General features: G+C 43.8%; 2 protein-coding genes across 6 annotated transcripts; both read left to right on the forward strand.

The window, feature by feature from the left end:
- The first annotated feature begins 54,106 nt into the window (after positions 1-54,106).
- On the forward strand, positions 54,107-95,350 carry LOC140908557 (uncharacterized). Of its 4 annotated transcripts, none has more exons than XM_073335935.1 (10): positions 54,108-54,833; positions 67,684-67,743; positions 70,817-70,910; positions 72,923-72,991; positions 74,978-75,217; positions 77,208-77,282; positions 79,250-79,348; positions 89,228-89,334; positions 92,203-92,332; positions 92,849-95,350. In XM_073335935.1, the coding sequence occupies exons 1-10, from the start codon at positions 54,504-54,506 to the stop codon at positions 92,902-92,904; spliced, it is 1,260 nt and encodes a 419-aa protein (XP_073192036.1). In that variant the 5' UTR covers positions 54,108-54,503; the 3' UTR covers positions 92,905-95,350. The 4 variants fall into 4 exon arrangements, with proteins under 4 accessions (XP_073192038.1, XP_073192036.1, XP_073192037.1 ...); XM_073335938.1 differs by lacking the exon at positions 54,108-54,833 and adding an exon at positions 69,889-70,113; XM_073335937.1 differs by lacking the exon at positions 79,250-79,348 and having other exon boundaries at positions 54,107-54,833.
- Positions 95,351-98,134: 2,784 nt separating this feature from the next.
- On the forward strand, positions 98,135-117,123 carry LAPTM4A (lysosomal protein transmembrane 4 alpha). Of its 2 annotated transcripts, XM_073335940.1 has the most exons (8): positions 98,135-98,379; positions 107,739-107,859; positions 109,878-109,954; positions 110,044-110,166; positions 110,970-111,065; positions 114,342-114,440; positions 116,318-116,408; positions 116,955-117,123. In XM_073335940.1, exons 1-7 carry the CDS (start codon positions 98,275-98,277, stop codon positions 116,390-116,392), a joined length of 696 nt encoding a protein of 231 aa, XP_073192041.1. In that variant the 5' UTR covers positions 98,135-98,274; the 3' UTR covers positions 116,393-116,408; positions 116,955-117,123. The 2 variants fall into 2 exon arrangements, with proteins under 2 accessions (XP_073192041.1, XP_073192042.1); XM_073335941.1 differs by having other exon boundaries at positions 107,739-107,829; positions 116,318-117,123.
- Positions 117,124-121,896: the final 4,773 nt, after the last annotated feature.

The raw sequence follows: 121,896 nt of genomic DNA on the forward strand, positions 1-121,896 counted from the left end.
CAAAACTTCCATTGACATCAGTGGGACTAGAGCAGTAGGACTGCTCACCGAAAGGTTTCAGGATTGGGCTTTCATCCCAGATGTTTGTGTGACAGTGGCAGGCCAGGCACCAATGTCTCAGCCAGATACTGACAGATACATAACTGGAAGCTGTCTGGCTCACTTGCAGGTTAACACTCATAAAATAGGTAGTAGAATGATAAAGTGGTTAGTGTTTAGACTCTATTGAATGTCTGTGAGTTGCTCCATGCACTAACCTTACTTGTCATATCTGTATTCCAGATATTTAACTGGTTAAAAGATAGGAAACAAAGGGTAGGAATAAATGGTCAGTTTTCAGAATGGAGAGAAGTAAATAGTGATGTCCCCCAGGGTCTGTATTGGGACCAGTACTGTTCAACATATTCATAAATGATCTGGAAAAAGGGGTAAACAGAGAGGTGGCAAAATTTGCGGATGATACAGAACTACTCAAGATAGTTAAGTCCCAAGCAGACGGTGAAGAGCTTCAAAAGGATCTCACAAAACTGGGTGACTGGGCAACAAAATGGCAGATGAAATTCAGTGTTGATAAATGCAGAGTAAACTGGAAAACATAATCCCAACAGTACATGTAAAATGATGGGGTCTAAATCAGCAGTTACCACTCAAGTAAGAGATCTTGGAGTCACTGTAGTTAGATCTCTGAAAGCATCCACTCAATGTGTAGCGGCAGTCAAAAAAGCTAACAGAATGTTGGGAATCATGAAGAAAGAGATAGATAATAAGACAGAAAATATCATATTGCCTTTATATAAATCCATGGTACACTCAAATCTTGAATACTGCATACAGGTGTGGTTGCCCAATCTCAAAAAAGTTATATTAGAATTGGAAAAGATTCAGAAAAGGGCAACAAAAATTATTAGGGATATGGAACAGCTTCCATATGAGGAGAGATTAATAAGACTGGGACTTTTCTGCTTGGAAAAGAGACGACTAAGGGGGGATATGATAGAAGTCTGTAAAATCATGACTGGTGTGTCGAAAGTAAATAAGAAAGTGTTATTTACTCCTTCTCATAACACAAGAACTAGGGGTCACCAAATGAAATTAATAGGCAGCAGGTTTAAAACAAACAAAAGGAAATATTTTTTTCACACAACGCACAGTCAACATGTGGAACTCCTTGCCAGAGGATGTTGTAAAGGCCAAGACTATAACAGGGTTCAAAGAAAGAACTAGATAAATTCATGGAGGATAGGTCCATCAGTGGCTATTAGCGAGGATAGGCAGGGATGGTGTCCCTAACCTCTGTTTGCCAGAAGCTGGGAATGGGCGAGAGGGGATGGATCACTTGATGATCACCTGTTCTATTCATTCCCTCTGGGGCACCTGGCATTGGCCACTGTCAGAAGACAGGATACTGGGCCAGACAGACCTTTGGTTTGACCCAGTATGGCCGTTCTTATGTTCATACTGTCATGTAATATTTGAGCAATTGTATTGTGAATCTCTGTGACTGTATGAGTCGCCATACAGGAAAGGGACATTAATTAGTATGAAGAGCTGCCCTTCTACAGAAATGGTTATGCCCCTTCCGAAAGAGGAGACCCGTCGATAGGCTATGGGGGGATCTTACAACTGGAAACTCCCTGCATCTGGACTGAGGAATCACAAACACAAGGACTAAAGACTCTGAGGGTATGTCTAGAGTGCAGTTAGACACCCACAGCTCACCCATGCCAGCTGACTTGGCTCCCATAGCTCAGGCTAAGGGGTTGTTAATTGCGGTGTAGATGTTCGGGCTCAGGTTGCAGCCTGAGCTCTGGGACTCTCCCACCTCGCAGGGTCCTAAAACCTGGCCTCAACCCAGGCCCAAACATCTACACTGCAATTAAACAGCCCCTTAGCCAGAGCTCTGTGAGCCCAAGTTACCTGGCATAGGCCAGCCGTAGGTTTTCAATGACAGTGTAGACATACCCTTATTGTTGTTCTAATGGACTCCTTCCATCATCTGAGTTAGCAGTTCAGAACACATGGCTGGAGGGAGATAAAAACCTCAAACCAAAGGAACTAAGGATCACTATGCTGCTTGGACTCTGGGGGGGACAATCTGTTTCTAGGCATAAGCAAGAGATCTTCAGCTGTTTAGCCTGGTTTAGCCCTATAGGATAAATAGAGCTTGCGGATTGTAGAAGCTTATATAACCTTTTGAAACCTAGGCCTGTAACTCATTTGTGTGTCTATGTTTGCTTGTTTTAACCTTGTAAATAACTCTTTACTTTCTTTTTCCTATTTAATAAATCATCATACAGTTTGCTATAGGATTGGCTACAAGGGTTGTCTTTGGGGTGAGACCTTAAGTGTAATTGACCGGGGGTAAGTGACTGGTCCTTTGGGATTAGAAGTAACCTGAATACTGCTGTGATTCCTGGTGTAAGAGGCCATCTATCACAGAGATACACTCACCTGGCTGGCAAGACAGACCTGAGTACCCCCGGGGACTCTCTGTGTCTCTGTGTTAAGGCTATTAATGCACCTGAAGAGTTTGCACTTCGTGCAATTGGTTGATGAAATCTAAATTTAGAATTCGCAACCAATTTGGGGTTTGTGCCCTGGTTCTTAACAGTCTGCCCTGAGGTTGGTACTCATGCTTTTGTGTCACCATTCAGTGTGTACTGAACAACATCTGTAGAAACAGTGCTTGCCCTGCAACTGTTTGTACCACTGTGAAAAATGCCCGTGACTGTGCAGCGCCAGTTCCTAACAGAGGACAGCTCTGATTAAAATCATCAGAATGCCGAGCTAACCATACTGTAGATTACATTTGCGTATGTGTATTGGGCTGAAATCCATTCAGTGGCACCCAGATTTTAATGAGAATAAAATGTTTGTCGGAAAGACAGGTTAGACTCGCTTTGTTATTTACAAGTTGAGAGAATACTGTCAATCCCCATGGAGAGATGTTGACGTGCCCTGACTCGTTACACCAGGTTCCTCCCTGGTGAGGCACTGTGTGTGTGCAGAAAGGAGTGGAGTGGTACACATTTCACCCCCCCAGTACAACTGGAAAATTCACCCACAGGCTAATATTAGTGAAAAAATTAGAGGGCCTGGAGCCATTCCCATCAAAGGCAGTGGGAGTGTTGCCATTAGCTTTAATGGGAACAGGGTTTATTTTTTATTCCACGGTTCTCATCAACAGTGTCTGAGCATTTCACAGACATAAATGGATTTATAATAGAACCCCAGAGTTACGAACACGTCAGGAATGGAGGCTGTTCATAACTCTGAACAAAATGTTAGGGTTGTGCTTTCAAATGTTTACAACTGAACATTGACTTAATACAGCTTTGAGACTTTACTATGGAGGAGAAAACTGCTGCTTTTAACCATCTTGATTCAAATGAAACAAGCACAGAAACTGTTTCCTTACCTTGTCAAATCTTTTTTTTTAAACTTTCCCTTTATTTTTTTTAATAGTTTATGTTTAACACAGTACTGTAGTGTATTTGCTTTTTTGTTTTTTGACTCTGCTGCGGCCTGATTGTGTACTACCAGTTCCAAGTGAGGTGTGTGGTTGACCTGTCAGTTCATAACTCCGGTGTTCAGAACTCTGAGGTTCTACTGTAGCTTCTCAACACCCTAGTAAGACGGATTGTACTATTGTATTATCATCTGCCTTTGCAGATGAGGAACTGAGACATAGGAATGTTATCTACATAAGGCCCTGAGATCGATCCACCAGCGGGCGATTTAGCAAGTCTAGTAAAGACCCACCAAATCAACCGCAGGTCGCTCTCCAGTTGACCCCTGTACTCTACCCCCGATGAGAAGAGTATGGTAAGTGGACGGGAGAAAATCTCCCGTCCACCCCCTGTGGTGTAGACCCCGCAGTAACTTGACCTAAAGTACGTCGACTCCAGCTACGTTATTCACGTAACTGGAGTTGTGTAGCGTAGGTCGACTTACCGCAGTACTGTAGACATAGCCTTTGACCCAGGGCTGTGCCAAATTTTCAGGTGCCCTGCTGCATATGCCTAAGGATGGCCCTGACTGAACAACATCTGGGGGGAGGGATAGCTCAGTGGTTTGAGCATTGGCCTGCTAAACCCAGGGTTGTGAGTTCAATCCTTGAGGGGGCCATTTAGGGATGGGGATTGGGGATCCCCAATTGGGGATTGGTCCTGCTTTGAGCAGGGGGTTGGACTAGATGACCTCTGAGGTCCCTTCCAACCCTGATATTCTATGATTCTATGACTGGATGACACTAAATGGCCTGTGATATATAGAAAATCAGATTAGATGATCCAGTGGTCTCTTCTGACCTTAAACTCTAGCTAAAGTTAAAGTTGCCCTGCACCTGTGAAAACAAGGCCCTGTAATTCTGTGGAAGAAGTTTTTGAATGCACATTTCCTGATTGCTAATCCAGTATCTTCCTCACAAAATCATTCGTCCCATGCCGGATTAGAATGAACATGTATTTTACATTTTATCCAAAAGTTCATTTTATATACATGAACTGCAGCTATATCTGTCATTTATTGCATCCATTAAAATCAATGACTGATTTTTTAAAATCTTCTTACCACCTACCTGCTATTTTTCAAGCCCCATCATCATGTTTGAGTTCTGTTGCTCTGAACCAAATTCCAGACTGTTGAAAATACGCTGTTGTACTGTGAAAAGGCACACTGCCTAACATGAAAAACCCACACATGTCAGATATTCCAAGCTGGTTTTGAGTAGATCGGTATTTATACATTCATGGCTCTCACAAGCCCAAAAAGCAAAAAGGAAAGAATGTTTTTGCCAGCTTTGAAATATTCCAGAAGGAGAATTGTTTCCTTCAATAATGGACATTGCAAAGGGACAGCACATTCCCTTCAGTCTTGTCTGCACTAGGAAAATTACTATCCCGTGCACACCAATAGTGAAAGCTCTAATGGCTAGACAGCATGAAGATGAAAATGTCAGTATAACTTTCACTGCTGATTGTTAGCAGAATCAAGTTAATGGACTTCATCACTGTTGGTTGCAGGGGTACAGTGTAGCAGGTGTCTGCTTTCAAGGTTTGCTGTATTGGGGAAATAGGGAATCCAAACCCATCACCACCATATTTAAAGGCCTCAGCTGCCTCCTGTCAAATAGAAACCAACTCTCTTGTCTTTTGGGGTACCATAAGTGCCTAATATTCCCTATTAGGCTGTCTAAACCACTAACATTCACTAAATGACAGTGCAATTGTGCATCTGCAATACAAATATTTCAGCACACTGAAAATTTGGGGGCAGATCAAATTAATAAACAAGAGATACGTCACTGGATTAGTGCATGCTGCACTGGATAGGAAGGGAATAAGAAACATGGGATTTGAGGGGTAATAGTACATAAATCTAGCATCCCCAATGCATAATTTGGTCTAATGTGCTGCGCTGGAAACCCGACCTTCCCTATAGCAAATGTCTCTCCAAGGATTTCCTAATATTTTACAGCCATTAGTGAATTAAGGACCACAAAATCCCTGTGAGGTGGATAAATAGCATTACTCCATTTTCCAGATAAGGAAAGCTTAAATGACTTTGCTTTCATCACACAGGAAGTCTGTGGTAGAGAGGGGAATCAAACACAGATGTGCTAACTTCCTGTCCTGGGCCTTAACCACAAGACCACCCTCCCCAACGTACTCTAGTAAGTTAGCAGGCTCTGATTTATTCTTAAGCATGAGGGTCCTCCATCTCCTCACAAACAGGACTAGTGCTGCATTCAAGAAGCCACTTTTGCAGTCCTTTGCTGAAACAAGGTCACCTACCTCAAATTCAAGTTTATTATCCCAGTGAAACTGTTATAGTTAAGCATCTGGAGGCAATTTCCTAAGCATCTGCATTTTTTCAAAAAGAAGCCAGGGTGGGACAAAAGGGCAGATCCATTTACCACCTTAGAAAAGCTGGCACACTGGGACCTTGCATGAATTGCCCAGGCTGAGTAAAGTTGTCGTTTGCTGGGTATCCAGGAAGATCTGCTAGGCAAAGTGAAGCGTACAAAACGACTCTCTGTTAATATTGTCGGTTTTCCCTTAATTAAATAAAACACCCGTGGTTTTCCAAAAATTCCAGAATCATTTAATCTTCTTTAAAAAACTACACTAGCATAAAAAGTATTTTTAACATAATTCATTAAAGAACCTGGAGGTTTCTACTTTGTCAGGGAGTGACACAGAGTAGGATTCAAGGAAACTCTCACACTGAGCTTCAGCCTACAGAAAGAGTGAGAGACCTAGAAGGCTGCTTTCAGATAAACAACCATGAGTTGTTGTTATTGTTGTTTTTCAAGGGTTGAATTGTTCTAATGTCTTTGTTTCTTTTTTTGGCTGGTGCTGTACCAGATTTTTAAACTAAGGATGTTCTGGATGTAATGGTTTAAGTGCAGTGATCGGGAGCTAAAGCCTCTCTGGGCATTTGGGTAAACAAAGAGCTAACTGGATGTCACAAATAGGAAACACAGAAGATGCATATGATAGGGTGTACCGCAGGGGTGGGCAAACTTTTTTTGGGGCTGTGCCTCCCCAAACAGCCAGGTATGGCCTGGCCCCCAACCCCTATCCGACCCCCACCCCCCGCTTCTCGCTCCCTGACGGCCCCCCTGGGACTCTTACCCATCCAACGCCCCCCCATTCCCTGATGGCCCCCCAGTCTGCCTGCCCCATCCACCACCCCCTGCTCCCTGAACACCCCTGGACCTTCCGCCCCTGACTATCCCCCACTGCCCCATCCAACCCCTCCTCTCATTCCTGACTACCCCCCCAGGACCCCTGCCCCATCCAACCACACCTTCTCCCTGTCCCCTGACCGCCCCAGGAACCCCTGCCCCTGACTGCCTCCCGCCGCCCCATCCAACCCCCCCTCCCCTTCCTGACTGCCCCTCACAACCCCTGCCCCCATTCAACTCCCCTGTTCCCCACCCTCTGACTACCCCGACCCCATCCACACCCCCACCCCTTGATCACCCCCTCGAATTCCCCTGCCCTCTATCCAGACCCCATGCCCCCTTACCGTGCAGCACAGAGCACCTGGTCAGGCCGGGCTCTGCAGCTGCACTGCCCCGGGAGCTTGCAGCCCCGCTGCCCAGAGTATTGCGCTGGCAGCGAAGTGAGCTGAGGCTGTGGGGGTGGAGGAACAGCGCGGGAGGGGCTGGGGGCTAGCCTCGCGGGCCAGGAGCTCAGGGGCCAGGCAGGAGGGTCCCGTGGGCCGGATGTGGCCCGCGGGCCGTAGTTTGTCCTCTGGTGTACCTGGTCCTTCAAGGCCCACTGCGGGAGGGTCCACGGTCTTACCACACCCCACCCCAGGAAAGGAGCAGTGAAGGTAAATCTATCTAGAGAGGATGCATAGAGGCAGCCAATCAGAGCCCAGCAGGTTCAGATAAAAGGAGCTGCCGAGCTTGAGCAAGTTAGTTCCTGGTGGGGAGCACAGGTGTAAAGAAGGGTGCTCTGCTCTGCTCAGCTCATAGGAGCTCAAGAGAGAACCAAAGGATGGTGTTTGGTGACACTGGCATTCAGTGAGAAGGAAGAAGATTTGAGAACCTCAGCCCTGAGATCAGAATGAAGAGAAAGGGACTACATGGGACAAGGCCTGGGGAATAGCAGCAGCAAACATGGCTGCTGTTTACAGAGTCCCTGGATGGACCTGGGTTCCCCACCAGCCACTAGCAAAGTGGCCTATCCAAGCAGGGGATAAGTCTTGTTTAGAAGCCCAAGCAAAGGGTGAGATTTAAAGGGCTCTGAGATGGGGCTGAAGACCCTAGAGAGGGCAGATAGCTTTGTTGGACTTTTGTTACCCAGGAAGGGGTTCATCCATTTTTAATTGTGTGACTTGGCCGGAGGGCTGAGCCACTGATATTATTGTCAATAATAACAATAAGGTTCACAAAGTCACTGGGCATTTTGCTTGAAATTCTACAAAATATCTGTAGTTGGGATAAGTCTGCTAAAAAGTTTTCATGGTTTCCAGGGGGATAAATGCCTTTTAAGAAGTATATGCAAATGTGCATCATCAATTTGAAAAGGCCACCAGGAAAAAAAAAATGGCATCAGCAGAGCCTTACACATCCACAAAGGAGCCTTCAGTCTAGTTTTCCTGGAGGATGATCCGTTGTTTCTAATTAAAATAAAATGATCATGAAGAAAAAACACATGTTCATTCATCCCATTTACAGTGGAGAGGTGAAGATATTGAGGGCTATTAGAGTTGATTTATATGCTTTACAAGCATTGTCCCAATTTTATCAGTGGTTCCAACCTGGATACCCAATGTTTGTGTAGTTGAGATCCCACTGTGTTTTCAAAGAAGAATGTGTATGAACCTAATGCTAAAAGATGCTGTAGTCACAACCTTGGCCACTGCAGTCTAACTGATTTACAGTGAAGGTATAGCACAAGCAGCCACAGTACAAGTTTCCTCAAAGTGCTCTGTCAATGCATCTGAATCCTGACCAGGATGGTTCACGTTGGGTAACAGGACACCAACAGGCCAGAGCATGGCTGAGCTTTATAGAGGGGATGGAATGATCCTCTCTGATATAGGTGCTGATTTGTTCCTGGATGATCTCTGTATGGAGTTGGCTGAACTCCAAGGTAGCCCATGCAGGATGGGGGAGGCACCCAAGATGAGGCTGGTGCCCCCTTGTGGCACATGCTCAGTGCAGGAAATCTCTGATTTAGGCTCCAGATCCAAAAAAGGTAACATAGTGGGCATCCTGAGGGCATCTCCTTACAAGATGGGAGAAACAGGTCTAACCCCCGGGGGCAAATGCGAACCAGTGGCCAGGACACTTCACCACGGGGTGGTGGGGACCGCCTCTGCCAATGTGCTTTACAGCAGTACTGGTGGGGAGTTGATGTCCCCTCTGACTTCAACCCCTGAAAAGGAGAGGGATGCTAATGGATGGTTGGAGGTGCCCAGAGAACATCCTAGTGTAGGGGGAGCACCCAAAGACCTGGCAAAGAATCAGTGGGGGTACAATGAATTTGGGTGTTGGTTCATGCAGGGCCATAACCAGGGTAGGGCAAGCAGGGCAACCACTCAGGGCACAAAGCTGTGGGGGTGAGGGATGACTTGGGAGGGCATGCAGGTCATGTTTTCCCCTCTGTACGGGGAGACTTTGGCAAATCAGTAAAGTGCCTGAAACCACTATGACTTATTGCTAAAAGCAGCCAATTCAGCAGGCTGTAAATTGGCCATTCAACAGTCTCAGTTTAACCAAGGCAGGAGGGGAGGGAGGGGTTGGGTGCCACAGAGAGGGCAACTTGATACATGCATCTTAGAAGAGCAGGATGTGCCCCAGGAATGTCTACTGGGGCCTCAAGGCTGCAAACTCTGGAAAAACCCACACCTGGTTAATTGATAATCAGAAGGAACCTCTCGCTTGACCATTGAAACTGCTTACTTAACAAGTTTGCTTTAAGGGACATGTCATTCTATTACTAAATGTATAAATAAGGGGGAAAAGTTTGAGGCAGTGGGACTCTTCAGGACTGGACTCTCCCTCTGGATGCATCTTGTGTTCCCCATCAGCAGACGGGTTGCCGCTGTGCCACTTGAGAGCCACACTCAGCTTTGGTAATTATCAAGGGTTGGGGGTGTTTTACTAACCTGTTGCGGAGGTGTGTATAAGTGCTTAAGACTAAGTAAAGTTTAGCTTTAAGTGCAAGCACTCTTGTATTGTCCTGTTTGTGCCAGCCATCTATCGGTCGGACAGCCGTGTCTCCCCTGATTTATTTCCTGACACTACCTCCCACAGAGGAAAAGTTACCAAGAGCTTTGGGTTGAAAGAACCCCAGATAACACCTCCTCCCAATTTCTGCCTTCCATTTAGCACAGAGATTTTCAAACTGTGGGGTGTACACAAACTGTGGGGCCCGGCTGCCATGCGAGGCTTCCTGAGGCATTCACTCGCCACTGCCCTGCACTCCTGGCTCTGCTGAGTGCTCAGCTGTGCGGATATAGGCTGGCTTGGGAAACAGGGCCAGGAGGGGTGCCGGGCAGCCAGCCACAGACCTGAGCCCACAGCACGGAGAGCCAGGGGCCTGAGCAGGCCAGGCTCCTCCACCAGCTTCCGATCTTCCAGCTCCTGGCAGGAGACGATGGTTTTCCAACTGTGCGAAATGGAAGGCAGAAATCTGGGGGGGGGGGGAGGAGACGTAACCCCATGTGGCCCCCCCCATGTCTCCTCTAGAGGACGTAAATATGCTTGCTCGCTCCAGGCGCTAAAATGCCTAGTTATGGCTATGGGTTCATGTTTGCCAAACGCCATTACCATCCTCATTTGGATTTCTCCAAAGCTTCCCGTAGTCTCAAGGCATGTAGCCATGTGCTGAGCCTTCCAGTATAGCTCTGACAGACGCAGAAACATTAGTAACATTGCGCGTTACAAGAACTCCCCGCCCCCCACACGCTGCACACTCATATCCTGGATCAGGACAGCATACAAAGGGTTAACTGCGCTCTTCCGCAGCATTCATGGGCCATGCGCATGTTAGCTTTCTATACGTTCCCTGCTCGCTGCACTCGATTGGAGCACACTGTGTAGAGTAAACATCAGTGCAGTGGAGCAAAGATCCGGCCAAGCTGCCTGATTTGATACTGCAGTTGAATTAGCATTAACAGCAGCTCTGCCTCCCACAGTGGGCACAGAAGATTCCCGCCCCCCGTCCCCGCCTACAGTGAGCTGAACAAAATAATGGAGCGCAAGACATTTAGCAAGGGTAAAAGTCATTACAAAGCCACGCCATCAGGAGATCACTGTGACTGACTGTGTCTCTGTCCCTGCCATAAAGATTACTCCTGTGTATGTGGTTCATTCACTATTACTGTCGCCATGGGAACAATGTGGCAATCTATGGGAATCTGGAATATTTCATATTTCCATCAGGCTTTCTATAGAAATAAAAATGTGTGATACTTCAGTGTCTGCAGCCAGCTTGACCACTAGGATCACACAAGGTGAGTGCTCAGCTGGGAATGAACGCAAAACCCCTCACACTTTATCTGAAAATAGAAATGCCTAAGCGGTGCTGAGAACAAACTAGAGAAGAGCTGGGGAAGCTCACGAAAGCTCATGCTCAAATAAATTGGTTAGTCTCTAAGGTGCCACAAGTACTCCTTTTCTTTCTGGGGAAGAAAGAAATCAAAACCTTCAGTGCCCAAAGTTGGGAGAGGCTGCTCAGCTGCTCAGCCCCCCCGCCGGGAACGGCGAGCTGCAGAGGGCCCCACCAGTGTCAGAATGTCTCGCGGCCTGCAATCAGATTACCCTGATGGGCCGCAGGTTGCTCACCACTGGTGTAGAGGGTACATTAAGTTGACCAAATCAGTGGTGTCTGCCACCCACCTATTTATGCAGACCAATGATCTGATCTGGTATGGCAAATCCTACATTCTGTGCTCTGGATGTTATAAGCTTAGCCCTACTAGACGGGACAGAACACCACACCCAGGATGTGTGTGGGTTACAAGAGCACGTGGTACCTTGGCTCCCATTTCAGTGAGGTCTGGGGTGGGGGTTTTTTTAATTAAACAAATTCTATTTAACTGTGCTTTTCTCCAACCAACAACACCAGGGAGGTGTGAGCTGTGCTCGCATTAATAACCCTATTGACTGGAGTGAGATCACTCATATGCATAAGGCCCTAAAGTTAGTAAAACAGAAACATTAGTAAATTAAATAATTCAAATTAATATTTTAGTTGTTTCTTCTTATGATTTTCATTTCTTCACTTCATTATCTCTATAGAAGGAGAACCAGAAAGACCTTTAATGTCTTTTCTACTTGTATGGCAATTAATGTATAAGGCTGTTTTGCCATAGACAGGGTTTAGTTTAGCTTCTACTACCCAAACAGCCTTCTGCACCTCACATTGATGCCTGTGTCTGTAAAGCCTTCTGAGAAATTTAACCTGTTACCACTATGTGGTCAACCAAGCTCATGTACAGTGTCACCTTATGAAAGTGCTCCCCAGGGTGGACACACAGGTCACTCCTTGGATTACCTTTGATTTGAGCAAGACTGCTCACGGCGTCAGTCTCCACCACGTCAATGGGAGTGGACAGAGATTGCTGGCACAATAGCCCCAGGGGCGCGAATAGTTCTCCCTTCTATGGGGCACCGGTCACTGCTGAGGTAACCTCTCATCGCATTCTGTACGCAGGGGTCAAGCTGGCTGCAAGCGTCTTGCCTGCACCGGTAGCACTGCGTACACTTTGGAACTCTGTTGCCTGCTGTTTTCACAGTAACAGTTTCTTCTGTGGTCACAGCTGTGACCACTTCTTCCCTTGGGAGAATGTCACCAGCAAAGAGATCATTACACAAGCATGCTGCCTGTTCGTGTCCTCCCTGCTCCGTCATTGCAGCTCTCCCACTAAGTACATTTGACCTCTGGGGAAGCCTAACAATTTAGCTTCTAAACTGGAGGGCTGTCAACAAATCCACAGGCCAACTTCTTCTCAATCCTTTTTCACAATTCACCAGACTCCTGAAGGAGGAGGCGATAACAGGGCAATTATTTAAGATATGTATCTCACGCCCTGTCTACACGGGCAAGTTTCTGCGCAGTAAAGCAGGTTTCTGCGCTGCGATTCCCGAGCTGCACACGCTGCCACGCCGCTTAGTGAGCACAAACTGCACAGTTGCAGTGCTGTAAAAAAGCCACCCCGACGAGAGGCGTAGAGCTTTCTGCACCGGGGCTACAGAGCCGCGGTGTCAGTGTAGACACCCTGGTCGATTATAGCACGGCGATTGGCCTCCGGGAGGTGTCCCAGTGTGATAAATGAAGGGAGGAGGGGTAGCTCCCTTTTATGGACACCCAGCTAGCCAATTAGCTATAAAATCCCTCTTAGTAGCTATTCTCTACTTGCTTTACCTGTAAAGGGTTAAAAGTCTCACTGCTATGCATAGGTAAAAGGAAGGGAGTCTGCACCTGACCAAAAGAGCCTATGGGAAGGCTAGAACTTTTTAAAATTGAGGAAAAAAACTTCCCCTTTGTCTGTCTGTTGTGGTTCTCCCAGAGAGAAGGGACAGATCAGTTACGTTGTAAGAAGTTTGGGCCAAGTATGAAAACCCATCAGCATCATACCTAGAAACTACTCATTTAAAACCCCAGGTATGTAAGTAGATCTGGAAATGTCTAGGAAGATGCGATTAGGTTTATCTCTTTTATTTCCTTATGGCTTGTGGATTCCTCCTTGCGAACTCCAGGTGTTTTTGTTCTGCTTGTAACCTTTAAGCTGGACCTCAAGAAAGCTATTCTTGATGCTTAATCCTTGTAGTTGTTGTTTTTTAAAATCTAGCAAATGCCTAAGTTCCCAGATATATTTTCTTTCTTTTTTTTTAATTCATAAAATTTACCTTTTTTAAGAACAGGATTGGATTTTTGTGTCCTAAGAGGTTTGTGCATGTTGTTTAATTAGCTGGTGGCGACAGCTGATTTCTTTTTTTTTTTTTTCTCAGCTCTTCCCCAGAGGGGGGATGAAAGGGCTTGAGGGTACCCCAAAGGAAGTACCCCAAGTGCACCTTCCTGGGTTTTCAAGGGGGTTCTGTACTAGGGTAGTGGCAGCATCTATCCATCCAAGGTCAGAGAGAAGCTGTAACCTTGGGAGTTTAATACAAGCCTGGAGTGGCCAGTATTAATATTTAGCATCCTTGTGGGCTCCCACCTTCTGCACTCGAAATGCCAGAGTGGGGTATCAGCCTTGACACCCACAATGCCTGTTCTCACCTCTCTGGTCATTGGTTTGAACTCTACCGTCCTGCCCTCAGATGACCAACTGTCATCCCCACCCCGTAAATGCCTTTAGAATTTTGAAAGTCCCCTTCCTGTTTGCTCTGTGATGCGTGCAGTGGTCTCAGAGCATCTTTCCAGGTGACCATGCCTGCTCCACGCACCAGGCAATCCCCTGCTTGGAGCAATGCCGAGCATTTGGGGAGAGGAGACTGTCCAGTCCCAGCTGCGCTCCAGCCATAGGAATTATGATACCTATGGACAGATTTCACGATGCATGACAGAAAGGGGCCATGACCGGGACACATTGCAGGGCCAAAGTGAAGGAGCGAAGAGCTGGACATGATACTTGGCAGTGACCCTACCTCCACTGCAGAGGCCACTGTGGATACCTCAGTGGCTCATGTGCCAGTCGAGAGTGGACCAAGCCAGGAGGAGGAAATCTTGGATGAGGAGGGGGAGGGGAAGGGGGACCCAGAGGCAGAGGACGACTCGGAGGTCAGAGACACGTGCAGCCAGGAGCTCTTTTCTACCCTGGAGGAGACTGGCCAGTTACAGCTGTTGGATGTTGGTGAAGTGCAAACAGGAAAGGCTTTGATTTTGGGAATCACTGAAGTGAGTTGTTGGGGGCAGGAAGGTTGCAGAAAGCAGGCTTGTCTCCCACCATACACCTTGTCTCAGCAGCGGAACAAGCTGTTGATTGACTCCCTCACTTCACAGGAATCTCCCTCAGAGATCTCCAGGAAACTCTCATGGAAATACTGGGCAATCCGCTGCCGCAGGTTCTTTGGCAGAGCTGCTTTGTTTCTTGCCCCATTAACGGTAACTTTCCCATGCCAATGTGCCGTCGCAGGGGGGGAGACGCACCCTTGCTACACAAAGGCGAGCCTCATAGGGGCCAGGGCAGAAGCCACAGTCTTGGAGAAGACCCTACCTTGATTCCCTGCTCACCCTCAGCAGCGAGATCTTCCATAATGATCACATCCTGTGGAAAGTTTGGGGACAGGAATGATTATCAGCCCCCCCCCTACAGTGCTGGCTCTCCCCAAGTGCCTAAGAGCCACGTGCCCAGTGTACAGCAGGGTCTGGGAACAGTGATTTACCTTGCCCCTGTGACTACTCACCATTTTGGGGGTCTCGTGGCTTATGTGTGCTTGTCTGGAGTCAGCCAGCTAGTGACAGGCGTGTGAGTACTGGCTGTGTTTTAAATCTGTAAAATGTTGCATTTAAACTTCACAGAGATGACCTTCGGAGCCCAGCCTCCCCTTTGTTATCGGCGGCTGAACAGCTGCACAGAATTAGAAAGCGGCCAAGAAGAACTAAGGAGGACTTTCTGCATGATGCACTCTGAGGCTGAGAAACAGAAACTGAAGGAGTGGTGGGACAGCGAGAAGAGGGACCGAAAGGAGAACATGGCACGCCAGAATGAAGCCACAGAGCGGCTCTTAAAGGTTATGGAGCACCAAGCAGACACGCTCCAGGCAATACTAGCACTGCAAACCGAGCAGTTCTGTGCCCGCCCTCCCCTGCAGCTGCTGTCGCAAAACTCTTTTCCCATGCTCCCCCCAGACACCGCCAACACCCTCTTATCAACCTCCTGGCTCCAGTCTGTACCCCCTGCATTCCATTCCTCCCCCATCACAGTCCAGCCCTGCGGACTCCCAGTACCCACTGCACTCAACACCCGTCCCTCTGCACTTTGGCCCTGCTGAAGTACAGTACCTGCTGCATTTTACTCCAAGGGCGAAGGTTGGATATGATCCCTGGACATACACAAATCTTTAGCCGTCCCGGGACCCCACCTCCTCCTAGGACCTTCCCTTCCCCCATCCCCCTCACTGATGATGTTTTCTTTTTGTTTAACTCACTCCTCCGGTTGTTGTTTTTTAATAAAAGAATTGTGTTGGCTTGAAAGCAATCTTTATTCTATTAATTGAAAGCCAACAGAGCCCTGCAAAGCAACAGACAATTATGTTAAACCTTCATAGTGCATTGTCTGCACCAATCACAATCACCTCCTAGCATTACAAGCACTGCACTCCCGAGCATAGCAACCAATATTAGTGGCTTTCAGCTTCAAATTGCTGCCTCAAGGCATCCCTGATCCTTATGGCCCCACACTGCGCCCCTCTAATAGCCCTGGTCTCTGGCTGTTCAAACTCAGCCTCCAGGCTCTGAGCCTCTGCTATCCAGCCCAGAGTGAAGCTTTCACCCTTCCCTTCAAAATATTATGAAGCATGCAGCACACGGCTATAAGCATAAGAATATTGTCATCAGACGGGTCCAGCTTCCCATACAGGCAGTGCCAGCAGGCCTTTAAACAGCCAAAAGCACGCTCAACAGTCATTCTGCACTTGCTTAGTCTGTTGTCGAACTGCTCCTTGCTTCTGTCAAGTTGCCCCATGTATGGCTTCATAAGCCACAGCATTAAGGGGTAGGCAGGGACTCCCAGGATCACAATGGGCATTTCGACTTCCCCTACGATGATCTTCTGGTCTGGGAAGAAAGTCCATGCTTGCAGCTTCCTGAACAGTCCAGTGTTCCAAAAGATGCGTGCGTCATGCACCTTTCTGGACCAGCCTGCATTAATGTCTGTGAACTGCCCATAGTGATCCACAAGCGCTATCTGAGGAATTATGGATAATCACTCATACTATGCTTTAATATCTGGGACCTGTCTCCAATGTAAATTAAGCATTATAGAATCAAAACAATGGCATCCCCATTTATATATGAATCATCAGTGGGATGGGAAGTCAACGCAAGGAAAGAAGAGCAGGAAACCTCCTGCCTCCTGAAGGATGGTCAGTGAACTTGGGGAAGACAGCATAGCATCTCTACCCCAGCAGGAGAGAGAAGCTTTCTATGGGCTTACTTTTCAAGAATATATTTCATAGGTTTGCTGGGTTATAAAAAGAAAGGGAAGGGAACCCCATAGTTAATCATCACTTGGGAATTCAAGGGGCTGAAGCTCTTGAAATCACAAAATGTTGGTGTGACACTGGCAGACCTGGTGCCAGCTCTTGCCAAGGCTTTAGGCCTCAGCTGAGCACTGAGAAATTTATTACTAGAAACCAGTCAGTTTCACCTGTGTAAGTATCACTAACATGGGTATTTGACTTATCACAATGTGTTTAGACTTTATGGAATGCTTGTAAATGGTTGCTTGCGTTAATACCACTTATAGTATCTTTATCACATGCTATAAGGTAATATTTAAGTTTTTGCTTTGAAAAAGAAAGCTTGCTTTGAAACTATGAATCCAGTCAGGAGGATTGTCTCCTGCCCATCAAGAAGGCCTATCAAAACTAAATGGGCCATTGTGGGACATTGCAATACAAAGACTTTGTTAATTGCTCCTTCACACCCACAAAGAGGATACCTGCAAAAGGGCTTGTCCCCATCAGCTTGAATTCTAGAAGGAGGAAATAAAAATATCTGATAGGAAAAAAATTTCATCTTTTGTTGTTTCGACTCTCTCAAGGGCAAAGCTACAAAACAGAAGCAGAGATTCCTGGGGTCAACTTGGGTTAGCCCTAAAAGCCATTAGAGCTGACAAATTACTACAAGTCTGTCACCTTTTGAAACCAATTTATTTGTGTATATGTTTGTCTGCTATAACCTTGTAATAACTCTCTCACTTCTCTTCTTAGTTAATAAATCCTTAGATAGTTTACTGCAGGATTGGCTACAAGCATTGTCTTTGATGTGAGAGCTAAGGTACAAATTGACATGGGATAAGTGACTAGTCTCTTGGGATTGGGAGCAACCTGAGTATTTTGAGATCTTTGGTGTATAGCAACCATCTATCACTAAATCCAGCTTGCCTGGGTGGCAAGGTAGACTGGAATGCCCAAGGGGACTGTCTGTGACTCCATGGTAAGACTGTTCTAGTGCTTTAGGAGTTCTCACTTGTTACTGGGTTGGCGAAATTATAGAACACACAACCAGTTTGGGGTTTCTACCCTGCTTCTTGACAGTCTGCCCTGAGGTTGGCACTCACGGCCATGATCCACTCTAGGCAGCCAGACAGTTGGATCCTTCAACCAAGGGCACTGAAGTCTTTGGGAACTGAGTTTAGGTAAGAAACTGCTGAGGCAAAGATTGTAACTTGCTGAAATAAAGCTTTAGTCTTAGAAGCATATTTTTACTTTTGTTTGCTTGTAACCCTTGCTATCTTCATTCATTATACTTGGTATCACTTAGGCCTATGCAGAGGTGAAAGTAAGCCGGTACGGTCCGGTACAGCGTACTAGCAAGAGCCAGTACACCGTGCCGGACCAAACTGCTTCCCCGGCAGTGATTTAAAGGGCCTGGTGCTCCTGCCACTGTGGGGAGCCCCGGGCCCTTTAAATCACCTCCGGAGCTCCGGCAGCGGGGCTTGGGCAGCACTTTAAAGGGCCCAGGGCTCCCCGCAGTGGCAGGAGCACTGGGCCCTTTAAATCCCCGCCGGTCTCCAGCAGCTGGGCTCCAGCAGAGATTTACAATGCCCGGAGCTCTGCGGCGGCTGAGGCCCCAGGTCCTTTAAAGCTCCTCTTCTGGTAGAGGCCACACCCCCACTCAGGACTCTAGCGTACCGGTAAGTCCTTTAAGTTGCTTTCACCCCTGGACCTATGAAATTGTGTTTAATAAACTTATTCTACTTTTTCTGTAAACCAACTCAGGGCTGTGACTGAAATAAGACTGTTTGTCAAACTCCCAGTTAAATTAATGAGCTGCAACACATTGTCTCTTTAAAGGAGCAGTGAACTTAATACCTTCTGTGAGTGTTCCAGGAGGTGGCTGGATGCTGCATGGAGATGTTTCCAGCCCCTTTTATAGCTTCTGCCAATTGAAGGGAAGTCCCATTGTTTTCACTGTGGAACATTACAGGTAGCAAGATGCTGTTTGGGGTCACATGGGCAAGTCACAGGTCCATGCATGATTTCGCTTAGGTACAGCAGAAGCCATTACCTGTTCTCCAGATGGAACATTCACAGGGAAGTCCATTAAGTGTAGATAGGCGTATCCCATGGTCCATTGTGAGTTAAGTGTTCTTTGATGGGTCATTTAACTTGAATAGTCCCTTCAAGATGTGCAGGCTAAATACCATGTGGGTGCTACTCAGGAGCAAACATTTGAAATCCAGGTATAGAGCCAATACTCATAATGTCAAATTCAAAAATGATACATGCTTACAACTAGCATAATCATATTTAGCAAATCATAACTTTTCAATTGACACCTTACTTGACACACTTTGCACAAGATTTGTTGCAATTATATAACAGTAGTAGCAGTAATGATCTACATGGTCATATTTTAATCAGATAATATCACAGATGGCAATACACAGCTTCACATTATGAATATGCACAAGCCCTGAGAGAAAGAAGTGGCCTAACAAGGAGTAGTGAAGGCAAAGTCCACAAACAAGTCCTTGACTGCACTGAAGAGGGATGAAGAGCATGTTAGAGTTCTTACCAACCTTGTCATCAACAATATGACAAAAACATTTGAGCCTGAATCACCTCCAGAGGTGTGTATCAACATATCTCCTGGATTGCATGTAACATCAGATGTATAAGAGTCTTTCAGAAAAATAACGGATGTTGGTGGAGAACATATGGAGAGATTTGTGAGTGATGCACTCGATTCTTATGGGACATGTAGCTTCTTCAGCCCAGTCAAGAAATCTGGCATCAAAACATTTGCTGACATGGCCCAGAAGACCAAATTTAAGTCTGGCAAGGAAGGGACAGCCACAGCAGCTATCAATCCAGAGCAAGAAAGGAAACCCACAGAGACTGAATTGCTTGCATCTCAATCTAGCCATCAAAAAGGACAAGTCACTGGCCAAACTCCCACCATATGAAGACAGTTTTGAAAAGTATGCTGAAAGAGTGTTTGGCAAACACAGATTTGGATGTCTTTGCACATAGATAAACCAGATATTGGATCACCATTGCAATGTGGATGATGAACTACTTCCTGTATTCTTAAAGGCCCAATGGCCTCTGTGCTTCTACAGGACCTTATCTGTGCCTGTACCAGGAAAGGTCGTTGCAGAATCCACTGTGCCTGTATTCAGAGCAATCTTCCCTACACAGAACTGTGTGCATGCCAAGACAATGAAGACTGTGGTAACCCATATATTCTAGACATTTTCATCATCATGATCTCTGATATTTACTAGACCTGTCACTAGCACTATTATATTTCAATGATACCTGTACAAATTTATGATTAGATTTTGTTTTTCCCATTCAGATTGTTGTGATGGTGCTTTGAGGTCACCACAAAAAAAATCCAATTTTATGTCCTGAAATAATTCGTAATTATTAAACTAACAAACAAATGCAAATATTTCAAAGTGGTCATTTTATCGTATTGATAATGTGGTAATTGTTTATCCCCGTTTCTATGAAAATGTCACCACTTGACACCTCCACATTATACCTCACCTTAAAATAGACATAATAAGTTTTCAAATGATGGGATGGGAGAGGTGTAGAGCAGTGGTGGGCAACCTGTGCCCTGCGGGCTGCATGTGGCCCATCAGGGTAATCTGTGGACCGCAAGACGTTTTGCTGACGTTGACTGTCCGCAGGTACCACCCTCCACACCTCCCAGTGGCTGCAGTTCACCGTTCCCGGCCAATGGGAGCTGTGGGAAGTGGCGCCGGCTGCAGGGACATGGTGGCTGCCCCTTCCCGCACCTCCCATTGGCCAGGAACGGCAAACCGCAGCCACTGGGAGCTGTGGGGGGCCATGGCTGCAGACGGTCAACATCAGCAAAATATCTCATGGCCCACAATCAGATTACTGTGATGGGCCACAGGTTGCCCACCACTGGTGTAGAGGGTACATTAAATTGACCAAATTAGTGGTGTCTGCCACTCACCTATTTATGCAGACCAGTAATCTGATCTGGTATGGCAAGTCCTACATTCTGTGCTCTACTAGATGTTATAAGATTAGTCCTGCTAGATAACCCCACAGTACTAGCCAACACCACCACTCTGACAATCACCAAATATAGAGAACAGCGGCAAATATACAGTGTCAATTAAACACTCCTTGATTTAAGTTTCATGGTACCTTCTGCATCAGACATTTCTATTTCTAATTGCAGAGCAATGTAGCTGATACATGTGGCTCTGTTCAAGTTCCCTGCTCCACCCCAGATTTCCTGTGATACCTTAGGCACGTCACTTAGCTTGTCTGTAGCTACACTTCTCCATCTGGAAAATGGGGATAACAACAGTTCCCTATCTCACAGGGGTGTTGTGAGGATAAATACATAACAGATTGTGACTAGCTCAGTTACTACAGTAATAGGGGCCATGTATATGTACTAAAATAGATGAATGACCCTTTCCTATAGTAACTTTCCTGTTCAGTACTGAGTGGCACCTCCAGGTTAATGGGCATGTAAAATTTGGGGGGTGGGGAGGGGAAGGAAGCTCAGTCACCCTCTTTGTCCTTAAAGACTTGGTTTGAGGGCTCGTCAAAGGTTTCATCTGGCTCTTATTTTATCCAAACCTTTTCTCCCATCCAATCTTTTCTATCTGATCTTAGTAACCAGCCTAGTCATTCCCGTGTGAAATTAATGCTGATGAAAGGTGACGGACCGACATCCCTGGAGTTGGAAGTCTCCTGCTTTGCCACAAAACAGGTGGGCACAGGCAGCAATAGAGTAGTGTGAGCTGCTCTATGCCGCCATACCAATTTGCCTCACCTCTGACCTGGACGGACCACTTTCTGGTATGCAGAGGACAATTCAGTGTCCATGACACAGTCAGTTTTTGGCTTCACCACTGGGTCTAACAAACGTGCCACTTAATGCAGATAGGGAGGTGGTTTTTAGCGAAGTGGACACCTTTGGAAAGGCAAAGAGAGAATTGCATTAATACATGTATAGAAATGTTAGATTACTGCCATACAAGAGATTACAATATTTGATTTTATACCAGTTCCATTATGGGGGAAACATCAACATGATCCCAAACTTGGTTCTAAGAAAAAGAAAATAAAAAACTAGAATTGGCCATTTGGTACGAGGGAATACAGAGCCCTATTTAAAGCACCTGAATTCTAGTGTCCTAAAGACACCTTACTCCTGGTAATTATTTACTACAGAAGACTGTCATGCCCTCCAATGTATCTCGGGAAAATAGCTACTGAGCTCTCACAGCTGTTGATTCTTCAAGGTGTGCAATGACACATAGTACATAAGAGAGGGCAGGACTGAGCCTTATATAATTATTTAACTCAGTATTTTATTCAAATAAGACTTACAAAGACGTTATGCAATTTTGCTGTCTATGGTGATCAGGTGTATGTGATGCATGTATAACTCACAAACTGTGATACAATTGGATGTGTATCATCTTATGACCATGGTCAGGTAAGCACAGAGTTTCCTGAGCACAAATGAACATGCAGCTATCTATGCCTGAGGTCTATGACTAAGGGTTGTTGTCTTATATAAAGGAGATTGTTAGAGAATTGAGAAACCATGTGAATTATGCAAGAAAAGCTTTTTAACTACCTTTGTTGAGTGTTAGTTTATATTGAAAATAACTCCTAAAATTTTACCATATATTAAATTCTTTAAATACGGAAGTATGTTCTACATGGTAAATATTTTTTGCAAAAAATAAAGTAATATTGCTTGTATTTACATTTATTATCTTGCCACAGCGATATCTTTAATGCATATATCATGACATCTATACCAGGTAAAACAACCACTTTTTATTCACTCCTTTATTTCTGAAAACTTGTCAAAAAGATGGAACACACATATTTGGCAATAACTTACCAGAATTATTTACTTGTGCTAGCATGAATCTACTTTCTCATAAATCACTGTGACTATTTGTAGTCTCATGGTTCAATCCAGAAAGTTAGGACAAAAATTTTGCAACCCATGTTTCTGCCATTCAGAAGATTGGCATTATTTCTTGCACTGATTGCATAAAAGAGTGGTCCTGGATGAAACACAATTTATACCTCATTTTCCTATGAATAAAATACATCTAGTTATGAAAACTCAAGACACATTACAAAATCTGAAAGGAAAAGTAGTTTTTCTACCACTATTTTAAAAAACACAAAAAGGAACAGACCTCTGTAGCAAAACACTTAAGCTTGTGCTTAACTTTAAAGGTATGTTTGAGTGCTTTGCTGAATAGTGGCCCACAGCATCCAGCATATAGCATCCACTGCAGATTGATTAGTAGAAGGATGTATCTATCTGGCAGGCTTTGATGCTGTAAACTGGACAGAAGTAGTTGGATTTTTTAATTTTACTTTATTTTAATTTTTTGAGGGGGAGGAGAGAAATGGTCTTAATAATCCACTGATCAGAGACTTTAAGGCCAGGAGGAATCAGTTTGATTCATCTGGTTGTATGTATTGCATAACACAGGTGGTAGGATTTCTCCCAGAGAACACTTCCGTGAGATATTCTGTATGATGCAGATATTTTTAGAAGGAGGAATCCAACATAGTTAAGTTGGCCTTGTCATCACTGGTTCTCGACTTGTAAGGTAACTCCCTTCTCTTCATGTGCCAGTATATTTATGCTTGTATCTATAATTTTCACTCCATGCATCTGAAGAAGTGGTTGTTTACCCACGAAAGCTTATGCCCAAATAAATCTGTTAGTCTTTAAGGTACCACAGGACTCCTAGTTGTTTTTGTGGATACAGACTAACACAGCTGCCCCTCTGATACTTAACATAGTTAAGCGTTAGCTAATTATATTCTACAGTTTTATCACCATAACTCTTATTTCCTGATCCTGAATCGTAAAGGTTGTCTGTCCTTTTGGATAAAGAATTGGGAAAGAAACTACTGAAAGTACTACAAATAATGGAATGCTCACAGCCTCTGTGTAAACACCCATCAAACCTTTAATCCTTGTTATCTCAGCAGTAGGAGTATTTTTGTTGTTTGCTGAGCAATGGGACAGGATGAGAGATAAGAATGGGACAGAGGAGTATTACAGTGGGTCTCAGGTTGGCAACCAAAAGCACCACTGTACTTCTGGAGCAGCTGGCTACTGGACAAGCGATGCTGGACAGAACAGCATCAACAGCAGTCGCAAATGCAGGGGTTCCAGGAACTGCAATGACAAAGGGGTAGTGGAAACAGTATTAGCATCAGCTGCAGTACTGAACGCATGACACAGAAGCAGAAGTGCATGTATAGTGCCTGAAGAGGCAATGTGGTTGGATAGGCACTGGACAGGCAATCAGGAGACATGGGTTCTATTCCTGGCTCTGTCACTGAACTGCTTTCAGAAAATGACCTACTTTCTCTGTGTCTGTCTTTTCTATTTAGATCATGAGCTCTTCAGAGCAGGGAATGTCTCTTAGTTACAATGTGTTTGTACAGCACCTAGCACAACGGGGGTCCCAGTTTCAGGTAGGACCTCTTGGTAGTATTACAACTTGAATAATAATAGGGCTACAGACTCAACAGAGCTTGTCAAAATAAAACCCGTACAAGAGAGTGCAAGTTATTCACATTACTTTCTAGTCTGACATTGTAAACATTCAGCTTTTACACCACTTTAAAGCTCTCATATAGGGAGCAGCATGGGCATGAACTCAGTAAGATTTTTCATTTAGTTAGGGCCAGACCTGGCCATTATGTGGGCACATGGTGGAGCTTCTAGGGTGGGAAGTGATTCAGTGGCGGAATGAGTCTTGACTCTTGGTTTCCTGCTGTAACTACTAGACAATGACCTCAGCCCATTGCTTAACATTTCAAATGGCTAGCATCCTTTTACATGCACCATACCTCACATGGGCATCCCTGATTTTAAAACCAAATTAGCTCTATACCATAACTCCTGCTACCTCTGTTTTATTAGTGTAAATACCCAGAGTGCTAAAGTAAGAAAGTGCAATAAAAGAGCATGTTATCTGTGCCCTGCAACTAGAATGGTAAGCTTCTAGCACTGTTAGTCTTCTTGAGCATATGGTTTCCTTCCGTATTGGAGAATCCAATTTTTATTCAGCAGAAGAGGAAGCGCGCTTCAGGCTAAATCCTGCAAGATGCAGAATGCTGGCTCTGCAATATTAGCAGGGAGGGATGGGCTCACACAGCAGCAGAGCTACAACTGAACGTTGTTGTGCACTGAATTGATTCTGGATTTTCTTCCCCTTCATTTCAGTACAGTTCCACTGTGTCTGTGGTTACTCTATGGCATGTCTGCAATATACGGGAATAGTTAAAACGTTGTTTTCTGAGGCACAACAGTCAAACAACTTTTAATTACTTTCGGAACGTCCTCAATATTCAGTGCTCTGACTATAACCTGCAGTGTTGCTTCTCTTCAATACTCTGCTACGTTTCTCCTCTCAAGGTACATTTCAGCAAAGAGAAGACACATAATCTAAAAAGCCAGTTTTTTTGTATTGCCAAGTGACCACATGAACAGACAGACTCAGTGCGATGCTCTCAGGAGCCCTCCAGTAGAAATATGCTCAGACATCTGATTTTAGTTTTCAGACTATGCCATCTGCTGTTGGAATTGTGAATGAGTCCACGTATTGTAACTGCTCAGCAAAACCAGATAAAACAGTCTGGCAGTGCAGGTGCTGAATCTGCTCCCCTGTCTTAGATTGAAGCTTGAGGGTGAATGGCTCTGCTTTCCTATGGGGCTCAAACATCCCCAGAAGAGTTAAGTCTATAATTTTAAAGCATCCTCTGTCAGAACAAACCTCCTAGGGCTCAATCCTATGCTTCTTGCTGAGGATCATTATGCCAAGTGGAATTTTACCCAAGAAAAATGTGGGGTCACATCCTCAAAGGCAGGAGGTGAAAAAGCTTTGACCCCATATCATTCTGTTCCATTCTGCCCTCCACTTCCATGAGCACAAGCAATCCAAACCCAGCAGCACTAGTGAGACACAGGTGCATGAGGGGTAATGTCAGTCCCAGGACACATTCCCCTTCCCCTCATCCAGTTGTAAGGGTTTCTACAGAAACCCTATAGCATCTGGGCTCCATGTAAATTCAGACGGAAGGAAGAAGCCATTCTTCATGGCATAGAATTTCCTACTCTAGACTGAGTGGGTCCAGGCTGAGGTTGCTACTTCACAGCCACAGAGGAAGCAACAAAGAGTAGCACAACTCCTTCCCAGCGCAGCTGTGTGGAAGCACTGGGACTCCAAGAAAGCCCTAAAATCAACCATGAATCTTGGGACACCCAATGGATTAGGGAGCCAACTCCCTTACCCATTCCATGTAGAGGGCAACTCTGACCTCTGATGGAATGTGGAAGAAACTCATGGAATTCCCCACCTCATGTGAGTTTTTTCCTTACATAAGGACAAGTATGGTCCCTTGGACAAGGTTAGTTTTGCCCACCCTAACTCAGGATCCACCTTGCTATAATAGTACAATAGCAAAGCTCTAATCTTTGGTCCTGTCCATACTGCAGTTCTACCTGTGCAATTGGAAAGGGTTTTGTTTAAAGATCATGGTACAGACTACACATCTATTGCAGGCTTTCTAGGATTGACTTAACATGGTACTCGGGCTAAAACAATTCCAGTCCATACTGTTTAGAGAAAGTGTACAAGACCCCTACTAGCAGCAGCTAAGTTTAAACACAAGCATAGCTAGCACAGTTTGCTCTCAGGGCCTGATCTTGTGAGATGCTGAGTGTTTTCAAGAGGTGCTAAGTGCTGGGAACAAAGGATGCTTATCACCTAGCAGGATCAGGCCCTCAGTGTGGGCTGGGTTCTAGATGGAAAACAACTATAAACAGAATGATCAGACTACTATCAACACTTTTAACTTTAGAGACTAACCAATTTATTTGAGCATGAGCTTTCGTGAGCTACAGCTCATGCTCAAATAAATTGGTTAGTCTCTAAGGTGCCACAAGTACTCCTTTTCTTTTTGCGAATACAGACTAACACGGCTGTTACTCTGAAACTTTTAACTTTGTAAAATTAGGTCTCAGGAAAAAATGCCGTTTAGCCGAGTATTTCCTGTTTAGGTTCTTATATTCATGCCCATCAGCACAGTATCCAAGTGCCTCCCAAGAGTGAGATTGTGCTAGCATAACAGTAGTGTCTTGTGAGCTGTAGCTCACGTAAGCTTACGCTCAAATAAATTGGTTAGTCTCTAAGGTGCCACAAGTCCTCCATTGGAACAGGCACTTTCAAAGCTAAGAGCATGAGTGTCCACAGTTTGAATTAAAGAGACAGGTTCTGTAGTGAGGGGCTGTAACAGACTCAAATCCTCCATGGCTGGGTACAGCAAGGGACATGTAACACACTGGCCACTGGATTATGCAATAGTCTGTGCAGTTTATAATGGTATCAGAACCACAAAACTTCTGAAAATTATGTTGAGTAAGGGCCTGATCCAAAGCCCACCGACCTCAGTGAAAAGACTCCCAGACTTCACTGGGATTTGAAATCAGGCCCTGAAAGAGGGATTTTAATGGAAGTGATTTTGCACTGTTAACCATAGCACTACCCCATAGCACCACTACCATAATGTTCAGTTAGTACAGTTTAGACAGGTTATGGGGTAAATTCCCTTGGGAAAGCTGTTGAAACTACCATGTGGTCCATTCCAAAGGAAAAATACTGACTCTTCAGAACTATTGAGCCCCAGAGGCAAGTCAGGGATGATTTAGCAGCACCCAGAGAGCAGTAAGACAAGGAAGTTATCTCAGCCTGCCTTTCAGTTTGGAGACACAATTTTAACAAGTAGGGTGTTTCAGGTTATCACTACAAAATTGGTACAGTGTGCTCAGAGCCTATTTACTTCAGCAAATAAAAGTCACACTGAATCTGACTCAAGAGAGTACGCAGAGTGGAAAGACAATGGCATGTAGATGAACTACCAAAAAAAAAGGGGGGGGGGAGGATGTGATGCTGTACAAAAAGGAAGATAACCAGTTATACTGATACAGTCACCACTGTTACAAAGTTGTAATAAATCTTGTACCAAGTGTGTCATGGAAGATATCAATGGAAACGTTATAGTCTGCTAAATATGATAATCCTGTTTATATGCATGTATCATCTTTGCATCTGAAGTTAAGAATATTTGCTATGTATTTGCCCTCAAACATGTGTTGTGTTCCTGAGTGACACCACCTCCTCCAGACAGATCTCCATTAATGGCCAGCCTGCTTGATGACCCATTAAGGACAATCAACTATTCCAGGGACCCTCCCAAAAATTCCTCAAGGAGCACGTACTCAATGAATGCCTCATGACTCAGCGAGACATGTGATGAAAGACTCCATCTTTTACCAGGTTTCAGAGGAACAGCCGTGTTAGTCTGTATTCGCAAAAAGAAAAGGAGTACTTGTGGCACCTTAGAGACTAACCAATTTATTTGAGCATGAGCTTTCGTGAGCTACAGCTCACTTCATCAGATGTTTACCGTGGAAACTGCAGCAGACTTTATATACACACAGAAATCATGAAACAATACCTCCTCCCACCCCACTGTCCTGCTGGTAATAGCTTATCTAAAGTGATCAACAGGTGGGCCATTTCCAGCACAAATCCAGGTTTTCTCACCCTCCACCCCCCCACACCCCCAGGGTGAGAAAACCTGGATTTGTGCTGGAAATGGCCCACCTGTTGATCACTTTAGATAAGCTATTACCAGCAGGACAGTGGGGTGGGAGGAGGTATTGTTTCATGATTTCTGTGTGTATATAAAGTCTGCTGCAGTTTCCACGGTAAACATCTGATGAAGTGAGCTGTAGCTCACGAAAGCTCATGCTCAAATAAATTGGTTAGTCTCTAAGGTGCCACAAGTACTCCTCATCTTTTACCAGTAACTTTCCATGCTCATGTGACCCTGGACCCCATATTGGCCAGTAATTTTCCATTGTACATCAGCTAAGCTATAAATTGCAAGCTAGTGACTTGCTCATGGTCACACAGGAACTCTGATGGAGGAAGAAATTGAATCCAAGTCTCCTATATCAGAGGCTACCACCCTAATCGTTAGACTGTCCTTTCTCTCATCTGCCCCTAACAGTCCTGACCAAGTCTTGTGGCTTTATATTTGCATGAGACTGTTTTGAAGTGCTCTCTCTCTCTCTCTCTCATGATTGCTGCATGAAAGATCCCCATAAGCAAACATTATTAATATTTATTGTTTGTATTTCAGTAGCACTTAGAGGTCCCAAGCACTATCAGAGTCCCAGTGTACTAGGTATCTTATATACACATAGTCAGACACAGCCCATGCACTGAAGATCTTACAGTCTAAATAGACAAGGCAGACAAAAAGGTATGGAAAATAAACTTCTCTTCAGAGATTAAATGATTTGCCCAGAATCATATGGGAAGTCTCTGGCAGAGTTTTAACCACAAAGCTAGCCTTGCTCTGAGGAAGGAGTAAAAATACTGAGGAGACAACAAAACTGACTCCACAGCACAAAGTTAACAGCACAAAGTTAACAGGCTGAAAAAGTGCCAGGTATTTTTGTCTCTGATCTTTCAGTTAAAGATAGGTCAGGAATTACTTGTAACAGTAAGTAACAATATTTTCAGAAAGAAGTGTGATGTATACATTGACAGTGTCCCTTTAACATAAACGATGGTTACTTTCTTCCATTACTTTATTTCTTCCCTTCATCTGGGCTGGACCTTCCACTATGAACCATTGTCCAAGGAGGCTGCTTTCCCTGCTGCGCCTCTCCATACAAGATAGTGTTGTATTTCCCTTCTTTTGGCTATAGAAAAAGTGGTCAAGATGTTCTCTCTGAAGCTAAAAATGTCACAACTTTGATGGCCTTTGAATCAGGCCCTAAATCAGTGACAGGGCTACAAATGAAACAAGAGAGCTGAAAACAGGAAATAAAATCATCAATGATTTTTTGACCATGAGATCTTCATCAGGAATATGCTCTGATGGGAAATGGATTCTTTCTGGAGACAACCTTGAGATTACACTGTCAATGCTGACTTAATTTTAACTGTTCTTATAGTGTATTTAAATTCACATTTTTGTTCTGTTTCCTCTGAAGCCACCACAATTCTCAATCAATGGCAACATATCCACAATCAACAGCATCCTCCTGCCCTGTAGTAGCTACCTGTCATTTCTTGATTGGATTTTTGTTCACGAAGTTATTCATGCACCAAGTGCCTAGGCTCAGCTTTAAAATGTAATAAGGTCCATAAATTGCACTACCTACTACCATAAACAAAATGGAATATTTAAAGGCCAATCCTGATTTACTATATATTAATATTGCTACATAGCCACAGGGGAAAGAACAGTTCTCTGAACAGAATGCCTTATGCATGACAATGCTTAGTTCCACTGTTGAGCTTTCAACATGAAAGGCCAGGGCGTGAACTCCTTTCTCCCCATTCCTAAGCAATTATTCACATCAGTAGCCCCAGTGAAGTCAATGAAGTCAGTCACCAATGGGAGCAAGAGTTTTATAGACCGACCCACTATAAAGTTTTATTTTTGCTTTACAGTTGTGCAATTCCATGAGTTCTAGGAGCAATAGTGACTGATGGGCAAGACAGTTATTGAAAGTTAGTGACCAGCTGGAGGAGCAGAGGTCATTCAGCTTTGCTTTGGCCTTTCAATTTCTCTAGGAAGTCATTATATTCCAAGAAATTCCCTCCTCCAGTCATTACTGATGTGTTGTTTCAGAGTAGCAGCAGTGTTAGTCTGTATCCACAAAAAGAAAAGGAGTACTTGTGGCTCGTTAGTCTCTAAGGTGCCACAAGTACTCCTTTTCTTGATGTGTTGTTGTCGTCTTGTCCTGCGATCGTATCAAGCCATGAAGTCTGAGAATGAATTTGGCAATTTGTACAGAGTACTTTGTAAGGGCTTGATCCATGATGTCCAATCTGAAGAGCTTCACTTTACTTATATTACATTCAAAAGTGTGGGGATGTTCAAGCCTGCTCCTGATACATCTTGCAGAGATGATATAATCTGGTCCCAGCTCTACTGATTTTCATTCCTGCAGTGTGCCAGTCCGCAATCTGATGACAGTGGATGTTATTTTCTGAAATGCTTTGATATCTGAGGATCTTCCTCTTTTGACCATGTATTTCAGCTCATTTTTACCTTGGTAGGGTGTCAACATCCTCAACTGTTGCCATTTCAACCTGAGTTTCCGATCTTCCAATTTTGGCCAGCTTCCTCACTCCCATACATACCAATATGTGATGGAATTCATTGAAAAGTCAATTTGTTGCCTTGCTTTCTGACCCTCTGAGCCTCCTTATAAATTGCATTGTTGATAGAGTTCTCCTAAAGGAACCAAGGATCACCACCTGCGAGTCAGCAAACATCACAACATCCACCTCTATTTGAGTTCTGTTTATTTCTTGCAGTACAGTGAGAGTAGCTTTCCGTTCAGCCATATAGTTCAAGCTCATATACACTGAACTAGTGTTCTTTCTTGTACTCTCTCTCCATTAGGCTATAGGACCTAATGAAGAGATACCACAGCTATCATTCTTAAAGGATTTTTCTGATGAACCATCAGTGTACATATGAATCTGTTTGCCTAGTGACTGATAGAGTTGGATGTTCTTCTCTACAGTTTTCCTTACTGTGGCCAAGTGTGTGTTCCTTTGAGCAAGGTTCCAAAAGGGAGATACATTTACTAAATCAAATATGTTCCTGTGGAGGAATTACTGGGCATAAGTTTCTTTATGCATTCCAACCTCCAAACATCAGCAAGTGCTTCCATTTCTTCAGTAGCCCTTACACACCTTTCTAAACAAAATGATCACTTCAGCTTTGATTTGCTTTTCCAATTTCTGAACAGACCTGAACAGTAATGACTTTCAGGTAAGGAATGAAGATGATTTCCATATTTAATTAGCTGAACTTTTCTGTAATTCTCAAGAGGTTGAACATCAGACTCTTGTTTACAAATTGCTGTTGGGGCGGATCTTACAGCTCCAGTTGCCATGTGAACTGCAGACGATTGCACGATGTTGATCTTAGCATGATTACTGTGAACAGTATGTGACCAGACAGGTAAGATATATTTAATCATTGGACAAGCTGTCGAGCAGTATATTGTTTTCAGTGTCCTAACACATGAACTCCATTTGGCATGGGCAATAGATCATAGGAGATTCAATCTCTTCTTTGTTTTGGTTCCTGTCTTTCTGACTTGCAGCCCAAACCTCAGTTCTGTGTCCAAGGTCACTCCAGGGTATACTGGGCTCCTCTCAATGGCAATGCCTTCTCTATCCAATGTCAACTGGATGTCAATAGGAATATAATTTCCTCCAAGTTTCATACTAGTTGGAAGCAAATCTGGAAAAAAGAATGATATTTAGATGTAATAGTCTAGTACTGGTGCTGCAACAAAACACTACAGTTTTGAGCAGCTGTCCGTGTTGTGTAAGGATAGTGTGCCTATGAATTTCAAAAGGTCAGACTCCAGGCAGTAGGCTCTGGTTACCGTGTTCTATCATGTGTAAAGAAATCTTCTGAAAATTACCAAGTTGTAGCTTCTGTGGGTTTAAGAGATCCTAATGTGTCGCTGTGAGAGCGGGAGATGATATTGCCATCGTTGGTTTGGAGTCCTTTGCGTTGCCACGTGTGTTAGTAACAAATAGTGGTTCCTTAGGGCATGTGAGCAAAGAAAGCACAAGGGCTTCATTTGAACAGACTTCCCTTTTCAGACAGACTAAGCAGATGCTGATCTATTCCACAAATAATTCAGACAGTCTGGAGGAGATGGATGGTTCAGAAGAAAAAGAGGGTCAAATTCTGCCTTGACTGACAACTTAAACCAGTCCTACATTGTTCAGTGGGATTCCCCCAGAGTATAAATCAAGACAGAATTTGGCCCAACATGTAAAAGGGTGATTGCATGAGAAGGGCAGAAAAGATCCACAAAGTAATTAGAGGGCTAAGAAAATGCCTTACAGTGAGAAATTTAAAGAGCTCAGTCTGTTTAGCTTCTATAAAGAAGACTGAAAGTGACTCATTTACAGTGTTTGAGTAACTTCATGGGGGGAAAATACCAGGTACTAAAGGATTCTCTCCCATCTAGTGGAAAAAGTTGTAATAAGGACCAACTGCTGGAAGCTGAAGCCAAATTCAAACTGGAAATAAGTCATCTTTTTTTTTTAAAAAAAACAGTGAGGGTGATTAACTATTGGAACAAACTACCAAGGGAAGTGGTGGACTCCCCAACTCTTAATGTTTTCAGATCAAGATGGGATGCTGTCATAAATATAAAGGGAAGGGTAAACCCCTTTAAAATCCCTCCTGGCCAGAGGAAAAATCCTCTCACCCGTAAAGAGTTAAGAAGCTAAAGGTAACCTCGCTGGCACCTGACCAAAATGAACAATGAGGAGACAAGATACTTTCAAAAGCTGGGAGGAGGGAGAGAAACAAAGGGTCTGTGTCTGTCGGTATGCTGCTTTTGCCGGGGATAGAATAGGAATGGAGTCTTAGAACTTTTAGTAAGTAATCTAGCTAGGTATGTGTTAGATTATGATTTCTTTAAATGGCTGAGAAAAGAACTGTGCTGAATAGAATGACTATTTCTGTCTGTGTGTCTTTTTTGTAACTTAAGGTTTTGCCTAGAGGGATTCTCTATGTTTTGAATCTAATTACCCTGTAAGGTATCTACCATCCTGATTTTACAGAGGTGATTCCTTTACTTCTATTTCTATTAAAAGTCTTCTCGTAAGAAAACTGAATGCTTTTTCATTGTTCTCAGATCCAAGGGTTTGGGTCTGTGGTCACCGATGCAAATTGGTGAGGATTTTTACCAAACCTTTCCCAGGAAGTGGGGTGCAAGGGTTGGGAGGATTTTGGGGGGGAAAGACGTGTCCAAACTACATTTCCCAGTAAACCCAGTTAGAGTTTGGTGGTGGCAGTGGATATTCCAAGGACAAAGGATAACATTAATTTGTATCTTGGGGAAGTTTTAACCTAAGCTGGTAAAAGTAAGCTTCGGAGGTTTTCATGCAGGTCCCCACATCTGTACCCTAGAGTTCAGAGTGGGGGAGGAACCTTGACAGATGCTTTTTTGAAAGGTACGCTTTAGCCAAGAACAAGCTATTGGGCCCAGCACAGGGACAGTTTAATGACCTGTGACATGCAGGTCAGACTAGATGATCTAATTGTCCCTTCTGACTTTAAAATCTCAGGCATATTTTGCACTCTCTTTCTGTTGGCAGTGGGTACTTTTACATGCCTCTTTGTCACAATCAGCTTAGCCTTCTTGAAAGTAGTGATTGCTTGCCTATCAATTGTATGCCTCCAGTTGCTCTCAGTACCAACACATTGTATATCATTGTTCACTCCGTGCACACCCTGTTTAGGATGCCAGTTCAGAATAAAGCAAGGACTGTCACCTATCTTTGATCTGAAGAGTCTTTGCTGATATATTTAAGATTCATCCCCTATGAAACCGTTATCTTGGAATACTGTATGTGCTAGTGATCTGGAGATTAAAAGTCACCGGGCCTATGAACAAGAAGTTGAATCTCAAGCCAAAGGATACAGAAGGCCAAAAGTTGAACTCTCATTTAATGAACAAATGTGATCAGAGACAGGGGTGCACAACACTCTGAATAAGAATAGTAAAGAAGAACACCAGTACATTTCTGGCTTTTGCTGCAAGACCAAGCCAATTTTTGCTGTCTAAAATGAAAACTGTTTATAAGAAAGTCATGTGACCATGCATATGTAGATGGATTTACTTAGCCCCTTTGGGCCTGTAAGCTTTCCAAGAAAATAAATTCTGTTGCCAGTTCCTGATCTCCCCTGCCAATCATTATGCTGTCAGGGGTTTGTGGTTGCCGTTGCCTAGCGCCCAGTGGTTAATTTGTGCCGGGGCTTGCCAGGACTGAGCCCTGCACCTCTAGGCTTGGCATTTCATAGCCCCAGAACCTCTGGGCTTACCACATCAGTTATAAAAATAAAACACTTACTTGAGCTGCAGCACCTCTTTCATTACAAATTAAGAACTGCTAACCACCCTCCCCACTCATTGCCCCCTGCAGTTCCGTGCACCCTTTCAATCAGAGGAAGGGGTGGTAGGCATTTAGTACTGAAGGTGTTTAACAGCCATTTCCCGCACCTTTCCCTGAGTTATTCCACAGGATTGGAGGCCTCCTGGCCCTCAGAAAAGCTTATTATGCATATTTTTATGCCTACCTTTGCTCAGCTCTCAAGGCTTTTCATTTTATGTTCCAGCATTTTTATGGTTCTCAAGTTATGAAGCAAAGTGTGATCAAGTGTTTGGTCATCTTCTGTTGCTGACAACCTGCATAGCTTTTGCTACTGTAGTAATTTTGCGATTCAATATTTGCATTTCCCTCTCCAGCTTTTTCAGCTTTAGCCTTTGGGATTAACATTAGGTTGCCATAATGTCTGCTATTGTTTTTCCCCATCACTCAGATGGTTGCAGTATCCTAGCAAAAGCAGCAGCAGTAGCAGCCACCTTGTCTATTGCTTGCTTCTTTCATTTGAAGCAATTTTCTGTGACTGATCTTCCTAGGTAACGTATAAGGGGAGAAAGGACATCTTCCCTTGCCTTTCAAGGGTTATGTTTTTTAGTCTGCAGGATTTTTGCAAGATTTCAGTTGTGTACTTCTGCTTTCCTTCCAATTTTACAAGACCCATGCAGGTACATACCAGAAAGAGGCTGGAGGTCACATTTTTGCCTTGACTATTGTGATTGTGTGGCCATTTTATTCCATCAAATTTTCTAGTTAGGGAGAAGACTTGAGTAGCATGATCAAGATCCTTCCTTTTCAAAGGCTTGGAGGTTGACAGACATGGGTCATCTACCAAATGAAATAAGTGAATCATGTAGGAAACCAAGTGGCAAACATGTTTGTTAGAGGAATCAATTAAGAAAGGTATGGTGAAGATCTGTAATTAACACTAGTTCCTTGTACTGAAACAAGAGATTCAGAACCTACTGTACAGTAGAATTAGTGTTAAGACAGTTGTAGAAAATCTATAAACCTGCATTCCTAACAGCAGACAGATATTGACAGGAGCTGTTAGCCAGCTCTGTCAAATATATACTTGTCAAGAAGTTCATTTGATTTAATAGCAAATGCTCTGCCTTCTTGGCAGTCATGCAGAGAGGCCAATTGCTCACTGGGATACAGAGAGAGAACAATCGTCTCTTTTGGGCAAGTCATTCAACTACTTGAGTCATTTCAACCACAGTTTCTCCATCTGTACAATACTGCCACCCGTCATCAGCTTCACCTGGGTGCTGTGAAAGTTACTTCCATAGACTTTGTTTTAATAATGAACAAGAATGGAAAACCATTTGTAAATCTAACAAGCAAACATTAAAACAAACTAAATCTGCTACTCTGGTAGTATGTTTTTGTTTGTAATGGAAGTTCTGCATGACTGTGAGGATGAAACCATGCAATGCAAACCAGGTTAGCATGACATTGCCAACTAAATACCCACCACTGATTTGCCAAGAGCTTCACTACCATTCATAGTTTTATAGTTAACTGTAGCCTAGCTTTGCACAAAGATAGTGGACCACTGGATACTCTGGAATTTGGGGTCACTGCCCCTTTTAACTCTGCTTCTTAGTAGCTTAACAGGCACAGTTGCCATCTCATCTCGGATAGTCTATTAAAGGGTTGGTCAAACCGCGGGTTGCGAGCCACATGTGGCTATTTTATAGTTGAAGTGCGGCTCACGGAGCCCCTCATTTCCCCATTCCATTCTCCACCTACCAGACAGGGTGGGGGGAGCTTGGGGTTTCAACTCCGCAGTGGTGTGGTGGGGCTAGGGGCTTCTGCCCATCAGGGAAGCGAGTCTTGTGGCTTCAGCCCCATGGAAGGCACATGCTGGTGCTTGGGGCTTCAACAGGAGTGGGGTAGAAGCCCTGAGCCCTGGCAGGTGCCTCCTGCAGGGCAGAAGCCCCGAGACCCACCCCACCCCACCATAGGGCAGAAGCCCCAATCACTGGCAGGCTCACTGGGTTCTCAGACTTCTGAAGATTATCGTCTGCAGCTCGGAGGGTCACTAAGTTTGGCCACCCCTGGTCTATTATTTTAATCATTTACATTACAGTAGAGCTTAGGGGCTTCGTCTGAGATCAGGGCCCCATTGTGCAAGTCACTATACAGAACTGCTCCCTTTCTATGTGTCTCCCTGACGGAAATGGGACTCATGCTCTAACTCACTTAGGCTATGGCTACGCTGCTAGTGGTGCTGGAGCTAGGGGGGCCGAGTTGCTGTTGTAATAACAGACACCAGCTGCCTGGTTTCCATCAGCAGCACCCCCAGTATAAAAATTGTTCCCGCACCCTGTGCACTGCAGCGTAAATTGGCACAAGTTATATCAGTAAGGGGTGCAAATTAGCCACCCCTTGAGCAACATAACTTATGCCGACTTAAGCGCTAGTGTGGACAGTGCTATGATGGTGGGAGAGCTTCTCCCATCAACACAGCTACTGCTGCTCACGGGGGTGGAGTAATGAAGCCAATGGGAGACTGACTAAGCTGTTGGCTTAGAGCAGCTGCATTAGAGAGCTTACAGCAGCATAGCTGCATTGGTGCAACTGCACCAATGAAAGCTCTCTAGTGTAGCCATAGCCTTAGGCCTTTGGGGAGTCCCTCCTGTGTGTTTAAGATGTTTATCAGCGGATTACCCTGTCAAAAGGACACAACTTACAAGAAAGAATCCAGTAACCAGCCACTGAAAGGGGCCCTGTTCCATGGTGTGTTACAGAATGTATTTTCATATAATGCCTTTTGTCCTCAAAGATCCTAGAGTACTGCACAAACTGTTACCACAGTGACCCTCAGAGGTGAATGCTGTCAACCAGCCAGTGCCAGACACACTAGTGGGAAAGGAGAAACTTTAGCCAAGGACCCTGAGGTAAATATTTACTCCTACAACAAGTGCCATGGGACCCCTTCCTGGAAAACCACAAAGAGCTATGAATAAGGCTTTAAAAAGGTCCATGAGTGCTGCACCAGGAGACATGGGTGTTGGGCTGGCCCCCCTTCAAGGAGGCTAGCCCCCCGGACCCTACACTTTCTGCCAAAGACCCTTCCCCCTGCAGCCAGAGGAGCCCCGGGCCAGCCGGAGCTCTGAGCCCCGCCCGGCCATGGCTGGAGGAACTGGAGCCAGGAGGAGCCAGGAGGAACTGGAGCCAGGAGGAGCTGGAGGCCACTGAATGGAAAACATGCCACGCCTCCCATCCCGAGATCCCGGGCTGCCCAGCAGGAAAAGCAAAAGCTCTTTCTGAAGAACCTGAGCTTTTTGTACACGCCAGGCAGGTTCTGGGGCAGCTGAGGAGGCAGTATCTGCTACTCAGTTTCCTGGGTTCATCAGTCATCTCTCTGGAGTCCAGGGATATTACTGATGAACCCAGGAAGCTGAATAGAATATACCACCTCCTCAGCCACCCCAGAACCTGCCTGGCGCATGATAATAAGCAAAAACTTCCTCCGGCAGGAGCCCAGCCTGTGCAAACCGCCAAAATCTGCAACCTCGCATCTGGCAGCGATGGCTGCATAAGGGGAGGCTAAGCCTCCCCTGGCCTGTTACACCCTCCACCTATGACAAGAGACTTACTCCTTCACTGTGCCACACAAGCCACTGGGAAGAAACTGCCTGTCAAACACTTCCCTCTGTCACTGTGCAACTACTATTAGTGTCAATGGGAGTGTATATATGGAACAAGGGCAGCTATTTGGGCTAGCTACTGTTGCATTTCCAACTTTTGGCATTACATTTATCTTTGGCCTGTCTTATACAAAACCAGGGCCCAGAAACAACTAATGAGCACCCATATGCTGTACAGGCACTTCTCTGAAGCTATTATCTTGCTCTCCTTCTCAGCTTTTTTCCTCTCTGAAGTCTCTAGCTGAAAAAGTCTCCAGGGAAAAACGAAACAGTGTGAACTGTGTATAACCAGTGCAGAGAGTCTGGAATACCACATCTGAGAGGTGCTGAAAGCAGAGACTTCATACTGTGCTGATGACATAAAATGAAAAGCAAAAGCACTAGCTTCTGCAGGAAAACTATGGAATCCTCAAATTAGCTAAAGCTGACCACAGTCTTTTCGATACTACCTTTAACTTGATGGGACAGAATAAGGCAAGATCTATGGCATAAAGGTTCACTCTGTCAAATGAAGCCTGGACAGAGCCTGGACAGGGCTGGAATGAGCCTGAAGACAGGATAGAAGGAGCTGATAGTTGCTATCAGTTGGCTGCCTGACTTGGTAGGATAATCAAGGATACAGGGGTGGGGAGAGGGAAAAATTTCACCTGTGTGTAGGATGTGATGTGTAGAATGTATGTTTTAGGTGTTGGAACATGTGAAAAGATGCCTGCTTGTCTGTCAGGGAGGGAGAACCGCCAGGTGAAAAGCTGAGCCAGCAACCTGATCAGGTAAACAACTTGGTCAGCAGTCCAATCTAATAAACTACTGATTAGCAAACTAATCAGGAAAGTGTTTATACAATTGTCAAGGCTGATTTCCCAATCTGGCACTTTGAGTGCAGAAGGTGGGGGTGCTCAAGGATTCTAAAAATTAATACTGGCCACTCCAGGCTTGTATTAAACTCCCAAGGTTACAGCTTCTCTCTGACCTTGGATAGGTAGATGCTGCTGCCACCCAAGTGCGAAAAGCCCCTTGACAACCCAGGAAGGCACACTTGGGAAGTCCTTCCTGTGGGGTACACTCAAGCCCTTTTACCCCCTTCTAGGGGAGAGCTGAGAAAGAAAACAAAGGAAATCAGCGGTTGCCACCAGCTAATTAAACAACATGTGCACAAACCTCTTAGGACACAAAAATCCAATCCTATTCTTAAAAAAGGTAAATTTTATTAAAAACTAAAAGAAAGAAAATACATCTGGAAACTCAGGCTATTGCTAGCTTTAAGAAAAAACCACTTACAAGGATTAAGCATCAAGACTAATGTTCTTGAGGTCCAGCTTAAAGGTTACAAGCAAAACAAAAGCATTTGGGGTTAGCACAGAGGAGTTCACAAGCCATAAAGAAATAAAAAGAAATAAACCTAAGCGCATCTTCCTGGACATTTCCTGATCTACTTACATATCTGGGGGTTTCAAGTGAGCAGTTTCTAGGTATGATTCAGATGATCTTTCATACCTGGCCCCAAGCTTCTTACAGCATAGTTACAGCCCTGTCTCTGCTTCTCCCCGAGAACAACAACAAAAAGACAAAGGGGAAGTTTTTTCCCAATTTTAAAAAGTTCTAGCCTTCCCATTGGCTCCTTTAGTCATGTGCCCACTCCCTTCCTTTTACCTATGCATTGCAGAGAGACTTTTTAACTTTACAGGTAAAGCAAATAGAGAATAGCTACTAAGAGGGATTTTATAGCTAACTGGCTGGCTGGGTCCATAAAAGGGAGCTTCTCCCTGCCCCCTTTCATTTATCACAACAATATATAATGAATAGTTTTGTAACAAAGTATTTAAGGCGAGCATCTGAATATGTGTGTACATGCGCTTGCATTTAACCTTATGCTCGTCCCTGTTTCAGTGGACTGATTGCTCACTGAAGAAGCAAATGAACAACATACTTCTTCAGCTCAAGAATTTGTCTATGTACCTGTGCATTCTGAGTAGTAGGGAAAAAAACAATCAACACTGTGCATGGAAGGTCATTTGGAAAACAGTTCCTTTCTCGGGGTGGGATAAGGAAGGCAGAGAGGATGAGCCCAGCTAGAGAGACATGTGGATCCAGGCCCTATTTAGTTTTAGGGACTTTCAGGTGAAAGATGATAGCTTTAAAGTTACATCAACACACACATTATTAGAATGAAACTGTTTTAAAAATCCCTTTTACTTTACGCACCATTGATTTGGGTTTTTGTATTTCTCAGCTCAGATTCTGAAGCCAGACTAGACAGTCTTCATTTTCTAATACAGCAATTTCTAGCCTGTTTCAGTTTCTCATGCACTAGCAAAGTGCTGGACTGCTAACACAGAGACAGATTCACATTCCTTTACTCATCTTGAGTAAGAACTTACTTGAGGTCTTAACCAGAGTCCATGGAACTTGGGGGTCGGGAGCGGGGGCGGGGGGTCCTCTCCATTTAACAGACTTTGGATCAGTCCCTTGGCAACTACCCAATTTCACATGGACCTATTCATCCAGAACCCTTTCTTGTGGAAACCATCTTACTTAAATCTCAGTGTAGATTTTGGTCTGGAAGGGACACTATGATCTCAGCAGCCTGTCAACTTCAGTAAAAGTGTTGGGAGCAAAACTGTGGTCTTTATGTGTTCATCAGCTTAGCGAAAGCTTTTGATTCTGTAAATCATGAGGGACTCTGGGAACTTTTGTTCATCTTTGGATGCTCTGCAAAGTTTGTTTCTGTTGTTTGGTCTTTTTATGGTGGGATGATGGCCAGAGTGGTGGAAAATGGTGAGATATTGGACCCCTTTTTGCTCACCAGTGGCACCAAACATGGCTGGCTGCTGGCTCCCACACTCTTTTCCATCCGTTTTTTGGCTATGCTCATGGATTGACATTGACATTTATCCAGCTCCGCCATACTCATGAGAAGTTGTTCAATCTGCAGTGCTTCCATGCTCACACAATTCTACTCATAAGGAGCTTTTATTTGCTGATGACAGTGCACTGTTGCTCACTCAGCTGTTGACATTCACTCGATAACTGATCACTTCACTCATGCAGTCAATCAGTCATTGTTGTTTCACAATTGGGCTAAAGAAAACTGAACAGCCTGTGCATGGCCACCCAATTGTTAAGACCAACAACGCTCCTTGCAAGGCTCTGGAGAAGTTTGCTGCCTGGTGAGTATGCCGTCACAGAATGCAACAACTGATGATAAGATTACCCATCATATAGCCAAGGCCAGCCAGAGGTGATTCATTGGGGGGGGGAATGCGGGGTCAAGTGCCCCTCAGTAGTTGGCCCGGGCAGGGAGCAGAAGGGGCAGGACCAGAGCCTCTTTTCACACCGGTCGGCTGCTGGGACACTGCTCTGTTCAGCACAGCAGCTGCCTGTGAGAGAGCCTGGCTGGGGAGGGGTGGCGGACCACCCCCCCGCAAGTCCCGGCTGCCAGAGACAGGAGCTGAGTGAGCCGGAGCCCACAGCCCCTGCATGCTCGGACTTGGCCCCTGTCTCTGGCAGCTGAGCCTGGGCAGGGAGCGGGCCACTGCCCCTCCCCAGCAAGCCTCTCTCGCAGGCAGCTGCTATGCTGCACAGAGGCAGCGACCAGGAGTGGCTTCAGCTCGGTTCTGCTCCCAGTAATGATAATTTTACTTATGCAACGAAGATTTTACCTGGACTGTATATCTTGCCTCACTTTATTGTCACACAGAAAGGAATTGACTTTCCCGCCTCATCTTGCCTAAAAACTGCATTAAGACTTGGGAATTTTATCTACAAGTAATCTGAACTGATTTTCTAATAACTCCAGGGGGGACATATAGACGCGATGTAAGTGGATGCAAATTCATTGCCTTAAACGGATTTCCATTCTTTTAGACCAAGTCTGAATTTGTTGTTTAGCTCTAAAGGATAAAAATGCTTATTTGGCATTTGGAGATCATCCAAAAAGTATAGGGTGAGAACATGTTTTTCCATTCGCCAATACTGCCATCGGGGACAGAACTATTAACTCGTGATGAGATGGCATCCTTTATAGTGATATGCAACAAGCGAATCAGCACAAAAGTATCCTGCTCTGTATCCATGTGAAACGTTTCCTTCCTATGTGTGTATAATATCTCAGTGTAATCATTTGAATAATACCTTTGCCTTAGCAGCAATATTCAGATTTGCAACACAGCAGTGTGCAAGCTAAAAATGAACAGCCATCGATTCATCACAAAACTGAATGATTCAAGGGGAGCAAGTGTAACCTTTTGGTGAGGTAGAGTTTACTTTGCTGCTCTTCTCCAATGCCTAACCCCCCTCCCCCGCCAACTGCCATAGAAAAGCACCTGGACACTCAGAATTCAGTCACTGAGGATTTTCAGCAAGGATTGCACAGGGTCAACCTCCCCACAATCAGGTGCAAAATATTTAAGTACCAACTTTATAAAAATCCTATGATAAAGAAATAATAATAACTTAATTTTTATAACATAAAATAGCTACTTTATAAGCCACATACATTATCTTCACAGTTACAGATAAACATAAATAAAGAAAACAAGTTAAATCTAAACCAGTCAGTCCCCACAAAAACACAGTGAGAAGAGACTCAGAGTTCCCCAAAAGCTTAGGTTGAGTTCACCTAAGTCTTAGGCTCTAGATACATGATGCAGTTTTTTCCCATCCCATCATTCCATTGGCTTCCAACTATGTTTCATGCTGTTTTTCAACTGCCACTGTAAACTATGCGCCTGCCATCTCTGTCTGAAAGCATGGATCCTGCACTGCTCTCCAGTTTTGTGATGAGCGTTATGAACACAATGTGGCTGATTCTGCAGTCTTCCATGAGCTGCGAATCTGAAAATGAATCTATGGTGCCTGCCCTCCTGGGTGCTATGGAAAGAAACAATTCAAGATTGCTGTTGGCATTTATGGAGCAACTGCACATGGTGGACCGTCACTATTGGGCTCAGGAAACAAGTACTGAGTGGTGGGCTCGCATTGTGATGCAGGTATGGGATGACGAGCAGTGGCTGCAGAACTTTCAGATGCACAAAGCCACCTTCCTGGAAGGTGTGGGAGGAGCTCACCCCTGCACTGCAGTGCAAAGACACCAACATGAGAGCTGCCCTCATGATGGAAAAAGCGAGTGGTGATCGCTGTGTGGAGCTGGCAACTCCAGACAGCTACCAGTCAGTCAGAAATCAGTTTGGAATTGGGATGTCCACTGTGGGGGTCGTGGTGATGCAAGTGTGCAGGGCCATTAATTGCCTCCTGCTATGAAGGACCATGACCCTGGGCAATGTGTGGAAAATAGTGGATGGCTTTGCAGCAGCTGGATTCCCTAACTGTGGCGGGCCAGTAGATGGCATGTGTCTCCCAATTTTGGCCTGGACCATTTTGTGACAGAGTACATCAATAGAAAGGGCTACTTCTCTATGGCATTGCAGGCGCTGGTGGATCATCGGGGGCGTTTCACTGACATTAAAGTGGGGTGGTCAGGGAATGTGCATGACATGGCCTGTATAAGAAGCTGTATGCAGAGGCTTTCTTTTAGACCAGAAGATTCCACTAGGAGATGTGGAAATGCCCGTAGGTAGCCTGGGAGACCCCGCCTATACCTTACTCCCGTGGCTCATGAAGCCTTACACCAGAAACCTTGACAGCAGCAAGGAGCACTTTAACAACAGGCTCACCAGGCGCAGAATAACCACTGAATCTGCGTTTGGCAGATTAAAGAGTCACTGGCGCTGCCTTTTTGGAGAATGAGGAGCATATGAGGAGAAAATTTTCATGGTCATAGAAGTCTATTGTGCTCTGCATAACATTTGTGAAGCCAAGGGGGAAACGTTTCCCTAGGAATGGCGCATTGAGGTGAATCACCTGGCAACTGATTTTGAGCAGTCAGATAACAGGATTATTAGAGGGGCTCAACGGGGGGGCTATTTGCATCAGGGAGGCTTTGAAACAGCATTTTGATAATGAGCCCCAGTAATGTGTCTTTCTATAATGCAATCAGCCAGGCATTGTTTACCTGATGCCTTGAATGACCCCTGTCATGATTGCTGCCTGAGTACTAGTTGTAGTTCTGATTGCCACTATGTATGAATTTCTGCAGCAACCACCATGTGTAGGACACAAATAAAGTTTCATTGTATTTCTAAATTTTTATTAAACAGCAATACACAGATTTCCATTTCTTATAAGGGACATGACACTGAGGAGCACTCTCTCAAATGAGGCTCTCACAGCAGTGTCTAAGTCTAGTTATCATTATGATACACGTCCCTCTCCTGACTATCTAGTCTGAGTTTTTTGTTTTTTGTCTCTTTACACACTCTGTGCTCGCTATCTGCAGCATCAGATGATTGCAGCATTTCTCTAAACATGTCCTCCTTACTCCTTCTCATGCCCCTCCTTATCTGACAGAGGCTTTCCGCCAGTGTGTAGAAGCCGGACTTCAAGGGCACATCTGCAAAAACAAAAGAAACAATACATAGAGTCAGTATTGTGAGTGCACTCACAGCCTTGAATCATAAAAGTTACATACACCTTTTTCTCTCTTTTCCTTGGCAAGCACACAGCACGGCGACAGCCCTTAACATGGTGAGTTCAGCCCGGGGGCAAAGGGGAAAGATGGGAGAAAGGGTCTGGGTGGTTTCAGAAGGGGATCACTACAAGAGCCTAGGGAAATTCTGAATAGTGGCACCATTTCCCACAGGTGGGGTGATTGAAGCTGATATCTCACTCCTAAGGGTAACCGAGGATGCAAGTGTGCATCTCCTGCATGTGTGCAGCTTCACACCGGGTCCATATGCTGCTCACCTGTGTGTTGCTTTGGTTCCTGCAGAAGTAATTGCCAATTAGCATGGCAAAGTTTCCTACAGCAGGAGAAGAAACAAAGCATCTCTGCCAAGGAACTTTTAGCAGAGGATTGCAGAGTAACTCCAGGAAAGTTTTCTAGAGATCTCTATAGAGGATTCCCAGGAGATCCAAGTGTGCATTCACAAACTTTTCCACAGGGCCCCCACTGTGTAGCTTCCACTTATACCACGTATAACAAAATAAAAGACACCTCTACTTCATGTCACTGCGCAGTATCAAAGCTCCACTCTCCTGCTTCTTATGCACTAGAGCCAGAGTACAGGGAGTGGCTAGAGCCCTCCAGAGTCAAAAAGAGATCCTGGCTCTCTACACCACTGGATGACACTGTCACCTGTGCCACATTCTCCTCCAACTCCACTTTCTTGTCCACCACTTTGTCCTCGCAGTTGACTCCACGGGTTGCTGCCTCCAGTCCCCTGAAGTATTCACAAGGCTAATGGCAGTGGAGGTGGAGTTGTTGCCAAGAATGGTATGCAGCTTCTTGTAGAAGTGGCATGTCTTCGGTGCTGTAACTGGGGCAATGGTTGGCCTCCCTTGCCTTCTGGTACACCTGCCTCAGCTCTTTGATCTTAGCACAGCACTGCTGTGTGTTTCTTTTGTCCCCCTTCTCCTCCATACCACAAACAATCTGCTCGTAGGTATCAAAGTTCCTACATTGCTCCTGGATCGGAGCTGCAACTGCACAGCCTGCTCTCCCCACAGACCCAGCAGATCCAACAACTTCAGTGTACTCCAGGCGGGAGCACATTTGCTGCAGAAAGCTGGCATGGTCAGCTGGGAAGATGCTATGTGAACTCTCAATGCCAAACAAACAGGAAGTGGAATTTCAAAATGTCCCAGATCTTTAAAGGGGGAGGGACACATATCTGTGTACCTGGCTGCAGGGCAGCAGAGTTGAAACTTCTGCCCAGAGCAGTCATGATGGGCATTATGGGATACCACCCGGAGGCCACTTGGGGTGACATAAGCAAGCACAGTTTCTACACTGACACTGCGTTGCTCTAACTTCATCGCAAAAAGCTCTTTGCCTCTCATCGAGGTGATTTTATTATGTCGGCATCACAGGAGAGTTAAATTGGTGGGAGGAACATTGCAGTGCGTATACCTCCACTTTTGGGTCGACGAAAGATGACTTTGTCGACAAAACTGCATAGTGGAGACAAGGCCTTTAGAATCCTTGATCACCAAAACTATACAGTCTGCTGAGCCAAAAGCAATGTCTTCTCTCCACTTGCTTGTAGGAATCTTCAGTTGGAATCCATGTAGACTCTGCCTCTTCCTCTGCTGAAATCACTGGTAGCCAGTCAGCTAATTGATTAACTAACCACCCAGTTAAGTATATAGATTTTTTTTAAAACACAAAACTGAGAATAGCAACATAAATAACTCTTTCCCCATTATCATATTTAAAGAAAAGTTGGTGAATCATACTTCTTCTTAGCATATGGGCAACATGCCTCAGCTGGCACGTGGCCAGGATTCATCACCAAATTTAGTCCACTGGTTGGATCATTAGTTTCCCCGACCCAGGCCGGGTACTGACAGGGACAATCTAACTAAAACGGTTTGGCTAAAATCAAACATCATTCAAAGTAGACAATTAAAATAAAAGAAATTATTTTTCCCTTTTATAATTAACATGGCCAAGGGCTTCCCTGTGGGAGGGTTAACAATATCACTAACCTGCTGCAAAATGCTTCAGAGTTCTGGAAAACAGCTTGCTTTTCTGCTCCTGGCTCAGCTTCTCCCAGCTCACACAGGGCACCTGGCCTTTTGTAAAGCAGCCGGCTGCTTGCTCTCATGGAGTCTGAGTCCAGCTACAGAGAACCTAAAATGACCACAGCCAATTCCAGAAACCTCCTGATGTGGAGTGCTAATGGTGCATCTGCCGAGCAGCAATGATCTAGACATAGTTCAATAGGCAGTACAGGGTTTACAATGGTGCCAGTGGCACCAGACCCACACTCAAAAGGGGCCCGGCCTGCTCCTCCAGTGCTGCACCCCAAGCTGCTGGCTCCTCTCCACCCTCTGGGCCCTCCCCCTCCACCGCCAGCCAGCCCACCCAAGGTTTCTCTCCACCCCTTGGCCCCGCCCACTGGCTCCTGCCTGCCGGCTCCTCCCTGCCCCTGGTCCCTCCCCCCCCGCCACCTGCTCACTCCTCTCGGTGGCTGCCTGCCCGTGATGGGGCCGGAGAGGAGGCCTCAGCCACTGCTGCTCCGAGCCTCCGGGCCTGTGACCGTCCGCTTCAGGCTCCTGGGGGCGAGGCCCACCTCTCTCTGCCACTCTGCAGAAGTGGTGGGCTGGGGAAATCAGCGGCTCCCCCCACCCCTGCAAAAAAAAAGCCTCCTCTCCACCACGGGTACCACCTGTGCCAGGCGGGCAGGGTTGGGTGGGGCTCTGGGGGACGGGGCTGCAGCCACTCTGTGCTCCTGAGCTTCAGCTGTCCTGCCCCTAGCACTGTGCTGGGAGGGGGCATCACTGCTCTGTGCTGGCTTACCAGGGCCAGTGAGTGAGGCCAGGGGCAGGGTGTGGGGGAGTGGGTCTTTGGTGGTATGTGGGGACGGGGGTGCTGGGCTGTGTGTGGAAGGGGTCACAGGGCAGTGGGGGAGATTTGTGTGTTTTTGGGTGCTAGGCAGTGGGGGGGTCTGTGTGGGGTGCTGTGTAGGTAGGGTGGTGGGGCAGAGCAGTGGGGATGGGGGAGATCTGCGTGTGTTGGGGCACTAGTGGGGGGTCTGTATGGGGCGCTGTGTAGTTGGGGGGTACTGGGCAGTTGTGGTGGGGCTATGGGCAGGGGGGTGCTGGGTAGGTGTGGTGGCGTGCAGAGCGCTGTGCATTTTTGGGGGGGATCTGTGGGGGCGGGCACTGGGCATGGCAGGACTGGGGCACTGGGCATAGGGAATCGGGGGGGTGTTGAGCAGGGGGGACTGTGTGGCATGGCACAGACCCGCCCCCCAAGGGGAAGGGGCACGCTGGCAGCACAGGGCCGGTCGGGCCAGTGTACGTCTGGCAACTGCCAGTTTGTAAACAGTGCCCTCGCGCTGGGCTGGGTGGAGCAGGGCTGCCCCTGCCATGCCATGGCCCACTGCCCCTGGATTGCCCCTCACTCTGAGGACCGACCTCCCCATGCCATGCTCCATTGCCCCCATGGGGGCCCACAAATACGTTTGGTGCTGGGCCCACAAAAGGTTAATCTGGCCCTGCCAATAGGTGTCTTAAAGAGATATCTCGCTATTAGGCATGTGGGTTACATTAGGCTCTTTCATGAGTACATGGGTAGGGAGAGTATTAAGGATCCCACATTCTGACCAGTGTAGTTAAACAAATCTGTGGACTTTTCATCAGCCCATCAGTTTGCTCCCTTATTTTCACTCCCATTGATTTCAGTGAGCTTTGGGTCAGGCCCTAAATCACCCATATTCCATTTTAAACCCTATTTTGTATCTTCCCTCATGGATGAGGGCTCATTTGGAGCTCAGTCCTGCTTCCAATGGTAGTCTCTCAATGGTAGTTTTGCCATCCAGTGCCATTCCCCTGGAGCTGAAGATTCTTGTGCTTTGTCTCTGGCCAGAGGAGAATATTTTAGGAACGATGGAAGAAAATTGGCTAAGTGGTTTAGAGAAAGTTTTAATTCTCCTTTCACTTACACCTGTTTGACACCAGTGTGGTGTTAAGTTAATCAGTTTCCATGTATTCCTGATTCACACCAGTATGAGTGGAGAATCAGGCCCTGCAACTTTAATAGTACAGTCTGTTCTAAACATTCTCAGAAATATTTGTTTGTGTGCCTTTTCTCACCTTACCAAAGGCTTTCAGAGCAGCTATGTTGTTAATCAAACCTGCCTTTCTTGCTTCAGCTCCGGTATCTCTAAGATATATCCTAGTTTATCAACCCAGAGAAGGAGATTTAAAAGTGCTAAGTAATTACAAACAGGTTTGTCTGCTGTGTCAGTGGGAAAGCTTCCTGATTACATCTCTGCCACGTTTTTTTCCCGTCCCTTAATTAGTCACTGTTGACTACCCTCTGTCTAGCAAGCTATATCAGGGGTACAAATACTCAGTATCTTAATACTGTAAAATTCCATTGGCTTCAATAGGTGCCTCATTGAGTCAACAGTTAGTACAGCTGGTCAAAAAGTTCAATTTTATTATTGCAAAAATGTTGAACAAAACCATTTTGCTTCACATTTTGTGCTGAAATTTTTGATTTTCAAAAGCCAACACAAAATGAAAATTTCTGTTTGAAACAATTGCAATTTTTCCCTTATTTTACCAAAACATTAACATTTCAATTTGAAACAAAACACAATTTTAATTTTTGTTGCATTTTGAATATTTTCATTAAAAAAATGTTGTCAAAAATCAAATTGTTCTAGGAAACATTTCAATTTCACTGAAGTTGCATTAAAAACAACTTAGCAAAAAAAATTCAAAAAGCTCTAGTAACTAATTCTGAATATATACACAGTCATGTTCAAACACTTTCTGATTATTAGGTGTGGAAGCTTGCTCCATATTTTACTGGAAAGATAATGATATTAGATTTGCAACAAGCCTGAGGTACTACCTATGGATTCTTGAATTTCATCTACAAACTTGACCAGCAATAAGCTCCTCCTAGACTCTTAGGAGCTGGAAGGTTATGTCATAATTCAAAAGGACATTTTCCCCAAATTTGTCAAAAGATTTCAGATTTCACATATGACATCAATGATAATTTGTATGTATTTAATAGACCAGTTCCTGAAACTGAAACCTCCACTGTTAAATAACTAGCAGGTACAGCCCCAATCCAGCAATGCACATAAACATGTGCTTATCTTTGTCAATCAGATTATTCACATGCTTAAAATGTAACGTGATTAAGTGCTTTGGTGGACTGGGGCCTACTTTAGTAAAGTTATAAACTGATGCGAGCTTAATTCCTCAGAATCAGAGCACGAGGGCTCTCTGTGGTGAGCAGGCTCACAGGCTGCCTTTGTTGAAAAAAAATCGAGAGAGAATGCAGCAGAACAGCAACTTCTCGGACCACAAAGAATCGGCAATAGTGGTCCCTAAAATGATCTTTTCAGTCTGTGTATTACTAGCAAAAGCAGCCATGCCTGGAAGGGCAGAAACAAATTATATTTATAATTTAAGGCATGGATTGTATGTCATTCATGGGGAAGGAGAAAAGAAGAAATATATCTCCATTTTACAACTAGAGAAATTAAAATGAACATAAGCGCCCAAAAGTTAGGCACCTAACTTTAACGATTGACTTCAATGGGAGCACAACGCCTCTGACAATCAGGTTGTTTTTATTTAGGTGCCTTCTCATGGATTTAGGTCTTTAACCGACCTACCTATGTTCCCTCAGGAAGTCTTTGGCATAGGTTGGTATAGAACCAGGCAATGGCAGGAGTTAGTGGATATTGATCCCAGCCAAGCACAGACGGGCGCCAGGAAATAAAGATCATTCTCCTACAGCATTCCTGTTTGTCAGACCTTTATTACAACCTTGTCTTTTCATACCACTCTTTATATAAATTATCTTTATTTAATATTTATTTTGCAGTAGTGCCATAAGCCTCAGGGAGGATCCACACAAACACATTGTGCCAGTTCCTGTAAACACATACGGAGCCATGGTTGCTGCCACAAATAGCTTACAATATTGTTCATTTCTTCCCTTGCTTGTTTCTAGGAAGATGCTGTCCCATTCAGAACAGTCCAGCTAAGGAAAGACATTTCTTTTCTTTTTAGGCTGCCCTTCATCCATAGAGCAACTCCACTGGAATCAAAAAGAGTTTTGCCAGGGCCATTTGGGCCCTAATCTTGCAAAGAGTGATGCACATGCTTAACTTCACTTACTGTGAGTAGTACCACTGGAACCGATGGAAGAATTAGCACTGTGCAAAGTTATGCAATGCGTAATTCTTGGCAGGACAGGATCCTTGGTTTGCATTTCTCAACTAGTTGGATATATTAGGTTTTCTGGGAACCTTTGTGTTGATTCATATTAAAAATAACCCAGCATGGGACGCTTCAGAGGATGGGGCTTTGTTTCTGACTAGTTGAAAGGCTGGATTGGCTTTTTGTTTTTCCCTTTATGTAAAAACCTTTTATTCAGCTTTGCATCAGCTACAATTTAGGCCCCCCTAACACCTGTGAATAAAGACTTTAGGAGGGGTCACTACTGGTGCAAGTCTTTTCATTGCTGTCTGATGAGGCTGGCTCACACTGCTAACATATTGAGTTGTGTTATAGGGAGGTGATGTAACATACATTATTTCAGCCTGTTTTGTGTGGCTAAAGCCTCTGATCCATGCTGCAGAAGTCTGATGGAGACACATCTCTCAAGCTGCCTGTGACTGGTGGAGGAATTCCTTGTGAGTGTTTCTCTGCATTTACTGCCCACTTGTTCCTGTCATGGGGAGTGCAGCATGTTTCTGCTTGGCAGTGGGACTTGTTGCTTCCTTCTCCCCAGGCCATAACACAGCAAGGATGGTGTGGGAGAGGCCTGGAGAAGGTACTCTTCAGTGGCCATATTGGTATTTTTCTGTTAGAAGAATATTTGAAAATAGGTCTTTATCTCTGAGGCGAATATTAATTCCACCTCTAAGCTTTGTAAAGGCTCCAAGAAGCTTGGGTGTAAGCGCTTTGTTAACTGAGAGAACACCTATGTTAGAAGCAACACAAAATAAGGGGGACAATGTGGAATGAAACAGAGCAATATGAATTAAGTGGGAAAATTTGTTTGCATTCCATAGACCAGTGGTTCTCAACCAGGGGTCCGGGGCCCCCTGGGGGGTCATGGGCAGGTTTCAGGGGATCCGCCAAGCTGGGCCAGTGTTAGACTTGCTGGGGCACAGGGCTGAAAGCCGAAGCCCCACTACATGGGGCTGAAGCCCAAGGCTCAGAGCCCCGCCACATGGGGCTGAAGGCAAAGCCTGAGCAACTCAGCTTTGTGGGGGCCCTGTGGTGTGGGGACCCAGGCAATTGCCCTGCTTGCTACTCCCTAACGCCAGCCCTGGCTTTTATATGCAGAAAACCAGTTGTGGCACAGGTGGACTGTGGTGTTCCTATATCATGTTGAGGGGGCGGGGGGAGGCGGAGGACAGGACTGTGAAAGAAGAAGGTTGAGAACCCCTGCTATAGACACCAGTGGACTTAAACCTAGGATCAGTGTGATTCAGTGTTTTGAGGCGGGAAGTGATTTAGTAAGAATCACACAAATAATTCCTTGTCTTGGCTATTGTCTTCTGACATTATCAGGAAGGCTGCAGTGCCAATAGCACATAGCTTCTTCCTTGCTTCTAAGGCTAAGCTGCACCCCTGCAGCACTTCATTGTAGACACTACAGGACCGAAGGGGTTCTCCCATCGGCTGTCGTAGTAAATCCACCTTCTCGAGAAGTGGCAGCTACATCGAAGGAAGAATTCTTTCATCGAGTGAGGATTGTCTACACTGGGACTTAGGTCGACTTAACTGTGACGCTCAGGGGTGTGGATTTTGTGGATGTAGCTGAGTTGATCTAATTTTCTAGTGTAGACCAGCCCGCAGACTAGAGTGTCTCAAGCTATGGGCAGTGGATCATGAAGAGGTAGCTGGTCCCATGATGCTAATTCAATTTATCTCCACCTGGAAAGTCACATTAAAAGCAGGTAAAAATATATAAGATACTTTCTGGACATTACTTCTCTTTCTAAATGTAACAACCCACCCTGGGTTCAAACCTAAGACCTTCATCACCAGCACAGAGACCTGCACTGCTTGAGCTAAAGGAGTAATGCCATTACCTATTAGCTGTAATAGGTTGTTAAATTATCTGCCCTGGAGAGGAACGCAACACACATTTTACATGGATATGCAATTGTTGTAACTGCCACAGAGATGTTATTCAGTTGTGAATTATAGCAAAAGTGGTCTCTATTCAGCTGTGTTTAGGAGGGGAGGTACGTGCACGAGACATTCTATATTATGATGTGGTCTGCACTAAAGAAAAATTTGAGAACTACTGTTCTAGACAAAACTGTATAATTATTTTTTAAAAACACATCATGGTGCATTTAATTCTAGAATACACATTTCAGATCAAATTCATCCCTGCTGCATGTAACTCCACTGATTTGAATTAAATTACATCAGTGCATCCGATGAAGTGAGCTGTAGCTCACAAAAGCTTATGCTCAAATAAATTGGTTAGTCTCTAAGGTGCCACAAGTCCTCCTCTTCTTTTTGTGAATACAGACGAACACGGCTGCTACTCTGAAACCTATCAGAGACTGAGTTCATCACTTGATTCTTTCTTTGATTCCTATCCCACAGTGAGGAGCCTATAAACCTGCCATTTTGACTTTTAGTGGGGTCATTTAATCAGTGCTCTCTACCTGTACATGAATCCACATTTTGAAACACATTAGTCACAATTACCCCATTATATCTTTCTCTCTCACCATGTGGGCTTCTACCTACAGCCCTAACACAGTAGACAGGGTTTGCCCTGCAGAACATCCCTCTCCGCGTTGGACCCATTTGCAGCCACATAAACCAGCATGTCTAACCTAAACTCGCTGCAAAAACATTTCTGGTCTGTCATGGCCACCGTAAAGCGTCTGCCATCAGACTCTTGTAATCAGAGACGTAACCCCCCCACCCCGATCTGTTCCCCGCCAGCCTGGCTCAGAGCTCTTCCCCATCGCGATTAGGCTGAATCTGTTTATTGTCGCTCCTGGGGCTCCGCCACCAACTTTCCACGCAGTGCGCTCTCGGGCAGGGGGAGAGCGGGCAGCTGGGTCCTGCGATCTGGGCTGCATTTACAGCGGCACATGCCGCTCTAGAACCCCGCGGGAGCTCGCAGGGGTTCTGGAACCCGGCCCAGTGCGTTCTAAGCGCGCGGGGGGAGGGGGGGGCGGGAGCGAGGGTTTCCGCTGCTCCAGCTCCATGTGCAGTGCTGGTAATCGGCCGACTCGCATCCTAGTGGCGCCCCTCAGCCCCGGGCTGGGGGAAGCAGTGCTAGAACCCGGCGCAGTGCGATCCAGAAGGCAGACGCCACTCCCGCTTCTAGGACCCGCTACGTTCTAGGGGGCGCAGGGAGCCGCTCTAGAACCCAGCCGGAAAGCCCCGAGCTTTAGAGCCTCCGCGGCAGGTGGGCAGTTTTGGAGCCCGACGAGCCGCGTTGCAGCGATCGGCGCTGAGCCGCTTTAGACCCCGCCGGGACCCGATCTCTGCAGGGGAAGGGGGCAGCTCTAGAACCCAGCCAGCAGGGTCCAGAGGGGCTCGCCCGGTGCAGCCATGCTGGAGCCGGCGGTGCGGCTGGCCCTGGGAGCCGGCGAGCTGGTGGCTCCGGGACCGCAGCTCTCGGAGCGGCTGGTCCTGCTGCAGGCGCAGGTGCTCGCTTCCCTCTGGCCCATGCTGCTGCTGGGAGGGGCCGTGGCGCTGCTTGTCCTGTTGGGGATGCTCCGGCGCTGGGGCCGGGCGCGGCCGGGCCCCCAGCGCAGCGCGGCGGGTGGCGCTGGGTCTGCCAGCTACGAGGCCGGACGGCTGCCAGCGCGGGCCCCGCGGACCCAGAACGGGATAGCTGGGCAGCAGGAGCAAAGGGCGAGGCAGAGCCACGAGGCAAAGGTAAGGACCAGCCCTTCCCCTATCCTACCCCCATCCCTAACCCTTGCACAGGGGGTCTGCCCGTTCCTACCAACCCAACCCCTAACACAGGGTTCCTCCATCCCAGGCCCTACTGCAGGTGGCCCAGCCTACTCTCAGCACAGGATTCCTCTCTCCCACTCCCCTTTCCAGGGGACCCAGCCCCCTCCCACACTACCCCCAACACAGCATCCCCCCCATCCCACTCCTCTCCACAAGGGGATCCCAGTAGTGAATCTCCCATCCCCTCTACTGGGGGCTCATACAGTCGTTTGATCTCCCAACCCAGTGCCCTGCACAGGGGGCCCTATCCATCTCAAGCACATGGTTCCCTCTTAGCATAATTCCCTGCACAGGAGTGTGGGATTCTTCTCTTTCCCCCATTACATTTACAGGCCTGGGGCCCATCCTATCCTTTCACCACATCCAATCCCACCTTCCAGCATAGGGTATCACCCTCACTGGCAGGCCAGTTGTCAGATCCCACCCCTCAAAGTGTGTGTCTAGAAAGAACTGTCCTACTCTCTTCCCGATAAAGATACATAGTCCAATGTCAGAGCTAGACTCTGCACCCTAATTCATAGGGTAACCTCTATTCACAAACATAAGAGTTAGTGGAACTGCTTAATTAGGTATTATGAGCAGGACTGAGACACAGTTCTCAAAGGTATTTAGGTGCCTATCTCCCATGGAAATCAATAGGAGTTAAGCACCTACATACTTTAGAGGATCAGGGCCTGAGCCTTTATCTTGTACACTAACTATATCCCCCAAACAATTTATGGGACAAGACAGGGTTACCACCTTTCCCATGGTTTCTGGTATCGTCCTGCTTTTCCTACTGTTCATATACCTATTATTTATTGCTAAATAACGGGTAAGTCCTGTTTGCATTGAAGTATGTAGTAAAAGTTCTGTTGGCTTCAATGGTAGTAGGATGGCGGACCTAAGCACTAAAAGTTTCTATTCATGTTGCATCAAAACTTCATTCTATAGCATGGCCACCTGATCTTGGTTGCAATGTGATGAGGTTTTGCAGCCATACTGATCATCGTGGTCGGGTTTTGATACAATGGGATGGAGTTTTGATGCAGCATTGTCACAGTTTGTTGTGACACTGCAGCTTGCTCCATTAGGCACTGTGTAAAGCAGAAACCCTCAGGGCTTACAGAAAACAGCTGGGTAAAGACACTAGTATGTTAACAAAATGTAAACTGTCATGGCACACATTGTATATAAAACAAATGAATAGATACAACATAATTTGAACAGTCTGGTCTATTAGTATTATTTGTTAGCTGCTTCATTCAGGGAGATAGGAGGGGAAAAAAAGCATATTTTCTGAATTTGTCTTTTAGTATGGTACTTCTGTGGTATCTTTTGCTCTTGCCGATAGATATAAATGTGTCAATATTTTCATCATAACTCTTGTTTCCAGGGATTTATTACTTGGCCATAAAATTTACCTTCAGGCTGAATCTTGGCTGTATTATATTTTAACTCGTTAGTTCATTTTTCAAGCATTTTTTTTTCTTTTGCAAATGAAAACAGAACATTGGCTGGATATAATGAACTAATAGATATGTGGGCATTTGTAATGATCATATCACTGAAGTAATCCTAAAGTAATTACCTGTGTAAACAGAATGAGGAGAAATTTCAGCAAATATGTTACTTCAACATTTGTAACTGTTTTTCAGATCAGCAGAGTGTAGCTCAAAACTGGCGGATTTTATGCTTCTATGAGTCATCCCAGCGTGCACACTGCTGGTGATGTTACTGTGAGTGTAGGCCTTTTTTATACGAAGTAGTATCATTGTTTTATTATCATCAGTGCTGAAAAATTTGATCTGGTTGTAAATAATCTGAAAATACAATTTGGGCTGAAACACTGACTATTGGAGCTGGAGGGGGGTGGTACTGGAGATATACATTATTCCCAGGGGCAAGTATGTTTTTGAGCAGGTACTTCATAGGTCTGAATAATGGGGGGGGAAAGGTAAATTAAAATGATACATTTGCTCACATGCTGTTACTAAGCTAAGGTTTCCATCATTAATCTCTTTTTTTGGTGCAATTGGTTCTTGCTTTCACACTGGCTCCTTAAATGTCAGATTCTACCAACTGTACTCATGTTGACTAGCACCTTATTCTGTGGGGAGCCCCACTGAAATTGATCTGAGTGTACATGTGGCAAATTATGGACCTAAAGGGGCTGGGGCTGGGGAAGAAAGGGAGAACAGGAAAAATAACCTAAGAAGAAAAGAAACCTTTCATGCTTGATTAAATGAAAAATAGTGCTCATACCAAAACTGTAATCTGCCCTTTCTTTTTGTTTGCTTGCCTCCATTCCTTTTCTTCTTTTCCCCACTCCACACTGTCGTTTGTCATTTTTCACTGTTTTACCTGTATAATCTGGAATGTAACATTCTTGAAGCAGGGACCTTATCTTCTAATATGTATGTAAAGTGCAGTGTACACCTAGAGAACCACATATTAACTAGGCTTGGCAGTATTTGATTTTATAATTTTGATGTTTATTTTCAATCGTTTTTTAATTTTTATCAATTTAAATGTTCAAAATTGTGCAAAATTATGGGTTTTAAGTATTTTTTCTGATTTTTATTTATTTTAAATTTTCATAGGGGCAGGAAGTTATGTGGGGGGTCAGACAACGGGTGACATGGTTAGACATTAATTACTTAAGTACAGTAGATTTTGAGATTCAAAACGTTAAGTTAAATCTTTATAACCATTAAAACATACGTAGTCAACAGCATCTGTCAAAATGTGCAAAGTAAAGAGCCTTAAATAAAACTCTGATAAATTCTCAAGCAGCATCTTTTTCACTTCGTCTATCTGTAAATTTAGATTATTATTGTTGGAAGTATTTTTTTGTTTGTTTGTGTGTATACAGTGAAATTGACGTTTACCGTTAAAAATCTAATCCTTCCAAGTCTATATAAACTGAATGATGATAATCATTTAGAATTCAGTAGTTAATGCTGAAGTTGCAGAACATTTAATATACTGAAATTATACTTTAATATACTGAAATTAGCATGTCAAGAACTATATTAAAACAGTGCCAGAGACTGTAAAAAGCAAAGAATTTCACAATAATGAAACATCAAGATGTAAGAAATAGCATAAGCCAGAGTGTTCAGATATTACATGATAGTACCCCATCTTTGGTGCATGCTGAGATATGAGGCCAAAGACAAAATGCCTCCAGCACTCAGGTGTGTTGATATATCACAGCAGCCAAACATCTGCATATCCTGGAGTGTGTAATTCTGCTGATAAAGTTGAGATTTTTAATTTAAAAAAACCCCAAGGTGGTTAATTATCTTTTCCAGTTTTGGAATGTGTGCATGCCAGGCCATGGTCCCCTGTCCAGGGAGTCTGCGTTGTTACATTTGCCCAGTTAGCTGGTGCCCTGCTAGTTAGAGGTTCAGTTAACTGCTTCCATATTAATACACTGGGAACTCAGCTAGTGCATGCTTAATGTGCATGCCATGTGCCTCAGACTGTCACAGCACTCCACAGAGAGAGAGAGAGAGAGAGAGAGAGAGAGAGCGCAACAATGCCCCCTGCTGACCTCCGTTGTTCCCTGCTGGCATTCTGCTCCCAGCCGCAACCCTGAGTGCCACCAGTTCACTTCCCACTCCTCCCCTAAAATCCTGCCCTGGCTGCTAAGGGTATGTCTACACTGTGATTAAAAAAAACCTGCTGCACCAAGTCTCAGAGCCTGGGTCAGCTGAATTGCGGGGCTATAAAATTGCAGTGAAGACATTTGGGCTTGGGCTGGAATCCTTGACTCTGAGACCCGCCAAGCCCGAACATCTTCACTTCAATTTTATAGCCCCACAGCCTGAGTCAGCTGACCTGGGCCAGACGCTGCCATGCTACTGGTCTTTTTATCGCTAGGTAGACATACCCTGAAGGCAGCTACATGGCCTCATCCATTCTAGCATCAGTGGCAATGCTGTGATGCTCCTGTGGTTGTGCTCTCTAACCTATGTGAACATGCTCAAGAGCAGTCACATTATGATTCTAACAATGTCAGTCCCTCTGGCCATCTGTTTGTCTTTCATACTGCAGAGTAATATGGTGACATGAGCACCAGCTTCAAGAGAAATATTGTGCATCAAGAAAAGAACCAAGTCAGAATTTCTCCTTCAGCACATCTGAAGTGTGTACATGTAAGAGCGCGTGGCGACCCTTCCTGTCAATCTCAAAGGGAGACCATGTCCCCTCACTGTTACGTTCTGCGAAAGGCAGTCAGGAACAAGGGGAAATTAGAAAAGGAGTTCTGGCTCTGTCAATCTGTTTCTTCACTTCAGCAGGTGGGTAGTGTAGTTGTAAGAAGATGTCATCAATGTAGCGCAAGTAGAGTAGGGGCGTTAGGGGACGAGAGCTGAGGAAGCATTGTTCTAAGTCAGCCATAAAACTGTTGGCATACTGTGGGGCCATGCGAGTACCCATAGCAGTGCCGCTGATTTGAAGGTATACATTGTCCCCAAATGTAAAATAGTTATGGGTGAGGACAAAGTCACAAAGTTCAGCCACCAGGTTAGCCGTGACATTATTGGGGATACTGTTCCTGACAGCTTGTAGTCCATCTTTGTGTGGAATGTTGGTGTAGAGGGCTTCTGCATCCATAGTGGCCAGGATGGTGTTATCAGGAAGATCACCGATGGATTGTAGTTTCCTCAGGAAGTCAGTGGTGTCTCAAAGATAGCTGGGAATGCTGGTAGTGTAGGGCCTGAGGAGGGAGTCTACATAGCCAGATAATCCTGCTGTCAGGGTGCCAATGCCTGAGATGACGGGGCGTCCAGGATTTCCATGTTTATGGATCTTAGGTAGCAGATAGAATACCCCAGGTCGGGGTTCCAGGGGTGTGTCTGTGTGGATTTGTTCTTGTGCTTTGTCAGGGAGTTTCATGAGCAAATGCTGTAGTTTCTTTTGGTAACACTCAGTGGGATCAGAGGGTAATGGCTTGTAGAAAGTGGTGTTGGAGAGCTGCCTAGCAGCCTCTTGTTCATATTCCGACCTATTCACGATGACGACAGCATCTCCTTTGTCAGCCTTTTTGATTATGATGTCAGAGTTGTTTCTGAGGCTGTGGATGGCATTGTGTTCTGCACAGCTGAGGTTGTGGGGCAAGTGATGCTGCTTTTCCACAATTTCAGCCCGTGCACATCGGCGAAAGCACTCTATGTAGAAGTCCAGTCTGTTGTTTCGACCTTCAGGAGGAGTCCACCCAGAATCCTTCTTTTTGTAGTGTTGCTAGGAAGGTCTCTGTGGATTACTATGTTGTTCAGAGGTGTGTTGGAAGGAATTCCACCATGATTTCAACAATTTCCATCCCACCATCAACCTCAGCCTGGACCAGTCCACACAAGAGATCCACTTCCTGGACACTACGGTGCTAATAAGCAATGGTCACATAAACACCACCCTATACCGGAAACCTACTGACTGCTATTCCTACCTACATGCCTCCAGCTTTCACCCAGATCACACCACACGATCCATTGTCTACAGCCAAGCTCTACGATACAACCGCATTTGCTCCAACCCCTTAGACAGAGACAAACACCTACAAGATCTCTATCAAGCGTTCTTACAACTACAATACCCACCTGCTGAAGTGAAGAAACATATTGACAGAGCCAGAAGAGTACCCAGAAGTCACCTACTACAGGACAGGCCCAACAAAGAAAATAACAGAACGCCACTAGCCATCACCTTCATCCCCCAACTAAAACCTCTCCAACGCATCATCAAGGATTTACAACCTATCCTGAAGGACGACCCATCACTCTCACAGATCTTGGGACACAGGCCAGTCCTTGCTTACAGACAGCCCCTCAACCTGAAGCAAATACTCACCAGCAACCACACACCACACAACAGAACCACTAACCCAGGAACCTATCCTTGCAACAAAGCCCATTGCCAACTGTCCACATATCTATTCAGGGGACACCATCACAGTGCCTAATAACATCAGCCACACTATCAGAGGTTCGTTCACCTGCACATCCACCAATGTGATATATGCCATCATGTGCCAGCAATGCCCCTCTGCCGTGTACATTGGTCAAACTGGACAGTCTCTACGTAAAAGAATAAATGGACCCAAATCAGACGTCAAGAATTATAACATTCAAAAACCAGTCGGAGAACACTTCAATCTCTCTGGTCACTCGATTAGAGACCTAAAAGTAACAATTCTTCAATAAAAAAAACTTCAAAAACAGACTCCAACGAGAGACTGCTGAATTGGAATTAATTTGCAAACTGGATACAATTAACTTAGGCTTGAATAGAGACTGGGAGTGGATGGGTCATTACGCAAAGTAAAAATATTTCCCCATGTTTATTTTCCCCCTACCGCCACCCCCCACTGTTCCTCAGATGTTCTTGTCAACTGCTGGAAATGGCCCACCTTGATTATCACTACAAAAATATTTCCCCCCTTCCCCCCCCGCTCTCCTGCTGCTATTAGCGCATCTTAAGAGATCACTCTCCTTACAGTGTGTATGGTAACACCCATTGTTTCATGTTCTCTGTGTATATAAATCTCCCCACTGTATTTTCAACTGAATGCATCCGATGAAGTGAGCTGTAGCTCACGAAAGCTTATGCTCAGATAAATTGGTTAGTCTCTAAGGTGCCACAAGTACTCCTTTTCTTTTTGCGAATACAGACTAACACGGCTGCTACTCTGAAAAGGGGAAATTAGCGGTCTTTGGTGCCCAGGCTCTCTGAGCAGGGCTGGGCAGCAATAACGCTCTGGGGCTCAAGCCTTCCAACAATGGGGAGCCCCAAATGGTTTAGGGCTCTGGCCCTCAGACAGGGTCAAGCAGTCAATAATCTGGGAGCCAAGCCTTCAATCAGGGCGGGGCACCAAACAGTCTAAGGTTCCAGCCCTCAGGCAGGGCAGAGCAGTGAATAGTCTAGTGTCCTAGTTCTGGTGGACGATAGGCTAACACAGGCCACCTGGCTTAGGGTGGGGAGGCTGCTACCTCAGAGCTGAGGTGGAAGGGGGACCAGGTCCCCATCCCAGGGCCCTACCAGTGGCAGAGCATTCCACGACTGTGTCAGCAAGGAATCCACGTGCAACATGCTGAGTTGTCTTCAGGCAGCAACACAGCGAGACTACAGTCAGCTGTCCCTGGGCTACTTCCGCCCCATCCCTCAGTGTGTACGTGCATCCATGGGTCATCCTCCATCTCCCTGGGATATACCACCAATGGTAGTCCCAGCAGCTCCTTGTAGTCTGGAGTGGTGGGACGCTCTGGAAGCTCAGGCAAGTCCTCAGGGCAGCAGAGGTCCTCTCAGCGTCCTGCTACGGCACCAGGGGAGAAGTGTCTGTCTCCCTCAGCAGCTCCAGAACAACTGAGCCGCAGGACCCACTTTTTATACTTCCTGTTCCTGTCTTGTCCTCTGCTTCCAGCAGGGTGGGCATGGCTTTCCTGGTTCTGCCCACCAGGGGGCAGGTGGTGGTTCCTCCCTGTCAATTTCAGAGGGAGACTACACCCCCTCACTACAGTACATTATACAGATTTTGTACAAATGTAATTCCAGACAGATTAGAGAATGCTCATTCATGTTTCTTAAAGCCATCAGCATAATTATATGAACCAAAAATTAAGCCTGGTCACATTGTGGATACACATCACAAGTTGCGCTGTGACTTTGTTGTTGTCACAATTTATAACTTACCATGAGTGGTGATGGAGAGATCAGTCTCTTTCCCCACAGCCTCTCCCTTTCCCTAATAAAGAGTCTTTTAGGAAATAGCAACAAGAAGTGCCAAGAATCATCAGGGCTGAACTAGGCTGTGGTTGTTTTTTTTAATTTAAAATTCTCTGGATCAATCTTCAAAACAGTCAGTTCAAAGAGGCGCTTTTGTTGGGAAGTCTAGTGTTATCCTCGCCCTTGGGGCATTTTTTAAAATATGTGCAATCTGGTGCATTCCGTAAAGCAAATATTTGCTTTTCAGAAGTATCTTTATAAGCTGGTGGTTTAGCGGTACCAGAAGTAGGGATGACCCACTTCTACTCCAGATGCATGGAAACAGGCCCGGCGACAGCAATTTCGGGCCCCAGGACAGAACAGCCAATGGCCCCCCCACCACACACAAGCCGCGCCTGTGCAGACACGGTCCGCCTGACATTTGGGCGGTGCTTCGCCTGCATTAGCTGGTGCCCAGCCAGCTGCCGGCTGTGTTGCTGGGCGCACTGTTCTGGGACGGCCAGGGCTTCCACATGCCCCGCCTGGTAGGGTTGCCAAGTGTCTAATTGTGCAAACCCAAAGACCCTTGCCCCACCCCCTGCCCCGCCCCTTCCCTGAGAACACACCCCTGTCCCACCCCTTCTCTGAGGCCCCTCCCTCTGTCACTTGCTCTCCCCTGCCCTCACTCACTTTCACCAGGCTGGGGAAGGGGGTTGGGTGCGGGAGGGGGTGCGGGCTCTGAGAGGGAGTTGGGGTGTGGGGAGCAGGCTCTGGGAGTGGGTTTGGGTGCGGGAGAGGGTGTGGGGTGCAGCTCTGGGAGGAAGTTTGGGTGTGGGAGGGGTGTGGGGTCCCATCTCACCCAAGAGGAGCTGCTCTCTGTTCTGGTGCCACATCGGCCTCTGTTGGGTGAAAGGCGTAACTGCAGCATCTCTTGGCTGAATGTATTTTCTGCTGAAAAAAAATATTTCTGCATGGCACATGAATTCTGCACGTGTGCAATGACGCAGAATTCATAAGAACATAAATATAAGAACGGCCATACTGTGTCAGACCAAAGATCCATCTAGCCCAGTATCCTGTCTTCTGACAGTGGCCAGTGCCAGGTGCTTCAGAGGGAATGAACAGAACAGGTAACCATCAAGTGATCCACCCCATCACCCATTCCCAGCTTCTGGCAAACAGAGGCTCAGAACACCATCCCTGGCTAATAGCCATTGATGGACCTATCCTCCAGGAACTAATCTAGTTCTTTTTTGAACCCTGTTATAGTCTTGGCCTTTACAATATCCTCTTGCAAAGAGTCCCACAGGTTGACTGTGTGTTGTGTGAAAAAAACACTTCCTTTTATTTGTTTTAAACCTGCTGTCTATTAACTTCATTTGGTGACCCCTAGTTCTTATGAGAAGGAGTAAATAATACGTCCTTATTTACTTTCTCCACTCCAGTCATGATTTTATAGACCTCTGTCGTATCCCCCCTTAGTCATCTCTTTTCCAAGCTGAACAGCCCTAATTTTTGAAATCTCTCTCACATGGAAGCTGTTCCATACTCCTTATCATGTTTGTTGCCCTTTTCTGAACCTTTTCCAATTCCAATAGATCTTTTTTGACATGGGGCGACTACAACTGCACACAGCATTCAAGAGGTGGATGTACCATGGATTTATGAAGAGGCAATATGATATGTTCTGTCTTATTATCTATCCCTTTCTTAATGATTCCCAACATTCTGTTACCTTTTTTGACAGCTGCTGCACATTGAGTGGATGTTTTCAGAGATCTATCTACAGTGACTCCAAGATCTCTTTCTTGAGTGGTAACAGCTAATTTAGACCCCATCATTTTATATGTATAGTTGGAATTATGTTTTCCAATGTGCATTACTTTGCATTTATCAACATTGCATTTAATTTGCCATTTTGTTGCCCAGTCACCCAGTTTTGTGAGGTCTCTTTGTAACTCTTTGCAATCTGCTTTGGACTTAACTATCTTGAGTAGTTTTGTATCATCTGCAAATTTTGCCACCTCTCTGTTTACCCCTTTTTCCAGATCATTTATGAATATGTTGAACAGTACTGGTCCCAATACAGACCCTGGGGGACATCACTATTTACTTCTCTCCATTCTGAAAACTGACCATTTATTCCTACCCTTTGTTTCCTATCTTTTAACCAGTTACTGATCCATGAGAGGACCTTCCCTCTTATCCCATGATAGCTTACTTTGCTAGAGCCTTTGATGAGGGACCTTCTCAAAGGCTTTCTGAAAATCTAAGTACATTATATCCACTGGATCCCCCTTGGTCCACATGCTTGTTGATGCCCTTAAGGAATTCTAGTAGATTGATGAGCATAAATTTTCCTTTACAAAAAACATGTTGATTCGTCCCCAACAAATTGTGTTTATGTGTCTGATAATTCTGTTCTTTACTATAATTTCAACCAATTTGCCCACTACTGAAATTAGGCTTACCGGCCTGTAATTGCCAGGATTGCCTCTGGAGTCACTTTTAAAAAATTGGCATCACATTAGCTATCCTCCAGTCATCTGGTACAGAAGCTGATTTAAATGATAGGTTACATACCACGGTTAGTAGTTCTACAATTTCACATTTGAGTTCCTTCAGAACTTTTGGGAGAATACCATCTGGCCCAGCGGACTTATTACTGTTTAATTTATCAGTTTGTTCTAAAACCTCCTCTAATGACACCTCAATCTGGGACAGTTCCTCAGATTTGTCACCTAAAAAGAATGGCTCAGGTTGTGGAATCTCCATCACATCCTCAGCTGTAAAGACCAATGCAAAGAATTCATTTAGGTTCTCTGCAATGGCCTTATCCTCTTTGAGTGCTCCTTAGCATCTCTAACATCCAGTGGCCCCACTGGTTGTTTAGCATGCTTTCTGCTTCTGATATACTTACAATTTTTTTACCTCCAGGAGTAGATCATAAAGATAAGGGCACTCCGTCCTTTTGTTTCAGAGCACAGATTCGTCACGTGCTGGGGTTAGGCAATTATTTCCTCTGTGGATAACATAGCATACTTAGGTGTATTATATAGGGGAAGTGTGTTTTCCTTTAAAACACATGCATTGGCCATCATTGAAGGTATTAATAATTATTTGTTAAGTGCTGATGGTGTGCTCAGTGTACAAGACCCAGAAGAAAATATGGGGCCAGTTTTTTTAGTTTGATCTGACCCCTAGTGGGCAAAGGGGGTGGAAAACTCGTGGCTCTCCCCACCATAGTGCAGTCCCCAATTAGCGAAAGAGCTGGCATAGCCAGTTTCTATGTCACCTCACCATGCAGATTCCAACATAGTGTATCAGGGATGGGACAGGACATGACCAGAATACTGTTGTGGGGTCACAGTCCTTGTCTGGTGTAACATCCCACTGAAGTCATAGCCAGCCAGCATAGTTTACAGCAGTCCTGAACTATACTGGGGCTAGGCTTGGCATAGAATTAGTCCAGAAAGATGGAGCTGCAACCATCTCCTTACTCTTTCCCTTTCCCCCCTTAGTTGTGCGCAGTGGATACTGGGCACAGCTGGGAATCCAGGCCTATGGTTCATGCCCTGAGGAGCTAACATACTAAATTAACCTTGATGAGGATGCCAGACTAGGTGGCATATTGGATGGTTCCTGTTTGGCAATCCTGTGTTTGGTGGAGACCAACTCTAAGCCATCAGATGTCTGATATCTTAGATGATAGCAGAAAAATCCAGTTTAGGTGTCTAGTCACAAATAGATACCAGCTACTCATGAAACAGACCCAGTTCTAGAGGTGCTCTTTTAATGTTCCCACCTACATTCATTGTATTTTCTATTTAAAAAGGTTTCAGAGTAGCAGCCATGTTAGTCTGTATCCACGACCCATCTAAATAAATTGTATTGAGTTACTGAGCGATTCAAAAAGTAAACATGTTCCCATTTCATTTGTCCTGCCCAGGTAATGCAAACCCTGATTGATTTTGTGTATTGAATAATGCATTCTTATTCTGAAACCGTGTGTGCAGTGCAATCAGAGTCCTGTTGGATTCCAGATGACTCTTTTGGTAACCCCAGAATTATGATATAGCAATATCTCCCTTTCCTTTCTTAGGTCGTGGGGCAAGGGATTCTGAATAAGGAGAATTAAATCGGAATCTGAATTATAATTAGAACAGCATCATTTAGTTTTCCAGTGTATATATGATTAAATTGTGGCTCAAGGCCCCTAAGGAGAGAAAATCAGCCTGGGAAGGGTATTTGTGTGTGTGTGTGGGGGAGCAGATTGTAGAAAATGGTAGCAATTTCCCCCTTACCAGAGGGATTGCAGGGAGCCAGCACATCCCTAAACCTGGGTAGTACTGGGAGGGGAGGGTGGCATGGTCAGAGCAGCTAAGGGAGATGCCAATACAGTGCATTCCTTTTGCAGCCTCCATTGGTGGGGGTTCTGCAGTGCCCCAAGTAGAAATTGCAGGTTCCCTTCTGTGACAGAACCCTAAGGAAGGGGAGTGTGCATTGTCCTTCCCAAAGAGCAGTGGAGCTTGCTATCTCAGGTTATGTCTGGCTAGAGTTTTTAGTCTTCTTGTAATTCAGATTAATTTATTGCCAGTGAGTTTGAGTTAGCCAACATATGCTGATCTAGATGTTCCACAAACACTTGTGGTTTACCCTAGGAGTATGTCTAGACAGAATGTAGAATCCACCTCAACCAGCTAATACATATTAAAATACACAATAAAATCACCCTGTCTGTGTTAAAATGTGTTGCCTGACACTTTTTATCCTGGTCTAGACATACTCTCGGGCAAACCACAAATGTTTCTGTCTTGGGACAAATGTTTGTATACTTTCTAGACGATCTTTAATACAGGTTTTTAACTCATTCAAATCAATTGGCAATCAATTAATTAAGTTGTAGCAAGGCCACAAACTCAAGTCTAGACCTAGCTTGGGATTATTGTTAATTTCTGTGTATTCTTTCAGCCTGATCACATGTGACTGAATCCCATAGAGGTGTATTACAAGAATTGCAACATTGTGCTTATAGGAATGTATTTTCCCCATCAGTTAACATTTTTGAATATCCATGTTCTAGGTTCCAGTGAATTGTCAGCTTCTAACCTCTGTCAGCATGAGAGAAAAAAAGCTACTGAAGGTACCACTATTAGTTCCAGAATTCACACAGTATTTCTAAAATGATATTTGTTTTAAGAATATTCTTATTTTCTATTATGGTTTTTGTAAGCATAACACGTTCCTGTTATCTGAAAGACTTAAAGACTTGCCGTTAGGAACACAGAAGTTGCCAGACTGGATCAGATCCAAGGTCCATCTAGTCCAGTATTCCATGTCCAGGAGTGGCCATCACCAGATGCTTCAGAGGAAGGTGTGTGACCTCCTCAGGCAGTGATGGGATAATCTGCCTCCCCACACAAGTGTGTTATACTTAGAGAGTGGTTTAAGCCCAGAAGCACAAGTTTTAATGTCCCTTCCAAAACTGTTGTCAATAATTATGATAACTAAAAAGCCTAATCCAAATACAAGACTTTCCATTGATTTCACTGGGCTTTGGATCAGGCCTGAACTGAGCAAATCTGTGGTACAGTCATATTATTATTATTGACAGGACTGTGGGCTCTGCCTATAGTTAAGGTTGCTTGACCCTTCCTGGTCACAGATAAAACGGTGACTGGGAAGTGGAACATGCTCAGTTCGGACCAAATATTTGGTAAACTTAGTTGCCTAACTCTAACAAGTCTGTAAGCATGCACAAACTGAGATTTTCAGAGGTTTATAACTTGGCAAAATTTGGGCAGATTTTCATAGGAATAGCAAAAGGCAACTCCTTTTTACTGAAGTGAATCCCCTTCCAAATTTCAAGTCCTTGCTCTAAAGCAGGGATGGGCAAACTTTTTGGCCCGAGGGCCACATCAGGGTTGCGCAACTGTATGGAGGGCTGGGTAGGGAAGACTGTGTCTCCCCAAACAGCCTGGCGCCCGCCCCCATCCACCCCTTCCCACTTCCCATCCCCCTCAGAACCCCCGACCCATTCAAGGCCTCCCCCGCCCCCCCTGGTGTCTTATTTGCAGACGTGCTGAGCACTAACAGCTGCAATTAAGGTCAATGGGAGCTGTTCTTTGAAATTATAAAGTGCTATAAAATACAAAGTATTCTGAAAAATCCGTGTATGTGTTTCAAGTTGCTCACCCAAAATTAGTGGAAACTGCTGACAATTTTAGCCTCTGTGCCTCAGTTCCCAAGCTAAACTGGGGATAATAATGACTTAAATCTCATAAATTCATTAATGTTTGTGAAGAGCTCACATGAGCACCATAGAAAAGCCCATTAAGAAATTAATAACTTTGTATTCAGCTCAGTATTTGGGTGACTTGAATGAGGCAGGAGTCCCATGGAATAAGTAGTATGTGATCATGTAGATGAAGTCTGTATCAGTGTGTACACACAATGGGGCTTGAATTAAACCTTAATTTTGGCAATTTCTAACTTTAGAGTGTTTGATTTTACCTTCTTTTAATGTAGTTTGTTTGAATGTAATAGCACATTTCCCATGTATGTTAAGCCAAAGAATGTTCCCAATCTTCAGGGATCACTATGGAATGCGTATTTTTACATGAATTTTTCAGCAATACGTTTAACTTGGAAAAACGTGTAATTAACCCTCCCTATGTAGTAGTCCTGACTTCACTTCAAAACGGTCTTAAAGAAAGTCACCTTGGACATCTTCCCAATATGCTTTATAAACAACAACCCACAACAGGGTAGGATGCACATTTGAGGTTACTGTGTAGTGAGTGAAGGCTTGGCTTGAAGCTGCTCTGAACAACTAAGGAGACAAACCCATAGTTCATAAAATAGAAAATTGTTCTCCTTCCAGATTAATAAAGTTTAAAAGCCAACTGGAAGCAGAATAGACATTTCTTTGTTTTCTTTCTTATTTTAAACTGCCAGTTTGTCTCCCCAGTTGTTGAAAGTGTCTTCAATCTGAGCTGAAACTGCTTGAAAAGCTTCTCATTGTAACAGATGGCACAGCTCAATAAACACAAGCTCCTGTTTCTTTATTCATTTGCAGTTGATTCAAATGAATATTTCAAGCATATTGTTCCTCTCCTCTTTTTTTATCATGATTGTATGGATTTGTGTGAGTTATGAATTAGAGATTTCATCCTACTTGGTGGTTAACCCATTATTGCATGCATGGGAATCTTATTTAGCTAATCAGATTGCTGCCTTTGTTTCACTCATGTTACCACAGTGAATGCATTTTTTTACTCTGTTATAGTGTAAGAAGAAGGACATAGTTCAGTGGTCTGACCACAGAACTGGGAGCTAGGAATTCCTGAATTCAAATCCTAGCTCTGACACTGGAGATTTCTGGACAAATCACTTAGCCTGGCTTTCTCATCCTTGGGGTTGTGAACAGATGTTGGGGGCCATGACAATCTGCCCTTCCCATATTTCTCAATGAGAGCAGGGCCCTGGCAAGATAGGAAGCATGTTTGAAGAGGTGGGTATTCTAGCTTGGAAAAGTCGAGGGTTGCTAAGTGAAACTAAAATGTTTAAACTTTGCGGCCTAAAGTTAGTCACACAAATTCATATTTAGGTTCCTACATGAAAGTGGCCTGCTTTTCAGAGATTCTGAGCACCTGCAACACCCATTATAGTCCGTGGAAACTATGGGTGCTTGGTACCTTTGAAAATCAAACCACTTATTGTAGTGCCAAACTCTAAGCATCTATGTGGCCTGGTCTTCTCTGCCTTAGTTTTCCCAGTGTAAATAGTGTGTATTTCCTGTAAATAGGGTAGATAGTGTGTATTTCCTATCTCATTGTTCTGAGGAATAATTACTGTTTATAAAGTGCTTTGAAGACAAAAAGGGCTAAATATCAATATACAGCAGGTGTCTGAATTTGAATGCGCAGTTTCTAACTTTGCAGCTAAATATCATTTTGTAGTACAGAGGGTATAATATTCAACTCTCTGGAGTTTGTCATAGGGTCATTCCCTCGATCCCACAATAAGTTGTACCTGGGCAAACCCTTGCACCCATGTGGAGTCCCACTGACTTCAACAGAACTCTGTGTGAGCTCACTGCAGGACGAGGCCCTTAGTCCTCACTCAGTCTCATCCTCTCTTCTCTCTAATAAGCCTCGAGCTGAGAAATGTGTATACATATATATATATGTGTGTGTGTGTATTTTTTTTTGTAGTCTAAGAAAAAGAAGAAGACCCAGTGCGCAGAAAAGGGGGCATCAAAAGACCACGTCTCTGCTGAAGAAGACAAATTGCCAGAAGAAGAGGAAGGTAATAAATGTGTGGATTAGCCAATTCGTATTGCCAGAAAGAAGTGAGAATTGTGGTGATTAAACATATTCATAGGAGTGGACAGAACAGGCGCTGTTTGGTAGTTGGCATTTAAAATAACAACATTACGAAAGAATTGCAAGTTTGACAGATGTCTTTGGACTAACCCCTCCCTTCCCACCGGTGACCAAGGAGAAGGGGATTGCAGTTCTGCTAACCACATCTCTTTCAGGCCACAGCTTCCCTAAGGGTATGTCTACACTGCAAGTAGACACCCATGGTTGGCCTGTGTATGCCAATTGTCTCAGGCTCGCGGGCTCAGGCTGTGTGGCTGTTTCATTGCAGTGTAGACGTCTGGGCTTGGGCTGCAGCCCAAGTTCTGGGACCCTCCCACCTCACAGGGTCCTAGAGCCCAGGCTCCAGCCCAAGCCTGGAAGTCTACACTACAGTGGAATAGCCCCACAGTCTGAGCCCCCTGAGCCCAAATCAGCTGGCACAGGGTTTTTCATTGCAGTGTAGACATACCCTCAGTGGCCTGTTCTTGGAAGTGGGGCTGGTGGCATGGCAAAACAGCCAGAGAGGGGGGGTGCTTATTCTTGCCAGAGGCACAGTTCCAGGGGAATAACAGGGTCCTGCCTTTGGATCTTGCCATGTTTGCATTTCCTTCTGGCCTCTCCAGCATTGACACAGTATGGCTTTTCTCTCCCACATTGCTTCTTGCTGGGCTTGTGCTTGAGGCCCTCAGAGCAGCATCACAGTATGGCCAGAGTGATAAAAGTATAGTAGAAACCTGTGGGTACAAACCGATCTGCACAGAAGGCATACAGGAGCTGTGGGAGCTCCCCAAAGATTCAGCAGAGGCCAGCAAGGTTCTGCTAGCTACAATTTCACTGGAAAATACCTTGTATTCTTTTCCCCAGATCATTTTGAAAATTACAAATCCTGAGCTTTTCTGGGTTTAAAAGATTATAATGTGATTACTGTGGCCATCACTGGGTTGGAGTCCTTCGCATTGCCACATTGATATTGTGTTAATATCAAACAGTGGTTCCTTGGAGCGTAGAAGAAAAATAGGAAATTTCAAGGACTTCATTCAAACAGACTTTTGTTGTTTTAGTCAGACTGAGCAGATAATGAGCTATTTCATCCTGTGCAGAGACATCCTGGAAGAAGTGGGAGGTTCAGCAAAATCAAAGGCTCAGATTCTGCCTTGACTGACAGCTTGTGCCAGGCCCATTCACTTAACGTGGATTGCACAGGGTATAAGTCAGGACAGAATTTGGTCCAATATGTACAAGGGTGATTGGATGTGAACAGTCAACCCCGTGTGGGAGCCATGTCCCCAAGTAGATCTAATTATCTAGTCAGGGACTAGGTTAGAAAACTAAGTAAGAATTAGTGTTATATACAAATATTAGGTAAATAGTTTTCTTCCACAGAGCTGAGCCCAGGAGCTTCTGGATGATGGCTCCATGCTATGAGTCAGATTAATTGACAACTGAGACAGCAATAGGATAGTGCTCTTTTTGTTAGTTAATGTTTTCATTGACGTTGTCATCCAAAGCAATTATCAAGCATACAGGGCACTTGGCTTTCTGATCTGACATCTTCCCTGAGGAAAGGAGTGTCATGTGGTTTGACTTACATAAAGGGCGGTAAATTATGTAGCGATACATCAGTCAGCCCATATAACAGACAATATTGCCTTGCAGAGTAGTTATATATTGTAGCCTGAGTTTCTGGAAGTCCAAGGTGCCACAGGGATGGGCAGACTCTAATGGCTTACAATACCTAGGATTGTACATGATACTAACCGCAGTGATTGTGTTTTGTATGTTTGGCCATTACCAAGATGGTTGCAACATCGATTTTATAATCATCACTGGATATCATGTACGTGAAATTATTTCCTTTTCTTTGCCTTGTAAACAAATACGGGTCATACAGGAAATTTCTCATTCACTCACAGCAACTAGTGGCATGGAGAATGTGAACTTTGTTCTGTGTTGCAGGTGTTTGGCAGACCAAGATCAGTAGCCGAGAAAAAAGACACTTAAGGAAAGAACGGCTGAAACAAAAAGGTAACTCTCCAATATGTATTTACGTGCATATACAATATATGTTCTGTCTGGAACTCTCAATTCTTTTTCTCCCCTAGAGCCTATTTACCCCCTCAACTGCCTGACAATTTACTATTCCACAGTAAACATTTTCCATAAAAGGCCATTTGCTAAGGAAAAGAGCTTCAGTTTTTACCCCACGCTTTCATGAAAGCCCACAAAGATATTCTCAGGACTTTGAAAACAAATGAGATTGACTGATGAGGTGAATAAGAGATCTGCAGCAGTTAGGTCATCATGCAGACCTGTTGCATTTGTATAACTTTACCAAAAAATTGTATGTAACAGTTGATTTATAGAACCTACATAGTTGCCTACTTCAAAAAGGTTTCTGAAATTAAGAGCTATTTATAGTAAGCTGTCATTTCTTTTGCAACTATAAAAAGGGAGACACAACATTACCAATGCTAATTATATAATACTTTGCATTCACATCACCTTTCCTCTGGTGATCTCACAGTGCTTTCTATTGACTTATTTAGGAAGGACCTATGTACTTATGCTAATTATGTTCTTATAACTCTGGTATGTGAAAGCAGGTCATGAAATTTATGCATTTAAAAAACCCCAAGCAATTTAATTCTCTTCAGTAAATCTATTAACACAGCAAAGAAATCCTCAAAGATAAATACAGCAGAACATCTTAGAGGCTGGGATGCGAAGTTAGAATTGTGACCCAAAGTGACACAAACATGGGCATTCGTGGCAAAGGAGAGAATTGTTTACAAAGGGGCACCACCTTAAAGTGTCCTTGGGTATTTCTCTAAAAGTGAAGATCAGGCGGAAAATGATAAACTGTGATCTGTACAAATATTTAGATATTTTTGGGACCACCATCTCCATCACTTGGAGTCTTTAAATCAAGACTGGATGTCCTTACAGAAGGTATGCTCCAGAGGCTCCATCTTGGGAGGTGCTGAGCACTCTGGCTGCAGTCCAGCAAAGCATGTAGGCCACATGCTTAACTGTACTCACGTGAGTAGCTCTGTTTACATCACTGCGACTTGCATGCTTAAAGTTAAGCATGTGCTTAAGTGCTTTGCTGCGTTGGGGCTAGAGTGCTAAGCAGGGACCAATCCTAATTGAACCACGTTACTGGGGTACTGGAAATCACTGGGAGAAATTCAGCAGCTTTAGTTATGCAGGAGGTTAGATTAGATGATCATAATAGTCCCTTTTTGGCATTAAAATATATGAAGCTATGAAATAAGCCCTAATCTTGCTGAGTGCTGTTTGCTGTTTCATAGCAGGGAGGCAGCAGTAGCAGCATAAGCTGTATGGAGGTGGGGTTAGGATCATTTGTGTCCCTTTCTCCCCACACAAAAAACTAGGGAGGTGCTTTGTTTACCCTTAACTTAAGTCTGTGAATTGCTTTGGAAATCCTTTGGCTGAAAGGCGCTATGAAATCATCACCATCATGATTATCTTAATAAATGTCCTTCCGAGTGCTTGTTTCTCTGGCAATCTTGAAAATACCAACGTTCAACAAATTGTGTTTATTTTTCTTTTCCCATGAATGGTGCTCCATATGCAGGAAGGAAACCTGAAGTTCCCTTTCTTTCTCTTCCTTTAACACTCTGTGCCCCCAGCTGTACCTTTATGACCTTGAGTTATCTTTCCAGCCAAGGAAGAATGGACAAGGCTCCTCCAACGTTGTTCCTTAAACCTCTGAAGGGGTCACTGATGAGCTGTGTGATGCCGTTCTTTCCCACATGGGCTGAATGTGCACCTTCCAAGTGCTCTCAGCTTCTGCCAGTCCCAGACCATGGGGCTCTGTCTTTTTGCTATTGTGTGTGTAAATATATTCAATGGGCTTTGAATCAGGTCCTTAGTGAAGTCAAAGGGCGTCTTTCCATTGTCTCTGGATCAGGCCTTACATTTTTGTTTATTCTGTACAAGGTCCCAACCCTATTTAAAAAAAATCCATTTTAAATGTTTGTTTTCAAGAAAACCCTAGCAGAGTGTCACCCGGTACCTTGGTGGTTGAAGCAGTCTGTGATGGGAATGGGAAAGGAACTGTTTGGCCACACACTGTGACTAGGACGGAGGACAACAGCAGTAGTGGACAGGGAGCTCTCTGTGAGTCAGGGACAAAGACAGACGATGGTTCTGCTGTAAGGAACTCAGAAGCCACAGGAGAAGAATCTGAGCCCACACGATCTGAAGAGGATGTTTTTTCCAATGTAGGTGAGTGTCCCCAGTGAACCAGCCCACTGCAGGAGTGCAGACTTTGGGCAAGGGAACATTCAGCCAGTTCTATTAACCTACCTTTATGGCATTTTCCTCCAGCCTGTTCATTGAACAGTGTTCACACTAGACTTTTTCTCTAGCATTAAGGCAAAGAACCAAAAACAGCTGGGGAGCAAAAAAACTCTGTGGCGGGAATCTGTTTGTGTCAAAGCTTGAGGACAGATTTCTAGATGTTGTCTTCCATTTTAGTAGATGCAAATTTCAGATGTATTGTTGGTGCAGTTTTGTGCTCACAGTATAACTCAGAGTACAAAGTCCATAGCTGCACCTGCAAATCAGAGAGTTAGCCCTGGTCTACACTGGGGGGGGGAATCAATCTAAGTTACGCAACTTCAGCTGCGAGAATAATGTAGCTGAAGGAGACGTACTTAGATCGACTTACCGTGGTGTCTTCATCGCGGTGAGTCAACTGTTGACGCTCCCCCGACGACTCTGCCTGCGCCTCTTGCAGTGCTGGAGTACGGGAGTTGACAGGAGAGCGCTCAGGGGTTTAGACTAGATGCGATAAATCGATCCCCGCTGGATCAATTGCTGCCCACCGATCCAGCGGGTAGTGAAGATACACCCTGAGACTCCTACCTGTCCTAAACCAAAGGTGCTAAACTGAACCCAGAAAGGTCAAAGCCCAGTCAAGAGGCAGCATGATTTAGCAAGTAGGGCACTGGACTGAAACTCAGGAGAGCTGGTTTCTATTCCCCGCTCTGCCACTGACCTGCTGTGTGACGTTAGACAAGTCACTTCTGCTCTCTGTACATCTGTTTTGTCTCTAACTGTTGGTCTGGCTTCAGGGCAGGGACCGTGTCGCACCACGTTATATTGGTTGTGGCTTGCAGGCACTACTGTGATACAAATAATAGTAAGGCAAGGCTAAAAGTTTGATCTTTAGGAAGACCTTTCTCTTCCTAGTTTTGACAGTGTGTGATAAGAAAGTTGAAAAATAAAACAAAATAGATTTGCTCTAGGTAATGCCTCTTTTTATGGTTATTTTTACTACTTAATTCAAATCAGTATATGATTTTCATTAAGGTCCATCCTATTGAATTGAATTATACACAAGTCAGTAAGGTGACTTGTCTTCAGTAACCCAGCAGGCCAGAGATGTAAGATGGTGTAACTTAAGACTCCTGTACACTAAGACTCCATTAAGCTTAAAAGATGTACTGATATGAAAGGAATGTTGATGTAACCTACACACTCAGGAGCCACAAAGTTGTTACCCTACTTTAATTTTCACTTTCTTACAGTGTCAGTTGCTTTCCTTGCTCCATTCTTTTCTTTGGCCCCATCAGGAGGGATGTGTGTGTGTATTAACACCATTTCATACTCCCTTAGATTCAGTGGGCCAAATTCCCAGCTGATATATAAGGAGGGTTGCGTGCAAATGTATGTGGAAGTGGGTGAGAGTGCAAATCGGAGCAAGTCCATGATGAGCCTAAGTTGGTGCACTTTGAGAGGATCAGAAGAAGATGTAAACTTCCTCCAGATTAATGGTATTTTTATACTGCAATCTGAGGTGGGACTGCAGCATAGGTAGACATACCCACACTAGCTTTACCCATGCTAGCGTGGCTAAAAATAGCAGCGTAGACGTGGTGGCACTGGCTTCAGTGTGGGCTATTCCATATATACCTAGAATCCCCCGCGTGCTTGCACAGCCCACGCTGAAGCCCATGCTACACTGCTATTTTTAGCTAGGCTAGCACAGATAAAGCTAATATGGGTATGTCTACCTGTGCTGCAGTCACAGGTCAGGTTGCAGTGTAGACATATCCTAAGAGGCTAACTTTTTCAGATTTGATTGTCCTCCCAGCAGCAGCAGCATTGGCCACAGGGTTGGGGAGGAGAGACTGAAACATTCTGAATGTGTCTGTTTGAAGCCACATGCACCAATTTTGAATGCCCTGTTTGGGTTTGTTTTTTAATCCAGGAACATGGGACGTTGCAGAAGCAAAAGCTTATCCTGTGACCTTTGGGACTTTACCAGAGCTGTCCATGGAGTTAAGTGAGTGGTCTTTCTGTGGACACTTTTGATTCACTTCCTCGTGAGTTTTCCATCACCCATATCCCCAGATATTCAGACCCTTAAAAATTCTCCCTACCATTAGCCATATCGTAGTGTTTTCTCTCACACCTTGTTCACATTTGAAATCCGATGCTCCAACCTTTTAGTGACTGACTTCAGTGTATTTCCTTGAACACAGTCCTAACTTTTGTGTCATCCTGGTATGACTTTAAAACTTGAGATGCGTCCTTACCAGTTATTTTAAAAAGCACATCTAAACATAGAAATTAGCAAATTCCACCATTGGAGCAGTAAGTAACTACACTTCAGATCAGATAATGAGAAAGCACGCTACCCTCCTCAAATATTGTCCTGCCAGCAAACTCTCTCCCCGTAATCCCCCATAAAAAGTTGGGCTTTGCAATGTGTTCTAAAGGCTAGAAAATTCAGGCTATTTCAGACCAAGGGAGAAGGGCCAGGAGCTGAATTTGGGGGACCCTTATGAAAACCTTGCCAGTAGCATGCTCCTTTTTTAAATTTAGGGAATTCCAGCTTGAGAGCCTCTGCTGATTGCAACTGTGGGGAGAGAGGCAGTCTTTCTTGGTCTCTCCCATTCCACTTCAGCTTCATCTGTGCGTTCTCTAATCTCACCTACAATTGTCTATGCTTCTTCTTTTGGCTATGTAGGCCCTGTGTGGTGCTGGGTTGAAGCAGTGTCACAGTAGACAGCATAACACTGACTTATCAATGTGTAATACTGATGAGCGAAAAGGTAGATGATTTAATTGGGGATTGGTCCTGCTTTGAGCAGGGGGTTGGACTAGATGACCTCCTGAGGTCCCTTCCAACCCTGATATTCTATGATTCTATGAGATGTGGGGTTTAGGTTCCTGAATTTTTATTAGAATATTTTGAAAAGACTTGGTCTTGCACACCAGAATCTCCCATTGACTTCAACAGGAGTTTTGGATGTACAAGGAATGCAGAATCTGGTCCTAAACATTTAGGATATGTTAAGTGAAAGCATACATACATGCATCATGTATGTTGAGCTGTGCAAGCCGAAATAATGTAATTCTGCTCCATAGCAAGACATTGCAGATGATACAATGTATAATGTATTCAATCATATATTTTCCAGTCTTGCATTAAACAGTGGTCTGGGGCATCTCATAACAGACAACACGAGACAGACAAAAATCATTGCTCTCATCTGCATTAGTGACAGCATCAAAAAGGCAAGCTGCTACAGGACAGAACTGCACAAACAGAACAAATATTTAGGGGAAGATTGAAAAAAAGGCCACAAAAACCATAATCTTGGACATGAAGAAGAATAAACAAGAAAAAATATTATGAGAAGAGCTAATCCATAATACAAGTATTTTAAAAGATTGATGTGCTGTAAGGAGTTACTCAGCACTTGTATGAGTGAACTCTGCACTTTCAATTATTTACAAATAATCATCAAGCAAAGCTTTGGCTTCCTTCTTTCTATGAGCTTTTTCTCTCTGTCCTACTTTTCATTACATGTAAAAAGGGATAACTGTGGACCTGATTCAGCTCTCTTTCAAGTCAATAGGAGTCTTACTGTTAACTTGAATAGGGAGTTGGATCTGGCTTTTTACCAGGTGTATAATGGATGAGGTCTTTGTTTTGTAGGAACTAAAACTTCAATTTGATGTCTCTGAAAGTCATTTGCCAGCAGAACAGATTACGACTTTGAACAATACATGTTCAATCACTGTTCAGAGGGATATTCTGATAGTAATTTAATCATGTACTGTTCTTGTCCAGCCTTTTAAAATAAGTTCAGTGTTATGAGCAACATAAATTAATTTTGCAGCTTAAATTCCATAATGCTGCAGCTGTGCTGATCAGGAAAGTATTAATTGGCCTTAACAATGTGAATATACCTAAGTGATTGTTTTTGTTTTTTATTAAAAGGCATACTTGTTTCTATTCAGGTAATCTGAAGAGTAAATCATCTCAGGACAGCCCCTCCAAATATAATTGGAATGCCAGCTTACCCTTCCTCACAGTGGATGATGCATGGCTTGGGCAGCGTATGTTCAATTTTCTGATTGATTGATTGATTTGTTTGTTTGTTTATTGTCTGTGGAGAGATGAATGCAGGTTGCTTTTTGCCTTTGTCGTTTGAGCATAAAGAAATAAGAGACTATCTACCAAGTATCTATTGGCCAGGGGGACTGCTTGCTTGAGGAAGGTGAGCGGAATTCAGTGCGCACTCAGGGTAAAATTCAGATGGGGGCCTGATTTTCCAAAGTGCTGAGGACCCCCAACTCTAGCTGAAATGAATCAGAAGTGCAAGTGCTTTACACCTCCAAAAATCTGGCTGATGGTTAATAATATCGTTAATTGTAATTGAAAAGTTCCTTCTTGCTTCTTTTATAAATAACACTTTAGTTTATTAGAACTGAATGAAGTTTACAAATCAGATTTTCTTTTTAGCATTTATCCTGGTTGTTTACTTTGTGCACGTCTATCATCTTGAACAAGACTGTTCATTTTTACTTTAGTTACAATACATTTCTAATCAGTTTCTTTTCCAGGTTCTTAGCATAGTGCTGCGGTATTTGGGTTGCAGACATTTCAGGGAATTGTTCATCTCTTTGTTTTTAAGTTTTGGTTGGGATTTTTTTTTTAAATTCACAGAAACATTTTATTTCATAAAAGCTTGGGTTTTGCGAAATCTAAATTTGGGAGTAAATTTGACTTGACAGTATCTCTTTTAAAGATTTGTTTTAATAATAGAATTTCAGCATGAATTTTGAGCTTTGTTTGTTTAAACCACAGGGTTAAAGAAACACTGTGGATATGATTTCTCTGTATTTTAAAAATGTGTTACTAGTCAACATAGGTTATTAATGTTAAAAACAAGTTAAAGTTAGATTTGCTTTTTATTATTTCATAGATTCTAAGGCCAGAAGGGATCATTGTGATCAATGTACTTTATATATTTTGTTTACTTTTCTCGCTTCATTCAACTTAGATGGTGAAACTAAAGTGGACAGCTTGTAGTTGATGTGGCATCTTGGTTCCCACGCACTAGCACGATGCTGGAATGTTTGGGGGAAAATGGCTTCATTGATATATTTATAAAAAATAATTAAAAATGTATTAACTTCTGTCAAGAAACTTATTTTAAAAACCAGAACCTAAATTTGGGATCCTGTTAGTATCCCTTAAAACATAAGGGGAGAAATCCTGGACCCATTGAAGTCAGTAGGAAAACTCCCATTGATTTACTTGAAGGCAGGATTTCAACCAAGGTTTTCTACTGGATAGTGTTTGAATTTTAGAATCTGTGGGAAAGACCTATATAGATCTTGGAAGGTGAGGCTGGCACAAGTGGTATGGGTATCTGGTAGCTTCTTCTCTGCACCTTTTGGCTAAGATCCAGTGAAGTATCTAATTATACTTCTGCTGGTGGGGTACTCTATCCTGCATGACCTCTTTCATCTCTAACTTCTATGGTCATCCTAACTAAAAAGGAATCCAGAATGACTGCCTGAATAGAGGAAGCAGATATTAATCTGCTGCCATCTTTCCATTTCTGTCCAGCACTAATTAAGATTCTGGAACAGACACAACAGCTTGCCTGTCACTGGATTTTATAAATAACATATTTTATTAAAGAAAAACAAGTGTTCCCAGCTCATTGCACTCTATTTATCTTGATGGAGCTGTTTAGATATGCCAGACACTTGGCATTATAACTTCTGAGCATAGTCCTGGCTACACATGAGTAAGGAGGATGGCAGCATAGGTGGCTTTTCCATTGGTACTTCTTTGTATTTTATTTGACATATGCTACTGTTTGAGCATTTTGTGTTTGATTCCCAGTTGGACAGGGAAACAGAGCTTTTCTGCTTCCATGGAATAGCATCACGTTTAACTGACAGCTTGAATATATAGCTGTGAACTCTGCAGCTGTTGCTATTCACTGTACATTTAATTGAAAGAGGAAATGGAAGGTTTTCTGCATACAGCAGCTTTTTTGTAATTATTATTATTATTTATTACTATTTTTGATTTGCATTGTGCAGCATTGATCAGATAGCAAAATGAAGGGGAAGTCACTAACATGTATTCCTTCGATTTAGCTGAGATAATGCCTGGCATTAGGGTTTGTGCTGGCAAGTGACTTAGCTCTTTAAACAAGGCCTATTAACTGTTTCAGATATGAGGACTAAAAATGTTACTTATAACTTGAAGACCACAAGATGTTACTTCGACACATCCAGAGGAATACAGTCAATCAATTTCTTTTAATTTCCCTAGCAATTTTTTGGTAGGACTTCATAGTGGTTAGAACAAGAGACTAGGCGTCATGAGCCTGGGGCTCTGTTATTAGCTCTGCCACTGGTTCGTGGACAAGTCACCCTCTCTGCTCCAGTTTATCCATGATAAAAATAATGACCTATTGCACAGAGGGTGGGTAGGGTTGAGACTTGCATCCAAGCTGCAATCAGTGCAACAGCTCATCTGGCAGGATGACTCTGGAGAATGTAAAACATTCTACTAAGTAAATACAGCATTTTTCATTTTCATGCAGTTCGCCTTTTTAACTGGTGACTTGGCCTTGTCCCATTAAAACCATCATGTCTGCTAAAGGCAGATTTTCTTGGGGACCTGTAGGCTACCCCTATGTCTCATGACTTGCTTTCTTCATTCTGCACGGAAGTCAAAATGCATTTCAATTCTTTCATGTCAAGAGAATAACCAGAATCCATTCAGACAAAGAAAAGTCTCCAGTCTTGGATTCACCTATGACTTTCATATGTAGCAAATTATTCCAAAGGAACATGCAGAGTGAGGACACCTTCTATCTGGTTGACACTAGTTCAAACATTTTTAGTGAAACCGTTTCATCTGTAACACTTATAAGTAAGGCTATGTTTTAGTCATGGGTATTTTTAGTAAAAGTCATGGACAGGTCATGGACAGTAAACAAAAATTCATGGCCTGTGACCTGTCCATGACTTTTACTAAATATCCCTGACTAAAACTTGAGAGGCGGTGGCAGGGCTGGGGCAGGCTCCCTACATGGCTCCTGGGAAGCGGCGACCCCAGCTTCTAGCTCCACGTGCTGCCTCCACTCCACCCCAAGCCCTGGTTCTGAAGCTCCCATTGGCTGGGAACCATGACCAATGGGAGCTGCGGGGGCGATGCCTGTGGGCAGAGGCAGCACGTGGAGCTAGGAGCTGAGGGAGGGGAATTGTCGTCGCCCTTCTGGGGGACCCCCCCCAGGTAAGCCTTGCATCCCAGCCCTGAGCCCCCCCACACTGAGGATTGTGTTTCAGCAAATCAAGATCTCACAGGAACAAGTTGGTCACCTTGAGGAGAAGAGACCCTGATTACATAGGGTCAAAAGCAGTTGGCTGAAGCCTGTAGAGTGTAAAACTTTTAAATGGTTTCCTGAAACACTATAGTGATGCATCAGAATCAGTTTCTCTCATCAAAGGGTGGCACCCAGTGTGCTGTAACTCTATTTTGCCGCTTCATCCAGCTACATCCTTACATCCCACCCATTCAGCACTACAGCCGCTCTTCCCAGCCATTGGGCTAGACAAGCTGCATCCTCTTTGGCTCCTCCCACCCCACCTATCCACCAGATCCCACTGCATCTGTTCCCTTGCCCGTTTAGTACTTCTTCTCTGCGCTTGTCTCCACTTACCAGGGGATCAACACAGGATGATCGATCCACCAGGGGTCGATTTAGCGGGTCTAATGAAGACCCGCTAAATCGACTACCGATCGCTCTCCCGTCTACTCCGGTACTCACCGAAATGAGAAGCATAATGTAAGTTGACAGGTGGGTTTCTCCCATCTACCCAGCGAGGTGCAGACACTGCAGTAAATCAACCTAAGGTACGCTGACTCCAGCTACATTATTTACGTAGCTGGAGTTGTATAACTTAGGTCAACTTAACCCCGTAATATAGATCTGCCCTCCCACTCCATCTCTTATTACTTCTTTTGCCTGCCAGCCTGAAGCGTAGCTAACTGCCCTCTTGCAGTGGTAAAATAACAGGAAAGTAAGGAGCTTTTCTTGCTTGTGTTTGGAACAGCTTCCTGCTCACAAGAGTCAGTAACTTCTGATAATATTTAGACAATAGAACTTAAGAGTTTCGAACACCAGAGTTATGAACTGACTGGTGAATCACACACCTTGTTTGGAACCAAATGTATGCAATCAGGCAGCAGCAGAAATAACAAAACAAAAATGCAAATACACTACAGTACTGTGTTAAATATAAACTACTAAAAAAAAAAGAACATTTTTTTTAAAGAAAAGATTTGACAAGCTAAGGAAACTTTCTGTGCTTGTTTCGTTTAAATTAAGATGGTTGAAAGCAGCAATTTTCATTTGCATATTAAAGTTTCAAAGTTGCATTAAATCAATGTTCAGTTGTAAACTTTTGAAGGAACAACTATAATTTTTGTTCAGAGTTACCTACAACCTCCGTTTCTGAGGTATTCATAGCTCTGAGGGTCTACTGTAATACCTTATTTATATAGTAATCCTGAAGGATCTTAAAGCACGTAACAAATTACAGAGTGTGTACAGAAAACACTTCAGCCAGCACTGAAAAGCTCTCCAAGTGGCATGTTCTAGCTCTTTGACAGCAACACTGCACTGCACAACAGTTTAGGGCAGAAAGTAAAGAATCCTGCTATGTCCAGCTGAAACTGCAGGAGAATGTGGATAGGTAGCAAGTAATTAACCAAACTGGAACAAGTCAGAACATCATAGTTAGGTCCCTACCAAATTCACGGCCATGAAAAACGTATCACAGAACATGAAATCTGGTCTACCCCCATGAATTCTGGTCTTCTGTGTGCTTTTACCCTATACTATACAGATTTTATGGGGGGAGACTAGAATTTCTCAAATTGGAGGTCCAGACCCAAAAGAGAGTTTCAGGGGGTTGCAAGTTATTTTAGGGGTGTTGGAGTATTGCCACCCTTACTTCTGCACTGTCTTCAGAGCAGGGCAGCTGGAGAGTGGCGGCTGCTGACTGGGGGCCCAGCTCTGCAGGCAGCAGCGTAGAAGTAAGGGTGGCAATACCGTACCCTGCCATCCGTACTTATGCGCTACTGCTGTCGGCCGCTCTGCCTTCAGAGCTGGGCTCCCGGCCAGCAGCCGCTGCTCTCCAGCTGCCCAGTTTTGAAGGCAGTACCGCCGCCAGCAGCAGCACATAAGTAAGGGTAGCAGTACCGCAAAGCCCCCCACAATAACCTTGCACCCCTCCCCCCGACACCTTTTTTGGTCAGGACCCCTACAATTATAACACTGTGACATTTCAGATTTAAATTGCTGAAATCATGAAATTTAATATTTTAAAATCCTATGACCGTGAAATTGACCACAATGGACCACGAATTTGGTAGGGTCCTAATCATAGTTAATGGACCTGCTCTTGTGAAAGTGCTCAAGGGATTTTTTAATGACCACAAGGGATCATCAAGATCTTGGTTTTACATAATATCCAGAAGACAGCACATTTAGCAGCACAGTACCCCCAGTGCCACAGGGAATTGGTTCATTACTGATCCAGAGGGAAGCATACTAATGTGACACTAAGCACCATGGGTGTAATTTGGGCAGATACAGGGAGGCATTGCCCCCCCAAACAGAGGCGAAGGGTATGGGGGTGTCAAGCAGGGTCACATGACACTCTCTCCCCATTTCTGCAAGCGCCGAGCTGCCCTGCAAGGCTTGCTCTGCTCGGTCTGCCTGGGAGTGGAGCTCTTTCTCCCATGCTGCTCCTCCTCCCTCCCAGCCCCCTGCACGTTTTGGCTGGCAAGGAGCAGATGGGTGCGATGGAGCAACTGTTCTCCTGTGCTCTGTGTCACTGTCTTGGCAGCTCAACGCCACCTCCTGGATCCTAGTGCCCGCCTTTCTCCTGTACAATGGTGAGTGCAGGGAGGGCAGGGCAAGGGGGCCGGGGTGGGGCTGGGGTAAATGCAGTGCAAGGGGGGGAAGATTCTGGGATAGGGAAGGGGGAAGAGAAGGGGCTGGGGGTTCGGGTGAGGTCGAGGACAGTGGGGAGAGGTAGGGGGATACGGGAATGGGCAGGGGTCAGCAGGAGCCTGGCATGTGGCATCCCTTTGGCGGAAGCAGCAGCCCCAGCAGGGAGGCGGCCGCAGCAGCATCAGAGCAGCGACATCGCTGCAGCAGCTGGGGCTCCTCCATTGGGCTGTCCCGTCCCCGCCAGCTCTGGCAGCCCCGGTGTAACTCTAGGCGGGGGGAGAGAATCAGTGAGCCGAGGGAACTGGCTTCAGGGTGCACATGCGTGTGTGCACGCTTTGCCTCCCCAGATATAGCAGTCAAACTGTGCCTATGCTAAGCACCCCGGTATTCACACACTGCGCAGAATTGTAACAATCTCTGAATGAAATATGCCTTGTGAGGTATCTTTTGAAAACCAGTAACTCACTGATCATAAATATTCTTGCATGATGTATGCACATAATGGGTATTAAGATATGTACTAGATTTATGACTAAAGTGTGTATAAGCCAAGCTTGTCGTGGGAGCTGGTAAACAGGTCTGCTTAGACAAAGGAATGTGTATTTGATCCTTTCACCAGCCCGATCTTCTTCAGGCAAAAACTGCAAAGGTCCATATTTACATATAAGCAGTAAACAGGACCATCAAGACGGCAGTGGGAGGAGATGGCAGGAAACAGAACAATTTGCATTTCAGCAAACACAAGTGGGGGAGGAAAGAGCATGGAGCTTCCTTCACCACCAGACTCTGTCACCTCCCTCACAACTTGAATAAGCTTTACTTTCAGGAGCAACCTACAGAAGAATATACTCCAAAAGTTTGCTGGTCTGTAAAGACAAAGGGGGCCGAACCTCAAGTGATAAGCAATTGAATCAACTGATTGTATACAATGTTACTGTATTATAAAAGTGTGTAGAGTGAGGTCTTTTCTGAAAGCTAATGACACACTGGTGATTAATACCATTGTGAAATGTCTGTATTAACATTATGAGGAAATGTGGATAGTTAATGATATTATGTTTTAAAGTCTGTGGCCAAACAGGGATAAACAAATTCCTTCCCAGACAGGAGAGACGGCAGCCTGTTTATCTGTCTCCTATGTAAATTAAGCATGGTGGAATCAAAACAATGGAAGGACCATTTACATACAGGGGGGATGGGAGGCCCACAGGAAGGGAAGAACAGCATGAGGTCATCCTGCCTCTTGAAACAAAGTCATTGAACTTTGGGAAATGTAAGCAAGGACAGAAGCCATCTTTGGCATCCATCACTAGACAGACATAAGGAAACAGAGCTCTTGCAAGCTGAGAAAGATGGGTCCTTCAACCAAAGGGAGGTTGAAGACTCTGGAGACTGAATATAGGTGAGAAACCTGCTGAGGCAAAGATTGTACTTTCCTAGATTAATTTTTAGACTTTTAGATGCATGTTTTCACTTTTATTTGCTTGTAACCATTTTTAACTTTCTCTCGTACACGTGAACTCACTTAATACCCTGTCTTCTTTTGTTAATTAACTTGTTTTACTAATAATCAAAACCAACAGAGCTGTGTTTGAATGAAAGTGAATGTTAACTCCAGTTAAAGTGGCAAGCCGAGGGGTTTGTGTGTTTAGAGGACCAAATGGGCCTTATCACTTCTCTGAACCGTCCACGAGAGGGCTGGACATTGCAGAGCACATGGTTTTGTGCAAATTTTAGACTGTGAGCGTGTTGGAATCACCTTGCTGGTTGTAACCAAGGCTGGTGGAAGCCAGAGTGTGACTGTGATGTGTTACTGGCAGGCTGCTGTGGTCAGAGTTACTGGACCAGGGCTGCAGCTATACATAGACACTCAAGGTGTGACCTGCATGCTTGTAGGTTGGTTATGAATATCCCAGGCAGCGAGTTACAGTAGCAAAGCATTTGAGGCACCCAAGGTTGCAGGGCAAGTGATGACACAACCTTTCACTGGTCTGCATTGCACTCCCAAACCCTATCACAACTGCATACTGAATCACCAGAGACTTCCCATAGAAATACTTTGGTTTTCTTGGAAGTCTCCCATTGAATTGTTGACTAGGCCAGGCTTTACCCTGTTTAGTTTTTGAGAGATGGCCCAAGATGGTACAGTTGCAGATCTAAAAACACTGGTTGTGTTACAAGTAATGTTTATAATACTATTGCAGGAGGGTTTAATGCAGCTGGAGGCTAAATGTGCAGTAAAACTGAAAGGGTCTTAAGCCAAAGCTTTAGAATAAGTACATTTAATTCTTTTTTTTTCCCCTGTAAAATCTAACAAATTATGAAAATTTTTATAATGAAATTCAGTTTATTGTGAGCTGAATTTAAACAGCTTATGATTTAACAGATTTAGGGACAGTAACTTTGAGGTAAATAATAGTAATAACTGTATCACTAAGGCTCTGATCCTGCAGACACTTACCACATGTTTAGCTTTAAGTATATACATCATTCCTGGAGGGAAGTGAGCCATGGGGATTACGCATATGCTTAAAGTTAAGCAAGTGGGTGGGTAGTTGCAGGATCAGGGCCTTATTTAATATATTACTATTAAAATGATGGTTTATAATACATGCATCTTATCGTATATTCATTCTTTCTTTCACTCCACCAAACTTCTTCCTCCCATTGGTGTTCACTTGCAGTTCAGTAAGTTTGCCTTTTGCCCTTCACTTGGACAAAGAAATTAGACTGGTCTGTTTTGCTTTCTGGTTTTCGGTCACTAGCACAGTGATTCTCAGACTGGTTGGTGGACCACTTGCTGGTAGTCTGTGAAGAGCTGGCATGTGACTGAGCTGGCTAGACTTTCAAAGGTTTTAGACACCTAAAGTTCCAGATAGGTGCCAGGGGGAATTTTCAAAGGTGCTTTCGCACATTAGGCACCTAACTCTTATACAGTGAATTGAAATCATTGGGAGGTAGGTGCCTTTGAAAATCCCAGTAGGTGCCTATCTGCATCTTTAGGCTCCTGAATAACATTGTAAATCTGGCTCATGATGCTGCAGCTACTTCTCTTTATTTACAACTATGAGAAACAGAATAGAACAGTGATGGGCAACCTGTGGCCCACGGGCCGCACGCAGCCCGTCAGGATAATCCACTGGCAGGCCATCAGATATGGGGAGCTGCTTCCCGTAGCTCCCATTGGCCGGGAATGGCAAACCTTGGCCACTGGGAGCTGGGGGAGGCTGTGCAAATGTAAACAGTCTGGCGGCCCGCCAGCAGATTACCCTCATGGGCCGCATGCGGCCCACTGGAATAGATGGAAAAGGGAGATGAAATCAAGAGAGTGACTAAATTTCTTTCAGAAAAGGAAAAGATGCATTGCATTGAGGACATTTACAAATGCCTAAATCCTTTCCTAATATTACAATTCCCTCAGAGCAATTGCTTTAGTTGCTACAGGGAATCTATACCATTGTGAATGGAAGAGAAGATAGTCCAGGAAACAATCTGTCTGTTAAGATGTGGACCACATCGCAGTGCCAGCCCCTGCACTAACATCATGCTGCAGTCTCTGCAAACACTTCAGGGAATCCCCTAAAAATAAAATGTTCTCAATGAAATTAAAAAAAAAAATCCTTGAAAACATTTCTGTTAATATCAGGTTTTGTAAAGCCTGTTTCCCAAAGGGGATGGTGAAAGAGACTTTTACAGACTGTCTGCATGTTTTTGTGTCTTCCTTTAATTGTGCTTCTGGCCTGAAGAATTTAATCCCTTATTGTTACACATCCCTTTAATCCCTTCAATTGATACACACTTTTAATACGATACAAATACAAACATTCCCTTGTGCAGACGGTGAGATGTTAGATGTTTTACGTAATGTTTGTTTTGCTAGTACAGGCCGAGGAAGTAACATTATAGATTTGAATGTAATTCATTCATGTGGTTATATTAACAGATGATCCCTTAGCAATTGACCTCAATTCCGATTGGAATGCTCCCACAGAGGAGTGGGGAAACTGGCTGGGAGAGGAGGAGACGTGCACAGGACCAGAGAGAGAGAAGGTGAGGGAATGACGTACGTGAATGTGTGAGCATTGCCACGTTCAGTGAAAAGCAATCAAGGGAGAGCCTGGGTTGGACGGTGAGATCACCCCTCCGCGACCTGTTTGGGGTATCTAGTGCTGCAGGTGGGCACAGGCACTGCATTCCCATGTCATGCTAGGACTGACCCAAGGGCACAGTGGGAGGAAAAGGCTCCTTGTGCCAATTCCTCCTCCTCTCACTGCCATGTGTTTACTTTTGGGGGCTAGTTGCAATCCAGCCTCATAAATCTGAAGTCAGCTGATTTCTGCGAGTTTATCAGCAGTGTGGTGGTGCTGTTACGTGCAATCAGTGTTCAGTCTGTTTGCCATGCTGCAGAAAAGCACTCCTACTGAGGCTGACATTCCAGAATGTCTGAGCCCTAACTGATCAAAGTCCACAGCAAACACAAGAAACCTATTTTCACACCTTCCCATTTTGTTCACAGGTACATATTCAAATGAGAGCATTGAGTTAAACTGACATGTTCACAACTTGGGCAGACAACCCAAGGCACAATGCTTGCTGACTAAACTCCTTCTCCTACTAGAAACCCAGGCAAAGGCTGTCAAGTTTATCAACTAGTCCAGGCAGGACTCTGAGAGTGGATGGAGAAGAGCTTTCGGAGCTCTTTGCAGGCAGCTCTCTCAGACCAGTCTATTAGATCCCACTTGGGCTGCTTGAACACAAGTCAGAGGCTCTAAAGAGAGTTTCCATAGAAAAAGGACCCGCAGATCCATTACATCAGCACATGGTTCTAGAGAAAGCTATCCCCAGCCTCCTCTAACAAAGGATACTGGGTCTTCAGTGCTGCTTAGGACTTGCCAAAAGGCAGAGAGGAAATTTGTTCCTGTCTGTCTGAAATGGCAAGAAAGAAAGTAGAACCCCAGGAAAACTTGGGTGGAGCTGAAGTGACACCTTTGAGTTTAATTGCTAAAAATGGATGCAGATAGTCTTCTCTGCTGTGAGGATCTGAGGGCCCCCCCCAAAAAAGTTGCAAGTATACTGTCAAGGGGACCCTGTCACAACATGGTATTCCCCTAACATGGCTATAAAATAGTTCAGTATTGCAGTGTAGATAGGAACAGGCTGTGTTAACCGTGGAAAATCCAGTGCTGTAACATGTTTCTGAGACATGTTTAAAACACACTTCAGCTCTGTCTGCACTGCAATCCTGAGCTGGGTTTTAACTGAATTGGGGGGCTGCAATGTTGTAACCAGGTCACCTGACAGAATTTTCCATAGTATAGATGAGACCTTGGGCACCAATTAAGATTAAACAGGAACAGCTTTATGCCATTTACAAGTTTACACAGCAAGAGTTCCCATAGAGAGCCCTGCAGGGTGAGGAGAATGTCATCTCAGCACACTTGGTATGGTTGGTGTTAAAAGTCACAACTATGAAGTGAGAATACCGGTTCGCCCACCAGTCTGAAAAGTACTTGCTACTCTGAGGAAAGGGATGTGGAGAAAACCAACCAAAATATATTGAGTTTTTAATTGACTTTAACAACAGACACCTGGACTTAGTAAATTAACTCTGAACATTTACAGCAGTACAATATTCTTGGCCTTTCACACACCTTATAAGAGTCCATCTGTGGGATTGTGTATGCAAGACCTAACCTATGGGACTTTTTTGCTCCCTCAACTGCTTGGGCTGCAGTGTCTGATATTGTCCCCAGCTTACATTAGAGCAACCTTTAGAGTGCTCCAATTTATGTCATCTGGTATTGGTTCCCCAAAGGGTCATTGTAACAGCCAGGAATCTCTGGAGTACAGCCATGCCCTTTCCCCTCAACATGTCCCCTACATTGGCAGTTGCAAGGTGAGGAGGTGACTTAAGGGATATCTACTCTGGAGCTGAAAGGTGTAATTTCTAGCCCAAGTGGACATATCCGCGCTAGCTGTGATAGAGCTAGCCTGCTAAAAATACAAATGTAACTGCAGCGGGCTAGCTACCCTGAGCATTAACCTGTTTGAGATCCTACACACCCCTAGATCCAGTTATGATAACTCAACACCACTTGAGGCTTCCCCTATGCAAGGGAATCCTCAGCTGTCCACTGTGTTGCTGCAAAGATAGCTTTGGAAACATAAACCAGTGTTACATGATTCCTAGACTTGGAAGGAACAAGCAGCTAGACTCCACTTTTGCAGCAGGAAGCTTTGAGGTTGGAGAACTAAAAGAGCTCTCATACACACAAACATTGGTGTCAATTTAGTCACTGAAGTTTGGCATGTATCTCCAAGAAATACCTTCATAAATCACTCCAGAATCCTTAGGCCTGCCCTGTGTATACTGGTGTGATCATGGGGAACAGAAGTTGGTTACACTTGGGGGAGAAAGTGGCAAAAACTGGTTTTCAGGCTAATCCCAAATGTTGATGCTGGCTGCTGTGCAAGTTATTCATACAGAAATAGATATAAATAATGTAAACGTACAAGTCGAGATCCAGGTATAGCTGCTCATGAGAATCTCTGTGCCTCATCAGTGAGTTTTGTGGACTGTTGCCAGTTATCAACTTGCAGGATTGTGGACAAAAATTGGACTGCTCTACAGCTCTCCCTGAAAGCATTTTGCTCCTCTTCCATGCACTGAGGATAATAAGGGCAAAGGTAGTGATGAGAAAAGGTTATAACACTTGACTCCTGTCTAAAACAAACATAGTAGCTGGGTAGATGACATGCTGCTAAGTCTAATCCTTTTAAAATTAGATTTGTCCTATGTTTCTTTTAAATACTTGAATTGCTTATTATATTTGCATTTTTTTCATATTTTATACTTGCATATACCTCATTTAACTTATACGCTTAGTTAAGCATATTATTTCATATTTATCCTTAAAGCCTCAGCAAGGTTTGGAAATGAGAACAGAGGAAGGTCCAAGGGAGCTGATATCTATGAAACACAGTAGTCATGCTATCTGTACCTCTTTCAAAATACCCGAGCACCCTGCTAACAATTTACCCCATAATGGTAAGTGATTATTTTTGCACTTTAAAGAACTGTGATTTCAGAATTTTTGGTAATCCCAGGAGTGTTTATCCATTTATTTATTTATTCATTAATTTTTTTAACTAAAATGTTAATGGCCTTTTTCTTTAGATGTATATGTTCACTTTTATAGAAAAGCACAATAACATTGTTTAATCAGCTGTTCTTTGACAAGGCCTGCATCTGCTCCAATTGAAGTTAATGACAAAATTCCCATTGATTTCAATAGGAGTAGGATCAGGACCTCTGCAGGATTTTTTTTAAATGAAACAGGGTGACAGTGATAGATATGTACCCGATCCAAAGCACACTGAAGTTACTGAAAGTCCTTTCATTTATTTTAGTGGGCATTGGCTCAGGCCTGGTAAGCAGGTGTCCATTGAGAAATACATATGCACAACAAGAAGGATCATACGTTGGAAATTGTTTGGGTTTTGTCCAGGAACATGATTTTGGTGTGGAAGCTTTTTATAATCAGTGCTGCTGTTTGTATGGCAGATGTACCTGGTAAAAAGGAGAGGCGGAAGAGGAAGAAAATGAGGAGAGAGACTTGATGGGGCTGTGTAGCTGACAGTGTGAAAACCAAATAGCACGTGTGCTGATTAGCTGCAAGAGTTCTGCTTTCTGTGGTGATGCACTGAGCCCAAAGCAAAGAGAGGATCTAGAAGAATCCCAATAAATGGGAGAAGAGGAGAACAGGAACAGTGAGTGGGAGAAGAAGAGAGAGAGGGAGAGTGAGTGTGTGTGTGTGTATGAGAAGAGAGAGAATGAACCATGATAATGTGTGTAGGAGTTGGTGTTGAAACAGAATTGCTGTTTAAAAACAACCCACTGCCCTTGATCACTTAAAGAAAACTATTGAGTAGGTTTTAGCCCATTTGCATTAAAACCTTCAGTGTCCTATTACTTATCAACTTATCATGTTGTATGACATTACAGAATCAGTCAAAATCCATAAATGACTACGATTGTATTTAAATTCTATAGAGGATCCACCCTTTATTCCAGCCTCCATTTGCAATTTAAAATGTGACGTGAGCAGGTGTGCTCATTGACAGGTTAATAATGTACAGAAGGTGGGTAGTACATGCTAAAGCAGATGTAAGTCATAAGAAAGCAGTTGTTAGACCTACGAAGAACAGCACCGCTCACCCGCAAATCTTCTCTTGAATCTTTTTAACCCCTTGCAGCTGTTGAAGTTGGATTTTTACCTAACACAGTGACATTTTAAGCATGATCCTTTTGCTATAACTGTATTTTAGCCAGAGAGATCTTGTTGAGTATATTTTTCCAACCTGCAGTTTGGCAGTTTTTACCATTTTATTACTTAATTTCTAACATCATAAGCCAAGTATCCAGATGAAAGTTAAAAAAAATCTGATGTTTTTTATAGTGAAGGGCATATACTTCTCATCTTCAAAGGGCAATTTAAAACAGAAAATATCCAGTAAAGAAAAGCAAATTGTTCTACCTTAAATGCCAGGAGTCTGTGAAAGGTGTAAGGTTGACACCACTGGTGGCTCTTTATCCACAGAACTTCTACAACACAGCAGTAACTATAAATGCTGCCCTGTACTGCCCAGAGAATGTGCCTCAACCCTGATCCATCTTGGCAAGGCCATCTCGATGGGTGAGATGATAGTTATTCAGTCTCTGTGCCTATTGAACTCTGATGAAACTGCTAAAAAGGGTTCCAGTTACTGTTGGGTGTAAAATGGACATTTGTTCCCAGTTGGTCTGACATCACAAAAGTCATTTCACATAGGCCACCCTCAGCTGTTAACAGCTTGGAGTCATTAGAGGGGAGGAATAGTTCAGTGGTTTGAGCATTGGCCTGCTAGACCCAGGGTTGTGGGTTCAATCCTTGAGGGGGGCATTTGGGATCTCGGGGAAAAATTGGGGATTGGCCCTGCTTTGAGCAGGGGGTTGGACTAGATGACCTCCTGAGGTCCCTTCCAACCCTGATATTCTATGATTCTATGATTACCAGCTGCACTCACACTGGAACCACTGAGCTAGAGGTAAAAAGCTCCATACCTCAATACCTTGAACCACACAGTCCCTGTTGCCAATGTATTTGTGTAAATGTAATCTTATCTAAACCCCTGAATGGTTACATGTTGGCTTTCACCCATGCTGTAGGATTTAAAGCATTAGTATCCCTTAAAGAAACTACTGCACAGAAATACTGTATTTATAATCGTGTTAGTCTGTATTCACAAAAAGAAAAGGAGTACTAGTGGCACCTAGGAGACTAACCAATTTTGTAAAAGAGCAATTATCCTATGGTCTAAGCACCTTTGACACAAATTAAAGATACAGTTAATCAAAGTAATACCAGCAGCTAACCTACTACCATAAAACATCCCTCCCTCCACAGACAAGCGCCCCATCTAGCCCCTTCCTCACACAGAACCAGAGATAATAAATGAGCCTTGCAATATGCCCTGAAGGTGAACAAAATAAGATTAGTTCAGAGTCAGACACATAGTTTTGGGCTTTTTTCCCCATCACATAGGATATTTTTCACTCAATAGTACACTTTAGAATTTGCATATCTTAATGCTTACATATCAGTTAAGAGAAAATATAGGCAATTTATGAATGAGGCTAATAAAGCAAACAATGTCTTCCCTGACAAGAAATTTGTTAATACATATGCATAAAACTAACAAGAAAATACTTGACCTTATTGGGAAAACAAATCTGGTAAGGATTAGGATTTAGAGGATGGATTAATTAAATATGTAAATAACAGGTAAAATTCTAGCCCCATTGAAATCAATGGCAAAGCTCCCATTAATTCCACTGTGGCCAGGGTTTTACCTGAAATCTTTATTTAGCAGCAGAAGATAATTTCCATTGCTGAATACAAAGAAAAATATCTTAATAAAAGATGTAAGAGAAGTTAATAAGGTTGGTAGACTCAGAATTTCACCAACCTTTTTCTATGTGTCTGTCTGCAAACTTTGCAATGTTGTGTAATGTTGTTTTATTTCCAAAGTGAAATGTTTTATTTTTTTTCTAATAAAAAATATTAAAATCACTGGCAACAGCCGAGTAATTTCTGAGCAACCCTCCAGTAATAAGTGTGTGTTAGAGAGAAAGAGAGCTGGAGGAAAAAAGCTTTTCGGTGAGAAAATGTTTCGTTTTCAGGCTTCCACAGGGATATTGTGAAGCCATTTTTCAAGAATGGAAAAATCTCTCAACAGTGTTTTTTTAAGGAAAATGCATTGAAGTTTTTCTTTTGTTAGAATAAAAGAACACATGCAGTGGGCAAATGACATTCAGTTGTACAGCTGAGAGTCTGACAGTAACAAGAAACAGATTATAATACAACTCACACTGAAGTCAGCTGGACCGTGGCCACATTAGCAAACCTTGTAACCATATTTCCCCACTTGTGTGGCTTCCCCAGTGGTAGTAAGTGGTCACTGTAATGTAGACAGGGCTCAGATGTTCATACTATTGTGTCATCTAAACTTACGTACTATTAATGTGGAAATGAATAGTTATACAAAATGCCATAGTGAGGAGTATATGTCCCCAAGACTACAATATTAATTGAGCATACCCTGCTGTATGCATGAACAATTTCAAGGCTGCTTGTACACTAGTATACTTTGGCTATAATTCACCACCAAAGGTGTCAGTGTTACTGGTATGAGCGGTGGAAGGGCTAGTGTAGGTTAAGGGTCAGGTTACATAGCAGGTAAAACTGCCTAAGCCCTGTCTTAATTACATCTTCCCTTATTGCTACCATGTGTGAAACTGCACAACCTACTAATCCATCTCTACCAGGATTACTTTCAACATTCCAAACCACAAGCCAGAGAAAATCAAAATGTTAAAAAATCAAATTGTCACAGAAATGACTTTTCCTACTACTCCTAAATGCAGAATTCTGACCCTCACAGCCAGCTATATTACTGTGGTCTGACACCCAGGACAGACCAGATTCAGCCTTATACCAGTGCCTGTGTTCTATAAATAAAAATGTCATGACTGTAAAGTCTGTTATCTCGTGGCCCCACAGGCCTAGAAAAAGTAATCTTACCATTGAGGAGCAATTGCCAGTTTCCAAGGGGAGTCAGTGCTCACTGCTAGCCATGCAGTAGATGAGATATCTGAGTTTATATTTCTGACATTTTATGTACAAAAAAATTATCAGATAATTTTTAGAGGATTTTATGGTTCCTCCTCAGGCTTATACAGTTTGACACATGGTAACTAAAGCTTTACAGGCAAGGCATTATGAAAAATAGTCTGAATAACATTTTTAGAAATTATAAAACAATTGCAAGAGAATTTTTCTGTGATGTGTCACATCCAAAAATCCTGAAGATATGGTGAATAAAGTAGGCATCCAACCTCATGTTAATAAAAGGTTTACATGACCCTCTGTCGTACGTTCCCTATACCTAAAACTCCTATATTTCACCTAAAAAGAAAAGGAGTACTTGTGGCACCTTAAGAGGCTAACAAATTTATTTGAACATAAGTTTTCGTGAGCTACAGCTCACTTCATATTTCACCTGCCTACTAACCCTCACCTTCAGATCCAGCTGTTGTAAGTAGTTTGGAGATGAGTTAAATGGCTTCTTACCAGTAAAAGGCAAGGTATAATAATCTAACTACATAAAGTATATGGGATTGGAGTATCACATTAAAGGACTCAAAAGGTGACAGTGTTAGATTAGTAAAAAAAGAAGAATAAAAAAGCCACAAAATTCAATGTGATTCATTTTATTTGGACAAACATTAAAAAAAAATGCAAGTTTTCCAGAATTAGTCTCTTTTTTTGATGTGAGCGATTGATTTTTATGAGGGAATTTGAAGCAAGAGATACCTGAACTCAGAACAACATAATTTCCCCCCTCTCTTTCCAAAAGAGTCTATCTCAGTGGAAAGGTTAGTTTCCTAATAAACTATACGTAAAATCCTGGTCACATTAAATTCAGTGGGAGTTTTGCTACTGACTTCAGTGAAGCTAGAATTTTATCTTGCAAGTCACTTACAGAAACATTTTCCCTGTGGGGTAATTTATTTAAAGGGTTTCCTTTCTATGATATACAGTATTCATATTTTGCTTTTACTCTAAAAGCTTGTGTCCATTTTAAGGAAAGTCCAGTCCACACTCAAAGCCCCGCTCTTTCCACTATCTTTCTGTAAGATTAAATATTTAGACATTTCATCAAATAATGTGATTGACTCTGATAAACATTTACATTAGCAGTTACTTGTTTATTTAATAAAATAAGGAGCTGGGTTTTTTGAAGGAACCACCTTCAGCCTTTTTGGGAGACGGGGATTGGTGCTGCCAGACTCGGGGTGGCATGGCTCCCACGTAGAGAATGCCTGTGTGCACGGAACGGGGCACAGCTGTGTACCCGCGTCCCCTTTGTTGGATCCAGGGGCTGGAGTTAAAGTCACTGCCCCGCCCAGGCGGCTCCGCCCGCCCACTTCCTGGATACCAACAGGACCAGTCACCCTGCATCCCAGCTGCCCTCGCCCCTCCCCCCGCCACAGAGCCCCGCCCCCTGCCGAGGTGAGTTCACCTTATGCAGGTATCCCCTTCCTGCCCTGTTGGGCCCCGCCCCCTCCCAGGCAAGCCCCGCCCCTTCCCTCCGAGCTCCGCTCCTGGTTGCTCTCCAGGAGCGCTGATGAACTTTTCCGGAGGCAGCTGAGCCACATTAGAGATGCTGTGCGACGATTGGCGGAGTCGGCTGCCAATCGCCCGTGGCCGTGGTAACGCCCCGCCCCTCTTCCGCCGCGCCCCCGTTGTTCGCCGTTGATTGGCCAGAGCGGCGGTGAGACGGCGGTGAGACGGCGCTTCTCTTCTCCACAGGAGAGGGGGAAGGGCCTCGTTGATTGAGACAGCGAGCGAGCGTCCCGTGCGAGGAAAAGGCGCTGTTGCCGCCGCTATGACGTTCAAGGGGAGCCGGGCCCGGGGCCGTTTCTACAGCACCCGCTGCTGCGGCTGCTGCCATGTCCGTACCGGTACCATCATCCTGGGGACGTGGTACATGGTAAGAGGCCCCGCACCCCGCGGGGAAAGAAGGGGGCTCCCTCAGCCTTAGCGCGCTTGTGCGATGGAGAGGGGGCGCTCTCCCGGTGTCTCGCACTACGCATGCGTGTGGAGTTCGTCCGTTGCTGGGCCGGCAGGCTACCCGAGGAGTAGGCAGTACAGCGCATGCGTGCCTGGGGCGGGGACGTGGTCGCCCGTGTTGGGCTGCGTGGACGGTGCCTGGTGGCCTGTATGCTGTGGCTAGTCCTTTTGTGAAACTGCGTGAAATCCTCCCCTCCTCCGGCCTTCTTCCGCCCCCCTCCTGCCTCGGGACGGGGCCTGTGTCCTCGCCCCTGCCCCGGCCAGTCGCCGCCCAGCTCTTCCTGCGCGTCTCGCCAGGCTCCGGGCTGGGCGGCGCCCGGCGGGGCCAGAGTCGCGGCGGGCCAGCCGGGCCCTGTTCACGTTCAGGCCCCCCGGCCCCGGGGACTCGCTGCTTGTGCAGGGCCCCGGGTTGCCGCTCCCGCAGAGTGCGGGGGACCCTCCGCCCCCCCCCGCATCGCTTTACCTCACGGGAGGAGGAAAAAGTGGCGCCGCACTTGCTCACTCACCTGAGCCCCTCGTGCTGCTCTCGGAGAGTGACCAGACAGCAGGTGCGAAACATCGGGACGGGGGTAATAGGACCCTATATAAGAGAGACCCAAAAATCGGGACTGTCCCCGTAAAATCTGGTCACCCTACTCTCTGGCCTGTTTCTTAGTGGAGGTGTCCCGGGGCAGGGACTGTTCTCTGTGTCCCCAGCAACTCTGGATACGTTGTCTTACTAAATGATAACCGCGAGACATGACCCACGGGGGGGGGGGGGGGCGGTCTGAGTAGGTGGAGGGTAGGACAGTAAGATTGTGTGGTTGCTTGAATGACTAGGATGTAATATTTGAGAGCATGATGAGATTTTTAAAATGAATGTCTAGAAGCATATAAACCTTGAAGAATTAAGGATTGAGTAGGGCCCTGGAGGAGGGAGTGGATGTTTTGGTGGACAGGATCAGAACGGGAGTTCCAAAAAAGCCAGCGTGAAAATATGCGTAAGTGGGTGAAAGGAAAAGGACATGTAGGGTCACTCTGTGAGCAAACTACCATGAGTGAAGCAAGCATTGGAAACCAGTGAAGGAGACACAAGGGAAAGAGCAGACACATAAGAGACAGCTAAATTGTGAAGGGTTATGAAAGTTATGCCAGAGGTTAAATTTCATCAGGAGGTGATAGGGAGCTAGCAGTATTTTTTTTTTTTTTAAAGAGTGGCTAAAAGATTATAATACCGGACAAGTTAAATGCATTTTGTCATCTTTTGCTATCAAAATGTAAATTTCCCCTCCTCCAACCAGCTAGTGATGCTATTGTCAGTCAGCCACTTGTTAAATTTTCCAGAAAGCACCTTTGTGGTTACTCCATATTGCGCATCATGCTTGGGAGAGGTTTCCAATAAAAAATGCAAAACTAATGCATTATTTTCCTTTGCTGAGATGCTTACAAAAACTTGACAATGGTTTGGCAGTTGGTGTGTTGATATTGTTGACTCTCATGCTGATCAATATTGCCTCATTGTTTTCTTCTATTCCTCTGTCTATTTTCTGTTTTTATGTAGATTTTTTTCATCTGTTTCAACAGATGGTCCATGACTGGTGCCCCTAAATATTAGGGTAATACTGATAAAGCTCTGAAAATAGGTGCAGATTTCAAGAGAAAATGAGGATGAAAAGGCCACCGACAGATCTCTCAGGAACACTGATGAAATCTAGGAGGGGAGGAGGAATAGATGCCAATATTGTCAATTTGCCATTTGTTTGCCCTTCCAAAACAGTCTCTGGTGCTTTTGGTCAGACAGGTAGGACCTCTGCTCTGGATGTGGGTTGGGGGAGGTGAGGCAGTGTCACGAATAAGACAGTGATCTGAAAACGCTACTAAAAGTTAGGGCCGGGGCTTGAGAAACTAGTGTGGAGTGAGTTAAGTAGGGTTATGAAGTAACTAGTCTCCTGGGAGGTGTAATCTGAGTCCTTCACCCAGCTTCTGGGCTGGGGGAGGAAATGGAAAACAGTAGCCCAGAACTGTTGCTCCAGCCTCTATGTCATTGAGGCTGGCATTGCAGGATGGGTGGGAAGAGCAGATAGTGGAAGTGGGTGGGGGGGTCAGAGAGAGTATGAGAGGAAAATTATAAAGAAGCTTGGGGTACTAATACAAAATGTTGAGTGTGCAGAGAGAATGAGGAACTGAAAATATGGGTGGGAGAAAATATACAGACAGAAGGGCTAAAATGGCAGTTCCTGTCAAAATTGCTTCTTGGTGTATCTGTTTCTAGATTTCCTAATTTCCTAGAATTTCTGGATGGTTTTTTGTCATGGGGGGGGGAAGGGGGGCAGTCTGGTTCCACAACTTGGGTCATCAGTGGAGTTTGGACCTTTTCGATCCACATCACCTCTGGCACCTTAGCTAATTGTCATCCTCTGTGTGTACCAGCCACTAGTGTGGGGGCAATCAACATTTTGCTTGTGGGCTTCACAGCTGTTTGACAGCAAAGGAGTGTAGAGAACCATGACTGCTTGGTTCCATTCCAGGTTGTGGAGAGAAGTGTACTGTAGTGCAGTGGTCCTCAAACTTGTTTGATTAGGGTCCCCCTTCTCTGTGTCTGTTAAATTTCTCACACCCACCCCTATGTGAGAACCTCTGCTCTAGTGGTTATAATCCCTTCCTTCTGTCTCAATTCCTGTAAGATGTCCTTCTCTGCTTCTGTCTGTCTTCCCCTGCCCCCTCTTCACCTCCTTTCCTCCCCCCCCACAAGCTCTTGCTTCTTCCCCCTCTACTCCCATCACACCTCAAATTTCCTTGAGGCTTACAAAAAGCACATCCATGCCAATAATGCAACATCTGCAGCTCCAGGCTTTGGAGCAAGGATCCCTGGCATGGAAAACCTTAAATCCAAGCGTTTGATGTGGCAAATTTTAAAGGCAATTGAGGGTCTTGTAATGAAAAGTGTCAGGCAATCTTCATTATAGGTGGTGCTGTCAGATCAAATTATAATAGTTGAGTTGAAATACAAGCTGTTCTTAACTTCTGACATTCTTTGTTCTTCCAGTGTTAAGCTTTGTTTCAGATTTTATACTTCCTCAATGGCTGTAATGAGGAAAACTCTCTCTATTCTGGTAATCTGTCTAGAGACTAGAAGTCACTGTAGGTCAGTGGTCGCCAACCTTTTTATGCACAAGATCACTTTTTAAATTTAAGGGTAACCCAGGATCTACCCTTTTTCAAGGCCCCGCTCCACTCACTGCATCTCCCCTGCCCCTCCCTTGCTCGCTCTCTGCCACCCTCAATCCCTTTCACTGGGCTGGGGCAGGTGGTTGAGGTTCAGGAGGGGGTGTGGGCTCTGGGCTGGGGCTGAGGGGTTTGCAGTGGCGGGGAGCTCTGGGCTGGGGCAGGGAGTTTGAGTGCAGGAGGGAGTATAGGGTGCAGGCTCTGGGAGGAGGCTCAAGGGGTTGGGGTGCAGGCTCCCTCTGGTTGGCAGCGCAGCAGGGCTAAGACAGGCTGCCTGCCTGCCCTGGCTCCATGCTGCTTCCAGAAGGGGTCAGGGTGCCCCTGCAGACCCTGGCGGGGGGAGGGGGACAACATGGCTCTGCGCACTACACGTCTCTGCGGGGGTGCACTGCTCCTCCTCCCCCAGGACCGCAGGGATGTGCTGGCCGCTTCTGGGAGCGGAGCGGGGCCGGGGCAGGCAGGGAGCTTGCCTTAGCAGCAGCACTCTTGCGCCAACAGACTTTTAGGAGTCTGAGATAGCAATCGACTGGGAGAGTCTCCAGGATCGACCAGTCGATCATGATCAACTGGGTTGGTGACCACTATTTTAGGTAGTTTGGGACTTAACCAGTATGGGTATATGTCAAACAAAGGTGATGCCTAAAAGCAGAATAAGTGAATGGTAAACAAATACTCAAAACATTTGCTCTCGGAAGTCTAGTTCTAAAATTTACTGTTTTCTTCACTAGGAAATGGAGCCCAGATCCTCAAAGCTATTTAGGTTCCTAACTTTCATTGAAATCTGTCTAAATTAGAAGCCTAAATACATTTTGAAGATCTGGGCCTGAATTCTCCTACCCACCACCTAGATATTTAACAATGCCCAGGGACTTTCCTGGGAGATTTGTGGTAATTTGAGTTTCAGGATCATTATAGTTCCCTATAAATAACCATTTGTGACAGCTAGGAGGCTTTGCTTTCCTTCCCTTCCCCCCAAATGATCATAAGATGTAGCTTTTAAAGCTGCTCCTTCCCACAGGCTTTCTCAGTGGGCATGCAGCTTCCAGAGACAGGAAACATATATTTATTGTGTTGGTGGGATCAATAAACAGACTAAAAATAATGGCTACTCCCACTGAAACAATGCTATCTCCTTTTGGCAACAAGCTGTGGTGATTCAGTCAGTGATGCAGTTACTACCTGGTTTTTAGGATTCGTCTGAGCCCTCTAGTGAACATCCAGTTGTTTAGTTAAACTTCTCCGCTTCTGAAGGTTCAGTTGCATTCAGTAATGAGCAAATCTTAACAATTTACAAAAATATTTTTTTTTTATTTCAAACATGGGTTTTTTGGTCTGAGATGCAGGGAAATAACTACAAAAAGAAAAGGAGGACTTGTGGCACCTAATGCCCAGATTTGTTAGTCTAAGCTTTCATGAGCTACAACTCACTTCATTGGATGCATGCAGTGGAAAATCTTTTTTTAAGAGGGGAAAATTAGTTTTTAAATAAGGAGAGGTGGAGGGGAGTGCAAGAGGAGTAGAAGTTTCTTTCACTTCCGCCTCATAGGAAAATAAGAACCCTCACTTTTTAACTTAGTTACTTATATTATCATGGGGTAAATCTGATGCTTGGAGGAACCTAAAATTTAGGTCTTTTGATCCATGAAAGTGAAGTACTTGTCTGCTTAGGAACTGGAAACACTGGCCCAAGAGTGAGACCATAGTATCCATTAAGTCGGCATTTGTCAAGGTACCACACTGTCCTTCCTCTTTTAAGTAGAAGGAGAAACTGATACCTCATATCAGTTTGTGGGAACTGCTGCATTTTTAATAGCTTCTGTTATCCACTGGCTTCTGAGTGTAAAAATATAGGTAAGTCATCTTTTTCTTGAGCTATGTATATGTGCAGACTATTTTATTTTGAGACTGGTGGTGGTTCTGAATACATGTACAGAGTGAAATACCACTTTTTAAAAACAAAATGTCTTAAAGTGTTAGGTATGAAATTAATTTGATTTCATCTTAATATAATATAGCTCTGAACACAAAACTGAGCCTCTTTTACTCCTTAGCGAGAATAGGGTAGGGAGGCTGCTGTGCATTCCAAAGTGTTTCCTCAACACCCACAAACTGGGGCAAGGGGGGCAATAATAAAATTGGATGAGGTCATCCTTCAGTTCTATAGATTCCACACGCATGCTGCCTGCAGTAGTCTTCTGGCTCCCTTCCCACCTGACCTAAAAATGTTCAGTTTAATAACCAGGCCTAAAGTGTGTGGACTCCATGGCTGAACATGTTTGTAGTCCAGAACATACAGTGACTCACAGCTATTACAACTCCATCTTAACAGAAGCTACCCTTCTTTCAGATGGGGAGGGTAAGACTGGACTCTTCATTTGGAGACATTCGTGTTCTTTAATTGAAAAGCTTCTGTTGAGCATTGTGTCATTCCCTTATCCCAGTAGATGTAGTTCACCCCCAGTCTGACTTTTTAGGTAACAAGAAAATAGGGCTAGAAATCTAATCTGGGTGTCTCAATTGGCAGTACAAATAGAATCACCACACCAGACTTTTTTTTTATATTTTATTTTTGAGAGATGGGTGGGTTGTGACTTATTAGTCACACAGAGTCCAAAATCCAAATGTCAGTCTTGATCAGAAATAAAATCTGTAAGACTTCATACTCCCCATCTTTGTCACCCTCCTTGCATCAGTTTGGGTGGACAAAATAAAATATAGCTACAGTACTTAGAATGCAGTTAATGAAACCAATGGTAATTTTCACTGAAATATTAGGACTTATCTGACCGCTTGTCCCAGTTGAGTAGTGTTTGGATACTGGAATCATGACTCTACAAACACATTTTGACCTGCTTTTGTAATGACTTCTGAATTCTAATGCACTAGAAATGAGCATTTTGAGTGCAAATCCACTGATTTACTTTAGGTGTTACAACTGAAGTGTTTGTAAAGCTTTGGCTTACAATAGCAGATGATGGAAGCTGAGCTTTAATGCATTATTGTGAAGCTTATTTATACTGCTAACCTAAGTTTTCACTGAATCTTAAATAGTGGCAATGGTTACATGAGCCTTTTAGTTTTGTGAAGGTGGGGTTAAGAAGTTCTCAAAGCCAAAAAGCTAGTTTCCTAGTATATAGATATTCAGAGTGCAGATACCCTGATTATAAATATTATTTATTAAAAATGCCTCTCCATATGAAGGGGTTAGATTGAGTGAGACTACTGACAGTGTTGGCAGCAGTGAGGAGATGATGCTTATCATGGGAAAGTAGAAAAGGTGGGAAATATGAGAGAGCAGTGAGGACACAGATGAACAAAGGAACAGAAAGATGCAAAATAGCAGACTCGTATGATGCAAATGGATAAACTAACCAGCATGTGTACTGCCCCTCCCCCCCCCCCCCAAAACTTAAGCAAATGCATTTTAACTTTCAAAATGTGGGAAATGCACATCTAACTGGTATGAACTGTGGTGTCTAACATTTTAACAAGCAACTTCAGTTTCCTAATGAGCTGTTCTGGTTACAGAAGACTTCTGTAATTGTGCATTAATCTGCTACCATTGCATCAGACTCCGAGAGCTTGACCAGCAAACAAGGGAAAATCCGGTTTAAGTACTTGGAAACTGCAAACCCACGCTTTCCTGGTCCGCCTTTATAAAAATACATCCCAGTGGAGGCAGGTCTTTCTGAATGAGTAATGGGAAATTGTCAATTTTTGTCATCCAAGAAACCGCTTTCAAACTGACTTTTCCTGTTTACATTAGAGATGAATATCAGAAACTATACTCTAACAACTAATTACTAATATCTAATACTGTTGGGTGCTTTTGCAAACTGTCTTACTCTAGAAGAAAAGGAGTACTTCTGGCACCTTAGAGACTAACAAATTTGAGCATAAGCTCTCGTGAGCTACAGCTCACTTCATCGGATGCATTCCACTGAATGCGTCCAATGAAGTGAGCTGTAGCTCACGAAAGCTTATGCTCAAATTTTAGTCTCTAAGGTGCCAGAAGTACTCCTTTTCTTTTTGTGAATACAGACTAACATGGCTGCTACTCTGAAACCTATCTTACTCTAGGCTAATCACAGTGAAACTGGCTTTTTTTCCTTGTACAGTAACTCCTCACTTAAAGTCGGCCCAGTTAACATGGTTTCATTGTTACGTTGCTGATCAATTAGGGAACATGCTCATTTAAAGTTATGCAATGCTCCACTATTATGTTTGGCTACCTGCTTTCTCCACAGCTGGCAGCCTCCCTGCATGTGCCCTCCCCCTCCCCCACGGTGCCGCCCACCCACCAGCAGACCCCACAGATCAACACCTTCCCCCTCCTGCTCATGCCCATGGCAATCAGCTGGCTTGCAGTGTTTAGGAGGGGGGAGAAGCAAGGACGTGGCACGTAGGCTCCCACTCCCTCCCCTACCTCCTGAACACCACAAACCAGCTGATTGCCCTGGACAGGAGGGGGGGTGCCTGCATGCTGAGTCATCACTCCTTCCCCCCTGCCTCTTAAACATGGGCAAGCCAGCTGATTGATTCTCCCCCCTCTGTCCTGCCCAGAGCAAGGACTTGCCATGCAGGCTCCCCCTCCCACCGTGCACCCCACCTTCTGCCTGTGGCAATCAGCTGGCTTGCTGTGTTGGGGAGGAGCGAGGATGCAGCGTGCAAAGTAAAGGGGGAGGGAGAAGAGGCAGGTCAAGGGTGGGCACTTGGGGGAAGGGGTGGATTGGGGGGGCCGAGGGTTGAGTGGTGGTGATCCTGACAGAGAATGCAGCTTCAAAGTGATTAGGGGAGTTGGTCATCTAATGACTTGCTATAAAGAAATTTACCAAAGGGGGTGGGGGGCGCGAAGGAAAGCAAAACAACCATCTCTAGATGTGTTTTTTCAAGTTCAGCAAGAGGAGTGCTGGACAATCCACCCTCTTCCACTCTGACTGCACCACCTCAACCAAACTTCATACTTGGCAATGAGTGTAGTGTTAAATTGCTTGTTTAAAATGTGTATAATGCCTTTTGTCTGGCAAAAAAAAAAAATCCCTGGAACCTAACCCCCATATTTATATTAATTCTTATGGGGAATTGTTAAGCAAATCCAGTTTCCCTTAAAGTCGCATTTTTCAGGAACATAACTCCAATGCTAAGTGAGGAGTTACTGTAGTTAAACAGTATTTATTTGAAACACTTGGACCTAGTAACTCTAAACCAGAATAGTGACTTTAAATGAGAGAGTCAGCCGGCTGCAGCAATACTATAAAGAAAGCAAATGTTATCAAGCATTCGGGCGTACAACCATGAGTATATGAAGTATATCTAATCAAATCTTACTGAATCTTGTGGGGGTAAGACTTCACTTTTTTTAAATTTTTGCTATTTATCCCCTCTCTTGACCTCCTTTATATAGGTTCTGATCCAGTTCCCATTGAAGTTAGTCTTTCTGTTGAGTTACGCGGGAGGTGGATTGGGCCAATAGTATCTTATTTCCCCTCCCCAAAGCCTGCCTCCCTCCACTAAGGCTACTAGCTAGGGTGGAAAAATACTTGTGCTGCTATACCCCCTGCAATTTAAATGAATAGTAGAATGGCTGTAAACTACTCTTGTGCCATATCTAATTGTAACATTGTCAGTTAGGTGCATTAAATAGAAACACCTTTTTAAAAAGTAACTTACGGTGTCATGTTTTATACCTTCTTTTCTTTCCTTGGTTTCACTCTACTCTTTCTAATCAGCTCATGAGATGGATTTCTTCTTCCTTGCATTGTTTCAAAGTTTGTACCCTGCCTCCTTATTTCATCTGAAGTGGGAGGGTGTGGGGAGTCAAAGGCCTCTTCTAAACAAAGTTGCACTGGCTGAAGTTAAGGGGTGACTCTTAAACCAAGACAAGAGTGTCCAACCCAGCTTTTTGTACCAGTTCAAACTGGCTTAAAATAACACCTTCAGTTGACTGTGTGCAGCTTTCTTGTGTAGACTAGGCCAGAGTTGGTTGTGTTCTCATCAGAAAAATGATTTCTGAAGCACACATTACATCTTTATCTGCCATATTATAACTCTAAGTAACTGCAATATCTTTCTCAGGTGGTGAACTTGTTGATGGGCATCTTGCTGACTGTGGAAATGACCCACCCTAATTCAGTGCCAACTGTTGACATACAGTATGAAGTCATTGGTAATTACTATGGTTCAGAGAGAATGGCTGGTATGTGTCTAACTTCAAAGTGCCCAGATTACTACTTAGCAGAAACTAGGGCAAGTGTGCATTCTCCTAGTACATCTTGCATTGCTACTGTGTAATTCATTATTCAAATAAGTCTCATCTGCCAAATGTGTACCTATGCTTATCATAAGTCAGGGGTTACTCTGCTGTGGCTTTAAAAAAATAAAAAAAAATCAGTGTTATGAAAGCCTCTTAAGTAAAACTTACATACTGTGTTTTGACTTCATATCTCTCTCAACATATTAGACACTTGAAAGCAAATCTGTGGGGTAGATTCTGCTGTTTTCTCTACCACTTTGTAGGTTGGCAGATACCTGTAGTCTCCAATTAGACATTTGCTATCCTTGTCTTTATTTTCTACCTACCAGTAACTTTAATTTGATTAAATTACATTGGAAACCAAATTGGCTGTCTCTTTTCCTGAACGTTGATTTACCTTATTCCAGAAAGATCTGGATCGTCAAAGACTTCATGGCTCTTTTTTCAGAAGCCAGCTTTAGCTATTGTGCATGAGTCTGAATAACTTATGTAAGAACAAAATGTACTGAAAATAGAAAACTTCAATAGCTTTGAATGCTAAGAACACTTAAAGAAGATGCAGGACAGATTCACTAAAGTCATCTTGACACAATCAAAGAACTAATAAGAATGAAATGGTACACAGGGAAAACTATTAAAAGAGAATTCATAGCAGAAATAGTTTGATACTCTAAAAATTTGTTTTAGAATCACAAAGAAAAATAAATGGTGTGTGTCTAATCTGAAGATGCAATCATTTGAGCCAGTAGCAAAGCTTATGGTTTAATGATTGCACCTTTGTAGGTATTTGACTTCATCATTTGCTTAACTGTGTAACATTATATAATCCAGTATTGGGTATATAGAGTTGTGTGGTGGTTTTTAATGTACCAGATGCCTTACAAAAACAAGCAAGTCAGAGTCCTTGTCCCAAAGTTTATAATATGAATTCAAGATGATACAAAAAGTGAGGCTCAAGAACAGATGGAAGGGATTGTGGGATGGAAGAGTAAAGATGAGGGTGACTATAAAACCACATGGTTAGTCAGTTATATAGTCTGATGGTTCCATAACTTGTAAGCTTTCTTCCCCCCCTCCCCACTAATAAAAAAAATTGCTGGAAAGATGGCAATGTGTTTGGATTGGAATGAGGTGAGGCCGATGTAGTGGATGAGGTAGTATCATGAGTATAAACCTGGGAGTCAAAACTCTTGATCTGACCTGTTATGGGCTTACTTTCTGAGGTGCTGAGCACCTGGAATTTCCATGTGAAGTCATGTAAGGACCCCTTGTCTTCTATGGGAAGTATAGCTCAACACTTCAGAAAAATAAGGCTATTAATCTTTCTGTTGCAGTTTCCTTAAACTGGGTCAAATCAGTTTCTGTCTCTGATCAAAATAAGGAATTATTTATGTGACCAATAAAAGGATGAACATAATGTAGTTTGCAGATGGCAATTGTATGTCCTCAATTTACATGACACAAAAGAAGACTCTTCATTATTCAGACCCCCATTAATAGCCTGAATACTACCACCATGTGGCTTTCGTTTGAATTTAAGCCTCTTCTGCTACTTAAATAGCAATACCTTCTACAGAGGATGGCATTATGCTCTGTTAAAGAGCAATTTGGTTTCAATGGCTACTGATTTATGAGATCAAGTAACTTAAAGCTATAGGTATGGTGGAAGTTGTCCTATTTTCATATGAGCAATTACTGTTGTGGATTGGTTTAATAAAACCAAATTAACTGTTTGGGTGAATGGTATGGAAGGTACTATAATACAGACTGCTGTTGCTTATTTGTAATGTAGCTATGAGTGCAAAAACAAAGTGAAAACAGTTGGATAAACTGATTATGGGGTGTGGCTAGTCAACAGGTAGATTTTGTGTGCTCAAATTGGAAATACTGAAATTATAAGCCTGTTAGATACCAAAACTATGAAGTGGTGTGTTAACTTTTGTTTCCCATTTTTAATTCAGAAAATGCTTGTGTTCTCTTCGCCATCTCACTCCTCCTGTTCACAATAAGTGCAATGATGGTGTATGGAGCGATTGCTGTAAGTATATTATGGCATTCAGTTCTAAACTTGGCTAATGTGACTTTCAGATTAACAAACTCCTTTTTTTTTCTTTTTCCCCCCCCCAGCACCGAGTGGGCTGGCTCATTCCATTCTTCTGTTACCAGCTCTTTAACTTTGTCCTCAGTTGCCTGGTTGCCATCAGTTCTCTTACTTACATGCCAAGAATCAAAGACTATCTGGATGAGTTAGTAAGTGTCTGGTTAATTAGGTTAATTTACAGGTGACAATCTTGGTTTTCATAAGGGGGAGTGTGGTCTGTGGTTGGTGTTTTTTTTTTTTAATACACTAAAGCATTTGACATTCCAGTCCAAGAAAGGCTCAGTCCCCTTCAGGTATTAAATAGAGCACAAAGCTAATGACAAGCTAGATTTGGTAGGTGGCATAGACTCAAATGACTTAAATCATTAACTCCCTCAGGTCAGTTTTTAGATGTATACAAGTGTATGCTTAACTTAATATAATGGTTCCACTCAAATACAGGTCTGGCCTGGGAACTGGAATTCCGGATCCAAAGAATTTGGCCTCTGTTATTTGTAGGAGATTAGGGGTGGGGGACACCTGCTTTCCACCCTCAACTTGCAGGCCAGCCTGGCACAAGATCATTCTGACCTAGTTGGCATAAACTTGCATAAGTTTTCCTTCTGCACTCTTCCTGAGTGGGATTGTGGGTTCAGTAGCTGCTTTTGAAGGTGGTCCATGGTGAATTGTTGCCATGGGATTGAGGGAAGGACTTGGTGGTGATTTGAAAGCACAAGACCTCTCTGCAGCTGACCCTTTCTCTGGTGGTTCCCCTGCAGACTCACTTCAGGGTTGAGGTGGGACAAATTATCCCTAGAGGAAGAGAGTGAGAACTTGAGACATTTCCTAGCTCTTTCACATAAATAATCCATGAAGGGGAGATTTGGGCCCTCCGTTTGAGCTAATCATCAGTGTGAATATAGCTTCAGATTTTGACACTGATATGTTTGTTTTTTTTCTCCTTTTTAACTAGCCAGATTTGCCTTACAAAGATGACCTCCTTGCACTTGACTCCAGCTGTCTTTTGTTCGTTGTCCTGGTGTTTTTTGCCTTATTTATCATCTTAAAGGTAAACTAGATACTTTATATTATTTAAATAACAAATGTTACTTTTCAAAAGTTTGTGTATTGCAGTGTCACTCATACGTAGTTCCAAACTATTCATAATTTGGATTAAGCATCTTGCATTATATTTTGAGGGTTTTTAAATTGGAGGATGACTTCAGTTTCATATTTGGCACAGTGAAGTTGATACCTAAACTTCTTTAATTGCTGTGCTTATTGGGAATAGGGCAGTAGAAAGAGCAGGTTTTTGTGTAGTAGGGGGTAGAAATAAACCTTCAAGTGCTGTCTTTAAATTTGCATCCGTATGCAGTAAAGCTCACAAGGAAGTGGTATTAGACAAAGCACTTTATGCGTGATCTTTGTTTTTAAACTTTACACAAGTGGGGAAAAATTGCTAGTTAATATTGTATATCACATTCTGAATTTCTTTTCTAGTGTGTTCCTGAATTTGATTGGACCTTCTCTATTCCCTCCCAGCCCCTGTACCCATATATAAAGGGGTGGTGATGTGAGTGGGGGAGATGCATGTAGTTTTTTTAAATGCCCCAGTGTGTTTAAGAAAGAAACTGAATTAAGGCTTTATGCTATAAAGGAATACTTCTGTGGCTGGTATATCTAAAACTAGAGCTGCCAGTTCATAGTCATGTGCTCTTCATGGCTGCTTTTTGTGAGCAGAAGATAATGGATCTCTATATATTTATGGACATGTACGCTTTATGACCCTGCCTAGCTACAAGAACAAGCTAGTCAGAGTAGAGGGGAGAGTAGGGCATGCATGTGTTCGCACCAGCTGATCAAACCCAGTCACCAGCTATGACTTTCTGTTGCAGTCCTTACTTTGGAACAAGGGTGCAACCATGTCTTAAAATCATTGAGTGGTGTGGAAAGGGTGGAACCAGAATGAACAAAATTAGTCTCTGGAAGTCTTCTGGAAAAAAATTGAAATAGCAAATGCAAATTTTTCCTTAATATTTTTTAGAGTCTTCTTTGAAACTCTATACAGTAGAACCTCAGTTACTAACACCTTGGAATGGAGGTCGTTCATAACTCTGAACAATGTTCTGGTTCTTTCAGAAGTTTACAACTGAACATTGACTTAATACTGCTTTGAAATTTTACTATGCAGCAGGAAAAACGCTGCTTTTAACCATCTTAATTTAAATGAAACAAGAACACATTTTCCTTACTTTAGCAAATCTTTTTTAAACTTTCCCTTTATTTTTTAGTAGTTTACAATTTAACATAGTACTGTATATTTGCTTTATTTTTCTTTGTCTCTGCTGCCTGATGTGTACTTCCAAATGAGGTATGTGGCTGACCGGTCGGTTCGTAACTCTGAGATTCTGCTGTATTAGAGTAACTTGCAAGTGAAGCTTTTTTGAACAGAACAAAACAGATGTACATACCAACAGCAGGGCCTTAAACACTTGCCATGTGTGCATGAATGTAAATCTCAGTAAGCTTCAACAGGGTATGCGTTGGTAGGCTATTGGGCCATAACTTCACTAAACTGTCTGTCATTTTGCCTTCAGCCACCTGAACAGTGCACAAATAACTACATAATTCAAACTTGGAGTAGGTTCTTTCTATTAGAATATAACTCATTAATTTCAAATGTTACTATTTCTACTATGGTAGCCCTTTGGAGCCCGAAACATAGATTACTATCAGGCGCTGTACTAATGCCAAACAAAAGGACAGTCCCTGCTCCAAGGTGCTTACAATCCAAGTCTGAATAAAATAAAGTTAAACTTTTTTATTTGTTTTGTATAAGTGGTGATTGAGCCACACACTTGTACTAAAAGGGCATCAGGTTTCCTGGAGATAAGAGAAGACAGGCTGTTAAAGCTGCTGATGTGTGGGTTTTTTATTTTGATTTTTCCTCTTCCCCTCAAGTTCTTAAACAGTATTGAGAGCCTAAAAGCAACTCCCAATTTAGGTCCCTAACAAAACTAGGTTCAAATCTATCCCTCTACATTTTGCAGTGGTGTTGCTGCTCTGGGATAGGGAGAGTGGTGGCTTCCTTTTTATTTAGACATTTTTGGTGCCCCTTCTCTCTGCCTCCTTCACCCATGGGACCTACTTCCTAGACTCCAATCCCTGACAGAATAATTTCTCTTCTCCTTGGCCTTTCACAGCATTGCTTCTTTTAGCCCCCTGTCTGGGCACTTAAGTCATCCCTTTCTCAGCCCCAAACCCTTAATCTCTGCTCTTTCATCTCCCAGCACTCTAGGATGCCAGGATTCTCTACAGTCTCATCTCTGCCTCCTTCCATCACATGGTTTTGGGGGTGAGGGGGAGGTGAGAAAAATAATAAACCCACCAAAACTACTAAATGTTAATATTCAGGCTTTGTATACTCTCCCACAGGTCAGGAACCAGTGTTCCCTCTAATTTTTCCCACCCATCTGCAGAATGAATTTTATGTGCACCAATATGGAGGTGATCTGAGATCACCTCAATATTAGTGCACATCACAAAATCCATGTGGTTGGGTGGGGCCAAAGGGTTTGGAGAGTGAGTGAGTGGTGGGTGTGGGGGGAGGGAGAAGGGCTCAGGGTTGGGACAGAGGGTTGGGGTGAACAGGGTGAGGGTTCCAGCTGGGGTTGTGGGCTCTGGGGAATGAGGAGCCTGGGGTGCAGTGGGGCTCCCCAGGGCTACAGTGGGGAGAGGGACTCCCTTCCAGCTCTCTGAAGCAGCACCTGGACTGGGGGGTGGAAGAGGTGTCTCTCCCCTGGGCCACAGTAGGTTTGGGGCTAGGGGAGGGGTGCCTGTCCATTGGCCACAGCAGGTCCGGGGCTTGGGGAGAGTCATCTCTCCCCAATACAGCCCTGAGTGCCTGCATGGCATTTAATAGGCAGCTGCACGGCCATGCAGTTTAGAGGGAGCTTAGTCAGGGACCCAGTGAAGGAATTATCTGTGAGGTCCTTTTTACTACAGTGTTGCTCTTCCATGTTCTCCAATCCCTGAGTTGGTGTGTTACAACCAGGTGAAGGGGAGTAAAATGGTTCTCTGATGTGCTGGAGATGTTTGTTCTCTAGAGATGTGTGAGCTACATGTCGAGCATATACTGAAATTTTGGTGGTTTTTGTTCATTAAGAAAGTGATTTGGGTGGGGACATTTAATGTACAAGGCCAGCTGGTTAAATACCTTGGGCCATATTTACTGCTGAGGGTAAAAAACTCCAGTGACCTCAAGAAGTTTGCAACTGCTTCTGTCAGCTGATTTTTTTTAAAGCAAATTGATTTTATTTATTAAAATATAACTCTCATCTCTCAGGCTTATCTAATTAACTGTGTATGGAACTGCTATAAATACATCAGCAACAGAAACTTGCCTGAGATAGCCGTGTACCCTGCATTTGAAGCTCCTCCACAGGTAAAGTCTCTTCCTTAGACAAAGGAACAAATTGCCAGTTATTTTTAAAATTGATTTGATGTCCGTATGTACTTCTAAAATTAAACAATGTTATCCCCTCAAGAGAACCAGTTTGAGTTATAGCTGCATTGGCTTCTGTCTGAGCCCTCATGGATGGTACATGAAAGAAATGAGTCAAATCGGGGAATGGAGTAATATACAGGCCTCTGCAAATGAGAATATTCCTCAGATGAAAGATGCGTTTGGAACTCTAATTTCACATTTCTGTGAGGCTGTTGGACAATGCATCACGCATTTAATTTTCTGATCATAGGTCAGAAGATGTCAATCTGGAGGCATCAGATTTTATTTAAATTTCTGTAGAATTTTTATGACTCTGCCTCAACTGCTCAGGGAAAACAAAGGACCACTGTTGAATGGCAGCTGTTTCAGGACTTCCAGAAGGCCTGCAGCACCTGATCTTTTTGAAAAATGTCAATAGTACAGCAGAGCTTCCTCTGCTTTTTCCTGGGCATACAAGGATAGCATTAGTTTCTAGATGGTGGGGCTTCTACCCCCTGTCCATCAACTAGATTCCATTTGGTTTAATTCTTTGGATTAGTAGATATGGGACTTCAGAGCACTACGATCCAGGTGCACTAGCTGTCCGATAACAGATCATTGTCTCTTCAGTGCTGGCCAGAAGTTCTGTCTCTCAGTTCCAGTATGCACCATTAGAAACAAATGGAGTAATATAGGCACTAACTGTGGAAAACTGAGAGGATGCTGGAGCTGAGGGGAGAAACGCTCATCTGGTTACATCAGTTTCCATATCAAGGTGCTGTCTCTGTCTCTGTACGTACATGAACCCCACCACCATAGTACCTGAACATCTGAATGACGCTCCTGTGGAAGTGTGATCATTAGATCTAGTAGAGAAATAATTTAGGATTATTGGGAGCAGCAAATAAAATTAGTTAACATATATTATAGCTCTAGTTACAGTGCGTACTGTATGACTCAGCAGCAGTACCAGTGGTTCTCCAGACTTCTAGTTCCATGAACTAGTTCATAAGAGAGAACCCATATCAGGACCCAAACCTCAGTCCCTGTGATTTGGTTATCAGAACGTTTTTGTTCTGTGGGCCACCTATGAGAGCTCTGGGGCACACTGTTCCTATAGTTCAGGAACCACTATCCCATAAACCTAGTAGCAGCATTTCATTAGCTTTGCAAGACTGGATGCTGCTAGTGACCACTGGAGAAGATAGTGGCATGAAATTTATGTGAGCATAGAGGGTGATGTGAATTCAGTTCACCAAAGTGAACATACTTTCAGAGTCTAGAATGCAGTAGTTTCAGACAGTCAGTTGGTATTTCAAAGCCAAGAATGCAGATCTACAACACCAAGCTGTTTGTTAGTTATCTTTATTTTGCGCTTCTGGTGCACGCACGTACATGCGCGCACACCCCCCCAGGAAATCCTCCCCCAAAGTGGATCTAGCCTACATGGGTTTTTTTTAGCAGAGAAACAATTGAACATAATTATCAAACACTCACAGAATTGGAAAATCTTATGTCAATTTATATTGACAAATGTCTTTTCAACAACTTTTAATTTAAAATTCCAGTTTCTTGACCTTTTTTCTTGGGAGGATGGGAGGTGAAATTGTTTCCCTGCTAGCTCCTTTACTGCTTACTAGAAAAGGATAAAAATGGAATAGAGGTAGTGGCTGAGATTTAGATTCAGCTGAAGAATAAGCTGCTTTTGGTGCTTCTGGCATTACATTTGCTGGGAGTTTCACTCTAAAATCTGTCTGCAATAGAGAATCAAGTTGATATGGCCTCTCCTAAAAGCCTCTGCAATCTCAATTAACCTCACTGTTTTGTTTTTTTAGTATGTCCTGCCAACCTATGAAATGGCAGTGAAGATGCCCGAGAAGGAACCCCCACCTCCTTACATACCTGCCTGAAGCAACTGTACTTAACGTTAGTTAACATCTGTACCAACTTCTTGGGTTTTTGTCCTTTTAATCTTGCAAAATTGCTTAAATATTCAGGGCTTTAGGAGCAAATCTTTCTGTTAAAAGATGTCTGATATAACTCTACTAAGCAAAACACATCTGGCAGTAACTTTTTTCCTGTTTGCTTTAGTTTCTGTTCTCTTTAATGGTCTTAAACATGTTTGTTGCCTTAGGGTCTTGTACTGCAAACATTAGAACTACGTGAGTGAAGTAGTTCATGTGACATCAACTGAACAACTTACATGAGTAAAGTTAGCCACAGGCATACATGTCTGCAGGTCAGGCCCTTAATTTGTAGAGTACTTTTTTTGTACAGTAGTTCATAAAGACAATCTGATCTACCAGCAAAATGGGTGTTTTGCCTTTCTTTAATCATTGGGGGGGTGGGGGAAGAGGTTGGGAGGGAGGTTTGAATGTGGTGTGTGTGTATATATATATTTTTTACTTTGCACTTTTCTCACACTATCTTACCTTATTGTTTTTGTTATCTATTGCCTTGAAACATTTTCAGGAAGAGTGAAGTTGGCACTAACATTTGAAGTTTTACAACATGCTGTGAATGCAAGAAAAATGCACACAGAAATTACTTAAATGTGGGAGATGATGGCTGCATGCTTCTAATCTGTATATTTTCTCTATTTGTGATAAATGATACTTTAATAAATCTTTTAAGAAACGTTGACTAGTAGTCTTGACTGTGTGAGGTGGCATGGAGAGGAATTCCCAAACACATTGTTTACTGATTTGGTAATGATCTAAGGAAACTTTGTATTATGTGCTCACTTGTAGGAGGGGGAACTTTTTTTAAAACAAAAAACATGTCACATGGCTTAGGAGAAAGAGGAGACATTAGTCAAAAGAACAAAATGACCATGTAATAGAACTTAAGTTCTCCAAAATCTCAACCTTCTGTATCTAGGAAAATGTGTGATCTTTCCAGTAAGCTGAAATGTAGAATAAGGGGATATGCTGCCCCTGCTTAAAAAAAATTCCTCACAGCACTTTGAATTTATGGTTTCACCCTTCCTCCCCTACCTCCTCCTTCTCTGAGAAGGATACAAAGTTTGAGATTCCCTGTCATATCCAAGATTGCACAACTTTGCCTTTGCCTCCATCTTGGCTCTCATTGCCTCCCATTCCTCCTAATTTATACCCCTGCTTTCCCAAGTATGGCTAGATGTTTTAATTGCAGCTAGTCCTCTTGGTTTTAGTGGCCTGGGTGGGACCTAACTAATGTACACAAACTCCCAAAAGGGAAACTGGTGGTACTGAGGGCACTCATGTTCCAAGCTTATGTTAGAACTGATAGAGCAAGCATGACAGCAGATGTCCAGTTTTGAGCCCTCATATCAACATCTTGCATCTGTCCCAACTCTGCCAAGTTAGTAGCAGTTACAGGACACCTATCTTTTCTTCGTTATTCTTCTGGGCCCCTCTGGATGTTGTGACTAAATATCCCCCAGTCTGTCTAATGAACAACTTTGTTTCAATTCACCTTACACCTTTTTCCTTTGGGAAAGGTGATGGGGTATCAAAGGATTTCTGATGGAAGTATTTTTCTTTTTGTTATGCAAAGATTTATTAAACACTTCACAAATGTGAGGAGAGAAGTGAAGGCTCCAGTTCTGGGGTATAGTAAACTGTTACTTGGATAAACATCCTCAAAATCCTGTGGGGCTTTTATTTTTTGGAGGATCAATCAGAAGAGTGGGCAGGAGAGCAAAAGCAACAAATCTAAGACTTATATGGTAACTAATTTATAGGGATAAACTAGGCTTTCTGTTAACCAAAGTTTCTGGAACAGAATGAAAACACCCACCAAGGATATCAGGGTGGACATACACAGTTCTCCAACAAAATTCACAGCTGCTTTTTTTGTAAGGTCTAATTTGAAATCCCTCCCCCACCTAGGAAAGTGCATGGGACTCAATGTAGCTATTTTTAGCAGGATGCAGTACTGGGATTTGAACTAGTGGTTCCAGGGAATCTAGGTATTTCAATTATAAGGCTAATATCACTAAATCTATTTGGGGTAAAGCTGTTGTAGTATGTCCTTCAGAAACCTGGCAATATATCTCTCTGGTAATATTGTACAAAAGAACATGGCTAAGCTTATGAATAAGCTTTATTGCAAATAGCTAATGTTTTCTTTCAGGGTTACTAGTAAAACTTACAGCTTGCACCTTTGACTTGACTGTGTAGCAATGATCACCATTTCCATTGAAATAAAGTGCTCAGCTCAGCACTTCACAGGACCAGATTCTACCTCTGTAAAGAGAACCAGGTTCTGAGGTAAACTGGGTACCTCAGGTGTTGTAGACTTTGTAAAGTGCTTTGAGATCTCCAGATACGATGATGTAGTAGTAAGTTGTTCAAACCTTTTTATCCCTCTGGTCTAGAAAGGAGGATTATTATTTTTTAAAAATGCAGTTGAGAAGGTATGTAAATTGAGCTTGATAGAACTCTAGCTGCTAATTTATGTTGCCCTTAATCAACCAGACTAGATGTGTCCAAGAAGTTGCAAGTGTATCAGTACAAGCAGGAGCTTGTCTAGAACTACTATTTGTGTCACTTGAAAGCAATTGTTCTTTTTATTGTGCTTAGTCATTTTAATTTGCACATCTGATGACAGTTGCTTTGGTATTATTGACCGCTTACTTGTCAAAGACCTCCAGGAATGCCTTGGTCTTAGTAATAAAACTGGTGTCCCATGCAGAGGTGCTAGGATATGGTCACAGCAACCATGCTATATAAGGATAATTTAAAAAGAGATCAGCTGTATTTCAGTATGTACTATAAGCTGTACAGTGTGTCAGTTTTCCAGTAACTTTTTTATTCCCTATTTAAAAGTAAATACAGGAAAAAATAAAAACATCCATCTTGTACTGGATATATAATGTACCAAATCATATAAAACCATGAAATGACTCGATGTAGAGAATTTAATGCCTCGGGCATCTGTCCATTAAATGGGACTATTAAAAGTTACTATATCCAAAAGTGAATTTAAGATCAGCACACTAATGTTGAAAGCTTTTCTCTTCTGTTTCAGACAGTATTTATATTAAGAACTGATGTTGCTGACTCATTAATAAAAATGAGCCTGGAAAAACATCTAAAGTCAGTGAGACACACTCTTTGATTCACAGTCATGGAAGAAGATATGAATTGTATTTAGCACAAAATCATCCAAAATATGTAAATTTTTAAAATGCCTGTCTTCAAGAAACACTGGATTTTTTTTAAATTAAAGATTTCCCCCCCCCCACACTTTTTATAGCAGCAAAATATAAATCTAAAAACATAGTCAATTTTAATGCTGTTAAAACATTAACCATAGTGTCAACAATACACTGCTGTTCAGGGTCTGATATGGCTTAATGACTATTTAAGTATTTATCCATTGTGGAATAGTTGTTAGACCAGACAGATGGAGAGAGAATGTAACTCTGTAAGCCAGTGTTAGGGCATCCTGGGAGGTGGGAGATCTTGGGTCCAGTGCCTGTACTTCAATCACTCTTAGTTGGTTCATACTGGAACAGCTTCAACTGGAGATTGAGGGAGCACCCAGAGCAGAATACCCCAGAGCTCTATGCTTAGGGCAACCTCCTGAGAGGTGGGAGTTCCCCTGCTGGAATTTTAATATTTTAAACTAATATGAGAAACTACCAAACAATTTAACCATAACTTCCTTTACTGAAGCCAAAGGCCAAATGGTACTTTCACAATTGCTCTAAACATGCCTAAATAATAAGCAATTTACTGCATCCAAATGTACATTTGATCAAGATACTTACAAAGGGCTATTCCCAGGGGTGCTTAGACCCATATTGGTCACCTCCAACATGGTCAGCCAGGTATTAGCAATGAACCCTTCAAGAGTTTACTTTTTTTATACCCTTTAACAAACAAGCAATGTCTCTGCCAATTACTAACTTGAACTAAAAAAAAAAAAAATTTTTAGACTATTCACCCTTATTTTCAGCCTTAATCCAATTAAGATTTACAACCTCCTTTTCCCCAAGGCCTTTCCTCACCTCCTTGGTGCTCAACTTTTTTTTTTAATTGCACCTAGACTTTAACACTGATGCATGGGTTGGGAAGCCCTATGTTGGCTCATTTTTAAGACGGATTCTTTGTCTTTAAAGCCATCTGCAGTCACCCCTATTGGTCGGAGGCTTTCTTTTTAGAAACTTTCCCTTATCTTATTCTTTGAACCAGACAGCCTCCCTACTTCATTCCTTCTCACCATATAACCTTTACCTTCGATTTCCTTGTTGGGGCCTTTCTTTACAACACACTTTTCTTAGTTTAAATGTGGTTAATTCCAATTCCATATTTACCCTACTCCCCTTGTTCAAATCCTTTCTCTTTGTCTGGCAGAAACTGAGCAATTGAACCTGGGTCTCCCACATCCCGTGCAAGTGCATTAACCACTGTGCTAAAAGTTACAAAGTAGGTAGGGCTACTTCCTCTTCTTGTGGTCAGATTCTGAATGGGAGCCAGTAGGTGGCCTCTGAGCATGCCTACCAGATCAGGTCCTGCATGAGACTCAAGCAGACACATGCCTATCTTCCTCTGGTTTGTGAATCACTCTGGGGCTTAGGCAAGAGATAAGTGTCCAGATGTCTATAGGGAGGCAGCAGTGCACATGCCCAGAGGCAGAAACTTAAGTGCTGAGGGAGCTTTTACCCTGAAAATGTAGGTGCTAAGTGAATTTAGGTGCTTACCAGGTTTGGCAGGAGTTTTGTGGATCACAATGGAGCCAAAATGGGGGACTTGGACACCTAAATATGAGGTTTAGATGTCTAAGTACCTTTTGTGGATCTGGGCCCAAGTGTACAATGAAGTGAGACTATCTTACATCTAATTAACTTTGCTTACATCCCTGTGTAGCCTCCATTTACACATACTTTAGATTTATAGGATCAGAAGTATGCCCTTGTATTCACATACATTGCTGTGCATAATTTAAATTTATTATACACTAACAAGAAGTTAGTATTTCCTTTTAACATATAGATGCTTGCATTTGAGGAAAACCCCTCAGGGCATCATATATTTGGTAGTAGAAAAACAAATGTTACAATATAAGAAATAACACTCTTATTTTTATTTAAAATTGAGCATTTCAGCATGTTCAACTAAAGAATGTAACTAACTGAACTTTCCTAACCTTAGAATTCTGAATAAAGATGGTGCCTCTTGCTATGGAATGATTTAATTATATATAATTATTCACTCTTTGTTAAACCTATTTTTTTGTGATTTTTAATTTTTGTATTTTTGACTTAAAAAAAAAAAATCCCAAAAGCCTAACAACCTTTATAAGTATATGGCCTCTTTCAGTTTTGTGACCGGTTCAACAATTCAGCTTCATTTTAGTTTTTTCATAAGAAAGTGCCTGAAATCTGAAAATGCCTTAGTGTAAACACTGGGGCCAAATTCTGCTT

Source organism: Lepidochelys kempii, chromosome 3 (genome assembly GCF_965140265.1).
Source record: "Lepidochelys kempii isolate rLepKem1 chromosome 3, rLepKem1.hap2, whole genome shotgun sequence".
Lineage (NCBI taxonomy): Eukaryota > Metazoa > Chordata > Testudines > Cheloniidae > Lepidochelys > Lepidochelys kempii.

Coding starts and splice junctions, on each gene's coding strand:
- LAPTM4A (XM_073335940.1), top strand. CDS start 98,275: ATGACGTTCAAGGGGAGCCGGGCCCGGGGCCGTTTCTACAGCACCCGC. Junction 109,955..110,043: donor TGGTGTATGGAGCGATTGCT/GTAAGTATATTA, acceptor TCCCCCCCCCAG/CACCGAGTGGGCTGGCTCAT. Junction 111,066..114,341: donor CCTTATTTATCATCTTAAAG/GTAAACTAGATA, acceptor CTCATCTCTCAG/GCTTATCTAATTAACTGTGT.
- LOC140908557 (XM_073335935.1), top strand. CDS start 54,504: ATGCTGGAGCCGGCGGTGCGGCTGGCCCTGGGAGCCGGCGAGCTGGTG. Junction 79,349..89,227: donor TGATGCATGGCTTGGGCAGC/GTATGTTCAATT, acceptor TTATATTAACAG/ATGATCCCTTAGCAATTGAC. Junction 92,333..92,848: donor TAACAATTTACCCCATAATG/GTAAGTGATTAT, acceptor TTTGTATGGCAG/ATGTACCTGGTAAAAAGGAG.